Genomic DNA, 144179 nt, shown 5'->3' on the forward strand with positions numbered 1-144179 from the left:
TGTCTCGCGCTTTGTTTCGATGAGTGTGAGACATCACTTCCATTGTCAGAGTGCGTTCAGACCTCACACACTTTTAGAGATGGAGATAGTGGGAGAGTTGGAGATAGTGGTGTTTTCAATGTGTCGTCACGAGCCGCAGGGTTTAATTTGGATTTGTCTGTGCATGTTTTTTTTACTCTTATAGACGAAGTTCCCATTGACACGCATTATACGACAGACAGACCGCAATGGTTAGAGTTCATAATTTATGTTCTACTGAAGAAACAAAGTCACCTACATCTTGGATGCGCTGGGGGTAAGCAGATAAACATCAAATTTTCATTTTTGGGAGAACTATGCCTTTAATCTATGTTTACCTGCGTATGGTTGACCCTGGTGAGGTGTTGGATTAATTGGACCAGATGGATTCATAACCGGCTGAACGGGAGCTGGTTGATTCACTGGTTGGAGCTCTGCAGGAGCCACTGGTGCAGGAACATGAGGAATGATATTTGGAAGATTGTTTTGGACTGGAAAATAATGAAAATATCCACTTTTTATTGTTTATGGAAAGTAGAGCCGGTGTTTTAGTTGAACATTTGCACATCTCAATATTATGTAACACTCAGATATACATTTAAAGGGATAGTTCACCCAAAAATGAAAATTTGATGTTTATCTGCTTACCCCCAGGGCATCCAAGATGTAGGTGAGTTTGTTTCTTCAGTAGAACACAAATGATGATTTTTAACTCCAATTGTTGCCATCTGTCAGTCATATAATGCATGTCAATGGGAACTCCATCTATAAGAGTAAAAAAAAAAACACCCACAGACAAATCCAAATTAAACCCTGAGGCTCGTGACGACATATTGATGTCCTAAGACACAAAACGATTGGTTTGAGAGAGAAACCGAACAGTATTTATATAATTTTTTACCTCTAAAACACCACTATGTCCAACTGCCCTCCACATCCGGTTTGTGAGGTCTGAACGTGCTCTGACAAGTGATCTCTTGCACTCATTGAAGCAAAGCATGAGACATCACTTCCTTCATCAGAACGTGTTTTCTGACCTCACCAACCGGATGTGGAGGGCAGTTGGACATAGTGGTGTTTTAGAGCTAAAAAATGATATAAATTCTGTTTGGTTTCTCACACAAACCGATCGTTTCGTGTCTTAGGACATCAATGTGTCGTCACGAGCTGCAGGGTTTAATTTGGATTTGTCCGTGCATGTTTTTTTACTTTTATAGACGAAGTTCCCCTTGACACGCATTATACGACAGACAGATGGTTAGAGTTAAAAATCCTCATTTATGTTCTACTGAAGAAACAAAGTCACCTACATCTTGAATGCCCTGGGGCTAAACGGATAAACATCAAATTTTCATTTTTGGGTGAACTATCCCTTTAATCTATGTTTACCTGCATATAGCTGACCCTGGTGAGGTGTTGGATTAATTGGACCTGATGGATTCATGACCGGCTGAACTGGAGCTGGTTGATTCCCTGGCTGGAGCTCTGCAGGAGCCGCTGGTGCAGGAACATGAGGAATGAGATTTGAAAGATTGTTTTGGCCTGGAGAGCCTAGTTTGAGGCAATAATCAACCTTTTTTGTGCCACTATTTGTATAGATGTACTTATTTGTTCTGGATCATTAAATGAAAACAGCCAATAAAGAGACAACAAAGTAAAGTTGAAAGTATAAAATTTTATTGTATATGGAAAGTAGAGCCTTTGTTTTAGTTGAACATTTACACATCTCAATATTATGTAACACTCAGATATACATTTATTCTTTGTTTACCTGTATATAGCTGACCCTGGTGAGGTGTTGGATCAGTAGGACCAGATGGATTCATGACTGGCTGAACTGGAGCAGGTTGATTCACTGGCTGGAGCTCTGCAGGAGCCGCTTGTGCAGGAACATGAGGAATGATATTTGGAATTTGTGGCAATAATCAACCTTTTTTTTGTGTATGTCACTATTTGTATTGATGTGCTTATGTGTTCTGGATCAGAATGAACAGGCAATAAAGAGACAGCTAAGAAAATGTGAAATCTCACTATTATGAAACGCTCAGATATATATTTATTCTATGATTACCTGTATACGGCTGAACCTGGTTAGATGCTGGATTACTTGGAACAGATGGATTCATGACTGGCTGAACTGGAGCTGGTTGATTGCATGGATGGATCCCTGCATGTTGAGGAGCTGCTCCAGCTACTCCATAACCTCCAATGGGATAGGCGGCTATGTATTTTCCTGGCTGAGGAATTGGATTTGGAAGGTAGTTTTGGACTGGATAGCCTAGTATAAACAAAATTCGATAAAGCAAGTAAAAACATTGAACTTTTTCTTTTTAATAATCTAGAACTTTAATTTCCTTACTTTTTACATCTAAATATTACTATAAACTCCTCAAACATACATTTACTATATGCATATTTACCTGCATATGGCTGACCCTGTTGAGGTGCTGGATTACTTGGACCAGATGGATTCACGACCGGCTGAACTGGAGCCGGTTGATTCACCGGCTGGAGCTCTGCAGGAGGAGCCGGTGCAGGAGCTTCAGGTTGAGACATGGGATTTGGAAGGTAGCATTGGACTGGATATCCTAATTTAAGAGAGTGAAAACCTTGAATGTTTTAATAATCTAGTTAATATAATAACATTTACTTTGTTTGTTCCCTTTGTTTTAGTTGACCGTTTGAAGATTTATGTATTATGTAATACTCAGATATACATTTATTCTATGTTTACCTCCATGCGGGTTAATCTGGTATTGCACTGCATTAATTGGACCGGACCGATTCATGACTGTCTGAACTGGAGGTGGTTGGTTCTTGAACTCTGTGGCTAAGGAAACCAGTTCAATTCCTTCTTGTTGAGGCATGGGATTTGCAAATTGGTTTTGGGGTGGACAACCTAGTGCAAAAAACAAGTGAAACATTTTTTCCCCTGTTTAACTACTGTTTTATTGATCTTTATTTAGATATAAAATGTATCCTAAGTTTACCTCCATGCAGCTGGTGAGGTGCTGGATTACTTGGATCAGATGAATTTAAAACTGGCTGAACTGGAGGTGGTTGATTGTCTGGATGAAGTTCTGTAGCTGGAGGAGCCGGTGCAGGACCTTCAGGCTGAGGCATGGGATTTGTAAGATCTTTTGGGGATGGACAACCAGACCAGACGGCAAAGTTGAAAACAATATCTTAATTTTTTTTTTGGAAAGTTCAGATTTTGTTTGGCTCAATCATGACTGATTTAATTTAATGTTACATTTAATTTTCTTCCAAATTTTAAATACATGAAAATCTAAATATTATAAAACTATATACAAATATACATTTACTCTAAGTTTACCTCCATGCGGCTGAACCTGGTGAGGAGTTGGATTACTTGGTTCAGATGGATTCAAGGCTGGCTGAACTGGAGGTGGTGGATTGTCTGGCTGGAGCTCTGCAGCAGGAGGAGCCGGTGCAGGACCTTCAAGCTGAGGCGTAGGATTTGGATGGTCGTTTTGGGGTGGACAACCTAGTTTAGGATGACAAGACATCTTCTGGGTTTCAGATCACAGACGTCCATCTTTACACACCAGGATTAAATCTGAGTGTGAAACGGATTTGATTTTCAGTGAATAACCACTTTGGCTTGTTCATCAAACAAAGCTGTTATATGGCCTGCTTTTAGACTCAAAATAATTTAATAATTTATTTTAATTTAATAATAATTAAGAATTTAATAATCCTTACATATTATTCATATTATTAATTAACAATTTTAAATGAGTAAAAAAAATACTAGAGCTTAATAAAACATTTTGTGTAAATCTTAATGGAAAAGGGGGAAAGAATAATTTAGTTTGTGTCATTTGTATTCCTAATTTTAAACAATTTTTTTTTTTTTTAATTTATGAATATGAATCACATAAACTAAATGTCCATTCTCGTGTTCCATTAAGAATTATACAAAAAAATGTTTTATTAAGCTTGTTAATTGATAATAAGAATAATATGTAAGGATTATTCAATTCAATTTGATGGAATTTTACTATTACTTGAAATTTCGTAAAACAGGCTCGATATTTTTTAGTGTATAGGATCAAGGCTTTTTCCAATTAATGTTGAACTTGTTGGTTAGAAGGTGATATTATAACTATTCTGTGACACATATATAGCAAAGAAAAATGATAGAGGAAGTCATTTACGGTTGACAGACTAAACACATACAAACATAGCATGTTGTATTCTGTAGAATGTGGTAAAACATGTCATTGTGCATTTCATTCCTGACAACCTTTTGAATGTTTCGACTGAAAAATGTTCAAATTCAAAAAAAACATATTCACTACAAGACAAATCACATAGCATTAGAGTCACCTGCAAGAGAAAGCATTAGAACAATAAAACTGTGAATGTTAAATAAAGACATTATTATTATTATTATTATTATTAAAACAAAAAACTTAAGTACCTTGTTCTGACATTCTGAAGAAAAGTCTGTTTTACTGCACAGTTCCCTTTTATTAGAGAAGCAGCACAAACTCTGGTGATGGAAAAAAAAAAAAAAACATTTATACACAAAATTGTGTCCAAATGAAGGCAGAAACGGGAGTAGTATGATTTCCAACAACTACGTAGACCAATGGTAAATTAAATCTCTGGACAAAGTCTTACCTCTTGGGATGCTCCACAAATAAGCCCTCTTGTAGAGGTGTTGGTGTTGGAATGATTTTCAGGATAAAAAAATAAAAAATATTTTGAGATTTCCCTTTGTTTAGTGAATGCATATACCTGTGTTTGTGGTATCAGCACTTGATACCACACATTATTCCATACATGCACTTACGGTTTCTGTTTTATACTGTAGTATCCCCACCCCTTTTCTTACATATTCAAATTAACAACCTGAGAATGGTGCAAGATTTTTTTTTAATCCTATTAATACCTCACACTACTTGTTTTAGTAGGTAAAATGCTACATTACATACTTACAAAACACCACAAAATAAATAACTGCCATCTAAAGTGTTATAAATTACTGCAAATCAGACTTCTATCTGTCCATCTATTCATTCAAGGAATTTATTATATAATGTAAGGAAAAGTGTTTATCTAATCAGAATTTGGCATCTGATTTTTGTCAAATTGGATACCCAGATCTACAAACAACAACAACAACAACAAAAAAAACCTATGTATCCATTTATTCCTGTTTTTGTGCTAATCCTTTGAAATGTGAACCTGGAAACGCAGTAGTAATGTAGGTTAGTGGTTCTTAATGATCCAGGGGGCCTTAACAACCTTTCAAGGTGGCCTCAAGATGACTTCAAACTAAGCCAAAACAAGCATTTAGCTAGTTATACCAAGCTCTAAAATATTTTGTGGAGCAGAAATTGTGAGTGTGGTGGGACTTCAAGTATATTTGAGAACAATGGGAGGTTGAGATCCACTGATGTAGGTAAACCGGTTGTACAAAAACAAGAGCATCTTGTTGACATCAAAAAATGTACTGGGCTGTCACACTGTCTATCCTCTAAATACTAGTCTTTGTGTGTGTAGAGGTAAACCATAAGGCGAGCATATTTTAAAAGTAATGCTTCTTTCCTCATTTTGTTAAAAAATATATTGACACAAATTATTGTTTTTGATTGTAAATAAGTTATTTCAGCTTTGGCTCACATCTCTCAGCCTGCCTGACAGACATTTCTACCTGGATGAAGGACCACCACCTTCAACTCAACCTTGCAAAGACAGAACTGCTTGTGCATGGTCTCAACCAACCCAACAACTCATCACAATTTCAACTTGGTTCATCAACCACAACTCCATCCAGGACAGAGAGGAACCCTGAAGTTGTGATTGATGATCATTTAAGCTTCGCAGACCACAGAACTACCCAATCCTGCAGATTTGCCTTATACAACATTAGGAAGACTAGACCTTCCTATCGGAGCATTCTACACAACTTCTCGTCCAAGATCTTGTTCAATCCAGACTGAACTACTGCACCCCTATACCTAAACTTACTACTTTAGGTTTATGTGCCCTCCAGGAGCCTGTGTTCTGCAAGTGAACGGCACCTTGTGGTCCATCCCAAAGGCACAAAATCACTCTCACAGACTTTTACATTGTCTGTTCCCTGCTGGTGGAATGAGCTGACTAACTAAAAAAAAAAACCTTGCCATGTGTACTGTGTTAGACTAACTAGACTAGTCACAGCACTTTCACATCATTGCTGTATTGTTGGTTTGATTGCTTCTATTGTTCTCATTTGTAAGTCGCTTTGGATAAGCATATGCTAAATGATTAACTGTAAGTCATTTATTTTGCTATATTAGGAGTTCTGCACCAGTATGTGTGTTTTTTCATAGATGCAGTCATAATATAAATCACACAAATCAACAAATATTATGTTTATTATGCATAATGTTACACATATTGCATATTATAGAAAAATACAAACATTGACGAAGACGTGTGTGTGTGTGTAATATATACATTACCATTCAAAAGTTTGGAAACATTACTATTTTTAATGTTTTTTTTTTTTTTTTTTTTGTAATGCTTTCTGATGCTCATTAAGGCTGCATTTATTTCATAATAAATACAGAAAAAAACAATAATATTGTGAAATATTATTACATTTTAAAATTATGGTTTTCTATTTTAATATACTTTAAAATATAATTTATTTCTGTGATGCAAAGCTGTATTTTCAGCATCATTACTCTAATCTTCAGTGTCACATGATCCTTCAGAAATCATTCTAATATATTCTTATTTGATACTCAGTTATTATCAATGTTGGAAACAGTTGTGTTGCTTAATATTTATTTTGGAACCTGTGATACTTTTTTCAGGATTCATTGATGAATAAAAGGTTAAAAAGAACAGCATTTATTCAAAATATAAATCTTTTCTAACAATATAAATCTTTACTTTAACTTTTTATTAATTTAGCATATCCATGCTGAACAAAAGTATTAATTTCTTTAAAAAAAAAAAAAAAAAAATTCTGACCCCAAACTTTTGAACAGTAGTGTATATTGTTACAAAAGAAGAATTCTATTATAAATAAATGCTGATATTTTTTACTTTTTATTCATCAAAGAATCCTGAAAAAGTATCACAGGTTATAAAATAATATTAAGCAACACAACTGTTTCCAGCATTGATAACAAATCAGGATATTATAATGATTTCTGAGGGATCATGTGACACTGAAGACTGGAGTAATTCATCTTTGCATCACAGAAATACATTATATTTTAATGTATATTAAAATAGAAAACCAACATTTTAAAATTTAATAATATTTCACAGTATTGTTTTTTCTGTATTTATTATGAAATAAGAGACTTTGTTAAAAAATATTAAAAGTAGTAATGTTTCCAAACTTTTGATTGGTAGTGTGTGTGTTAGATAATATATATATACAGTGCCCTCCACAATTATTGGCACCCTTAATAACTATGAGCAAAAGCAGCTGTGAAAATAAATCTGCATTGTTTATCCTTTTGATCTTTCATTAAAAAAATTCACAAAATTATAACCTTTCATTTAAGGAAAATAATCGAAAGTGTATTGTATTGGAGAAAACATTTATTTCATAATGTGAGTTTCCCCCCACTTTCAACTGTTTTCCTTCAATGAAAGGTTAGAATTTTGTGCATTTTTTGAGTGAAAGATCAAAAAGATAAACAATGCAGATTTATTATCACAGCCACCTTTGCTCATATTTACTAAGGGTGCCAATAATTGTGGAGGGCACTGTATATATTTATTATCTAACACACACACTACCAGTCAAAAGTTTGGAAACATTACTACTACACATATATATATATATATATATATGTGTGTGTGTGTGTGTGTGCGTGTCTGTGCAGTCATCATATAAATCACACAAATCACCCATAACACAATATTGTACGTTTATTATGTATAACGTTATATATATAACGTAATATAAACACACAGACAAGAAGACATATGTGTGTATATGTATATATAATGTGTGTTAGGCATGGGTAGACCGGGAAGTTTCGTAACGCTCTCGCACTGTCAGTTAAACCAATCATTCAATAGCTACCATGACAATTTGTGTTCAAAATATAAACTGATGTCTTACTATTTTTGTTACAATTCACCCTGCTAGTGGCACTTACTTTAGGGAACAACTTTAATTTCCAGTGTTTCTATGGCAACACCATCAACACCTAAATGAACCTGTAGTGGTCAGGTGGTACAGCGGTCATTTGTACAAGTCGGAGCTCTCAGAAAATTCCCATCTTACAAGCTGTAATTACGAGCTCTGCGAGGAAGTGAATTCTTTTCACAAGCTGAAACATGGTGTGAACAAACCTCCAAGATACCCAGTGACCAAAACACTCCCCAGTCTGCCTATTTTTATATTGTTATATAAATTTAATATATACCTATATTGATATAAGGCCAGTCTCTATACAGCCAACTACAACAAAAACATCTCCATGTAGTATGTAATGACTTTACTAGCTTTTTGAATACATTTTCCATTGTATTTCAATGGGTAGCTGGCTTTTCCAAGCTACAGAGCGCCACCTGTAGGACACCATTTCTTAATGCACTGAGAAGAAAAAAAAAAAAACCTACTAGTCAATAACAATTCAGTCCACACAGAAAACCATGCAACTACTTGCTTGTTTTTTTTTTTCTCAAGTCAATAACTTGCTGGTTGTGCCGCCCCCTTCATCATGCATTATTTTGCTGTATGAATATTCGTGTACAATTTGATGAAAATGCTTTGCAATTCAGTACATTAAATTTCCTTTTTAAAAAGACAGAAAAATATACTTTATGTATGAAATTAATCTAAAATAACATGCATAAGATTTATTTATAATAAAGTTAGATAAAGTTAACAAACACATACAAATGTTAGCTGCTTGTACTGTAACAGAAGTTTGTATTTCTAGGTTATGACCGTTTAAAAGGCACCAGTGAACAGTAACTCATGATTCCTCGGCTGTCATTGTACATATTGCTGGTCATGTGAACACTTTGAAATGACCCTGAAAATGTCCCTTGGGTTCACTGCAGTGGCAGCTGTCTAGAAGCTTTGGTTACCTAACATAACATAGGAAATAAAGGAAGTCCAGACTCAGAGTCCATCCACTGAGTGTGGAAATTTCATCAGTACAAAAAAGGCTTGAAAATTTGATAACTGACAGCTGAAAATGTTACTTTATAAGAAAATGATCAGGAACTCTAAGAGAACACAGTATTGCGCTGGTTCATGTCTCCAACTTTTTCAAAGAACATGAAATCCTATGAAAAGAAAAAGAGAACAAAAATCAAAGAGTCAGATAGAGTCAGATATCTGGTTGAAAAGACTGTGTTCAAGTTAAGTAATTTCTGGTGTATTTTTGGGTAACACTTTATTTTAAGGTGACTTATTACACATTACTACATGTACTTACTATGTAATAACAGTAAATTATTCATAATTACAAGTAACTAACCCTAAACGTAACTATAGCAAGTACATGTTGTTAATTAATAGTACTCAGTACTTATTTGAGTAAGTACAATGTAACTATGTCACCTTAAAATAAAGTAACTCAATTTCATATTGATTGTAGTTGCATAATGGTAAAAGATCTGAGGATCATTATAAATGTGTTCTTAGTTTAATACTCACAATAAGGAAACAAGCGCCCATAAGTACAGCCTTCATCTTAACATCCATGTCCAGAGGAAACTGAATGCCAAAGTTGTCAGTGTCAGTGAAGACTTCCTTTAACAGGCCGCTCCACTGCTTACTGATTCGACCAATAGGCTTCCCGCTACCGTCTTTGCCTTTGAGCTAAATAAAGAAATAAAACATTATGGTGAGAACCCGCCAATTACAAAAGGATTTTGCTTGATGTCACAATATCTGCCTTTGAATTTCACTTTCATTCCAATCCTAAAAAAGCTACCTCGAAGTTCACGTCACCACAGCAGTTACATGCCAAGCAGGGTCCCTCCAGCTTCATCATAGTCTCCTTGTTGGGCCCCTGGATGGAGAATTTTGGATAACAGGGGTGCCAGTCTTGCTTCACATACCCTACGGTTGTTCCTGGGGGGGCCTGTACCTCCATCTGAAGGTGAAATATTCAAAAGAGAACATTATTTTCAGTATATGCATAATTTATAAATGTGTATCAATGTCCAAATATAATGCCAATAGCTGTGTGTGCATAAATGCACTACAGTTCAAAAGTTTGGGGTTAGTTAACCCTTAAATGTATCGCCAATCATTCTTACATATTCAGGTCTTTATCGACCCAGATCTATATCTAACATGGAAGGATCTCTACCGGTTGTGATAATATAAAACTCCTCTGATATTAGAGTAACAATTACAGAAGAATAAAATAAAGCATATTTTGTTACGTTTTGGAGCTTGAAAGGGTTCAGTTTGAGCAGATGTTTATTGCCATCATCACTGTCCTCGTCAGAGCTCATTTCCCAGTACATTCAGCAAATAATAGGCTACTTTTATGTTTGAGGTCACGGATATGTAGCAATCTCAAATGTGTTCTCAAAACTATATAATTTTCAACATCTTCAAAATCAATATTTCGATCTGTAACAGCTTCACCAGAACCATCCAGTGACAGTTACAGTCATATTTGATTGCGTTCAGTACTTGCTCTGCTCTGTTTTTCTTATAATTTTGTTTTCACTTTGTCGTCACTTCAGCATTGTGTATCAGACATTGCCACCTTGTGGAATAAAGGTGAATTGTACTTATACCGTCATCTAAGATTCAGTTATTGTTGTGCAGAAAAAAAATATACGTACACTCATACACACCTCGGGTCGATAGTGACCCTATACAATTTTTACAAAAAATGAATACAAAAATAGGCATTCTTTTATAATTTTATGATTTTTTTCTTGAGGTCTAACTTTAAAAAATGAACGAGGGGGGTAGTGAATAACGTCGCGGGTCACTAAAGACCCGAGGTATGCATTTAAGGGTAAAAAAAAAGAAAAAAAAAAGTGAAAACTGTGTGAAATATTATTACAATGTAAATTAACCATTTTCTATTATAATATATTTTAAAGTATTATTTATTCCTGTGATGGCAAAGCTGAATTTTCAGCATCATTACTCCAGTCTTCAGTGTCACATGATCCTTCAGATATCATTGTAATGTGCTGACTTGGTGCTCAAGAAATATCTTTTATTTTATCAATGTTAAAACAGTTGTGCTGCTTTATATTTTTGTGGAAAACCTGATACATTTTTTCAAGATTCTTTAACGAATAGAAAGACCAGCATTTATTTGAAATAGAAATATTTAGCAGCATTACAAATGTCTTTACTGTCTCTTTTGATCAATGTAATGCATCCTTGCTGAATAAAAGAATAAAAGTATTAATTTCTTTTTAAAAGCTTACAGACCTCAAACTTTTGCACAGTAGTGTATATGTAAACTAAATGAACAGTGTGACTGTTGAATGAAGACTCTCAGATTCCTTCTGTAGGTCCATATACTGACTACGCCATTTATAACTCATAAGTCACACACATGTTCATGTCAGCAGTAGATCACACAGCAGGTCCTTTAGATGGGTCACTAGCTGAAACCCAACACAAAGATCAGGGGCCTCATGTATAAAACCTTTAAATTTCATCCTAAAAGTGTGCGTACGCACAAAAGTTTTCACATTTATAAAACCCCTTGCCAGAACTTTGCGGAATTCCCTTTATAAAACCCAGTCAGAGGAAAATTGTGCGTGAGGTACATGCATCGCCACTCCATATGGTGCTTACAATGCCTAATTTTACGTTGCAAATAATTTTCATATGTATATTCCCATCCACATGATACCATGTTTAACCATAAAAACATTAGGAAACTATTCGACACTGACTATAAATACCATTAAGTAGAGTCACATTACATTTCTAAAAATTATTTAGTATCCCTGTCTTGTTTTAGAATAAAATTTAGGCTATCAAAATATCCGTAAAAGCAAAATTGTATAAAATACTTTTCAGAGAAGAGTTATTCTCATTATCACAGGAGTTATCATTAGGCTACTGTCTGCCTGCACATGACATCAACAGCACCTCATACGCAGCAATGGATGTACAGTATTGCCATAGGAACTTTTCAATTCAGCCAATGGACTGTTCTACCACCGAACAAAAGTGTGCATCATTGATCATTGTTCTCACAAGAAATATTTTCTGCAGTATTAGTTATTTAGTTAGAAATATTTTCTGCAGTATTAGTTATTTAGTTAGAAATTATCATGCACCTAGCACTTTTCGTTATCATTAAAACATTAAAATGTTGCATGCTAAATTCTTCTGATGCGTTTAATTTCTGGATAATGAGTGATGAATTTGAGTGTTTAATCTAAATGCGTATGGGTCAATGATGTGACAGGTCATTTTTTTGTCCAAAGGCCTTAATAAAAAAAAACAAAGATATGACATCCAAAGTATGTAAGGTAGTACAACTAGATCTCTTATTGAATCTAAAAAGTTTTAATTATATTTTGCTACATGTAAAGGTATTTTAAAGATTTTGAAGTGGCGAAAGGTCATTCGGTTTAACCGTCCAAAGGCCAATACAGCCATTTCATTTGTGATTAAAATATCTGAAAATGTAATAAAAATATGTAATTTTTTTCTGGCATGATCTTAAAACATCATATATTAATGTAGTGCAAAATGGGTTTAAAATTCTGTGTAGAAGTCATTGCTTTGTAATGAGAAAGAATGTCCGGAAAAAATTCCATTGATTTCATAAAAGGGACCATTTTGGATCAAGTCATGAGGTCAGTATCATGTGACAGGATGTGCTATCATTCAGACACCTGCAAAAGACCACATGGTCGTGAAGCAAAGTAACTAACTCTCTTTTAACGATTTGAAAAATTCATGTTTTCACTTGCGCATACACATCCCGAAACATCAGGTCATTCGGTACAACCGCTATAAAACATGGAAAATGTTGTAATATTTGGAAAACTCGTACTAAATATAGAATTTTTCATTGTCCTTTTGCTAGCTAGCTAGATATCAATCTGTTAGCATTGTTTGAAAATATCGTCATTCGGTATAACCAAAAGCGTCATTCAGTAAAACCAAAATTTTGGTTAAAATATATGACTTCATTGGTGACAAATTTTGTCCATCTTGTAAAAAATGAAAAAAAGCAGTGTTAATTGATTATAGAACCACATAATCTCATTGTTAACACTTCAAAATTTATTATATCTCCATTATGTCAAACCTTATTCGTCAATGAAAAAATGAAAATGAAAATGAAAACAGTTTTCCAGGAAGAGAAAGAGTATGCACGCTGCGCACATATTTATGCTGAGTTTACTTTTTATAAATCCGACATGTGCATGGAAAATTGCGTACACATCAGGCACCTGTGTGGATGCAGTTTTCATGTTCTGTTCCAGTAAAGTCCTGACAAATAACTAAACTTGAAGGGAAAAGATATTGCCTTTGGTGTGGTCATGCCTCTTAAAATAACAAATAACTCCTGCAAGCACAATTAGATCAAACATAGTGCCCAGGAGAATTTAACAGCGTCTCAGATTAGAAGAGTCCTTCTGGAATTTATGACTCACCTGTGACCTTTACAAAGTTTCCTACATATATAGAACAAAGTGCATCCAAGATAATGTCTTTAAAATGACGTAATTTGTGTAAAAAGAACAGACCATGCTTGGATGCTACTAGTTCTGTAAATCTATCCGAACCTGTAAAAATGACATCAACGGATTATCCATAGGACTATAAGTACTAGTGTTTCTGTACGTTAAGTTAGTTTGAGGCTGGATCCTCTTACTCATTTTCTATGGCATCTAGAAGTGTGGAGAACTTTGTCTTCAGTAATCTCTGTCAACTAACTGAACTTCAACTTTGACTCCTGGTCTTTATTAACCCTTATAGGGTCTTTGGGGTCTGCACAGACCCCAAACGACGTTTGCTCAAATAAAAAAAATATTCTCTTTGTCCAAATGACATGAAACTTTGTACCGTTGTTAACACTTTCTAGATCTACAAAGAAAAAAAAAAATCGGAGTGATATCTTGTTTTTATGTTAGTGTAAAGAAAAGGGTCACACTCAGGGTCTTCGGGGTCTCCACAGACCCCAGGCAATAAAATGTAATTTTGTTATAAAATAACTGCTTTTTAAAAAAGAAATGTAATTTTACTCTGTTTATTAATGTTTTTACTTCATATTTGTGCAGTTTTTGGAGGATTTCTCGTATCTTTTAAATTTATATAAATAAATAAATTAATTAATATTTTTACAAAAACAGCTTTTTATGTAAAATTCACTTTATAAAAGACCCACATTTCTAACTTTCATTCATGGGGATAACATGGATAATTTGACATGGTTTAGTGTGAGATTTTTGCCCATCTTTTGGAAAATGCCGTTTTAAAAGTAAAAAAAAAATCACTTTTACCAGTAGACGGCTGCAGAGCTCCACTATTTGCTATGTGCTATCTGACTGACTGAAAGACATCTTTTCATAAGTTTTTTTTGTTGGATTCATATCTAAATGTTATGAAATCACAATTATAACAATAAAAAATACTTTTTGTCAAAGTTTAGCATTTTTTGTACTGAAAAAAATTAATTTTTCCAAAATGTTGATTTTGAGGATGAATTTTGTCCATTTTCACAGTGGAGTCTCATCATAATGTAACAATATTGAAAAACTATTTTTTTTCATTACAAAAAATACTAAACTTTGACAAAAAGTACCCTTTATTGTTATAATTGTGATTTCATAATATTTAGATATGAATCCAACTGAAAAAAAACTTATGAAAAGATGTCTTTCAGTCATTCAAATAGCACATAGCATATAGTGGAGCTCTGCAGCCATCTACTGGTAAAAATGATAGTTTTTTTACTTTTAAAACTGCATTTTCCAAAAGATGGGCAAAAATCTTACACTAAACCATGTCAAATTATCCATGTTATCCCCATGAATGAAATTTAGAAATGTGGGTCTTTTATAAAGTGAATTTTACATAAAAAGCTGTTTTTGTATAAAAACCTATTTTAAAAAAATATTTTTTAATTTATTTATATAAATTTAAAAAATATGATAAATCCTCCAAAAACTGTACAAACATGGAGTAAAAACATTAATAAACAGAGTAAAATTAAATGTTTTTTTAAAAAACAAGTATTTTGTTACAAAATTGCATTTTGTTGCCTGGGGTCTGTGGAGACCCCGAAGACCCTGAGTGTACTTCCCAAACGAAGACCGCACAAGGGTTAAGCACACTGGTCTTTGTATGTGGCTTAAATGTAATTCCTCTACATTATTACTGGCAAAAATGTGTGCAAAAATACTGTGGAGTCAAAAATTCACAGGAAATTCACAGGAAATGAATTCTAGGGTAGAGAAAAATTGTTTTTTTCCCCATTCTAAGGCCAATAAATATGAAAATGACATTGGAGAGGGATAGAAACAAGTTTTTTTTTTAAGAATTCATGGAACACCAATGTTTTGAATGATAAAAAAAATTTGACCTACTTTATGCATTCTAGGGTTAACCTTACATTAGCTCTGATATGACTTGTCTGTTATACCTCTTGCAGGCAGCAGGGGCACCAACAGGAGACACAACGGAAAGGTCGGATCAGTCGTATGACCTCTCGGTCAGCGTTGTCTTTGATCTTCATGTCAAAGCTGCGCAGGGCACCACAGCAGTTGCGTGTGCAGCAGTCATTTTTTTCTTTGGCAGAGTAGATCTTTTGACCGAGGCTGTTCTTGATCTCATACTGGTTGTTGGTCTCAAATCCAATGATTGCTGTAGAGGACCAAAAAGCATGCAGAGAAGTTAAAACATGTTTCCAATTTAACTATAGCCCTATTCGGACTGGACTAGTTTACCAGGGGACATTAGAGAAATTTGTTTCACAGACGTACTTTCCGATTTTAATCCCATCCAAATCTACCAAGTCTGCGTTTCCTCACAAAAACCTTTGTATAAAAAAAAAAAAAAAAAAAAAAAAAATAATCCAAAACAAATTACATAACATTTTATTTTAAATTAATTACATATTTTGGCAAACTCAGTGGTCCTCTGAGAAATCGAATCCCATCCAAATGTGAATGTCTGTAATTGCTGATATTAACACTTCTCCTCATGAGTTTATAACCTACCTGAGCTACGGTCTGCGCACCAATCTTCGGCTGTAATGATGGGTCAGTAGACAGTGGATCCATTTGCAGCTTTATTAAAACGCAATGGTAACAGACAGGGGCAAGACAGTACCGTAACCAGGGACAGGCAATGGTCGGGGCTGGCAGCAATGGGACAGAGTCGGGTCACAGGCAAGGGTCGAGACAGGCGGCAAACAATCACAGAATCAGAGAACAGGCAGTAATCAAGGTAGGCGGCGGTGGTTCAGCAGAGATAAACAGTCCAGGTAATAACAGAGAATCAATGCACAAAGAAACGCTCAGAAATGATCACTTACAGCAAATCAAGACTTCGCGATGGTGTGTGTGTGTGTGTGAGTCTTAAATAGTGTGAGTGTGATCGGGTGCAGGTGCGGAAGTGATCAGTCCCAGGAATGCGGGCCTATGGGTAATGGAGTCCAGATAGCAGAGAGTCAATATTCGGGTGACTGCTCCCTCCGGTGGCCCGGAGGATGTACCGGGGGAGCTATATTCGTAACAGAGCCCCCACCCTGCGAGCGGCTCCTGACGCGAGGAGGCGGACGCCGAGGTCTTCCACAAGGTCGCGGGGCCGGTCTCTCCGGATGCGTCCTATGAAATTCTTCCATGAGGTTGGGGTCCAGAATGTCGTTGGCATTGACCCAGGATCGCTCCTCTGGACCGTACCCCTCCCAGTCCACCAGGTACTGGAGCCTCGGACCCCGGCGTCGGGAATCGAGCAACTCTCGAACGTGATAGGCCTCCTCGCCCTTGATTATCAGCGGTGGGGGACGTGGACCCTCAGCTCCCTCCGGCTCCCCTCTCGGACCCCCGGAGGGTTTCAGCAACGAAACATGAAAAGTGGGAGAAATGCGATAATTAGTAGGCAGATCTAAACGGAAAGATACTGGAGTGATTTGTTTTAGAATTTGGAAAGGCCCGACATACCTGGGACTGAGCTTTCTGCAGGGTAGCCTCAGGCGGAGGTCTCGTGTGGACAGCCACACCCACTGGCCTACGGTGTATTGAGGATGGGGTCGTCGACGCCGGTTGGCCTGAGTTTCCTGTCTCCTGACTGCGCGCTGGAGATGATGATGAGCCAGGTCCCAGGTTTCCTCACTCCTCTGCATCCAAGCATTGACCGCAGGTAATTCCGAGGGTTCGCCGGACCAGGGGAACAACGGTGGTTGGTAACCCAAGACACACTGGAACGGGGTAATGGCGGTTGAGGGTTTCCTTAGCGAATTTTGAGCATACTCTGCCCACATGAGATAGCGGCTCCATTCTGCCTGTTGATGCTGGCAGTAAGTTCGTAGGAAGCGAGTGAGTTCTTGGTTTAGGCGTTCCGTTTGTCTATTCGACTCAGGATGATAGCCTGACGTAAGGCTGATGTTGACATTCAGGTTCTTGAAGGCGGCGGCCCAGACTCTGGAAGTGAACTGAGGACCCCTGTCTGACACAATGTCATCCGGTAAACCATAAAGTCAGAACACATAGTTGCATAAGAGTTCTGCAGTCTCGAGGGCGGTGGGCAGTTTGGGGAGTGGAATTAAGCGACAGGCTTTGGAGAAACGATCTACTACTGTGAGGATAGTGGTATTGCCCTGAGAGGTCGGTAGATCAGTGACAAAGTCTATGGAGATATGGGACCAAGGGCGCTGAGGAACGGGAAGTGGCTGCAGTAACCTGGCAGGTGACTGGTGAGATGGTTTGGAGGTTTGACAGGCTGTACAGCGGTGGATGAACTGTGTGACATCTCGTGGCAAGGACTCCCACCAGAAGCGATTCTGTAGTAGGGTGGCGGTGATACCAGGGTGACCAGAACTGGGTGAGTCATGGACGTGATGGAGAACCCTTTCTCTCATGTGTGCAGGAACGTATGTGCGGTTGAGGGGACAGGTGGAAGGTGAAGGAGTCTGGTTGTTGGCCTGTGTCAATTCGGTCATGATATCCCATTGAACGGGTGCAAGAAGGAGTGACTCGGGAATGATGAGTTCTGCAGTTTTGGGCTGCTCGGTGTGCTCAGATTGGCGTGATAATGCATCGGCTTTGGTGTTCTTTGAACCGGCCCTGTATGTGACATTAAACTGGAATCGGGTGAAAAACATAACCCAGCGGGCCTGTCGTGGATTCAGTCTTTTGGCTGTGCGGAGATATTCGAGATTCTTATGATCGGTGAATACAATGAATGAGTGTTGTGCCCCCCTGCCCTCCTCGCCATTCCTCGAGGGCAGCCTTCATGGCTAGAAACCCCCTGTCCCCTACATCGTAATTCCTTTCAGCCGCTGACAACTTACGGGAGTAGAAGGCGCAGGGATACATCTTTTCAGGATTGCCTAGGCATTGGGACAAGACGGCGCCTATGCCAGTGTTGGAGGCGTCTACCTCAACAATGAACGGCCGTTCAGGATCCGGATGGCGGAGAATGGGAGCTGTCGTGAAACGATTCTTGAGTTCTTGGAATGCTATGTCCGCTTCCTTGGACCACTGGAGACGAGAAGATGAGCACTTAGTCATGGAGGTCAAGGGAGCGGCTACACAGCTGAAGTTTCGAATAAACCGCCTATAGAAGTTGGCAAAGCCCAGGAATCGCTGTAATTCCTTCAGCGTGTGTGGCTTGGGCCATTCCAGTACTGCCTTTATTTTACCGTCATCCATGGCGACCCCGTCTCTGCTGATGATAGATCCGAGGAAGGCGGTGGAGGTTTGGTGGAATTCACTTTCAGCTTTGGCGTATAATTGGTGTTCGATGAGTCTCTGTAGAACGGTTCTCACATGTTGGATGTGTTCGTCAAGGGAGTTTGAGTAGATTAGAGTGTCTTCAATGTAGACTATGACCCAGCGATTTAACATGTCTCTGAATACGTCGTTTATGTAGGATTGAAACACAGCTGGACTGTTGGATAGGCCGAACGGCATGACGAGGGTTTCATAGTGACCGGAAGTTGTGGAGAAGGCTGTCTTCCATTCATCCCCCTCTCGAATACGAATGAGATTGTAGGCGCACCGGAGATCTAACTTTGTGAAGTACTTGGCCTGTCTTAGCTGTTCCAGGGCTGCTGGCACCAGAGGCAGGGGATAACGGAATTTCACAGTTATGTCATTTAGGCCACGATAATCAATACAGGGTCTTAAACCTCCGTCCTTCTTCTTGACAAAGAAAAATCCGTCCGAGGCCGGTGAGGTGGATGGCCAGATGAACCCCTTGGCTAACTCTTCCTCAATGTAAGTTTTCATGGCCATGGTTTCGGGTTGAGAGAGAGGGAAGATTCGACCCTTGGGAGGAGCTGTTCCGGGTAATAGTTCAATTGCACAGTCACTGGAGCGGTGCGGGGGAAGTTCGGTGGCTTTCTGTTTGCTGAAGGCTACTGCAAGATCGCCGTACACAGCGGGGATGTTCATTTTCTCAGGGGCTTCGGCCTGCAATTTTATCGATTGGAGTGGTAGTGGTTTTACTGGTCGCAGACAGTGGTTGAGACAGCAGCTGTCCCACTGGAGTATTTCCCCCTCTCTCCATGAAACGTGCGGGTTATGTGAGCGTAGCCAAGGCAGACCCAGGATGATGGGGTTATGTGGTGAGTGAATGACGTAGAAACTGATTTGTTCTTGATGAAGGATGCCGACTTGGAGTTGAAGCTCAGATGTGATGTGGGCTACTTTTCCTCTTCCGATGGGCTTCCCATCTAACGCTTCCACTGTTAATACAGAATGGCAGTTGATTAATGGGATGTTGTGTTCTGAGATGAAAGTATCAGACAAAGTTTCCAGCTGCCCCAGAGTCCAGAAGCGCGTGTGTGGAGATGATACGGTCATTAAGTGTGAGCTGAACAGGGATTTTGAAGCTGTTAGATGAGTAGTTATGTGCTTGGATGGAACTCACCGCTTTGGAATTCGTAGGCTCTGGCCGAATCGGGCAGTTAGTTTTGATGTGACCCGATTGCCCACAGTAGAAGCAGAGGTGTAGTTGGCGTCTTCTTTCCCTCTCCTCAGGTTTGAGAGGCGTAAAACCGAGTTGCATGGGCTCAGAATTCGAGCTGTTGGAGGTGATTGCCCGGGTGGGCCGACGAGTGCGAAGTAAGTTGTCGACATGGATGGCCAATTCGATGAATGAGTTCAATGAGCTGCCCTCGTCTCGGCATGCCAGCTCCGCTTGTAACTCCATAGACAATCCGCGACGGAACAGCAGTTTCAGCGTGTCCTCTACCCAGTTTGTTTGCGCTGCCAGGGTCCGAAATTGCAAGGCGTATTCTGCCGCCGTGGTTTTACCTTGGGTCAAGGAGAGTAGCTGGTCGCCCGGGCTCAAACCACCTGCTGAGTGTTCGAATACCTCTCTGAATCGCTGTAGGAAGTCGGTTAACGAAAGGAACGCCGAACCATCGTCCCGCCAGACAGCGGTGGCCCAATCCAGAGCTTTACCAGTCAGTAGGGAGCAGACGAAAGAGATACGACTGGTGTCCGTGGCATACAAAGAGGGTTGTTGGTTCACATATAGCGAACATTGCAGCAGGAAGCCCTTGCATTTGCTTGGTGTACCATCAAACTTCTCTGGGAGAGCCAGACGTGGATTCACAGGCGATGGATTGGCGGGCATGGGGGCGACGGGAGCCGCAGGTGGCGGCGTGGAGGCCTCGGTGTGATTGAAGCGTAGGCCCTGCAGTGTTTTCACCAGCTCCTCCGTGAGTGAAGTGAGGCGTGTGAGCTGGTGGTGGTGCATGGCTAGCTGGCTGGCTTGAGCTGATAACTCTGTGGAGAGCTGGGCCAGTGCTGCTGGATCGCTGAGTGGCGAAGTCTTCTGTAATGATGGGTCAGTAGACAGTGGATCCATTTGCAGCTTTATTAAAAGGCAATGGTAACAGACAGGGGCAAAACAGTACCGTAACCAGGGACAGGCAATGGTCGAGGCTGGCAGCAATGGGACAGAGTCGGGTCACAGGCAAGGGTCGAGACAGGCGGCAAACAATCACAGAATCAGAGAACAGGCAGTAATCAAGGCAGGCGGCGGTGGTTCAGCAGAGATAAACAGTCCAGGTAATAACAGAGAATCAATCCACAAAGAAACGCTCAGAAATGATCACTTACAGCAAATCAAGACTTCGCGATAGTGTGAGTGTGATCGGGTGCAGGTGCGGAAGTGATCAGTCCCAGGAATGCGGGCCTATGGGTAATGGAGTCCAGATAGCAGAGAGTCAATATTCGGGAGACGGCTCCCTCCGGTGGCCCGGAGGATGTACCGGGGGAGCTATATTCGTAACATCGGCATGTTTCATTTAATTTCAATATGGATTGCATTAGATAAAAAAAATTAATTATAAAAATTAATAAATTGAGCCAAATCTCGGAAACTGCGAAGATGGCCCATTTTATTTATCAATATCAGGTAAGACTAAGATACTTGACTAGATTTTGCTGCTCACTTATGTGGGTTTATTATAAACCATATCTGTAAAATTTACTTAAATAAGGTTTTTTATAATAAATTAAAATTATATCAATAAATAATAAGTTAAAAGACATATGTCATACATGATGCACGAAAGCACAGCACACAAGACACCCGTGGCTAGAAAACACACACTCCCACCTCCGTAATAAGCACGGTTAGTCCCGTCCGAATCGGTACATGAAATCACAGATGTTGAATGATATGAATTGTAACTCAAACGTCTTTTAGAAAACTAGTCCTGTCCAAATAGGGCTTATGAGTCGCTTATAGGGCTTCTGAGTTTAAAGGGCTTATTAAGTGTAGCAAAAAAGCAACAGTGAATAAAATTTTCTCAGGGTTAAGAAAGAAACAGGCAGCATGTGCTTTAATGCACTGAAATAATAAACTAATACGCATAATAAAGAAAAATACATACCCTCTAACAACTCCACTTTCTGATGAATAAGGATCTGGTCAATCTGAAATGCAAAGAATATGTTAGTAAAAAGACATTATACATAAAAGAAACACTAATGGGAAGAAAAAAAAAAAAGTCAGAGTGATGGCGATGTAGTGTTTTTTTAATACTATAAAATGAAGAATAATGAATGCTCATCAGGTTTGTTTCATGTAGTTTTTAAATTTTTTGGTGTTGTTATTTCTATCATATTTGTAAGATAATAGTATTAGTAATATATTTTGTACATGCAACTTAGCAAATATTATTGTAAATAAAAAAATAATTTTATTAGGGCTGTCAAAATAACGCGTTAATTTCGATGAATTAATCTGAGAAAAAAAATAACACGTTAAAAAAATAATGCAGATTAATCCATTCCGTATTGACCTTTGAACCTGGAGCTCTCTCTGTCTTCAAAGTAAGCACCATCTTCGCACTCTCTCTACCTCACACATAATAATCTAAATCAACTGACACAATGCTAAAAGTTCATAAGACCGAATCCATGTTTCACGAGGCGTATTCGGAGAATGTTTTTCCTGAATAACCGCTGGGTGTGAATAGAGCTCAAAAGAACGTCACCTCATCTTCTCTGACAGGCGCCCTGCACGTGCAGCTGACATAAACCACACTTTCAGTAAACAAAAAGATAATCCTATCCAGTGGTGAAGGGTTTTCTGTGTTGACAAATCTTTTGCGATGTCCTAATAACAGTCGCAATTCGCACGCAACGCGTCAACGTCCGCTAATGTCCAATTCGTGACCTAATGACTCATTTGAACAGATTCATTTTAATGAATCATGACAACTGATCTGTCCACACGGTCTATAACGAATAAATTACTCGAACAACTCTGAAATGAGAACATAAGTGTGCTTACCCCATTTAGCAAGAGTGGTTAGTAAAATTAGCCTTAATAATCCACAGTATTTTCAGGTTATTTAAATAACAATGTGTAGTAAATTAGGCTTACCTATAAAATCAGTTAGTTTAGACTGGAGTGAGGTGAAACCAGAACAAAGCAAGCTGTTTTTAGCTAGGTGCATTATATGTATATGGTAGAAAATTATATTATTAGTCAATATAACTTGTAAATGCTACTTTTTAATACTTTTCAGGTTTAGCAAAAAAGCATCCACCGAAGACCATTGTTGACCCAGGAAAAACCCTGCTTTGATTCATTTGAATTGCATATTTAATTTTTGCTGTGAAAGTATTAAATATTAAAATTAATTTAGATTAAATAATCACAGAGTATGTAATTAATTAGATTAAAATTTTTAATCAATTGACAGCCCTAAATTTCATACATTTCAACAATTTACCACCAACTACAGATGCTGCATCTACTGCATTCCCAATGTTTTCACACTGACACGCCTCCCAACTTAGAAACTCTTGGCTCCCAAGTTTCCCAATCATAATTATGACATTGTGGTGGAGTTCATGTGAGTTCAACTCGTAAATATGATCTTTCCGACATGGCTTGAATATACCAAAAGACATGGCCTACCTGAGTGAGGTACTCCAGACCAGGTGGTACTCCAGCAGGCACTGACCCTGGTACTCCAGCAGGCACTGACCCTGGTACAGCTACAGGTGCTACAGAAGGTTGATGGAGGCACATCACCATTAGCATCAGTCAGCTTGCATAATTCAACAATTTCTTTGTATTGTCTTTAGTTGATTAGAATGTGAAAATACAAAAACAGCACATTTTGATGGAATCTATACAATTAAAATTCAGCAATGCAGATTTGTAAATATTAGCTTTTTTTAATATTTCACAAGGTAATAGTATGTACTTATATATAATGTATAATTGCAAAGTGACCACACAGACCAAAGTTTAAATAAAATTGAAAAACATATGTCACTTATCTACTCATTTACCTTTTACCCATTACTGTTTTCTGAAGTATTTATAAATTAAGTACAGACTAGACATGTTTACCTCCATACGGCTGGCCCTGGTGAGATGCTGGACTAACTGGACCAACTGGACCAGGCTGATACATGACTGGCTGATCTGGAACTGGCTGGTATCCTACTTGAAACCCTGCAGGTGGAGCCGAATATCCAGGATCTCCATAACCACCCACTGGATAGGGGGCCATGGAGTGTCCGCCAGGCTGGGGCATGGGATATGGAGGCTGGTGTGGAGATGGGTAGCCTGGTGTAACAATTTCAAATGCAAAGAGAGAAAAATAGAATGTTAGTGTTTTGCTTATTTAGCATTAATGGAGATGTTTTTGCGCAGATTTTGGAATTATTTGGTTTGTGTATATTTTTTTGATGTCTTGCTTGAATGGCTCGTTCAGATTGTTGCTTCAGAAACATGCTGTAAATAGTCCTGATGACTCCATTCAAGCTATCAATGAAAATCCTACCACCATGCCTCACCACTGACTGATTTATTCTTTTTCAATCAATAAATACAGACACACAGACTTCTTGTATGATCAGATTTGACATGGTTTGTTCTGGCCTCCCATGTTCTGTTCTGGAAGGGATCTATTTTAGACTGCATTGTACATGTGAGGCATTCCGATGGGAAAAAACAAAACAAAAATAGCCACCAATAACAGAAAGGGTCATATATAATTCATTGTGACAATATTGACTATTTACTGACTATCTATAAGAACATCACGAACAAAGCGTGTAATAGAGAAGATGGTAAAATTTTAATTACAACAACCACAATCTATGTTTTTTCAGACATATAAAGTAGATGAAAATTAGTCATTAACTGAGTTTCAGCAATTAGGACAAATATGTAATTTCTAGAAAACAGTTATTTAATGTTTCAGCAGTATTTAATCAAGTAAACGTAGCCTTGATTAGCATAAGAGACAAAACCAACCCTAAACTTTTAAACCGTAGATTACCTCAGGAGTCAGGGTTGCCAAGTTTGCGCAAAACCAGACCAATTGCTATTCAAAACCCGCCCAATCACAGCCAAAACTATCCCAATTGTATTGTACTGCAGAGTTTAGCTCAGCACACCTGCCTGGAAGTTTCTAGTATGCCTAATTAGACTTGATTATCCGGTTTAGGTGTGTTTGATTGGGGTTGGAGCTAAACTCTGCAGAACAGTGGCCCTCCAGGACCGAGTTTGGACACCCCTGCTTTAAAGCTTCAGCATTAAGGAAGTGGTCTATTAACTATATGATTCTGGACGCATACTAGGCAAGATAAAAAAAGTCTATTGAAGACTGATGGCCATGAGGCAAAAAAAACAACAACAACAACAGTGCCTTTCTTTGCCATGCATCAACAAGCCTGAGGTGCTCAAAACAGGCTTTCTGACATTTTGCTTAAAGGTATAGTTCACCTAAAAAATGAAAATCACCCAATAATTTACTCACCCTCAAGCCATCCCAGGTGTATATGACTCTTCTTTCAGACAAATACGATCGGAGTTGTATTAAATAAGGTCCTGGCTCTCCTAAGCTTTATAATGGCAATAAATAGAGAATGAGATTTTGAAGCCCAAAAAAGTGCAACCATCCATCAAAAGATAATCACACGGCTCCGGGGGGTTAATAAAGGCCTTCTGAAGCGAAGCGATGCATTTGTGTAAGAAAAATATCTATATTTAAAACTTTAAAAACTAAAATAATTCGCTTCCTACAGACGGCCGTGCGCATCGATTTATGCCTGTGACACTCTGACAAACGCAGAAGCACAGAGAATAGAGCAAAACAAAACACCGGTCACGAATTAGAATTCTAAAATGAGAATTTTTTTATGTCGGAGGATTTCGATAAGAGGCACTTGAGTTTGTTGCACAGCCCTATTTGTCTGTAAGTCAACGTGCGTACGGCCGTCTGCCGGAAGCTAGTTATTTTAAGTTTTAAAGTTTGAAATATGGATATTTTTCTTACACAAAACGCACCGCTTGACTTCAGAAGGCCTTAATTGTGGTTATTTTTTATGATGGATGGATGCACCTTTTGGGCTTCAAAATTTCATCCTCTATTCACTGCCATTATAAAGCTTAGGAGAGCCAGGACATTCCTCCGGTTTCATAGACAAGGCATAAGCTAGTCCTAGACTAAAATGCATGTTTGAGCTGTTTTAACTGAAAGTATCTTGTACTGATAGATCTTAAAATATGTCAGAGCCATTGTTTTGTCTCAAGATGCACACCAGTAATGTTTTTTTTCTAGTGAACATTTATAAAAGCTACTTAATTGCCCTAATTGAACTAAGGCCTAATCCTGGCTTAGTCTGTGAAACCAGGCCATTATTTAATATAACTCCAATTGTACTGGTCTGAAAGAAGAGTCATATACACCTAGGACGGCTTGAGGGGGAGTAAATCATGGGATCATTTTTATTTTTGGGTGAACAAACACTTTAAAAGGGGAGAAAGTGAAGTTTCTTTAAAGTAAATCTAAATTTACTTGAATTGTAATATGCAGTTTACCCCAACAATTCCTGATCACCATCACAGGAGAATCAATGAATTAAGAAATGGTTTAACCAGTAGTGGTTAGTAATTGCACTAATGCAGCACAGCATTCATGACATTGCTTGTTGGTAAAGGTGCTTTCTGGATCATCTGGCAGACCAACTGGGCTCACATTGAATCTAGGCCCTCAATCGTTGCTAATTTGATTCTCAAGACCTGCCACATGGAATTGCAACCTGCTTCCATCATGTTATCTTACTGTTCATGATCACGTGTCCATGGCTCGACGCATTATGTTAAGTGCTGCTCTCAAGTCATTTATCATTCAGACTAACTCAATGAAAATTTAGCCACCAGACATCCACTATTCCAATTAGACTGAAAGGGAATCGTAAGAAAATGCTTTCACACATTCACTATTCCAATTAGATTAAAAGGGAATCGTAAGAAAGTCTTAAAAATAAAGGTTCTCTATTGGTATCAATGGTTCCATGAAGAACCTTGCATAGAACCCTTCTATTCTATAAAAGGTTCTTTTTATCTTTTAAGAACAGTTCTTTGAGGAACCAAAAATGGTTCTTTTATGGCATTGCTGCAAAACCCCCCTTTTGGAACCATTATTGTAAAGAGCATATCATGTGAGTTCTCATAGAAATATGACATAAGATCCTGTAAGGACTTTGAAATAAAGCAACAAGACAACTTAACGGCAAAACAACCAATCTATCTGGCAGAAATTATGTATTTGGAACCACCTCATCTTAAAGAAGACTTCCAGCATGGTATTACCACATAATACTTGACCTTCTCTTATTAAAACCATTGGCATTTATGCTTTTGTGATCGTTTCATTTAAACACTCCCTTCTTGCCATTCCTGTTGTCAGTGCTACTTGAATAAACATTGCTTAACTTGAGTATTTCACCAGGTCAAATTTTTTTTGTTGAGTCATGTGTAAGTCATTCATTTCCTGGAAAAAATAAATCAGTTTTGGTAGAAAAATAATAATTGCTGATGTTCATCCACTCTCCTAATATGGACTAAATAGTGAGTCTCCATGGTGAAGCTAGCTTGAATTCCCCAGCTTGTTAAGAACACAGTTGTCCAAAGAATGACTCTTAATGGGGTTAAGGAATCACTTGACTGCCGATTTAGCAGCAAAATGCAATCTGGTGTAGATGGGACTTTAAATATTTTATAGTAAGAAAGACAGAACAAAATCATCTGCTCTGAATTAAGCACATGATACATTTACTCTTATGATAGAATTTTGACTTGAGACCTGAACACAGATTTTGTATGATCAGACAAATGTGTTGTACAAACAACAACAACAACAACAAAAAAGGTAAAACTACAGCCAGAGACATTTCATGGTGTAAGATCACAGACATCCCCAACTCTGCAGAGCCTGTGGAAACTCATAAATGTGGAACACAGCCACTTTTGTAGGGCTACACTTCCTGCATTCCTTTCCCACTGACCTCTGGAGAAAATGTTTTCACCTTCATTTCAATGCCTTCACTGAAACTGCACAAATCTTGCTTGAGAGTAAAAATGTAAACAGATTGTATGGATAGCTTTCAGCACAATGGTCCTAAACTTCATGAATGAGTTACTGCAGGTGGGTGCTGTATTTCAAAACTCACTGGTTGTTTAAATCATTACATGCATTTCCTAAACTACAAATCCACAAACATGCAATTGCATTTCAAGGAAAATACAAACAGATTATCATTACCTGGTCCAGACATGTTGAAGACAGATGTGTGATTTTCAGAGCCAACGTCTGTATAGAAGCACCAAGATCACACTATGTGGGCGAAGAAAATGTAGGGAAGTTGTGGTGTGTTCAATACAAACGCTGGAAACAAGCAGAACAGGTCCAAAAGAACAAAAGCTCAGCTTGAAACTAAAATGTTTAAATGTTCAGGCAGAATTTTAAAGGAAATAGGTGAAACCAGCCGGATCTTAAAGGAAATCCTTAGACAAGATTCGTGCCAACCATTTCATTCTCTTTAGGTTACAATGTTTCAGATGGCGAAAAACATACTGAAGCAATAACAATATGACATCATGGCAAGTGGGTGTGGTTATATTAGATTGTGCTTATCGTGTACACCGTTTTTCCACAAAGACAACAGCAACTGTTTAATGGCCAAGCATTCGCGAACAAAAGAAATAAATAGGAAAAGAAAAATAGGAACCCTTATCCAAAAGTCACTCGAAAAAAGAGGCTATTTAATCAAAATTAATCAAGATAATTTCTTATAAATGTAGCCTATTATATAACAATTTAGCACACAAAAATGCGATAAAATGGCAGCTTGTTAAAACATAGGCTACTCTGTACAGCCGAGGATTCGAAAAGGGTAAAAATATAATCCACCATAAAAACTCTCACTTACATCTCAGCTCTTGGCTTGATACTCCTCAAACAAGCCTTCGGGAACAAAATCTCCACAAAGTGGTTCTGGTTGCCACAGGGATTATTCGGATATGTGGAAAGAAAAGAGTTTTAAATGATTTCCTTCACCTTCGCTTTACACTTTTGCGGAAAAAGACTTGTAGCGTTTAAACACGCCCAAACATGAAGCATTTCGTTTTCTCCATGAATCATTCTCCTCCCCTTTTATGACGCATTAGATTAGAAACCTGAGAAAGCCACAAGACTTCTATTAAGAAACAAGATTCACTTTTAAAGGAAAAAGGGGATATTTCTGCGCTGATTGCAGTGTTCAGTACACGGCAAAGAAATGGGAAGCACATTTATTCTATACTCCACATATAGCTAGTATTTGCGCAGTTTGAACTTATTTCCTGTCAAACCCCCTCGCGAAAACCATTAACACCCAAAGTGCATAAATAACCCTGAGCAACACCTACAATCTGCACCTTAAATGACATACAGACTCATGATGTTAAAAGGGGGGGTTTCATAACTTGATGGAAAATATCATTGTTCACTAAACAAACAGTACACTGCTGTAAGCAAGACATAGTTTATTGGTCAAAACATGGTAAATCCTTTGATTGTTGCCAAGTCGTAGTCACAAACGTTTACTTTACCACGTCGTTTATCTCCCCCCAACAGGAGGCTGGCCCCATGTCATCCGAGATGTTAATGTCTTTCTTTCTTCAGTCGAAAATAAATTAATGTTTTTGATGAAAACATTTGTCTCCATGTAGTGGACTTCAGTGGAGCCCAAACTGTTGTTTCAGTTTCATTGCAGCTTCAAAACATTCTACACGATCCCAGAGAAATAAGGGTCTTATCTAGAGAAACCATCGCTCGTTTTTTAATAGGCCCTTTTCACAGTAACGTAAAAGCAGTGGATGTTCCGTCTTACCTTCGCGCTGGCGACTTCTCTGGAAAATGCTTTAATAACTTTTAAAGGTGCCCTAGAATTAAAAATTTAATTTACCTTGGCATAGTTAAATAACAAGAGTTCAGTACATGGAAATGACATACAGTGCGTCTCAAACTCCATGCCCATGTTCAAGGCATTACACAAGGGCAGCCAGTATTAACATCTGGATCTGTGCACAGCTGAATCATCAGACTAGGTAAGCAAGCAAGAAAAATAGCAAAAAAAATGGCAGATGGAGCAATAATCACTGACATGATCCATGATAACATGATATTTTTAGTGATATTTGTAAACTGACTTTCTAAATGTTTCGTTAGCATGTTGCTAATGTACTGTTAAATGTGGTTAAAGTTACCATTGTTTCTAATGGTGCGTTCACACCGGACGCGAATGAAGCGGTAAGCGCGAGTGATTTACATGTTAAGTCAATGCAAAGACGCGAATTGACATCCTGCGGCGCGAATCGCACAAGTTGAAAAATCTGAACTTTGGCGAATTTCCGCGCCGCGTTAACCAATCAGGGGCTTGCTCTAGTAGTGACGTGACGTAGCGAGCTGAGGCAGAAATTCGAAACAACAATGGAGGACAAAATCATCGTCGCTGTACATCTTCATACATTTATAGAAACAGAAATAAAAAGGATCGTGTTTGAAATAAAGTGAGTGAGGAGGTCGGACAAACTAATAAGTTGTAAAAAATGGTCTTTACTCAATTTGAGCTATATATATATATATATATATATATATATATATATATATATATTTTAAGACTACAAGCCAACTAAAGACGACCAAGTTGTGTTTATTCAGAGGAAGTGTGCAGAAAGCAGTGGGAGAGTCTGGGACACATAAAGGAGCGGGAGAGCCCCTCTCATGACGCGAATTTGCGTCTGTTGCGAAGGGATTTTCACGCGCGAATGAAGCGAGTAAACTCAAAATGTTCAAGCGTCCATAGCGCGATTTATTCGCGCAAGTCGCGTCTGGTGTGAACACAGCATTACTGTATTCACAGAGACAAGAGCCGTCGCTATTTTGATTTTTAAACACTTGCAGTCTGTATAATTCATAAACACAACTTCTTTCTTTATAAACCTCTGCAACAGTGTAGCATTAGCTGTTAGCCACGGATCACAGCCTCAAATTCATTTAGAATCAAATGTAAACATCCAAATAAATACAATACTCACATAATCCGATGTATGCATGCAGCATGAATGATGAACACTTTGTAAAGATCCATTTTGAGGGTTCTATTTGCTGTGTGAACTTTGTTTATGCAATGATAGTGTCAAGAGCTCGGGAGGGGGTGGAGAGCACGAGCAATTAAAGGGGCCGCAGCCTGAATCGGCGCATTTCTAATGATGCCCCAAAATAGGCAGGTAAAAAAATTAATAAAAAAAAATCTATGGGGTATTTTGAGCTGAAACTTCACAGACACATTCAGGGGACACCTTAGACTTATATTACATCTTGTAAAAAAACGTTCGATGGCACCTTTAAATGTGAACTGTTTATGTCAAGGATTTACACAGTCGGGTTCTTTTGGTAACGTTATTTCCTTTCTGTAACTGCCTTGCTTAGGGTTTCCACGATCAGAAACTTTAGCAATGTTGTGTCCTTGAATTGAGTTTTATCACAATGATTGTGTGTCCACACAAATCTGTTAGCCTATTTAAAAAAACAAGAATATTGTTTGTAAATAACCATAAGTATATTTTTGCTATAGAAAAGGTAATTGCCTTTTATTTTGAAATTTATATAGTGAAATGGTTGAGTTACGGTTTTAAGCTACGCGCATTTCCTCTTCCTTTGGAAGCGCACGCGCCCTGGCTATTGCAGTTTTGCAGTGTATATAGCTTGTTAGCCCAAATACGGCAGTAACTTCGACGCAGAGCAGTGATGAACGTTAAATTCATATTTGCAGCCCCTCCAAAGAGGCAAAAGGTATTTAAATAAGTTGAGATATGATCATTTCGTTTGATAATGTGTTCGTTTTTGCATCAATGTAAGAAAGCAGTATGTGAACAATGTTAGCTAATCGGTCACATGTATTGTATGCATTTCAGCTCTTACGTTGGTGATATGGTGTATAGTTTAAGGTTCAATGAAAGGAGAGCTTTATTACATCAAGGAGATGCTGAGAGCATGTCAAGACAGGAGTTGAAGGAAGATATTGAAAGCAAAGAAAAACAATTACCCGAACTTCATAAAATGGAGGCTGCGACCGAGTTATCGTTACCCAGGCGTTCAGAGCGGCCTAGTGTGCTAACGGAGAAAATACTAGCCTACCAAAAAGACAAAATGATGAAAAAGGACAGAAAACTATGAACAATGGAAAGGGCTAATCAGAATATCCAGAGGAAGCTTAATAACTGACTTATCAGAGCATGAGTTATGTGTAATGGCTGATGATATTGAAAAGGGTTTGAACGACATGATGGTGTACAGTGAAATAAGTGAGCATACTATGCCATTCTCTGAAACAAGACGCAAAATGGACTCTTGTGAAGCAGTAACTAAGGACATTATGAAAATATTTAATGAACATATAACAGCAATAGATGGTGAATTTGATGCAAGCAGAGAAAGTATGCCCACTCCATCTACGGCACCGCTTCTCAGTCTAGTGTCAGTAAGCAGTCCGACACTTCAAGCATCGCAGTCAAAAGGATTGATGCAGCGGCGGAGTTAGCTGTAAAGGAAGCAGAATATAAGATTGTGCAGGAGGAAATTAAACAAAGGGAAAAAATGAAAGATATAGAATCCGAACTTGAGCGTTTAAAGGCAGAAAAGGAAATGCAAGCTGCTCGCGCAAAACTTGAGATCTACGACAGAGAAATGAACATGGATGTGGACAGTCATGTACAGTCAAATACAACCAAACATTAAAGCTGCAAGCAGCTATGAAAGGTCCCTTGCACCCGGGCTCACGCCACCCGTTGGCCTTAGGAAAACAGTGATCAGTGGGCGACATGCATGTAAGCGAGTGAATACAGGAGAATTATGCCAAAGTCATTTCGAAATGCCACTGTAACACGGTTAGTAGATGTGGGAAGAAGGAGGCGGGAACTGGCGAAAATTCAACATAACTTTAATTCAAAAATAACGAAAGTAATGCCGGCAGACCCTCGCGGACGTCTGCCGGCCACACAAACATAATAAAACATAAAATAAAGTCCAGGCCTGGTCCTCTCTCGTCCTCCACGGTCGTCGCTCCTCCTTTTATGCTCCCGGAGCTCCTCCGTGAGAGATTCAAGGCCGGTGCGCCTCCCAGGTGATGCTTGTTATCACTTGCGTCACCGGCCTCGCACCGTTCCCTCACGGCTCTCGCCCGCCCTGGTCGCCACATACCCCCATCGCCCCTCACAGGCCGGGGGGTACTCCCGAGACTGCGCTCTACTCCCCCCCGGGGCCTGTCTCGGCGGCCGCAGCACCTGGGGGTAAGGACAGACGAGACGAGAGAGGGGAGACGGAAGCAAGGGGAGCGACAGGACAAGAGAGGGGAAAGAGGAAAAAGAGAAAAAAAAAAGTCTTGGTCCGGTTCCCCGACACACTGCCGCTCGGTCCTCAGCCTGCCAAGAGGCTCTTTCTCGCGGTGCCATGCGGTGGCACTGGACGCTCGGTGGTCGGCCCGATCCTCGACCGCCTCCTGGCGGCCGGCGATGGCTCCTCCGACTGAGGGCAGCCGGCAGCGAGTCCCCCGTCCCCTGCTCCTCCGCTTTATGGCGGACGGCAGCAGGCTCCGGCCCACGGCAGACGGCGGCGACTCCTCCGCTCCCTCCAGGTCCAGGACAGCAGCCACCCCACCTCGTCCCAGGAGCACGGCATCCGGGTCTCCGTCCCACCTTTCACAAGGCTCCAGCACCACCGCCTCGGGCAGCCTCTCGCGGTCTTCACTTCCGCGCTGCCCGAACTCCGCAGCACCGCGATCCCCCTCAGCAGCGAGGGCTCTCCGACAGCATGTCCCTCCTTCCTCCCGGGTTTCGGCACCAATGTAACACGGTTAGTACATGTGGGAAGAAGGAGGCGGGAACCGGCGAACATTCAACATAACTTTAATTCAAAAATAACGAAAGTAATGCCGGCAGACCCTCGCGGACGTCTGCCGGCCACACAAACATAATAAAACATAAAATAAAGTCCAGGCCTGGTCCTCTCTCGTCCTCCACGGTCATCGCTCCTCCTTTTATGCTCCCGGAGCTCCTCCGTGAGAGATTCAAGGCCGGTGCGCCTCCCAGGTGATGCTTGTTATCACTTGCGTCACCGGCCTCGCGCCGTTCCCTCACGGCTCTCGCCCGCCCTGGTCGCCACAGCCACACTTCCTGCTGTCAACAGATGGCGCTTTGACCGTAACTGAATATTGCTATGTTGATGTCTTCAGGCCAGGACTTTTATCGAACGTGAAGTTTTGAGCAGATTGAACATTGTATGCCTGAGTTACAACAACTTCCTGTTTCTTTAGTGCCGTTAATCGCATAAATTAGCACTCAGCCAAGTGTTGCATGATTTAACGTGTTTCTAGCATGTTTGGTACTTCGTGGCGTAATGAAATGTGAACCTGGTAGTGAATTACAGTGTAAAGCATGCCATTTCCTGTTGCCAGCAGGTGGCACTATGGCTAACTGAATATTGTCATATAGATGTCTTTAGGCCAGGACACTTACACATGTGAAGTTTGGAGCAGATCAGACATAGTATGCCTCAGCTACAACAGCTTCATCGTTCACGGCGAAACATCAAACTTTGTCAGTCCGCCACGGACACGCCCTTCAACGAAAACTCAAGATCTTTGATATTTATCATTGCTAAGGTCTTAAGATTAGATAACATTTGATGTGTATCTGGTTAAATCTCTATGAGGTGTTAATCACAGTGTAAACCATGTAATTTCCTGTTGACTGCAGGTGGCGCTATGACTGTAACTGAATATTGTCATGAATATGTCTTCAGGTCAGGACTCTAATAAAACATGTGAAGTTTGGGGCAGATCAGACATTGTATGCCCGAGTTACAACAACTTTCTGTTTCATGGCGAAACATCGAATTTTGCCAGGCCGCAACGAACACGCCCTTCAGCGAAAACTCTAGATCTTCACAATTTAACGTCTCAAAGGCCTTTAGATTAGACTGACCAAATATGATGTTGATCTGATTAAAGCTCTAGGAGGAGTTTGTTAAAGTACAACATGTGGAAATGGCAAAAACTGCCAAAATTTTGTAGAGAAAATTCAAAATATCTCACTTCCTGTTGGGTTTACAAACTTTGAACCCAGGGGCTTTTTTGTCTGTATTTGGCTGTTACATCTGTCTACCAAATGTCATAACTGTACGTGAAACGTAGCACGAAGGGCGCTTAATTGAAATTTTGTAGGTGGCGCTATCGAGCCATTTTGCCACACCTAATTCTGAAACCCATATAAGATGTAAATTTTCACCACTTCTGACGTGTGTGCAAAGTTTCATGAGTTTTTGAGAATGTTTAGGCCCTCAAAAATGCGATTAATTTTGAAGAAGAAGAAGAATTGGCTGAGCAATTCCAATAGGGTCCTCACACCATCGGTGCTCGTGCCCTAAATATTACTTTCTCTGTTGATCACCAATCTGTTCATGAAGCGCCAGCTCCCTCTAGTGGCTTACCTCCATTAATGCCACAAAACAATGTGTCTATTCATATGTCAAGTCATACAGTGAACAATCCAAACCCTCAAATTGTAACTCATACGCCTCTCACAGACATTTCCGAGTTGGCCCAAGCAATTCAAAACAGTATAGCTGTAAACAGAATCCCAGCGCCAATGCTCACAGTTTTCAGTGGAGATCCAATTAACTACACTGAATGGAAGGCTTCATTCTCTTCACTTGTAGATTGCAAAGACATCTCACCTGCTGATAAGCGCACTTGCTCAAAAGGTACGTCACAGGCCCAGCAAAAAATTGTCTTGAGGGCACATTCTTTCGCAGCGATGAAGAGGCATACAAGGACACATGGCAAAAACTTGACCAACGTTATGGACCTCCCTTTATCGTCCACAGAGCTTTCAGAGACAAACTGCCTAAAATAAGCTCAAAAGACGCTGAAGGATTAAGAACATTTCCAGACTTTTTAAATGCATATCTCCAAGCCACACCATACGTAAAAGGCCTAGAAACACTAAGTGACTGTGAGGAATCAAAAGTTACTACAGAAAGTTCCTGACTGGCTGGCAGCCCATTGGAATCGACATGTCACAGTTACACTTATGAACGGCAAGGATTTTACCTCTTTTAAAGACTTTGCACAATTTGTGGCAGTTGAAGCGGAGATCGCATGCAACCCGATCACTTCTTCCTATGCTCTTCACTCATGCAACGCATCTCATGAGAAAAGGTCCACAAAAGACTTTAAATTAAACAGATCCATACAAGTCTTCACAACGCAAGCCACGGTACAAAACAACAAGGCAAGAACAAGTTACACAAAAGTAAAGGTACCCTGGATGTTTTGCAAAGATGAAACCCATCAGTTGTCAAAGTGCTCTAACTTTTCAGATCAGCCCTTAGAGGAGAAACGCACATATGTTAAGGACAATAAACTGTGCAATGGATGCTTAAAGGTGGGCCATAATGTCAAAGATTGTCACCATCGTCACACTTGTGACATTTGCATAGGAAGGCATCCCACTTGTCTGCACAATGACAATTACAAGGCATATGAAAGGTCTCAAAGCTATGGAAACACCACTCCAAGCACTCCAAATGAAACTGCGGCAGTCACAGCTCTCAACATATCTAAGGTGGGTCAGTCAAGTAGCACATCCATGATTGTCCCTGTGTGGGTGTCTACGGTTTTGAGCCTGTCTAAAGAGCAATTAGTTTACACACTACTAGACACACAGAGTGACAGCACATTTGTCTTTGAAGAATTAAGCAAACAGCTATGAGCGGACACTCACAGCGGACACCCACTAGTGACACAGCAAAGCAATGGCCCCACCTGACAGAAATTGCTGATAAGATACCACCTCTTCTGAGTTGTGATGTTGGACTCCTTATAGGATTTAACTGTCAAAGAACTTTAGCTCCAAGACAAGCAGACCAGAGCTCAATGAAACTCAGTCCAATTTGTGTCATCGAATCACAATAAAAGAATTACCCATTGTAACTCCCATGGACGTGATTAATGTGCTAGAGTCAGATTTTAAGGACACAAAGGCAAGTGACAACACAGTCTCACAAGAGGATCTCATCTTTTTGGACAAACTCAAGGAAGAAATAAGGAAAAATGAACAAGGACACTATGAGATGCCTCTTTCTTTCAGACAAAGGCCACACTTGCCCAACAACCGAAAGCTTGCTGAAATCTGACTCGAACACTTAAAGCAAAAGTTCAACAAAGATAAAAATTATAAAAGAGACTATATAGCTTACATGAAAGACATGATCGAAAGGAATGATGTCGAAGAAGTACACACTGAAGAAAAACAAGGTGAATGATGGTACATTCCCCATCACGGGATTTATCATCCCAAAAAGCCCACTAAACTACGTGTTGGTTTCGATTGTTCAGCCAAACACAAAGGTACAAGTCTAAATGATCATCTTCTCCAAGGGCCAGACCTGATTAACAATCTAACAGGCATCCTCCTTCGGTATAGAGAAGATGTTTCACCAGTTTCACTTTCAGCGTTTTTCAGAGTTTTCTGTGGTGGAAAAACGGCAACACAGAGACACAGCCACAGGTATTCAGGATGAAGGTACATCTTTTCGGTGCGACATCATCTTCAGGATGTGCAAATTACGGTCTAAGGTATTTGGTTAAAGAACACTGTCACACACACCCTGCAGGATCTGAGTTCATGGAAAGGGACTTTTATGTGGACGATGGAGTCACAAGCACAGGCACAGTTGAAAAGGCCATACAGCTCGCACAAGAGGCCACAGAGATATGCAAGCAAGGAGGGCTCCGTCTACATAAATTTATCTCAAACAGGCCTGCTGTTCTACAAAGCATCCCGCCATCTGAATGTGCAATAGAGACAAAAACAAAGGACTTGACATTCAAAGACATGCCACAAGAAAGGGCCTTAGGTTTTAGATTTGATAACACTTTAAAGGACCAATCAGCAACACGTCGAGGTATCTTATCTACTGTTGCATCCATCTACGACCCCCTTGGCTTCCTGGCGCCATTCGTGCTTCATGGAAAAAGGATCTTGCAGGAAATGTGTCACCAAGGTATCAACTGGGACGACTCCCTGCCAGAATCACTGAGGCCAAGGTGGGAGATCTGGCAATGTGACTTTGCCAACTTAGACAAGGTAAACATAACTCATGCGAGCATGAGTGGTTATGAACAATGCACCTATTTAAGAGCCAAAAACGTCAAAGAGGAGATCCACTGTTCACTAGTAATAGCCAAAGCCTGTGTTTTTCCTACCAAGCTAACTACAATCCTCAGACTCGAGCTAACTGCAGCTGTAGTTTCAGTCTCAGTTAGTAACATGTTTAGAGATTAACTCTGCTATGCTCAAATCAAAGAGTATTTCTGGACTGATTCAAGAGTAGTTTTGGGATACGTAAACAATGAGGTACGGCGTTTCCACACTTTTGTAGCGAATAGGGTCCAAAAGATTCGCCAAAGTACAAACCCTAAGCAATGGTTTTATGTGCCATCTTAAGAGAACCCAGCCGATAGTGCATCTAGGGGTAAATCTGGCTATGTTCACACTGCAGGCTGAAATGACCCAATTCCCAATTCTGAATGACACAGATCCGATCTTTTCAAATGTGAAAAGATATCATATATTGCGGTATGGACTGTTTCGGTCCTTTTGTAGTTACAGAAGGCCGAAAACAACATAAACGGTATGGACTTTTATTCACTTGTTTTTTATTCACATTAAGCTATTAGAGGACCTATCCACTGACACATTCATTAACGCACTAAGGTGTTTCATTTCTATCAGAGGTGAAATTCGACAAATCCATTGTGATCAGGGAACAAACTTTGTTGGTGCAAAGAATGAGTTTAAAACTGCCCTAAGTGAACTTGACACTCAAAGACTGAGTACTTATCTGTCCCAAAAGCAGTGCGACTTTGTGATGAACGCACCACACTCCAGTCACGCAGGTGGAGTGTGGGAACACCAGATAAGGACTGTCAGAAGTGTATTGAATACTACTCTGTCACTTGCACATGGTAGATTAAATGATGCTTCACTAAGGACTTTATTCTATGAAGCTATGGCCATAGTAAACAGTCGCCCACTGACTGTAGACAACCTTAACAACCCTGACAGCTTGGAACCGCTTACCCCTAACCTTCTGCTCCACATGAAATCCAGCACAACACTGCCCCCACCTGGTGTCTTCTCAAAAGAGGACCTCTATGGAGCAAAGAGATGGCGTTGTGTGCAGTTTTTGACTGAGCAGTACTGGTGCAGATGGAGGCGTGAGTATCTGCAAAACATTATTGCTAGACAGCGCTGGCATTCACCAAAAAGAAATCTAAGAAAAGGTGACATTGTGTTGGACATTGATGAACTATCACCCAGAGGTGAATGGAGACTCGCCAGAGTCCTGGAGACCATTAGCAGCAAGGACAGTCTCATCCCATTTTTACAGGATCGCCCTCTATTACTTGTACTGAAATTAATACAGATTCTTGCTGACCTTTTGTTTTGTATCTGCCATTAAGTGGAATGTTAACATTTTTAATGGTATCGTTTGCAGGGAATAGAAGCTATTTTATCACATCGCATGATCATTTTATTTATTTTTTTTCACTAAAGTTTTGTAGAATTTCGTTTACAATGTTGATCTGTTCACCGTGTCACACGCTGGGCGCTCACCGCTGCTTCAGTCATTGTATGAATATCCAAATAAATCTATGTGATCAACACACTGAGAAAGCGGATTCATTTATTTGTTGGAAATGTTTAAATGATGCTTAAACGAGCATATTGAGTAGGCCTACAACTTGTCATTGTAATTCCCCTTTTCCATGATCACAGATAAGGAGAATCAGAGATTATGGGTCAAATTCAGCGGACAGACGGACACAAACACAATGTATTTTTATATTTATTTTAACAAATGACAACCACACTAAGCAATTTCCTACCTTTATGAAACCGTTATGGTAAATGTATAAAATGCTTGCATTTTAAGTGATACTGAAAGTTTATATTTTGGTCTCATCTGTTTTTCTTGGTCTCTTTAATATCAGTCTAAGTGCATTAAGCGTTTTCTTGAGAGGACATGAGAGGAAACCGTTTAAGATATAAACGTGTTGCGTTCATATTTTGGGCTCATTTGCGTATCTCCACACAGTATGCTTTAATAAATATGTACAGAATTGTTTGTTTGTCACATGAAGTGTTTTTCCTGTTAAGCATTTGAATGTCCCCGTCAAGTTCTGCTAATTCACGAGCGCAGTGAGAGTCAGACTTGCAAAGGTATGTTAATTATTAAACCAAACGTAATCAAAAAGTTCAAAAACACTTAGCAATGTCATTCTTTTATTGAGTGATAAGCAGTGGGTTTAATCAGTGCCATTAATAATAGATTTGCCATCCGGCGTCTTCTCGTCATCTCCTCGACCTGCTTTCCCTTGGTGTTTTTACATGTAGAAAAGGCGAAAAAATGTTTTTCACTGTCTTGTTTTCTCTTAGAACGATGATCTAAGTTACTATCACAATTATCGATGCAGCATTATAATGACATACAATGGTGACATTTTTCACAATCATGACAGAAAACTAATTACTGCATTAAACTCAATAACGGAAAGGCTGCGCGATCCTGTCAAGATGGCGGATAAACAAAGAAGTTACCCAGAACTCAATGCGGCGTGACGTCAGATTCGTATTCTCTATTCGGACGGGATTAGTTTTACATAGGGTGCTTCTCAATATCCCTCCTCGTCTCCTCGCTCCTCCGGTGCATCCTTTGCGGAAGTCTTTCTCATCGAGTAACCTGACGCACGCATAAATTCTCCTCCCCCTTCTTGTCTGTCACAATAATTTAAATGTATGCTTTACTTTTACAGATTAAATAAACTTTATATCTCATATATTTCAACTAGGCATCTTGCTTTATTAATATTTATTATATTTTTTTAAATAACCAAACTTTAACAACATGTGGGTAGATCCCTCGAGCGCAGCTGATGACGCTTTGAAGTGACGCTAAAGGGAGCGAGGATTTATGGGCTGCGTCTGAAAACTGGAAAATGCTGCCTTCTGAGGACACATTTCAAGGTGGTAAGGCATCAAGGCACGTCCGAATCCAATGTTAGCTTCACTTCCTGTCTCATGAGATACCTTCCTCAGATCGATTTTTGAAGGAAGCATAGATGTATCCTTAGCTGCCTTTAATATCCCACAATCCTGTGCTTTCCATTCTGTGACGGTTGAGCTAGAAAAATAAAGATGGCGTCCGAAAGTTGCGTTTGCTGCTCACTTTGTGTATAAATGTACGATTTTGGCCAACATATTTCAATTTTGATATAATTTCTATCGAGAAATTACTAATAATTAAATATTTGTTTAGTTCTCACCAAAGCTCGCGCTATTTTGCTGTAGATCATTAAACTGTTATGCTGCCTCAGAAGTCTGTCCGAAATCAGTTTCGTGAGGTACCTTCATGTACAAACGCTGCCATATAAGTCATTCTCTTATAAGACAGCGAGGCAGCAAGACAGCTATACTAGGTTTTCGGACGCAGCCATCATTTCACTTGATTCAATTCCTCCGTCCTCTCGTCTTTTCCTTGCGTCCTTCCCTTGCATCCTGGAGGGGTGGAGCTAAGACGCGAGGAAAGGAAGCAAGGAAAGTAAACGAGGATGCACAAATAAGAATTGAGAAGCACCCATGGGGAGGTGGAGTAAAGTAATTTTACCTCAGGCCAATTCGCACGGGATAAGACATCTCAGTAAAACTAGCAGAAGGAGTCGTCGTGTGGTAGGCTTCCTGATACCATGTGCGCAAACACATATAATATGAATAAAATATAACAGTTAGGTCCGGTCAAACGATTTATTAATTAAATTCTGATTGGATTGATGGTAGGCACTTAGCTAAAGATAAAATTAGTTTTGTGCCTCTGACAAGTGCTTTCGATCTTCTTTTTGCTTTGAATGCTATGTAGAAAGTACTTGAGGATTGCCACAGACTTCCCACCAGCGCTTACAACATTTCTTCAAGTGCTTACATGCTTGAAAAATGCGCTGAAAACTACTTTTAAACAGGAAATGACAGAATTTTACCGTACATGCAGTGGGTCTATTCTAACGGGAGTAGGCTATCACCTGAGGTTTTCCTGGACCTTTTTACAGAAGGTAAAAAATAATCTTTACTGACATTGTCCGTTATGATGAGATGGCACATTCGGACGGGACTAAAATCACCGAGAAGTAATAATTACCCACCTCCTCATGTAAAACTAATCCCGTCCAAAAAGGGTTTAAGATTATTTTCTCAGTGCTGACTGATTTGCAAAAGAATCGTTCTTTTGGGCAATTCAGTGATTCACTTAGCTAAATAATTATTTCACATGTGATTCATTATTTTTAACCGGTTGATTGAAATGGACTGTCCGAACCTGGTCCGAACGAGCTGATTTGTTTAAAACAACAGGACATGTAACGTTAGTCGCCGAGCTATTAAGCGTTTTTTTCTTCTTGGAGTTAATGCACTTAATCAAGAATGGTTTGTTTTGGAAATCTCTCGATACGTGATTTGTTGAGATATGCATTTTTTATCTTTACCTATGGCAGCCCAACAAATGGACGTCACATCATCCTCATGTCGTTGTTAAGTAAATACAAGGTTAAATTGGTAACTTTATTAGGTCTACAACACATTAAACATGCCAGGTCTAAAACGTCTTTCAGTATTTTGGACGCTTGAAGTTAGACGCCTCAAATGCAAATACATGCAAATTGCTGCAATTTAATTGTCTGCAGCCGCTAAAGATTCGTTCAGGTCGAAGTGTCCATATGCTGTGGATTTAACCGCTGAACCTATATCTGTTTTCATTTGATGACTTTGTTTCGACGATTAAGCAGCTAAAGCAAACATTGAATGGTAAGTGAAGCTGACAGGTAGAAATTTGATTTGACTTAAAAAGTTTTAAATGGAGGTATTGGATTGAATTGTGAAGACAGTTTAGTAATGGTTTTACGAACGAGTTGCACAATGACATCTTGAATGTGGACCTTTTTGTATTTTCATTATGGTGAATAGAAAGTATCTGTGTCACAATATGTTATAAGGCTTTGGATCCTGATTTGAGAATGCTACAATCCTGAAAATCAGGTTTGACTATAGGGTTTGGCTATTGGTCCTAAGGCAAAACTGATACTCCTACTCATACTCACCACATCACTATTTTATGATGATTTCAAATCCACCTTAAACACTATTAATTACAAATGATTAGTTTACAATCTAATACATTTACTCGTGAGATCATGCAAGTATCCATGCACTGTGAGACTGTTTTGTTAAATTTATGCAAAAATAAAAAACTGCCAAATGTTGTTTTGCCATAAAAAAGGACAATAGACTATATTATATATACATTTTACAATTTATACACACTGTGTGCAGAATTATTAGGCAAGTTGATTTAATCTGGCAGTAAGTTTTGGAAGATCATTTTAGTCCATTGCAAGATGGACTTTTCAGGATAAGAGATGGACTAAAAGTGAACTCCCACACCTTACTGCCAGATTCTGGAAGATAAATTCTTCAAACAGTGGTACAAGAGGATGTGGTGCTGGTCCTTCAGGATTCACTCTCAATCTGTCTGTCTATAAGGCCTATAAAAACCCAGTCTTCATGTATTTTATAACACTTCAGCTTGTGATTCTTATTAAGTGCGGGTCATTTTTTAGGATTCTTCAGCTAACCTAAGTCTCTGAGATCCTGACACCTTGCACTTCTGGAGACTCCAGGTAGGTTTCAGTTCTGGAAAATGGTGGCGCTGGAGACTAAAGGGTTCCTGATGGTTTAACACTTAATTCTTCACCTTAATTCTTAATTATTTTGCAGTTAACATGTGTCTTTTCTTTTCCACCTGTTTTTGTATGACCCCGCTGATCCAATGAGCATTTTGCTGTCCCATGGTCATGCTTTAACTTTGCAATTTCTAGTATTGCATTAGTATTGCGTCCTTCTCATGAGTATTTAATATTTTTTGACTTTGCAGTCTGAGTTAAATCTCTTTTTTGGCTCATTTTGCCTGTAAAAGCAAACCTGCCTAATAATTCTGCACATCTGAATATAAGGCATTTTTCATTTCCAGCCTTCATGAACAATTATATATCACTTATAAATGATTAAAAATAATATTAATAGTAGTTATTAAGATTGATGTGGATTGGAATTGGTAGAATGTGCTTGGAAAAAAAATATGATCAGAAAATCAACTTGCCTAATAATTCTGCACACAGTGTATATGTAATTAAATCATACAATGTTAATATACTAACCTGTTTGAGATATATATATTTATTTAAATTATTTTCTATTATTTAATATATGGTAAGGACATTTTTCCAATGAACAGGTTTTACTTTAGCATTTTTCTGTTCCTATAGTATTTTGAATTTGAAGTTCTTAAGCTCATAAAACATTTGTAACTTGTGAAGTGTTCAAGCAAATCTTTGTTGAGTCTGTTTTTAAAGTTTCTATTTGTCTGCTAAAATCACTTACTGTGTATATCTGTGTTTGTGTACAATTTTAGCTGTAAAGTCATGGCTTCCATCAGCGGTTTTTCTGAAAAAAGCTTTACATGTTCCATATGTCTGGACGTGTTCACTGACCCTGTAACTACTTCCTGTGGACACAACTTCTGTATGACCTGCATCAGACGCCACAGAGACAGCAGTCTATGCTCAAAGTGCCCATTGTGTGGGATAGCATTGGACTCAAAACAAGATTTTAACATAAACAGAACGATAAGAGACATCGCAGAGGGCATCAAAAGAAAAAGGATCCTAGAGAATCCTGAAGTGTCCTGTGATAGTTGCCCAAAGAAGAAAATTGCTGTTAAGTCATGCTTACACTGTGGAACTTCTTTCTGCAAGACTCACTTGGAGCCCCATGAAACTGCAGAAAAGCTCAAGAAACACAAACTAATTAACCCTGTGAAGAATCTTGATGAATACATTTGCAAGAATCATGAAAGACCTCTGGAACTTTACTGTAGAGATGATCAGACAGCCATCTGTCAATTCTGCACCGAGAGTGACCACAAGAATCATAATACAGCCCCTCTGGAGGAGGAGAGTTTGGTAATACTAACTTGGTAGTCATTAATAGCAACTATGAACATATACAGAATACTTTACAACATTATAAACATTAATTGTGTGCTTTACATTAGAAATTGCTGATGAATCAAAAGATAGCAGTGCAGCAGAAAATTCAGGACAAGATGCGGAAAATTAAAGAAATTAGACATTCTACAAGGTTTAACAAAGTAAGTTTATTTCTGAACACTTGTGGTTTCCTTCTATATTGTTTGGTTTAAGTATCAACTTAAAGGTCCACAAGATGGTTTAGTTTATTTTGTGCTTTAACAATATTTTGATTTTTCAATATATATTTTGATGATATTTTTTATCTTAAAATTCACAACAGCAAGCTAAAGAGAAGGAGATCAATGACAACATCAAGTTTTTCAAGGACATCTTCGAGAGAAGCAATGCGGAGCTACTAGATCTCACAGAGAAAAAGCATAAAGATACAGAAAGACGAAGCGAGGAGCTCATCAGAGGGCTAGATGAAGAGATCAAGGAGCTAAAGAGAAGACAAACTGAACTGGAGCAGCTCTCAAATCCTATTGATTTCACACAAGTCAGTGTTTCTCACCAAACAATGGTAAGAAATGAAGCCACATGTACACTTGACTTAAGGGCTTTTTTTTCTCTATTCTAGATTATTAACCTCCTGTGCAGCCCCATATGTACTAAGCGCTCAAAAAACATCCGCATCAGTGCACATGAACATGGGGGTATTCTGAGGAAGACAATATCATGGCTTCAGAGTGTCTTGGATGAGAAAATGAGAGAAACTGGTAAATATTCACCATGAAACCAATCATATTTATAGCATTGTGCACTCTTTAATAAGACAGAAACACATACTTAGTTCTTTCCCACTGTTCTTCCCACTGTAGTTGGCAGAGAACTGCGGAGTATACAACGTTATGCAGGTATGGAAAATCTGACTAAAAGTTTCATTTAAATAAAGTCTTAAGGACCAGATTTACTAACCGCTTGCGCCAATATGAACCCTCTTTTGTCATTAAAAAACTACTGTCATGGTTTACTAAAGCGATGAAAAGGCATGGACACAGTTATTTTTGCGGCTAACCTTATTACAAATGCATTTGTAGGAGTTTCTCATTCAGACAAAACTTTCGGGAGAGTATTTAAATAAATCACACAATGTAGTTGCTTCTACACTCTCAGAAAAAAAAGGTAAAAATGTAGTCCTATAGTCATCTTCATTTATATAGCACTTTTTACAATACAGATTGTTTCAAAGCAGCTTCAAAGTGATAATAGGAAAATTAATGGACATAGATTGTTTTGTTTGTTTGAAGTTATTATCAAGCCAAAGAAGTTTTTGATTGAATCACTTCTGTTGTAAAAATTATTAAAGGTGGACTCAGTAGAATTTCAACAACACTGTTTGTAAGTTAGTCGGGCCGACACCAACAACAAACGTCTAACCAATCAGCATGAGGGGGTGTATGACAGTCGAGGAGAAAGAACAAGAGAGCAAGAGAGAGATTTGAAAATAAGAAAGAAAAAAATGGCCGTGTTTATATTAGAAAAGCTTTCCAGCATTGGAAAGAACTAAGTGGGAAGGCCTGAAAACAGATGTGGAGGCTGCTTTGATTCCTTCTCATGTGAGTAACACTGGGTTTTGATTGTCTGGAGCTGCTGTGCTATTGGCAACTAACAACAAACTCTTGTTTGTATTTACTCTTACATTACTGTACATTACTTTTTTGTGCTTCCTTGTCGTTCGTTCATCAACTGAACTTTATTTTTCGTGAAGCATTTTGTTGCACGTCAGCTGTGATAAACAGACATCCACTCACATTACGTGTGTAACAGCGGCCAGATTAGTGAGAATTGAGCAGGTAAACCACTGTGCATTGACAACCACTAGAGAATGCAGTGTTTAGCGTCATTGGTAGGGCATTCGCCTCGCATGCCAGCAGCGGTTGGGCTGGGGTTCGAGATTGACTTAGAGAAGGGTGGTTAGGATTGGAGTGTGAGTTTCAGAGCAATGAAGAGAGAGAGGTGGGTTTGTTTGGGTTGATTTCAAATATCAACAATGTCCAACAGCGTTTTTCAAAATCTACTTTCTGCACCTTTAATTATCAACTTAGGGGCTGCTTGACACCTTTTTAACTGAAAACAGAAGACTTTTAATGCGTCCTTGTCGTTCATTTACAGGGCGATATATCAAACAGCCTCTTTTTTAAAATAGCCATTCATAAAAATAGCTATTCATACTAAAAGCTAAAAAACTTAAATTTTAATTTCAGGGTGACTTTAATATTTTGTATTATTTATTTTTTTCATGGCCAATTCTAATTGTCCATTTTCTTTTCTTGAATTAATTAATTAATTTATTTGTTGTGTATTTGTTCTATAACAGGCCAAACTGGCCTTAAACAAAAAATATGTGTAGCCATTTGGTATACAGGCATTTTGAGCATAAGCAGTTATTTTTGATTTAAAGGGGACCTATTATGCCCCATTTTACAAGATGCTAAATAAGTCTCTGTTGTCTCCAGAGTGTGTATGTGAAGTTTTAGCTCAAAATACCCAACTATTTGTTTTTATCCACTATATTAGTACAAGCCTGTTGTACCGTCCAAATGGTGGCCAAAACTTTACAGATGAGTTTTGTGTTTATTATACTTAAAAAATAAGAAGCGTCCGTTTTCACTCTAGAAAATCACTGTAAAAGCTTAATAAAACACAGTGCAAGTGTGCATTAAAATATTATCCATAAACTCTCTCTTTCCCTTGTATTATCATCAACATAAATAGCCCAGCACACAGAAACTACTAACAGTAAACAAATATATACAGACCTTATGCCTAAACTGGTAAACTTCATTTCCGTAAATCAGCTCTAATGAACTGTAATAAAGTGCTCTCACCTTCATTACTGCCATATCCAGTATCACTCTGGAGACAGTTTGTACTTATATATCCTTGAACTCTTTACACATTTTTAGGACAACCTCTGTTTTGTATTGTCCCTTTGTATTGACATTGAACGAATTTCAGTAGAGTTGAGGGAGCATTTTCTTGGAAATCAAAATTAATCCCCCTCGTCTTCAGTGGCTCAGATTTAGGAAGTAAATGGAGAGAGCTATGTGGATTAATCAGAACACCTAAAACACTTTGGAAACATTCTTGTTAGTGCAGTAATGGCTGACTGTACAACTGGCTGTGAACTTGCTAAGGCCGGTTCTATGTTAAAAACGGCAGTGTCTGTCAACATTTGTGGGCGGGACCTGTGGCTAATGTGACGTCACACTGCCAAGGATCTGCAAACGGCTTGTTCTGAGACACTGCTTATGATTTATGGGGATTAAAAAAAAAGGAGTGGTTGGATTTTTATCATTATAGGGTGGTTGTGTACACACACTGCCAACACACATTTATGTCCAAACACCATGCAAAAGTGAATTTTGCATAATAGGTCCCCTTTAAATTAGATTGTATAATTTAAAGATTTACAGAAAAAAAACAGCATGGTCTGACTTTATAGCTATAGTGAAATTATGCTACATAATATGACACCTGCACAAAACAAAAATAGCAGACGGACTGAATGAAAATGCAAATTCACTCTCTAACAGTAGGTGGCGCTTATGGAACAGCAGTGATATAACGTTTCCTTGGTTACTGCTCTATACAAAGCAGCACTGCGCTTATAAAATAGGCTACATTTGCAGAGATATTTCCTATTTCCTGTTACATTTCATATAAAACCCAATTCAATATTTATATTTTTCTATATTTCAAAAACAGTGAGCTTGGCCTGGTACACAATAAATATTGGGCAAAATAAAACTAATAACCATTCTGATTTATGGCTGGTGGACCATGCATAACTGTTTAATTATTGTTCAAATCATCCCCCGGGCTGGATTGGACACATTTGTGTGCCATATTCAGCCCGTGGGCCTTGTGTTTGACACCTGTGTTCTAGTTATTATCAACTGGCCAGAATTTTAAGATTGCAATAGACGTGAAGGACTATAATGCGTTAAGAGCTCGCTCAAGTACGGGGGAACTAAACCATTTAGTGCTTTGTAAGTAATTATCAAGATTTTAATATTTATACGATGTTTAATAGGGAGCCAATGCAGTGTGACAGAACCGGGCTAATATGGTCACAGTTCCTGGTTCTAGTAAGAACTTTATCTGCTGCATTTTGGACCAGCTGGAGTTTGTTTATTAACTGTGCAGGTCAACCACCCAGCAAAGCATTACAATAATCTAGCCTTGAGGTCATGAATGCATGAACTAATTGTTCCGCATTTGTCATTGTGAGCATATGATGTAATTTAGATATATTTTTGAGATGGAAGAAAGCAGTTTTACAGATGCTAGAAAAATGGCTTTCAAATTAAATATTGGTATCAAAGAGCACACCCAGGTTCCTAGCTGACAACCCTATATAGAACCCTAGGGTTCTTGACTCAATTTTTAAGAATGCTTTATGCCAAAAAAAAAAGGTTAAGGAGAATGTCTTAAATGATTGCATTTATGTTTAACAGGGGATTTTTTTCTAGTTATAAAGTTTGTTTATGAGCTGATTAATTCATACAATTCAATTAAAATGAAAAAATAATTAAAAGAAAATTAATTAAAGCCATGAATTAAATTAATTAATTAAATCCATAAAATTATCCCATACTGGGAACCCCTAAAATGTTCTACATTAACCCTTTTCTTCTAAGAGTGTTGGAGGAGGCACTGCAGAGAATAGAGAGCACATGATAGAAGGAAGAACATTTTCTCCACTCATTATTTTTTTGAATACCAGAGGAAGACGTTATCTGAAAATATTGTTTGACAAGCCACGTTATTTTAATTCGCGCTGCTCTTGGTAGATTGTGTTAGTCATAATGGAAATGAGCTGCTGTGTCTGTGCTCTTTAATTTTCACGTCGTCAGGTCATCACCCGCAGAACTTTCCTCTCCCATTAGCCCTTTTATGGGATTGCGGTCTCACGCTAATTTATCATGTTTAATAAATCTGGCCCTATCAAAAAAGAAAAATAATCCTTTATACTGATGTGTTGTAATATAGCTCCATATAAAGTTTTGCATGAATGAACTTACACTAACCCTTATATCTTTTATCAGTGGATGTGACAATTGACCCTGACACAGCTCATCCTGAACTCATGTTGTCTGACAATGGAAAAGAGGTCAGAAATACAGGCAAATCACAGGAGATTCCTGACACCCCAAAAAGGTTTGACCATTGCTCGTGTGTCTTAGGAAAGGAAGGCTTCTCCTCACAGAAGTTTTATTATGAGGTTCAAGTCAGCGGGAAGACAGAGTGGGATTTAGGTGTGGCAAAAGAATCCATTGACAGAAAAGGGGAAATTGGGCTCAACCCTGAAAATGGATATTGGACTGTATGGCTGAGGAACAGGGATGAGTATGCAGCCAACGATCGCTCCCCTGTCCCTCTCACCTTGAAAGAGAAGCCAGTGAAAGTGGGAGTTTTTGTGGATTTTGATGAGGGTCTGGTCTCTTTTTATGATGTTGAAGCCAGGTATCATATTTATTCTTTCACTGGACAGTCTTTTCCTGAAAAGCTCTATCCATATTTCAGTCCTGGAGAATACGAGGAAGGGCAGAACTTGCATCCTCTGATCATTACACCTGTTGACTCAACCGAATAAATCAAATTTCAAAGGCTATAATAAAATGAATTGTTATCATTTTTTGTATATAAGCCTCTGTATGTAACTCCTTCAGTCTAAATGATGTTCAATGCAAATATGACCATTCTTTATTTCTATTCTAAATGCAACCATGAATGATCATTGATCAAAAGAATCAAGTCATGCTTCTTTTTTCAATATTTATTTTTAATCTCCATTTCAATTTGAATTCCATTATATCTAAACGTAACTTGTAAAACAATATGTTACAAATTCATTACATATGTAATACAATTTTCATTTAGCAGACACTTTTATCCAAAGTGACTCACAAATGAGGAATGGAAATAAATGTGATCAAAACATCACGTTTATTTTGCTTCATTTGCTATTTTCAAATGCAACTTTCAATTTTCAACAAGTGATTTATTGTTATGAACTGTGATGTATTAATTTTATATCAATTCAATGTATGAGAAAAACCACAGAATATTAAAAATTGATCAATATTTAAGTAACAAAAACACCAAAAATAGCAGCTAAAAACAACATTCAAAACATTTAATGATTCGCTGCATTTCAAGCATTAAATTTCTCAATTTTGTTCACACATTTTTTGTTGCTTTGATGTTTTTTGTCTTCTTCTTCTTCTTAAACACTTTAATTGCATTGGAGTAATTGCAGTAGCTTCCTTCGATGTCACCATCTCGCTGAGTTTTTCAAGCAATTCTGAAGTGTAATTGTGACCATCAGTGATGTCAATGACATGATACCTGTTCTGACAACAACAAACCACTTTACGGAGCTTTCTGTGATCTAAAATAAATCTGTCAATGGGTTGCACAATTTCTTTAAGCTGTCTGTCATTTGTGAAGATAATCATCATTCGTTTTGTGGTTCTTGAATCTAGTCGTTTTTTGAATGTATGGAAAAGACCTTGTTGTTGCTCACTGAATTTAGATATCGGTGTTACCCAGAGAATCACATTGGGGCCAGGGTCAGATAACTTCTGCATTTCCTTGACCCAACTCGAATTGTTGAGGGAAAAGAGATTTGGAGTGTCCACTACAGTGACCTTTCCCACTGTCTTCACCATGGACGCTTTCGTCACAGTCTTTGATCCACTTTTGCAAAGAAAGTAATTCCCACCAAGGATGATGTTGCCTACTGTACTTTTCCCAGCTCTGGAAGGCCCTATTAGAAGGATCCTCATAGGATGGGGAATGCTGCCAGGGTTCAACGCAGCTGTTTTGATGCTGCCAGAGCTCAACGCTGCCATTTTGAACGACAAATAAAATTTAGAATTTTTTTTTTTTTTCATTAAAAGCAGGAGTTAGTGAATTTCACCTCAACTTACATTTTCTGTACATCAGCATGTATGGTAGGCTTGAGCTGTCAAAAAAACAAAAATAAAACTTTTTTTCTATGAAATACTTTTTTCACATTCTTCATAAGAGAGAGAGAACAACACTCACTTTTCCAGTGATGATTCTGAATACTGTAAGATATTGACAACATTAAAGAATAATATGTGCAGTTTTGAGTCATACATTTTCTAATGATATAAAGCTATGTACCTGTATATATAAACAAATGTATATATAAACAAATGTACCTGTGTTACACTGTAGTCATCAAAACGGTACCATATCCCATTTTCATAAGATCTGATGATTGTATCATAGTGTCCTGCACTGTATCCACCCTTATGATTGATAACGGCATAAAGATCATATCTAGGCCTATTATCCTGCAGAGAAAGATCATTTTTTTAAAAATGTTTACACTATTTTACTGATTTTAATAGCATTTTGCTTTTGTTATGATGAATTGATGAAACCTCTTCGGGAAGACTTAGAGGTACATCCAGACGACATTCATTCTTCTCGTATCTCATCTGTATGTAATCAAAGTCAAACCTCTTCAGATGCAGAGCGAGAACAGTGGGATATTCATGTATTTCACTCCACTGTGAATGAAAAAATGAATGAGAAAGCCTATGTTAAGCACATGTTGGAAACTCATAAATACTTCACTATAATTGGTTCAGTAATCAGGTTGATCATCTGTATGAGTGATGGATGTTGAAAATATCACATTTTCATTTACTCACAGTTTCTGTTTCTGTTTTGCGCTCACATCCTTCACAATACATCCAGTCATCCTCTTCTAGTTTTGAATGTTCAAAGAAGGTCTTCAGGCTTTTTTCCTATAGGGTCAGATAAATAAACCATGCCATTTTAGGGGGAAGCTACTGTCTCCATGGGGGAAAAAAAAACTTGGCTAACATTAACTTTGCATATGGAAGTCTTCATACCATATCATACTTATCATTTCCGGTATCGATAGACAGCAGTATTGAGATGAAGGTGTTGGTTTCTATGGTTTCATTGCCACATGTGCCACATTTTGTTATATTGTTCATTTTCCCTTCAAAGACCTGGAAGAAATGCACTGTGCAGTCATAGGCTGATTCTTAATGCTATTGCATCACAGTCACAGTTATTGATCAATGATAACAGAGTCTTATTAACAATCAGTTGTTTCTCATTCGCATTGAAACAGACTTTTATATGTTTCATACCTTAGAGGCATGTGTGCCCACTGCTTTTAAAATCTTCCTGTAGTACTCCACTGCATCTTGTTGCTCAAAAACTTGACGGTTTAAGAAACAGAATTGTGAAAACAATGTTCTAAACATTACATCATATGTACATATGGATTATTTTTTTAACTTGGCTAATTGCCATATAAATATTTTGACCTGTAAATTAAATTAACCTACCACTTCTAATGCCAAGACTCTTGGTTATTCCTCCAGTTGTGGCTGCCTTTTCTGAAAGCTGCGTGAAGAGCTTTTGAAGTTGTAGCAAGAGATTTTCCTCACCACACTCTCCAGGGGCTTTATAACTAAATGGGGGGAAAAGTATTTTAAGATTAAAGATTAAATAGTTGTATCATTAGTGATTAGTAAATAACTTCTTTCATTCGTTTCATCATTTTACCTCTCCACTGCCTCTCTGAATTCTGGAGTCATGAATAGACACTGCAATACTGCATTTAAGTAGCAAGTGGCGCCTTGATTTTGCAGGCCATTGTATTGGACTTCGTTCCTGAATCCCTGAAAGATTTCATTAGGTTCGTTGTATAATTATAGCCTATTCCACAAAGTGCCTTCAAATAAGCCTCGAGAAAACGGGACGTAAAAATTTTGTTTCACATAGGCTATTAAATCAACTTTTTGCTGTAATCTAGGATATCCTGAATATAATTTAGGTCTATAACGAGTAGACTGTTTATCTTAAGAACTAAAAGTGAAAGTGAAGAGTACCTAAATATGAATTAAACTATAAAAAAATATACAACAATCGAATAGGCCTAATTGACATCAGAATTTACCTTAATGAAACTCATATTTTCTTCTGGAACACGGAGGAAATTCAGAGAGGACAAAACACAGTACTAGCTACTGCCGAGTCAACTTCAAACTAAGATAATAACATCCACGTCCAACTTCACTAGCTAATTTTCAAGTTATAGCCTAGTTTTACTTTCGATTTTGTAGAAATATTATGATGACGGAAACTATCAAGTGGACTTAACGTAAGAGAAAAATATTCAATACTCATAATTTGTTATAGCATTAAAATTTTATTATATCATTTATATGAAGAAGTTAGGCCTGGTCTAGCCTATTCATTTGTGCATTTCAATAATAAAGACATGTCAAGACAAGTCGCAAGTCATAAGTGTAATTCTTAAAGACTTTTCTTCATTTATAGGCTAAAATACCCAAGACTGGGTAAGAATGTTCTCCGATTATCCCCATGTGTGACGGACAAACCCCATTTACAATAGTCTGTACAGATTACACACTCATTACACCCATAGTGAACAACAAATGTCTCTGAGTCTGCTTGAAAGCTGTCCCAACGCCGAGACCCTTGAGGTGGACTTCTCAGCATGTTTGGAAACCTCCAGGTAGACGTAAGACCATGAAGAGAGTGGAGCGATCTTTAATTTGGTGGTCTAAAAACGTATCATTGTCCTCTAGTTGTTTATCTGTGTACAGCAGTCTCAGGGATGATGGATCATCCCCTGTGGTAAGATAAAGGAAGGTTAAAACATTTACACAATGTTATAGCTTACTTATGATTTATTTAATCCATTTCATTATGAGTTAGACTAGGTCTAAACATGTCATGTCGCAGTTCTGAATAAGTAGGCTAAATGATAGCCTGTATTATACATCTAGGCTATGTTTTTGGCGATGTGGAAATCACCACCGATTACATGTCACCAGGAAACGGCTTTCACTAACTTTTTAAGAAAGGTTCGTTGAAATTGACTATTGACCCAGAGTGCCTGTTATAGCATTTCAGCTTACCTGCTTGACCCGGCAATTTTTGTGCAACCTTCTTTTTGAATTCCAAAATAGTCATTTTGTTGAATTCTTCCTCTGATGTGGCAACATCAACAGTTTTTTTCTCTCCCTTTATTCCAACCACCATGATCTGGTAAATCTTTCCCATTTTAGGAGAACACCTAAAAGCAAGTTACTGCAAAACACCGTAATAAAATGTGGACGTTTCACTTTCTGTTCTTATGCTTGCGACTGCGAGGTGTTGACGCCCTATATAAAACAGATATAGGCCTAGGCTTATATATTACGCCTGCTGTCTTGAAATAATAATATGCAATAATACGAATAAAAGAAATATAATAAAAGAATTTGCCTATGTTATTATTCGCAGATGCTTAGGCTATAAGCAAACCGTATCCATGGCAATGCTGTAGTTATTAAATACTGATAGTATTAACAATCAGCTGCCTTTTTGGGAAAAAAAGGACAGATATGGTCCGCGGGAAGATGTTTTAGGTTGGGGGTGCTGTACGTGCTAGGGTGATTTTATTAAGAAAACATTAAGAAACATTACCGAGTAGCCTACATAAAACATGTCAAAACTCCGGGAAACTATATATAAAAAATTCTGAGAACACTGCATCTTAGAATAATAATGTCTACTTTGTTTTAATCGGATTTGCCAGCATGCAAAGCATTCAGCGCTGAACAGAAACTCCGGCGTTTTGAGCGGTGAGTGAATCGTAACATCTAATTGCGTTCCAGAAATCAACAGTATGTGATTGGCTACTGTGCTCAACGCTGCGAAAACATATTATTAGAAACTCTGCTTGATCCTGTTAAGCGTTTTTATTTGACCATAGTCGGGTTTTTTTTTTTAAATCAACATTTGTTTGTTTTTTTGCTCATTTAAAATGTTTATTAGGCTACCAACAAATTATTAAATGATAAAAAATGAATAAATGTACGTAAACCGAACAAAAAATTCCGTTGCATTAATGCAGTAAATTTACTGTCCTGTGAAAAAGGGGGTGCTGCACCCCTACTTTCTAGCCCCTGGACATAGACCTACTCATGTGGCTATAACTCGACAGGTAGGCTATCTTATTTCAACTCCTCAGTCGAGAAACCATGTGACAAACTGGAAAGAGAAAACATTGTCAATAGTTAGTCTAGGTTTCATTTTTCAACCGATTCTGCCGGAGCATGACTGAACAACAGCAAGAAGAAAAACGCTACGATCCTAATGACACAACACTGAAGTTTGTAACGCGACAGGATGACATAAGTATATATTTTTACTATTGTTTTTATATGTAGGGTTTTTGTGAGAGAAGAAGAAAACAAGTGCAGTTCATGCCATCGATTACTGAAAACTTTTTTTTGTGTGTGTGATTCTACATTTACACAGCGTCAGTAAAAGATGACAGCAGCTATATCGCCCAGCGTAATGAAATTTACTGCAGCTTAGCTAGATTCTAGTGATTTAGTATATAGTCTATTAAATAGCACAACATCCGCTTCACCTTCCGCAATGGTAGCAATGCTTCTACTTCTGCACAGTCTATATCTCTTAAAATACAAGCAATATTCCACGTTAAACGCCTATTAATCTTTGTCACATTACCTCATAGGTCCAGTCATCTTAAAAACATGTCATTTGTTCATAAATCAAAATAATAATAAAAAATAAGACAATGAGTCGAGAAATAGACTAATAAATAGAATAAGTCTGATGTTATTTACAGTTGATTCAAGCCAAGCACACTGCACAAAGCAATGGCCAATGGTTTTCGCACAGAAACTTCTGTGCATGCTGATTGTATGCTATTATAGTCTGCAGTACAGGTAGCCTACTTAACTTCCTTGTGATCTTAAGCAGTTACTATAGAGACAGAGCGCATTTAGGTCACGCCCACACCGGGGGAAAACAATCCAGACATCTCCATTGACTTTGTATTGAGGCTGCCTCCTTGTCATTTCTGACTCATAACAAAAAAACAGAACAATGCCTTAAAGCTGCTGTGTGACAAGGTGTACAAAAAACAAGCTAAAAAAAACCCTCTACGTTTTTATAAGCTACCGATCTGTAAAAGCCAGCCTTTAAGGAGACAAAAGTGGATACAGGCAATAAAACGTGAAGCATCAGCAGGAAGAATGGGTAAATTTTGGGATCCTGACACTCACTATGCCTCATTAAGCCTATGTGTGCAGTAAACATTTACTCACTGTTAAAGGGATAGTTCACCCAAAAATGAAAATTAGGTGTTTATCTGCTTGCCCCAAGCGCATCCAAGATGTAGGTGACTTTGTTTCTTTAGTCGAACACAAATGATGATTTTTAACTCCAAATGTTGCCGTCTGTCAGTCTCATAATAAGAGTGGACAGGAACTCGAACAATAAGAGTCTAAAACACTTTCACAGACAAATCCAAATTAAACCCTGCGGCTCGTGATGACACATTGATGTCCTAAGACACGAAACAATCGATTTGTGCGAGAAACCAAACAGTATTTATACAATTTTTTACCTCTAAAACACCACTATGTCCAACTGCGTTCAGCACTCGTTTAGTGAGGTCTGATCGCGCTCTGACAACGACAGTGATGTCTGACAGACTGCAACAGTTGGAGTTAAAAATCATCATTTGTGTTCGACTGAAGAAACAAAGTCACCTACATCTTGGATGCGCTGGGGGTAAGCAGATAAACATCAAATTTTCATTTTTGGGTGAACTATCCCTTTAAGTCAAATATCCAAATGTCAGTTTTATATATTATATTTCCTGTCTCTGATTACGTTCCCCTCCTGTGGACGTAGTTCTCTTAGTAATATGACATGTCGTGCTCTGTCTCAATCGCCTGTATCCACTTTTTAGTGCTAAAACGCTCGTTTTTTTGGGTCGACAGCTTATAAAAACTCCTGGGTTTTTGGTTCTGGGTTTTTTTTAGCTTGTTTGCTGTACACCCTGTCATATTGCAGCTTTTAGACATTGTTCTGTTTTTTGTCAGAAATGACAAAGAGGCAGCTTCATGCAATACAAAGTCAATGGAGACGGCTGGATTGTTTCCCAGTTAACCAACTAAGTTTGAAGTTAACCAAGGTGCGGGAACCCTGTTAGTAGAATTCAGTTTAAATAAGGATATATTTAAGTATTAAAAATATTCAAAAACCTTTACACAAACCATCTCACCCCCAATTAACCAATGCACTTTCAGCCGGGGATGATGACCCAGAGACTCGTCGAGCTGAGATGTCTTGTGGTCATGCTGTCACTCCACAGTCACTGACTGGGTGGTGTCGTAGTCTACTCGACCAGGTACTCAAGAATAAAGAATCAGTACTTGTTAACAGGCACATAATTACAGTAATCTATAACTATTTCTGCCTTTCATTCTCAGGGTCAGCACAAGTTTATGTGCCCTGCACTTAAAGATGACACACTCCAAAGATGCAATGCAGAATGGCCCTATGTGGAGGTGCGGAGGTTGGCTGTACTAACACAAGAGGAACAGAGCCATTTTGAAGAGACAATGGCTGTCCTGGCTGCAGCTGAGTACTGTGAACACAAAACAGTAAGTTACTGGTATAAATGACTGATACATGTATTCAAAAATAATAATAACAACTTGTATATTTATCTATGTAAGGATGCAATTATTTTTTTTATTAAAATGTACTTAAATGGACAGTTCACCCAATAATTCTGTCATTTACTCATCTTCAGGTTGTTTAAAACCTGTATAAATTTCTTTGTTCTGTTGAACACAAAGGAAGATATTTTGAAGAATGTGGGAAACTGAACAGCTAGTAGGAAAAAAAAAAAAAAAATACTATGGAAGTCAATTGTGGCCCAAAGTGGCTGGGTTACAAACTTTCTTCAAAATATCTTCCTTTCCAAAACAAATTTATACAGGTTTGGAACAACCTGAGGGTGAGTAAATGTACAGAATTTTCATTTTTGTGTGAACTATCCCCTTAATAGATAGCATATGCTTCTTTTTAATTCCTTTTAGTGTCCTGGCTGTCAAACATTTGTTGAGAGAGCCGACATTACCAACCTCTGTGCCATTTGCACAATCTGCACGGCTGAAAAGGGTCATACATTTCAGTTCTGCTGGCAGTGTATGAAAGAGTGGAAAGGTCCAGGGCCTCGATCTGACCGATGTGAAAACCATGGATGCACCAATCCTGACATCGAAAAGCTGACAAAATGTCGTTATATAACGCTACCTGAAGTAAAAAATGTGAGTTGTCCCTCCATGCGAGCTTGCCCCACTTGCGGCAACCTTGTGGAGCATGACACAACAGGGTGCAAGAATATCATATGTAATCGCTGCAGGGTTGAATTCTGCTTTGTGTGCCTGAAAGTCACTCAAGAATGTTTACAAACAAGCAGTTACTTCATTGGCTGCTCAGCTGGAGTCGCGCCAAGACAGACTTCCATTCCAACCTGGAATAGAAATTAAAAACATCGAAGAAGCCAAACAGAAGGACACGTTTTTTTGTTTTTACACATGACATGTTATAGGCTATATTGAAACGTTTCTGCATTCTTTATGCGTAAAAAATAAGCTGCGATTCTATATAAAAATCAGCTACATAAGGTGAAGGCTTTTTGTGTAATTCTGTCAATTGTTTGTATTCTCTAAATAAAATGGTATGGAATGGAATAAAATGTATTGTGTTCATAGTGTAGAATTGTCATGTGGCAACCTAAATTTGTTTTTGCATAACTGCACTACTATATGAAAATAAGTCAGTTTGCTGAGGAATATTGTGTAATGGGATATTTAATCAATACCAAAAAATTTGATTTTTCAAAGTTGTAAATAAAATAATCATTGGAGTACATTTGGCAAGAAAATACGGTTTCAGTATTGTAATTTCGATGTTACTTGCCATTTCTCTGTAATTGTTGGTGAAATTTAATAAATTTGTTGCTACACTAAAACTTTTCAGTGTATATAAGCTAAAGGGTTAGTTCACCCAAGAATGAAATCTGTTTCATTAATTACTCACCTTCATGTTGTTCTAAACCTGTAAGACTTTTGTTCATCTTTGGAAAAACAAATGAAGATCCTTTTGATGAAATCCGAGAGCTTTCGGCCCCTCCCTCCATACACAGCTACGCAACTACCACATTGATGCTTCAAAAAGTTCATAAAGAGATCGTAAAACTTATACATATGAATTGAGTGGTTTAGTAAAAATATTCTGGAGACTTGTCATATGAGGTTCATATGATGAACAGTTCGAATTTAGGCATTTTTGGTTGAACTAACCAGAGTTGTAAAGTATTTGAGTAAATGTAATTAGTTACTGTACTTAAGTATCTTTTTGGCTACTTTGTAGTTGTACTGAGTATCAAAGATATTGGCAACTTTTACTCTCTACTTGACTACATTTTTGAACAAGTAAATGTACTTTTTACTCCACTACATTTGAGTTAAGGAATGCAATTACAAATTACATTTTTCATGGCACCTAACTTTTTCTGCAGCAGTTTGTTTCTCCTAAAGAAGCGATATTGCCATCTAAGGGCATTGAAGGCACTATATCTTGTGCATTTTGCCTTTACTCACCCCAAACTTGTCAACAAGCATACTTTATATGAATCTGAGTGCATTAGCAGGAAGTTGCTGATCGCAGGTGTTTGATTTATTAGATGAGGAAATGACTGCAGCTGGTGATGAGGATCAAACCAGCACATACAGTAGACTTTGACCATTTAATTTTACTTAACATTGTTTTATTTATCCACTATATTGACAAGATCGTTTTGAAGGATATTGGTTTGCTTATGGCCACTTGAGCTTAACTGAGACTTGAGAGTTTGTAGACGTTTAAAACCTTGATTTATTGCAATATTGAAGTGTTCAGTTTTAGTTTGATTTTAGGAAATAAACTTGATTTCTCATCTTACAAATCAATTGTTTATTTTCACCGGCAGTCTCTCAGGACTAGTGCATCTCTGAGCTTACATTCAGCATGAGTAAAATACTCAAGTACTGTTAAAATCAGATACCTTAAGACTTTTACTCAAGTCATATTGGAATTGGTTACTTGTAACTTGTAGTGGAGTCATTTTCGATGTAAGGTATCAGTACTTTTACTCAAGTATGGTTTTCAGGTACTCTTTACACCTCTGGAACTAACCCTTTAAGAGATTTCTTAACTGTATAATAGACATTTACAACTGTTACATTTGAAATGGAATTTCCCTTAACTGCCCAATCCTTTCAGCAATGAAACTACAGTGTACTTGTTTTGGTTTCTGTTATACTGAAATCAAAGATCTTTCCTGACAAAGGTTCTCTGCGAAATGCACCATGAGACTAAAGAGGAAAACATTCCTTTATTCTTCTCTGGAATTTTCTCAAACCACTGGCTCAAATGTTAGACAGGTAAGCAATTTAATTATATGGCATATGTTAAATGGAGTTTCCCTTAAAGCCCACAGCATTTATGAAAATATGAACCGGCTTTTCAGCACAGATCTACATGTTGTGCCAAAAAAACTTGATGCAATGCAACTAAATAATACAATTAAGCGTGCAAAAAAGAAAAAGATAAAAACAGTACATTCTAGGTTGCATGGTAATGTTGTCGATTATGGTACATCTCTCACTGATGGGGTGGGACCTTCTTAACCTTGGCACCCATCTCATTTTTAATATTGCTGAAACAGGTCTTTAAGACATTTAAGACATCATCAGGCATTCCTGTGACCATTTCAAAAATCTTAGTGCAGACATCACAATATTAGACATTTTAAACTTTAAATGATGCACATATAGAGACATTTTCAACTGAGTATGTGTTCTTACCATCTTTATTTAGCATGAGGCAATGCATTTCTTTCAAAACAAGAAAAATTAATAAAACTTTACAACAAATTAATTGGACCCCTCTGTTAACATTAATACAAAAAAAAAAAAAACTCTTAATAGAAGGCTATTCAGATGCAGAACTTTGACTGGACATTGTCTGTGTTGAGCAGCCACCCTGCTGCTGAGACTTGAGCTTCTTGTAGTATTTCTGGAGGAGAAAGGATAAAACGTAACTATAAACAGATGTAAGTGTTGTAAGTGCACTAAACACAGTACCTTAAATAAGTACCTGTATTATACACCAGTAAGAAAATAAGGTGCAATTAACATTCAGAATTAAGTCGTAACTTGTACCTCCATGTTCTGGTAATGCCTTAGGCTACTACAGTGATTTTTCTTAGCGGTTTCCTCATTGCCATAAAACAGAGAGCAGAGTCTGCAGAAGAAACCAGTCTTGGGCACCACAAAGTCAACCCCTTTGAAACACAGAGAAGAAAAAAAAAAATTACTTTTCTAACAAGTGATGCATATGATTCAGCCATTGTTCACATCATTATCAAACAAAGCCTTTTTGGTTCTAGGAAGCCAATAATTTAGTGCTGATGTTAGTGTCATTTGTAGTGGATCTTTTACCAATGGGGTTGTCTGGGCTAAATGGGGGCAAAGTGAAGTCTTCAATCACAGGGGATTGAGAGCGGGCCTTTTTAGTCTCGGGTTCCTGTATGGGCTCCATCTCCCGACGTTGCTTGGACTCTTCTGCAAATGAAAATGAAGGAAAGTAAAAAGTAAGACCATGCACTGGTACAAAAAAAAAAAAAAACTACTAAAATATGTTAATATCAGATTTAAAACTGCTGTCTATGAGATTGCATACCTTTGATAGTGGATTTTTTATCAGGGACTGGTGTGCCAACAATATCGTTTTCTGACTTAGAGTTGTCATCATCTTTAGCTATAGGCCTGTCCTCTTCTGAACCTGAGGAGACCTCTGCACACAATGAATCTGGAACTTTTACGGTTTCAGCCTTTTGCGGTTCTGGCTTAACATCAAGGTCCATGGATTCTACAGTTGCAGGAGGACTCTCGCTTACGGAAGTTGCTGCCGCTGGTTCACACTCCGCACTCATCTCAGGCTCTTCTGCTTCTTCAGCACTCTTTGTCGCCCCTCTTTTACCCCTTGTGGATCGCCTCACTACAAAGAGCAAAAAGGGGACCACAGTGATTACAGACCTACCTGCCAATTTAGACTTTAAAATGCATCTAATCTGAGGGTACAAGAAAAACAATCTTGTTTCTATCTTTTACTCACCTGGGGTCTGACGAGCCCTCTTTTTGGCCCTTGTAGCTCTCTTTTTAACTTGCTTCTCCTCTTTGATCTCTTCACTAGGTTCCTCTTCCTCCTCCTCCCCTACTTCGTCCACAGTTACAAAGTTCATCTTGCGGAGCTCATCCAGGTCACAGGCATCCTCTTCTTGGCTTGGTGATTTCACAGGCTCCTCTGGTATGATTTGTGTTGTGGTGCTGGGACTGGTTGGCTTGGCTTCACTCTGCTCCAATTCCTCAATCTCCTCATCATCTCCTTTGGCCTCATCCAAAGTTACAAGAGTCTGAAAGGACAAACAAGAGGCCATGTAAACATACAGTAAAGAACTAAACCAAACCAAGGTAGCCTTAATGATGTTTTTAAACAATTTCAGTGGTCCAGTTGTCAACCAAAAAAGAACAGACCTCAGGGTTGAATGAGTCAAACTCCTCCTCTTCATCAACAATCTCATCCAGTGTGACCAGGCCCTGAAGTTCTTTGTCCAACTGGTATTCTTCACCCCCAGTTTCATCATCTCCAACCTCATCAACTGTTAAAAGTGCCTCAGGTACTTCATCAGCCTTTGAATGCTGATCCTCATTTGATTCATCAAGATAATCTTCTTCACCCTCACTGACCTCATCAAGAGTAACCAAAGCATCATGGGAAGGAAGTTCAGAGATTGCCTCATCTTTACTGTCAATCTCTGGGGCAGATGTTTCAGGCTGCTCAGGATGGTCATCTTCTGACTTTACTAATGTTTCTGTAGAAGTTGGTGGGCAGCCTTCCTTCTCTGAAGGAGAGGAGGAAACTGACTGGCTTGGATCAAATTTATCCAAGACCCCAATGTCAGTGCTTTCTTTCACCATTGAATGGGTCTCAACATTGGCATCCATCTCAGCTGAAACACTTTCTGCTACAATACAAAGCTCTGCGGTCTCATTCTTAACAGCAGCAGTTTCCATCCCATCTGTTCCCAATGGTTTATCAACACTCTCTTCCTGAAGCTCATGCTCTTCTGGTTTTTGAGATGTGACCGCTTCCACTACTGGTGTGGAATCTTCAGTCTTAATGTCCATTTTGTCTGTACATTCAATAACTCCAGGATCCCTGGTCTCAGAAGGTATAATCTTGTCAGTATGTTCTGATGTATTAGCTTGATCTGACTGTGCAATGGGAGAGATGATAGTATGGAGATCAGGTTCATCGTGAACCTTCTCGTCTCTGGCTGAAGACTCAGCGTTTGATGCCACAGTGTCCTCTGCATCATCCCCTACTTCGTCAACAGTGACAAACTCATCAATGTTAAATGGAAACGGTTCTTCATCGTTTTCCTGAAGAGCACAAATTCCTAATCAGTAATGCCTGTTTTCAGTTATTAGTCAGCAAACGTGTTAAATGTTGACACTTACCTTTTCCGTTGTCCTTGTTTTTGAGTGACCCCTTGAGGGCTGTGAGTTTTTGCTATGACTCTAAAATATAGCAAACGATACAAATCAGGCCAAAACATCAACATTTCAGAGCTATTTCACAACTGAAGAAACAGAACGATCAAGGAAAACAGTCTTAAAACAATAGCTTTATATATTTGAGCCTTCTCACCCTGCGATCAACATCATGCCCCCTTGATCGCTTTGATGGAGGGCTGGATTCCCGCCTACTTCTTCGGGAGGATGACCCAGAGGATCCTCCACGCCTGGTGGTACTACTATCTTCTTCAGAATTACCCCTGCTCCTGTGCCTAGAAGCTGGCTCCTTTTCAGGGGACGAGGTGTCCACAGGCCTGCTTCTGGAACCAGTGTTCTGAGACTTTTTCTCTTTCTCTGCCTGCTTTTTGTTCTCAGCCTGCTTTTTGTTCTCAGCTTGAGTTGTTTTCTTGGTCGCTTGAGCAGGCTTCTTTGAGCTTGATGAACCTTTTGTGGTTGTCTTCTCTGCAGCTTTTTTCTCCAACTCGGCCTTCTGTTTGGCTTCCTCTTCAGCACGTTTTAATGAAGACTGTAAGCGACACTGATGGACAGCCAACTCGAGGGCCTTCAAAATTTCCTGTGTAACTGGAGGAAAGTCCAGAGAATTGTCATCAATCTGGAAGGGCTCAGGTACTGTTTGGGGAAAGTTTGAGGCACAAGTAACTGTGACAGATGAATTACTGACAGTTTGATCAGAAGTGGAGGGCAAATCAGAAGCAGAATCTAAGGTCGGAATGGAGTCAGATGCAATGGCTGCAGGTTCGGTTTGATTACTAGACTCATGGCTAATGTCCGCCTTCAGAGGTTCAGTTGGTGTCAAGTCATTCGATTGGCCCTCACACTGGATCTTGAGATCCTGTGGTCCACTTTCTTTCTCTTTGACATCAGTACCTTTGTTAGGTTCTTCTGGACTCTCTGTCTCCATGGCCTCTACTGTAGTTTCCTCACTGCTAACAGCTGAAGTAGCAATATCAATTTCTGACTTGGTCTCAATATTCTTGTTTTCTGCTTGCTTTTCACTGTCAATTTTGCTTTCTTCCACAGATATGGGAACATCTTCAGCCTGTGGGATATGCTTATTGTTGTTTATCTGATCAGTTGTGTCAAATAAAACAGATTCTGAGGAAGCCAATTCATGCTCTGCTTTAGCAGACTCCACTGAAACAGCAGATTCTCCTGAGGGAACTGAGGATGCCAATTCCAGATTTGTTATCCCAGACTCAAATGACACTGCAGATTCTGAAGCGGGAACAGAGGATGTAACTTCAAGCTCCGTTTTCCCAGATTCAGAATCAGGAACAGAGGATTCAACTTCATGCTCTGTGTTCATAGATTCAACTGGAACTGCAGATTCTGAAGCGGGAACAGAGGATGTAACTTCAAGCTCTGCTTTCCCAGACTCAACTGAAATGGCAGATTCTGTTGCAGGAACAGATGATTCAACTTCAAGCTCTGCTTTACCAGACTCAACTGAAATGGCAGATTCTGTTGCAGGAACAGATGATTCAACTTCAAGCTCTGCTTTCCCAGACTCAACTGAAACAGCAGATACAATTTCAAGCTCCTTGTTCATAGACTCAGGTTCTGCATTGGGAACTAAGGATCCAGCTTCATGCTCTTTTTTCACAGATTCAGTCTCCGGGGTTACCATGACAGTTTCATTAACAGCTTGGGTATCCATCTCTGCTTTATTCTCAGGAGTAGTCGTTTCTGCATTAGCAGACGTATCAACTGCAATGTCTTTGGGAGCTGCAGTAACTGCAGTAACAGCTGCGTTAGCATTCAAATTTTCTTTACTATGCAAAGCAGATTCAGTAGATGCACCAGCAGATGCTGTCGCAGCTACTGGTTTTTTGGCTTTGACCGTATTAGGTTTTTTTTCTGTTGCTGCTGATTGACCAGGAGGCTTTGCTCTAAGAGGAAACATTAACATGAGAGAGTAAATTATTTTGAAGTTTCCAAAATCCGTAATAAATAAAAAAAGCAAAATATGTAGCTCTTCCCCTCTTACCCTTTTGCTTCTGGCTTCTTTTTCAGCTGTTAAATAAATAACAACATGGTCACTTATTAATTAATTGCCACTGTAAAGGAATGTCATGCCACACATGCAAATGGATAACAAAACCCGCTAAACTACCTTGATTGGTTTAGCCAGTTGAAAGTTGAGGGTATTGTTCTGGACTACACAACGGAACTTGAGGAAGCGGATGAAGATAGTCCTAGCAATAGTAGCAGTCTCCATTTCAAAAATGATCTGAGAATGAGAGAAAATTAAAAACAATAAAACAGCTAAGATCTCACATTTTCCTTAAATAAAATAAAAAAATAGATCTGCAGAGATATTATGTAAAAATAGTATTTAATACATATAAAAGTTTAATTTAAGTTTCTTACCCTGCCATTTAGTGGCAAAACCTTCTTGAAGTTACCATAGCGTTTGATTACGGTCTCTACTTCTTTGATTGCCTCAAGTGTATTTGGCACATTACCAACAATGAGAAGGCGTTCTGGCAATGTGATGATTTCCTGTGGTCAGAAGGGAAAAAAAGATTTACTATACAATACTATACAAGTCTGAGGCATGATACAAGTTATTATCTCTTCAGCATTTACTCACAGGTGATTTCTCCATGCCCATGAGCACTCTAAAAACTGACTCCTTTGGGAAGAAAAAGATAAGACAGTCAGTACTAACCAATATTATTCAAGAGAGTATAAATGTACTTGAGACGTAATGCACTCTCTTTTATTAGATAAAGAGTGTCCATTATGCCCGTGATGTGTTTTTAAATGAGAACACAGACCGTTTAAAGCAACTATATGTAATACATCAGTAGGTACGAAATTCAATGAAAACAGTAGATTCCTTTACAGCAGTATGCCACACCAACATAGTTTTAAGTATTATCAATGCAGACTTCATGAAAGAGGCCAAAAAAAACGTTGACAGAAGAATCTTAAAAAGAGTAAGTGACCATGAACGTGAGGTTGCAAACTGTTGATATATATAACCTTATCTATGTTTTCCCTATCTCAGAGTTTTATAATTTGTCGGTGAGGTCAAAAGTCATCAGTCTCAACTAAGAATAGCATGCAAATAAATACATCTCATGGCAGGTAAGCTTTGAAAGTTTGCAACCTTCCAAACCAATTTTGGCTAGTTAGTAATAGTCCACGGGTTCTCAACTCGTCTCTGAGCTCTACTTTCCTGCAAACTCCAAACGTAATCAAACACATCTTAACAAGCTATTTAAAGGACTTTAGGCTTACTAAAAAAAATTACAGGTAGGCATGTTTGATCAAGGTTGGAGCTAAACTACGAAAAAGTAGACCTCGAAGGCCAGAGTTAAGAACCCCTGTAATAATCTACACTGTCAAATGTATATTATGTGCAATGTGGCCTAAATTGGGGGCTCTGAAGTCATAAAAATAACAAAAGAACCAAAACTTGTACAACTAGTATGTATCTAGGACATTCATAAAATATTTTTTTCCCTCTGCATAACTTCAGACAGAGATGAAGTGCACACTCACAGTGTAGTTCAGGTCTATAGGTTGCATCATCATCTTTACGGTTATCTCAGTCTCTTGCACTTTAGCTGGGTTCTCAGAGCAGGCCTTCACCATTGCTTCAACTGCCTCTGTGCTGGGCATCTGCAGGTAGGCCTAAAAATAATTATTAAAATACTGTTAAAATATATAATACAGTATAATATTACACATTAATAACAATATATAATATATAAAATTAAGATATTTTTGATGAAATCCATGAGCTACCTGGCCTCCGACAGACCAGTGCTGCATTCACACGGGCGTTAGTGTTAATTCTTCTCATTTACTTTGAATGGGTGACTGAACAGAATTGTGGGTTCCGTTGCGTCACTCGTGTTGCTTGTGGCAGAAGTTGAAGATTTTGCAACTTTTCAAGCACCAACGCAGGCGTCAGCCAATCAGATCACAGATGCTAGCCAATCGCGTTCATGCAACACCAAAAAGTAATGTGATTGGCTGTTGTACTATGACGATCGTGTCAGCTCAAGCTTCAGACATGCCCTTCGTCAAGCTTTGATGCTGATGCCCTGTGTGAATGCAGCGTGAAGCCTCCTAAAGTATTCTCGTCACTTCATAACATTAAGGTTGAACCACTGTAGTTACATGGACTATTTTAGCAATGTTTTTACTACCTTTCTTGAAAGTGGTTGTGACACAGTCTATCGGAGGCCAGTAGCTTATGGATTTCATAAAAAAAAAAAAAAACAATTTATTTGTTTTCCGAAGATGAACGATCTCTGACCCAGTTTGTTTCCATAGCTACAATATACTGCATTTTCTGGCAACTGACAGAACTGTTGGGTAAACTGGAAGTGGGTGGGATCACACAGATATTCCGACCCAGAATGCATATTTCAAAGCGAAATAACTGGCTGTAGCATTGTTTTTTTTTTTTTATAGAAACAAGTATCTGAACTTAATATGTTTGCAGATATTTAGGAAACATGCTATAGTATTTTTTGTGCTTTAGTACAGACAAAAACAAACAAACAAAAGCAAACAGTAAAGCACATACAGCACCCTTTAAAGTTATTACCTTTTGTTGAGTGATTGCTATGACAGGAGTTGCAGTGAAACCGTATGGTTTAGCAAGGTTGATGAGCTCATCCTCAGTAACCCCTTTCTCTGGAAGATTTGTAATCTCAACTATATTTTTTCTCCAGGGTATTTCCTGTAGTCAAAGAAGGAAGGTAGAAGTAGTTTTTTATTTGTAAATAAATAAATTAATAAACAGTTTAGAGGGAGAACACAAAATAACATACCTTCTTCACAAATTTCTTGGCAACTGGGGTCTCTGCCAAATTAAACAAATGTTATACGGATTGTCCAACATGGCCACAGGAACAACTACAAAGGAAGATGTAGTAACTTACCTGAATCCTTAGCAGGGGGCTTAGCTTTAGCTGTCTGTACCATCTTTTTGGGCTCATTCAGTTTTCCCTTGGTTACTTGAGATGTCTTGGAACCTGGCAACTCTTTTGCTTTAGCTGGCTGAGATGCCTTCACTGGGTTTGGACCCTTTACCGGGTTTGGACCCTTTACTGGGTTTGGACCCTTTACTGGGTTTGCACCCTTTACTGGGTTTGCACCCTTTACTGGGTTTGCACCCTTTACTGGGTTTGCACCCTTTACTTTTGCTGACTGAGTTGGTTTTGTTGTAGTCACCTCTTTTCTATAATAAGACACAAATGCATTCACAGAACCATTTTTAAAATGTTTGAAACAGGCATAAATAAATAAATAAATAAATAATAATAATAATAATATCAACAGTTATTTCTAGATTCACTGCAAAACCACTGCATGCATGAGCACTTACTTCTTAACAGACTTTTCAGTCTTAACAGATTTTCTTTCATCATCATCTCTTGCATCCTACAAAAGTGCACAGATTGGATTTAATGCCAGGGCTTGGTATAGGTCACATCTCTAAGTGGACTTGAAAGAGTCAAACATACCTTCTCCATGCAGATTTTGATGACCTGACCACGAATTGTCAGGTTCTTACAGTTTAGCAAAGCTTTGGCATCCTCCTCTCTCTCCATACACACAGAGGCCTGAAGAGAGAATCACAAACGTTTACAACAGCTATACCAGCTACGCACGTTGTATTACACTGTCATTCAAACATTTGGGGTAAGTACGTTTTTTTTTTTTTTTTTTTTTTTTTTAAATGACTTTTATTCAGCAAGGACGCATTAAATTGATGGTTTTACAGACAATGCTTAGATTTAGGCAGGATGAAATTTAGAATTTTCTATTCAACGTATCCTGAAAAAAACATCATGGTTTCCACAACATTAGGCACAACTGTTTTTAACATTGCTAATAATAATAATAATAAAAAAAAATAAAATAAAAAAAAGTGTATCTTGAGCAGCAAATCATTATATTAGAATGACATCTGAATGATCATGTGACACTGAAGACTTGAGTAATAATGCTGAAAATTCAGCTTTGCATCAGAAATAAATTAAAATACAGAAGTTATGTTAAATTGTTATATTATTTCACACTATTACAGTTTTTAAAGGACTTGCCTCACGAATTGCCTTCAGGAGGATGGCAGTATATATCTTGCCAAAAGGTTCAATGGCATCAGTCAATTCTTTGCTGGTAGTACCATGAGGAACTCCAATGAGCCTCAGCAAACAGGATGTGCCTGGGGCATCCCTGGCTTTAGGCTTCACATCATGCTAAAACAACAAAAGATATTAATTAGATTTCATTTTATTAGAACAGATACTCTTATATTATTTCAAAAGTGTTTTCTAAAGACCCTGCAGCAAATACGACAATATAATGAGCTTAAAGCCAAAGAAACGAAGGAAGAACCTTTGGAGTGCTGGAGGTCTTTGTGGTGGAGGTTCTGCTTGTCTTGGGATACTCAGGTCTCTTAGGTGGTGAAGACCGTTTCCAACTACTGCTGCTGCTTCCCTTTGATGAGGAAGTAGAGGAAGCACTTTTCTTCTTTGCTAGCTCAGCCAGCAGGGCTGGTGCCAAGGACTTCACCACAGCCTTCAAAGTATTACTGTCTGTAATTGATGAAAACTCAGCTGTGGGAAAGAAAAGAACTTCATTTAGTAGTACACCAAGTGATTTGAAAGCAAAAAAAAAAAAAAAAAAAAACACAATAAATTGTAAGAGCATTGTAATAATTGTTCTTACCTGATGACATGAGTTTCATGGCCAGTCGTTCGCCACTGCTGGATCTCTGTTGCCGGGAGGGGCTGCTCCGGCGGGGACTCGAGCGGCGTGGAGGAGAGCGCCTACTGTAACCTGGAGACCTTGACCGTTGAGATGGAGGACTACGGGACCTACGGGACCTATAAGGACTGACTCGAGACTTCCTATGGGGGGACCGGCTGTGACTTCTGCTACGCCGGTACCTTCTAGGGCTTCGGGATCGGGAGCGTGAACGGGATCGTTTACGACGGCTTGAAGAGTCATGGTGCCGCTTCGGACTGGGGGATCTGGAGTACGAGTGTGATCGGGTGTGCCGCTTTGAGCTGCTGTGTTCTGATTTGGGCTCAGGTCTGTGGATGATTGACATTTTCAAGTGAATTTAAATGCCAACTGTCTTAAAGTATAAAATAAAAAAACAACTGTATTTCTAGATCTAAATGTCCAAGATTGGATATAGTAGGGATTTACCTGGAAACAGAGACAGCCTCAACATTCCAGTCAGGGTATCTATAACAAAATAAAAATATGGCTTTTTTTAGTTAAATGAGAAATTATCCTATGGAATTGTTAGCTAAAGGTGAACATGAGCAATAGCAGCCATTCATAAAGCACTCACTGTTTCCTAAGACGCCTACAACTCTCAATATGAAGATTTGTGTTCTGATGTTCAAGCCAGTCCTGTAAGCAAAAACAAAACAAAACATACTTTTAACAATGTCTTTGCTTTAAATAATGCTTAAATTACTACGTGTTTTAAACAGTGCAATTGATTATAAAAACTTGGTGTAACAGATCACCAAGATATGCATATAGAAGTAAAACAAAAAACAAAAAAGACATGAAATGCCAGAAGTCCAAATTTAAAGAGATGAAAGCTTGTTTAACCCACTCTAATCTCATTAATGCATAAAAAAATTTAAGTCCATGATTTTCATGATAAAACTTCTTCCAACATGAAAAAAAGTCCAAAGTGTGGCTTCAGGTATTACGGAGATGGAGATCGCCATCTGCCTTTTGTCTTCAGCATTGTGGAAAGTCATCAGGTCTGCCTTCACAATAGGTACAGTATTTTTTCAGCCAGTCCAAGGTCTTAAACTATGTTTCAGCAAAATGGTTTTTCATCAGGCTTCCCCAGGTTTCCAGAAAATGGACTGATTAATTTTCTTCTGAAACTGGAAATGGCTTGGAGTAGTCAAGATACAGTTCTTTTTTCCAGCCATGGTTTACCAGCTGCTTTATCTACTCTATTTACACCAGCTTAGTGTCTTTTTTTTAAACCCAAAATGAACTGCACAATTATTGAGCAATTGAAGTTAACAAACATTAAAATTTCATTATAGTTTTGTGACAGTTTATTTCATAATTAAATTTAGTACAGTTTTAGCTCAAAGTTCACCAAAACATTGAAATGAATTAAACAGCAATCGAGACCCTTTACATACAGCGAAAAATAATGCAAACATCTTTCAAATGAGGCACTACTGGGTAAGAAGATACTCACCTTAATCTGGACACATTCAATGTTACATAGAGAGCATGTATGAGGAAAGATTCTTGGAGTAGCTGCTGAGTAATCGTTCATCATGGTAGGAGTCGGAAGCCTCTTGGTGGTAGGCACGCTGACTGGAGGGGAAAGGAACGGGATCCAGTTGGCATTCGGACCTCCGGAGATGTCGTCCATGGCCATCATTGGAAGAAGACCCAGTTGAGGTGGCATCTGCGCTGGAGGTCGACTAGTGGGTGGCAGAACAGTCTGGGGTGCAGGTGGTCTTGCTGGAATCGTCTTCATAAGTCTTGGATCCACTGGTGGAGGTTTCTGAAGCTTTGGAACAGGGGCTGGAGCTGGTTGGCACGGCTGAGGATGCTTTGTGATGTCCATTCCACTGAAGGGTGGTCTAGAGACCTCACTCCCATACTTTGATGACTCTTTAGGTAGGTGTTCACTTGCATAGCCATCTGAGCTCTCCTCAGGATAGCCAAATTTACTCGAATGTCCATAGTCAATGACTTTGCTGTATTCAGATCTCGCATCAACGTCCCTTTTCACTTTACGCATACGGATGTCCCGCAAAATAAACGGTAGGTTGTCAGGAGTCAGCTGATCATCTGGATAGTGGCTTAGAAGCTCTAGATCCTCATTGGAGAGTCCAAAGCTTGCTAGGATGCTGCTGGCACTTTCAGAAGTGTAACGTGAAGGCCGCTGTTCTGGTGGAGGTTGGCTGTCTAAACCGCTTGATGCTCCACCAAAACCGGAAGACTGGAACAGCTGTGAGGAACTGGAAGGACGATCCAAGCTTGAAGATCCAAAGAGCTTGCCCGGGCCTTGGTATATGGACCAGTCTCCCTCATCAGATCGCGAAGACCCTGGAAAGACACTCCCTCCGGAGGAAAGCACTTCATCCCTCGTATCCTTTCTCATGCGGGGATCTGCTTTTTTGGGTTGCTGGAGCATTTGAGTGAGAAGGCGCACTTCCTCGCGGGCTCCCCGAAGGTTCTGGTCTATGGCGGCTTCAAGATCTGGGGAAATCTGCGACTGACGTTGTCCCAGTGAGAAAGGCTGGTTGACCAATCCCCCTCGAGAACCGGACATGGAACCTGGGCCAAGACGGGCTGGTCCCAGCTCCATTCGAGGCTGTGACCCAAGACCATACTGGCCAGGCACGACGGGTCTCTGACCGCTGGGAAACAGCCCTCCACGGGGATTATATAATGGATGCGACATGGTGACCTTAAGCAAGTTGAGCAAGGTCAAAGCAGGTGTAGCAACTGCAGACGGAGCGACGCTTGTGCCAGCAATTGCATTCAGCTGGTGCAGTGCCAACTGAGTCTTTATCTGTGCCAACTGGAGGGAGACGGGGCCAAAGAGCGGCAGACTCCCAAAATGCCTCAGGGAATTTGCAACAGGGGGCACAAAACTTTCCAAGAACAATGAAAAGCTGGAAAAATTAGGGGAAAAACACACAGAAAGCGTTATTGGCTTGTCGTCCTCACGTCCTCACACAGAAACTGCAAAACGGCTGCGACCATTTTCCCCTTCTGTCACACACTCTCAAATCTCCAGCTTCGAGGGATTTAAACAGGTTTCCATGTCTTCACTGAAGAAGAAAACAGCAAGCAAAAAGGACAAGACAGACAATGGAAAATAATATGACAGTTTAAGAGTATCTTTACATCATGCATGAGTTTTAGTGGTTTTCGTTCTTTTTTTTTGGCCGGAATATGAACAGGGAGGGACAAACATGCCATAAGACAGGACAACATGATAGGCCAGACTGTTAATTCATGGATATTAGACAACTGTTATTTATTAATACTGTGAGCAGTACCTTGACCATTTTTTAACATCAATGCTGGCTTTTCCAAATAAAACTTGGAGTCTGAACTATCAATATTGTCCATCCCTGTCAACAAAGATCACACTAAGGTGACTCATCTTCGTGAAAAGTTTAATGAAAAAAGGAAGAGTCTAAAAGAATCTACTACTGTAAAAGAAACTACAGAGCTGCTGCACCAAACATTTCTCAAAACAAACAAAACAACAAATTCTAACTGAACAACAAGAGCTGTGTTTTCCAAAAGCAATAGCCTCTACAATCTACTTAAGCTTACGATGCCTTTGGGAAACACAGTACAGATAAAGTAAAGATGTGAATGGTGAAGCCCTACAATTCAGCTCACTCTATAAACCTCTTTATAATATTTTTTTCTAACAGTAAAATTGTCAAGACAATAAAATGCAAAAATAAAAGTAAAAAGGAAACAGCATTCACCACCCATGTATCGTCCATATCACATTTTTCTAAGTAAATATAAAAATTGTAGAGCAGGACATAATTATATTCTAATGGAAAAATTACTTTTCAAATCTGTCCTTATTGGCCATCATTCCCATAACCTTGGTTAACTGGCATTAAATCTATTTTCCAAATGTGTTATTGATCTTATGCAGGGTTCTTTTTACCTCAATCTTTATTCAAAACAACAACTTATGTCAAACTTCTCCAGTCATTTAGTCTGCTTAAGCATTAATTTGCGTGTGTGCAATGCCCACATCTCAAAATCCAATCAACAACTTTTGTATAGTACCAAGTCCCCACCCCATTTTTCAATAAAGTCACTCTTCTATATACGTTACAAGACATAAGAAAAGACCCATTTCCATTTCATGATGGCTTTTCATTGCAGTGTAGTAGCCTACAACTATGTAAAAACAGTGCAGATGTCAGCCGAAAAGAAAATTGAAAATATTTTTCTCATAAATAACATGCACTAATAAAGTGTGCACAACAAGACCATTAAGTAAATGAGGACAATTTTGACTTCAGTTTTCCTTTGATTTAACTGATTAACTCCAAACTCACACTCTTATACAAAACTTTAAATGTAATGGTCTAAATATCAGAATTTTGAACATATCAAATATCAACCATGCATCTGAAACCCCAAAAGAATGGGTTTTGTATAGCATGTACTGTCATGACTCAGCAGGAAGTGTTTTAAAGGGAAAATTTACTGCAAAACAAATGTGACTCCAAAGTGAGGCCGCCATCCAGCGACTGAACACAAAATGTCCACTGAACAGTAATAGACCGCCTCTCACAGCAGCCATTTCTGATACCAGGCCTACACCTGTATTAAATGTCTACCACTGGACACTAGACAGAGCCAATCTTCCGGGCATTATGAAGAAAAACACATAAACACAATATGATGTTATAACACAGAATCTGCTACAGTTCCCCACGCAACAACATTAGAGCACGTGGAATAAAACTAAAGATCACAAATCATGTCAAACTACAAACAACTGCTAAAAAACGTATTTGTGATGAGACTGAATAACTGACCAATTGATACCCCAACAAAACTATAACGCTCCATTACGAAATAGCTTACGCCGCTTAATCGATCGCTTGATCAATGGCGTTACAGTCTGGATGGGGTGTTTAAGTTATGTTTTCGTTGCCGGTGTATCTCATACAAAATGAAAACAATGTTTAAATGCACGAAACACGCAATATATGCAGTAACATGCAGGACGGTAAGTAAAATCAAGCAGATAACTATATGTATGCAGGCCTCTGACTCTATTGCTTCGCCATTAGTATCGTTCACCCCGATTTCAGTCGACGTCGTCATTTTTACAGAGCAACAATCACATTATTCGACACAGAAATCGCCACATTTACACTAGAAGCGCTAGAGAACACTGTTGGGATGCAGCATAATAACATACCTCGTAGTTTAATATGTAAAATCTTACGATGGAAATGCATCCGAAGAAGAAAACGCTCCGGTTTCAGGGGACGGTCTGCTTGCGTCTCAGACGTGACCAGTTGATTGACGATGTGATGCACAAGACATATAGTCAGGAAAACCAATCAAACCCGAAACCTTGTGATACGGAAAACCTCCAACCTTTCAGTTATTATGTAAAAACTAATTATTTCGCGGGAAGTGAAATTTTTATTTTTATTTTTTTTGCAAAATGGGCAAAGAGAGACAGGTGTTACGCCGTTTCTTGTAAACAACAGAGAGGGTGTCGTTCACTTCAAGGATCTCCAGGAGATGGCAGTGTTTTCATTTTGGTGACTACTCTGCTGGCTTTATTTCAGGCAAATGCTACTGTTTAAAACATCACGTCATAACAATGTAGGCCTACAAACATTTAATTTACCATTTATTTCAGTGAAGGCTTATATATTTATTTATTTTAGCGTATTTTATGTCTACGTAAGTTTGCATGGTTCACATTGAGTGTGACAAAGCAGCTGTAAGTTGAATAATTGTTCTTCATTGCTATTTTTAGGCTTAGTTTTGGGCCAGTCATAATAATCGGATATGCTGAAGTTCATAGTTGCTGCTTGTTGATGTTCTTGACATCTAATCCTTGTCACAAGGTCAGAGATTTTGGCTGCCAACCTCTCTCTCACATTTCTGCAGCTGAACCTCTTTCTATCACGCATCAACTGTCTCACTGCAGTTTTTGAAAGAAAATTTAAATTTAGATTTTTATTCTTTAATTCTTCGGTACTTTTATTTTCTTGTTAATTAGTATGATATTACTGATGTATTACCATGATGCTGAAAATTCATCTTTGCATCACAGGAATAAATTATATTTTAAAATTCATTATACAGAAAACAATTTTAAATTGCAATAGTATTTCACAAATATTATCGTTTTGTTGTGTTATTGATTAAATAAATGCACCATCGTTGAGCATAAGAAAATCTTACCAACCCCAAACTTTTGAACAGCGGCTACCTAGTTTGACCATTAAGCCTTTTTTTGTCATATTGCCATAAAATTAACATGATTAAATTCTCATTCTGTTTCATGAGCTTGGTAAACCCAAACTTACACCCTGAGTGTTTACTGTGCTTGACCACATGGGCAGAACTCAGAAGATCAAGAAGATTAAGTCTGAGCTGTGTTTCTCAAAAGCATTATAAGCCGTAAGTAAATCATTGACAAAACTGGTTTCTATGGTCTATTAACCCTTATGATGCTTTTGGAAAATTGCAGTGAAAGACAGAATAGAATAATACTTTCACCCAAATCCTATTTTCTTTTCTCCCTCTTTTCTTCTCCATATCTTTCTCACTGGCTCTGGTTTATGTCCAGGTCCAGCATAGTGACAGACCAAAATAATTCAAGCACCAGAGGCCAATTTCAATCAATAACAGTTTGGGCACAAAGAGAGAGAGAGCTGGCCGCATTACAAACACTCAGACAGGAATGACAGAAAGAAAAAGAGACATGATGATAGGTGTCATTTGCACTTCAAGCAAAAGCATGGGACTTAAACTGTTCACCCTTTTCATCCCTTCCCCTTCAAGCATTATTGTAGTACTTGCACATACTGTAACTACATTATCGGCAGCTGGCATGGCACCATTTGTCCTTGTCTGGCAGGACAGATTATGTGGACAGCGAGGGGTCCCGTTAACAGATAACTAATTAAATATAACAAGAATAAATGCCCCCCAGGGGTTGGGTGAATACTTAACACTCAGCGCTACAGGACAGACTCTCCCAGGAGCCCTTCATTTCTTAAAAGGTCACAATAACATGATGTCCTCATGGCAGATGGAGCTCAGGCTACAAGTATTTTCAGTTTGCAAGTACCTCACTGGGTCTTATTTTAGACATCTAGGTTTACTGTGTCAGATCAGATCAAAGAATAATTTACATTATATATTGTGCATTCTGTTTATTATATTAAAGAGGACCTATTATACCATTTTACAAAGTTTTAATTTTGTTTTGGGGGTCTACTAGAATAGGGTTTTCATGCTTGAATTTTCAAAAAACACATTATTTTTCACAGACCCTTCCCGGTCTGTCAGTAATGTTCATTCATGGCACTGTCCATTTCACTGTTTGTGTGTTCATGACCACCTTGTGCACTGTCTATACACGGATGTTAGTCATGTTTTGTGGACAGACAAGATGCAATGAATTCTGATTCATTGTGTGGCTTTCTATTGTACCACCTGTAATATTATGGTGGCTATCAGTAAGATTTAGGATTTTGGTAATTAACATTATATCAACTAATGAAATATATGGTTTTAATTTATAAAACATAGGCATCAATATGCCATCCCGTTAGACCTGAAACACGATCACCTTGTCATTTTCACTGTGAATTTCTGGCAGATTTGTTAACATGCTGTTTTTTAACATGAATTTAAAATATTTTTTTATGTTGTGTATCTCTATATTAAGATCAAATTAATGTTAATGCTTTGTATTGGTGGTCAATATGAAAGAACATCCTGTCACAGCATGATTCCTATAGTGACTACTGGTTAGCTCACATATGCTGGTCAATGTTTCTGTAATGAAAGCTTTATTCTAGTGGGCAATGGTTTCGTCACCCCATCTGATATGAGTTCTTTCAGCACCTCAGCACCATCTATTTCGGAGTACAGACACACGGGGATAAACACTTGCACACCCTCATGCAAACATAACCTCTTTAACCTTCTCCCACACCCGTGATCTTAGAATTGCTGGCGAAGCATTTTGTGGTAACAGTGTCTTCAGATATGTTCACCATCTTTTCTGCTGTAATGAAAACTGCTTGTTCCTCATTTCAGCTGTCCTCATCTCACTCCTTTTCTTCTAAAGACTGTTTAAGTTCATGTGTTTGGTAGGGGTGTAATGTTTCATGTATGGACGTCACGGTTCGGTGCATGCAGTTAGACAACGAATACAGTCAGTCACAGGCCATTCACACTCCAATTCAGAAGGGGGCGTGCCCGTTAATGCAACGCTGTTTGCTAACCGCCACAACAGAAGAAGCACAAAAGAAGAACAGAAGATCTATGCATAGGCTGCATCTGAAATCGCATACTCTCTTGAGGTACTTATTTTTTTGAATTACTTCATGACTACTAAAAAAGTATGTTCTATATAGTATGAGTGTGTGTAGTATGAATGTAATCCGGATGTACTACATACACCTTGTTGTCATTATCACGTGACCTACCAGAGTCAGTTGCGTCACTTCCATTCACAACTCCTCTCCCGTGGCCTCATGGGATAGTAAAGTGTGTACACTTCAGAATCTCGCCGGAAGAAGTAGTTCATCCGGGTACTTTTTGCCTATACTCTTTTATTAGTACTGTGAATTCGGACATTTCTTTTATCACATATTGTTTTTTACCTACTATATAGTAGGAAAGTATGTGATTTTGTATGGAGCCATAGATGTTTACGTGTAATCTCTCAACCAGTGTTTCAAACATGGAAAGACATCAATAAAGCAGCTTGAGAATAATATCTCACGTAGCATTACATTTACCACAGGCAAGTCATTTAGTGTCCACAGCATGTTAGTTCACTACAGAAATAAACTCTAGAGGGCAGAGTTTCACTAAATATATGCACTATTTTAGCTTACGTTCATTATATTTACTTTACCTGTTAGTAATTTCTTAAAATCTCTTTTTTTTTGGTATTGAATAATATCAGCTGTATCAAATACCATTTTATAGGTTGATTGATTTAACAATAGTTCCTGTAAGTGAACCATAGTCCAATAGGTAAGCTGTGAACACCCTGTATTTGCACTTGAGGTTTGGGTCTGGCTGTGTTGACATGACACCCTTTAAATCAGCACTGCTTCTCTGTGGTTCAAGTACCTTACACTGGCCAGTTGATGGAACTGTCACTTCCAGTGCTGCATTGTTAATGAAAATGTTCATTAGATATCTTATACAACATGCCTGGCAAATGTTTTTATGTGCCCCAAATTCTGCTGTTTTGTCACCAAGATAATGTTATCTGTCTAACAAATATATGAACAAAAGTGAATTGATAGTCTTGAAAGCATTAATAAGAATGTATTGAAAACTACATATCAAATAGTAATGCTTTGCATCATATGCCATATTACACTTTAAAATATATTCAAATAGAAAACAGTTATTTTAAATTGTAATAATACTTCACAATATTACTGTTTTTACTATATTTCTGATCAAATAATGCAGCCTTTGTGAGCATAAGAGACTTCTTTCAAAAACATGTTAAAAATCGTATACTGACTGAAATGTATCAGAACACACTGCATAAAAATCAAGCTTGTGTAATGAGAAGCGTCTGTGTTCACATACTTGCATATGGACTATGTTTAGGGCTGTGGTTTCTTAGGTCTTAAATATTGGGAGGCTGGTTACTGTACTATAAGACAACATGTGTACTACACTTTTATGTGTGCAACTGTTAGGACCGCAAGCTCTTAACACACACATGCACACACACACAGCCACACACACAAACAAACATCCAATCACTGTAAACCATTCATGCCCATAAAACATTTGGTAACCTTTCTGAAGGAAGAACCCATAAATCTTGTTAAGGGACCCAGATATATATATCCTCCACTCCCCATCTAAGGTCCTTATGGCATTAAAACTGAACCAAGGCCAAGAGCCAAGGTCATGCCAGCATGTGCTAAGAACATAGCAGATCAGGGTATAGAATATAAATGTTTTTAATATCATAAAATGTTTCTTTTCCAAGATTGTTGTTGTGACGAGGTAATGTCACTCTGTCAAAGGTGAAAAGAAACCACATGAAACTTTCTAGTATTCAATTTCTGACAACAACCAGTACCAGGAGACCCAGGAGACTATGATTAACACATCTAATTCTGCCAGTAAATCTTGCCAAGGTGTTAGGAATAGTCTGTTCAGACTTTCCATCCTGTTTCTTTCTTCTGTACATATACAGATACACACACACACACATATATATATAAATACTGTATTAGATTAGGACTTCCACACTACAGCATTTACTTAACACTTATGCTTGTTTTATATAATTCCTTTGACTCATTGCTTTAGCTGCTATGCCCCTGGTCCAGCTTGATACGTCTTAGACTTTAGATGCTTTGTATTTGGCAGCTCCATCAGCAAAAAATGTGATAGATTTAGCTGACCTGACCAATTTTCCTAGTCAATAGTTACCACAAACATTGCTTTTTATTGCTATTTTATTGGTTTGAAAATAGATATCACTTGTAAATGGTAGTCACTTTCAATATTCACTTTTTTTAGCAGCCTGATGGAAGTCAGTGTTGATTCAAGACCTAATAATAACACAAAGATAAGATTATTGGTGTTACTCCCTCATAAATAAATGCTTTTAAAAGCATGCACTATATTTGGACACCACAAAAGGTCTAGAGGTGTATAGATTTGGCCATTTAGTTCAGACAGGGTTGTTTGGACATTTTTATGCCATTGAAGTACACACAGAGGAAAGCAATTGCAAGAGGGGGAATGAAACCATAATCTCCTGGTATTTATTTTGTCAACGTTCAATCAATGGCATAAGCCTGTGGCTGTGACTACTTCCAGAACAAACAAACCAGCGTCATAAATCTGTTTGAGACTGCGTTCAGACTTTCATCAAGCCATGGGATCATCACCACAGGCCATATCACAGGACTTGATTAGATGTCAGGGAGGCTTCAGCAGATTGTCGCCTTCTATAATACAACAGTCCACCTAATTGTTTTTAAGAGAAATTTCATCAGAACTTTGAAATGATAATCTGTTAGCAGGTGACTGTTTTCTGCAGTGAAGGTCATAGTTCAGCATGGTTTAGCTCACCATGTTTTAAGTCATGACCCTTTGCTGTGTGCTGAATTTACAAATGCAATGTGTTGTGTGTAGCCGTTTTATTGAGTTTGCATTCAGCTGCTTGACATGACTGTCCCTTCGGCTCAAGGGTCTATTTGGAGAGAGGAGCATGTTATGTTAGTGAAATCCAGACAGACAGCAGGAAGACATTGTGTCCTTTGCCTCATGTGCTTTGTGATTATGTCATGATTATCTTTAAATACAGAAATTAGTTTGCTCACAAGGCATGTATGATAAAAATGCAGTTTTTGATGTGGAGGTTTATGATGATATTTAAGTAATAATTGTGATTACGAAAATGAGGACAGTAACAAGTTAAAACAAATGATTTTACAAATTATGATTTTAAAAATAATACACGATTTTACAGATGAGCATGCATAATGGGTTGGGAGGGAAATGGCATATCAGCTGAGAGTAATGGAGGCGCTGGAATTTACAAGAATACCACAGCGGACACACTGTGGGCTTCTCCAGACAGTCTCTCTGCAGTCCCACATGACCATTGTGTGCAAATGTCAAAGTCAAAAGCCCACTCACAAATTAGCATCAACAAGCTTTCAAAGAGGGCTGCATTCTCTAATTGTAAGTTACAGTTACTTGTTACAGTAATACACTTACAATGAAAGTACACAGGGCAAGGTAGGTTGGATGGATGGATGGAGGGAGTGAGGGAGGGATGTATGGGTTGATGGATGGAGGAAAGGATGGATAAATTGGTGGATGGATGAATGGATGAATCGATGGAAGGAGGAAAGGAGGGGTGGGTGGATGAATGGATGGATGGAGGAAGGGAGGGGTGGGTGGATAGATGTAGCGTTGTCAAAAGTACTTTGGTACCAATCAGTACTAAAATTTAAAAAATGTGATGCTTTGAGCGCTGTTGAGCGGATTCGCAAACACCTCTGATTGGCCATTGTGTTCACACGCTCATTGGATAGATTGGCTACAATGATCAACGCATGGGAGCATTTGAAAGCACATGGAAGTGTTTGAATTTGAAAGCAGGCCTCTATTAGCGGACCGGTCCGTGATAGATGCCTGCTGTCAAACACTCTTGTTTGTATCTGTGTAAGCGCTCAGTGAAGAGTTTCATTAATGACTATTTACAAAGTTTTTGAGGTGTTGATCATTGAAGCCAATCAGAGACATATCTGATGAGCATGTCAACACAATGGCCAATCAGAGGTGTTTATGAATCTGCTCAAGAGCACTCAAAGCATCATATTTTTTAAATTTCAGTACTGACTTGGTACTGAAGTTGGTACTTTTGACAACTAGATGCATGGATGGATGGATGGATGGATGGAGGAGTGGAAAAAAGGAGGGGTGGGTGGGTGTATGGATGAGATCAGGCTAGGATTACAAAGGGATTTCAAGGATGGTGGGAGGGAGGGAGAGATGGAAATTTGCTAAATCTTTAGTTTTGAGGAGTTTTTCTAGTTTGTGAACGTTTGGTTATACATTAATATATTATTGTGGGTCAAGTCTAATTTCATTTAAAGGGTTAGTTCACCCCAAAATGAAAATTCTGTCATTTATTACTCACCCTCATGTCGTTCCACACCCGTAAGACTTTCATTCTTCCTCGGAAGACAAATTACGCAGCATGTTTGAGTTTCCGGACGAGGTTTGTTCTCACGCGTGTAGCAAGTTAGGTTAAGCTTCTGATTATGTTACATGTGAGTATTAAATCTGTTCATCATAACAAGTGATCGATTCTCTTCAGAAAATTTGGAATTAAACCACTCGATTTATATTGATTAGTTTTCCAATCTCTTTATGAAGTTTTTGAAGTGTCAAAGTGGAATTAATGACAGAATTTTCATTTAGGGGTGTGTCATTTAAACAGTCCAGTTCCTTTCATATAGTTCATGTAGTTATTAGGTATTTTCCCTGTGAGGTCTCATGCTCAAACACATGATGTATGTGTTTTGTGGCTGTCTGTTTGAATGTTTATTGTCTTGTCCCCTGTAAACAGCAAAAATTAATGTCCTGCTTTGTATTTTTGTCTAGTTTTCCAGTACAAATATCTTAACATTCTTAAATCAAGATACATTTTCTTGAGAATGCTTTTGCATTCGCTGACAAAAGCTCTGTGTCCCTCAGAGTAAGTTTGTGTTCCCTCCCTACTTTGCGTTTGCTGGCAAAAAACTCAAAAGTTTCAACATTTCTCTGGGAATCATATATTTTTTTCCTTCACTATGACCCTTTAGATGCTCCATACTAATCTGTTCATCTTTTATAAATAATTTTTTTTTTTAAATTTGCTCATCTGTAGAGTATTAGAGTCCGTTTGTGTTAGAGCAGCGCACTCATAGCCACTGTCCCAGACAGCAGAGGAAGATCCATTGTTAGAGTGAATAACAAGGGAGGAGAAGAGAGGATGTGAATTGGAGAGAGAACAACAAAATCCTTTCATCCACAGATCAGGGGGAGAGGTTACATCAACCAGATCAGTCGGGACAAAGGAGAACATACCAAAGCAACAATCAGTCCATAATTATTGTACTTTTATAAGGATTCAAGGCAAATACTGCTTTAAATCAAACCTATAATACCTACATTTATTATCAGAATAATGCTGATTCTTCTTCTGTTTGGATTGCATCTTTTCAGTCAGTTTAATATGGGAGATCCTGTATATGTAATTATATCTGAACCAGTGTTAATCTGGGCTGAGTGACGAGAGGAATGTGACATGAAGTAAGCAACAGTATCCTAAGCTAAAGCTATGAAGCTCACAAAAACACAGAGAAACCTTACTTGTCCTCAGACAAGAGACTTTGTAAGACTTTGTGGGACTTTGTAAATATGTCTACCATTACGTACATGGCAAAATAATAATTTATTTTAAAAAAAGTCTTATCACAAGTAACAATTTTTAGTTTACTTTAGATATATTAAAACAATTACCATGCTGACTTTGACATTACAGTACAGGATTGTCTAAAAGCTCATGTTGGTTCAAGAGTACATTTTATACATGATAATGACATTTCTTTGCACCAAACAGCAGACACAACAGGCAATGGAAAACCAACCCCTTGAGCTTCTTTTTTCATGCTAGTTGGGCTAAGGACCATTATAAATGAATATACCATGGATTATATAATTAGACTATTGCCACCAGAGGATACTGACTCACACAAAAGGAATGAAACCAGGCGTGACTAGTCTACGATTATAGATGCCTTTACCAGCACAAAAATTTTCTGATTTGATGTGGCATTGCCAAAAAATCTTTTACTTAAATCATATTCAAACTAAACTAAAAAAACTAAACAGCAGAAAATAATATGCTTAATGAGTATTTTGTCTTGTTTTCCATTTAAAAATGGTATATATATATATATATATATATATATATATATATATATATATATATATATATATATATATATATATATATATTGAACATGTAACTGAACACAGACTTGTTTTCAGTGATTGACAAAATACACAGACAAAATACACTCGTATTAAAGATACATTCTCCAGAACCAAGCCTGAATATCTTATGCATTGTTACTCTTTAAATAAATGTATATCATTTAAAGTAATTTTAGTAGTTTAGTAAGGGTTTTTTTTTTTTTTTTTTTTTTTTTGCAGTGTAGGTAAATAATTACTGAAAGTTCTTGTAAAGTTCTTATAAAGTTCTTCAAATTGTACTTCTGGAAAGTCAATTAATTCATGTAAACATATAAAGTTTAGGACAAGACATAACAAAAAACAGACACATGAGCATGGCACAAACAGCAACAAATCTCACATCCAGACATGTTAGTGAATTAAACAGCATTAGACAGGAGACGACACAAAAATTACTTTACTAATTCTTTTTCTCTCTCTGTTTCAGGTCCAACATTTCAAGCCACACATTTTTAGACACAAATAACGCTTAATCTGTATTTGCTCCTACTATGAAATAAACCACAATTGATCTAAAATCAGAGTAAAAGGTTGGTTCTACAACACATCTCCACTTACCTATTTGGGGCATTCGGTTGGCAGAAGAGAGCCAGGTTATTGACCTGTTTGTTGACATTGTTACTCGTGATAGCATTTGTTGCGCCATCTTGGGAATTTAGTTTCTTATTGTTCTTTATCATGTCTTCTGCCCCAGAAAATCTGAATGGAGGGCAAATGTGCTGCTCTGGGTCCCAAAGAGACCTTAAAATCCACAAATAAACCAACCCACAGGGATACAGAGTCTGAGATTCACAAAGGCTTTCAGATGGATGGAAAAGGACATTGATGAGGAATCAACACATGATAGGATACTGGTTGTTGTGATTGGTCTTAGGATGATGGATTTGTTGCTGATCCTTACCTGCAGTTGCAAACAGGAAATTGTTTATGAGCTGCTCTATGAATTATCTGGTGAAGAGGTAATAAATAAGTACAGAGAGTAATGAGTCACAAAAAGGCAAAAAAGTCGTCCCAAAAAAATCTAACAATCCGAAAGATAATACCAGAGCTCTGTAGGTAGAAAATTTTCATTTGCATATTATATTGTGGGAAAAAAAATGTCTTCACCAAAAATTCTTAGAAATTTTTAGAAAATCAAACTCATTAACAAAAACACACTTTCATATGCAGCAAATACTTCTATGAAAAAAAGGAAAGCGTCAAAACAAAAGTAGTATCCGCTTCTCCATCCTAGGTGTCTTCACTGACAGCTATTAAAGATCAGGCTAGGATTGCAAAATGATTTCAAGCCACACGGTTTCTGCCACCCGGATCAGTCAGCTGGTGTAGCTGTGTCAGCTGGGTAACATGCCAGACATCTGTAGGGAGGGGAGAAAAGAGCGATCTAGTGGGGGAGAGAGAGAGGGGTATGGTATTTCCCTCTCTCCTTGCTTGGTAGCAAAGGGTAATTTAAAAAGACATTCCTTCCTTCTATATCCTGTGCCTACATTTACACCTCCTGGCCCCATTCCTCTCTCTTTTTATCTCTCTTGCTCTTATAGCTAACTGCTGACCCCATGTGTTGGCTCATTCCCTTGCAGACTTTCATTTAAAGGGTTAGTTTACCCAAAAATGAAAATAATGTCATTTATTACTCACCCTCATGCTGTTCCACACCCGTAAGACCTTTGTTGATCTTCTGAACACAAATTAAAGGGTTACTTCAGGATTTAGCATTAAGCTTTGTATTAGTAGAATACCACTAGTATTTCCCCCTTCATATCAGCCCGAGATGATAGATTTATGCATTTTTATTCTGTAAAAAAGCCTCAGATGACGCAAAAATCATCATTTTGCGTCATCTGAGGCTTTTTTGGCCAGAGGCTTAAAACTACAGCCAGTAATAGCAGGTAGTTCCGCATTTTTTCACCACGCCCATATATGCGCGTTTGAGGTTACTCAAGGACACAGATCAAAGATTATATCAAAAGTGGGTGTCAATTATATTTTTAAGCTTACAGTAATTAACTTTATTTTGTCTGCACTACATCAGTGGTTCATCTCGCAAATTTATTGGTCTCTGCAGTCATCTCAACCAATACAGCAACAGGCTTTTGTGGTAATGTTAGCATAAATAGATAAATAAACTCAGTTTTACAGGACAGAGGCTTTACTTTGATAACAGTCAACTTATATGCAACTTATATGTAATTGTCTATCTAACGTTACTTTGCTAAGTTTGCAGTTTTACTGCTACCTACAACACTACATATAGGCTACTGTGTTATCAGTCTAGTATCAGCGAGTCTTACCTCTGGGCGAATACGCTTAGTACCAGATGCCCAGGCTATTCGTCCTCTGGGAAAGTGAATATAGATGGTATCGCGGTGTCCTTCAGAATGGTTCTCTTCATTGCAAAGATATTTGGTTCGTAGTCCTCGTGCTTGAAATGGAGACTACATATTCTGCGTTTTTTTTTAGGTTTTCTATAACGGTGTCATCTCCAAACTTCGGGTGTTTGATGGCCCGCAGGCCCCCGCCACTGTCACTCCAAATCGTTAACTTAATCGGAAAATGATGGAAACTTACTTGTCCTTTCCTGGTTTTGGGTGTACATCCAGGTACAAAGCAATTTACACGGATTCACTGTGCTCCGATGCCTCATGACGCAGTGTTTTGAAATCGGCCATCACTAAATAAGTCATTATTTAGTTTTTTTTTTGGCGCACCAAAAATATTCTCGTCGCTTTATAATATTAATATTGAACCACTGTGCTCACATGAACTGATTTAGATATGTTTTTAGTACCTTTATGGATCTTGAGAGAGGAAATCTCATTACTTCCTCTGGAGGCCTCACAGAGACATCGGATTTCAACTAAAATATCTTAATTTGTGTTCCGAAGATTAATTAATTTTCATTTTTGGGTGAACTAACCCTTTAAATAGATATGTTCATAAGACCCATGTGAGTAATTTTTAAGTATTTAATTGAAATCCCACCAGATTAGCAGTACTCCATTTCCTTTCAAGGCCTCGAGACCATGTCACTTGTCCTTTGTAGCGTCCAACATCAGATTCGAGATCTGAATCTGAAATCATGGTCAAGGATTGTGCACCATTCAGAAATTAATTTAGAATGCATTGTAATTTGTGAATTTGAATTGAGATGAGCAAACAGGATGTATAATTGTAAATTTTAATGAAAGGATGTGGAATGAAAATGAATTGAAATCCATATAACTAGTTTTTTAAGTTTGATAGATAGATAGATAGATAGATAGATAGATAGATAGATAGATAGATAGATAGATAGATAGATAGATAGATAGATAGATAGATAGATAGATAGATAGATAGATAGATAGCAATTCAGTAAATTCATTTTCCTGTCTTTTCAGTTCAAATTCCAATTCAATTTGGGCATGGCAAGTTAAATTCAAATTTCAACTCATGAACTGAAAGGTAACCATTTCTTCAATTCTGAATTTTGCCCAAACATACTCTTTGTCAAATATGACAAATTTGTAACTGTACAATCCAGTTCATTAATTTGGATTATTGCCCAGTCAGCTGTGTTGAAGTTTCCACGAAGTCTCTTAATCAGATCCGGAATGCACACTCATCCTCTGCTCAAACTCAGCTGACACTGGGAGCTCAAGAGATGGAATATACTCATCAATGTGTCCTGTGTGAGTGAACAGGTTTGACTGTACCTGTGCCCCCTTCAAACACTGGTGGTAATTCCTTCCCTGTTGACCTAGATACCGATTACCACACATCTTACTGTGAGAAGAGGAAACTGCATTTCTGTAAATGTAGTTGAAGTTGAGGTGGGACATTTTAAAGGGCTTGTTCTTTTTTAAAATTATAATTTTAATTAGATTAAAGATGCAGTAAGTTTTGAAAAAAAAAAAGCTGTTGAAAGTGAATCAGAAACACGCTTGTAGCCAATCAGCAGTAGGGGGCGTGTCCACACATGATGGGGAGGAGAGAGAGGAAAAAAGAGAAAAGGTCAGAGCAATATCATAAAAAGAAGGGTTACAATCAGATAAGAGCTTTAGGACCCGTGTTAGTTTTTTTAAGTTGCTTTGGTGCAATTTTCAAAACTCTTAGTACTAATATTACAACATATCATCAAAAGTGCACCTTTTTCAAACATTTCAGCATATTTCCAATTAGCCTTTCTGATTTTGTGTATTGTACTAACACAATTGAAAATATGCTGAAATGTTTGAAAAAAGTGCACTTTTGATGATCTGTTGTGACATTAGTACTAAGAGTTTTGAAAATTTACCAGTTACTTGTGAAAATTGCACCAAAGCAATAAAAAAAAAACTGTAATGATGAATCATTTGGTGATTTCTATAGATACAGGTTGTATAGATATAGTTTCTACTTTGTATACAATTTCCGATACGGATAATCATAAGTACTTAATTTTGTATTTTACATTATAAGTGATTTATCTTAGATTCTAACCACTATGTTCAAAGTGTGTGCAGGAAGGAGTACAAAGGAAAACATGGAAACAGTCGATGACTTATGTCAATTTAGGTAATGTAAGTGTATTTTCTTAGGTGGCATCTGTAGCCTGTGTAATTATATCAGCATCAAGGGTGATTTGAAACATTGTTTGCTATTGAATGAACTGACTGTTAAAAGTACTAAACTGAAAAAAGATCATACTGTTGTGTTTCGGTGATTAAACCAAATGTTCTCATTGCATATCACAATGATCTTGTGTTTGAAACAGTGATTATGTAAAATGAAAATTTGTACAACTAGAATGAAAGCATGAGATCAAGTTTTGAAAGAATGACTAGCTGTGTTACAAGTGTGATCAGTTTGGATTTTTGTACTAAGAGTTTTGAAAACATACACCATAGATGTGAAAACAGTACCAAAGCAAATAAAAAAAACTGTAATATTAGAAAAGCTTTCCGGGGCTGGAGAGACCTAAACGAGAAGACCCCAAGAGACCTAACATGAAAACGGATGCCGAGATTGCGTTGTTTCAGTAACATTGGTTCCCTTTCTGTCGGTCACGTTTGACGTACGTCAGTAGTGACCGACGAATTGGGATATCGCTAGAGAGCCCTATCAGCCAATGGAGATTGGCGTGCGATATTTGCATAATGCGCACCAGAGGAGTGGCCTCTTCCTGGGCACTGGCTCATGGCGCCTCGCTGACAGATATCTGTAGAGCTGCGGGCTGGGCGACACCTAACACGTTCGCTAGATTCTATAGCCTACTTGTAGAGCCCGTATCTTCCCGTGTACTCACTTCCACTAGCCGGTAGACGCGTTGAGCCCGCTCTAAGTGTCGGCTTGCAATGCATTCCCGCCCCCTGGGCCGGATACGTGCATCTTTGACTCCAGTCGCATTCCCCGCTTGGCGAACCCTGTCGAGTTCCTCCACCTCCCCCTTCGGCTCGGACATTGCGGAGTGTCTGATGCCAGGCCAACATCCGTCACTAACATTGTCTGTTGGTTGGGTTCCATATGTTGCGATCCCTCTACGTGAGTGGTCCCATATGTGTAATTGTCCACGGTCTAAAACTCCCTACGGTGAGTCTGTGTCTTTCCCTTAGCAGAGCCAGCTCTGCTGTCACCTGTCAGATGAGTCTCCCCCTACCCAGGTGGAGCCATCCCAGGGACTCCATATGCGTACTGCCCCACGGGCCAGTCCATATGTGTATTGGGTAGGTAGTGGCCTCCGCAGCGTCCCCTACGGGTTCGCTTCCCCAGTGTAGTCTAGCTTACTTAGTGGGTATGTCGGAACAGCAGTAGACTCTCTCGGTGTAAGCTCGCCTCCTTCACAGTCCCAATTGATGCAACGGGTGGCTAGAGCTTGCGCTGGGCACTGGAAGGGGTTTCGTAACTGTGGCGCTTTATTTGGGATCCCATTTCGTCGGTCACTACTGACGTACGTCGAACGTGACCGACTGAAAGGGAATGTCTCGGTTACGTATGTAACCCTCGTTCCCTGAGGGAGGGAACGGAGACGTACATCCCGTCGCCACAGTTTCTGTACCCTCACTGCAGTGCGGACACCAGTTGCCTCCTAAGCGAAAAACAGAGTGCGATTGCATCTGCTTCCTATTTATATCCACCTGTTGGGGGCGGTGCGCATTATGCAAATATCGCACGCCAATCTCCATTGGCTTGTTTTAGTTCTCTCGAAGCTGATAGGGCTCTTTAGCGATATCCCAATTCGTCAGTCACTACTGACGTACGTCTCCGTTCCCTCCTTCAGGGAACGAGGGTTACATACGTAACCGAGACGTTTTGAGTGTATGCTGCTGGCGACTAACAATAAGGTTGGCAGTCCCAACCTTATCACCAACATTAAGAGAGATATAAAAAGGGACCAAACAGGGACAGAGGAAAGAGTAAGAAAGTGTAGAAAAGCAAATTAGACAGATAAGATTACTGATTGTAAAATAGATATATAAATATCCAAAGTGAGGTTTTTTAAAACAATGTGTTTGAGTGACACACTGGTGCATGACATCACGGTCTTTCACACCTAAAGTGTTCATACTAAATATAACACATAATAATAAACTGTGCGGAAAGATAGGCTTTGAGAGGAGGCACTATAATTGTCACCTGTTAGTGTCCTTGCCAAGTAGTGCCACCAGAGACAGGCTTAGCACCTTGTTCTAGGAAGGTTAGATTCTGGCTATGATAACCTTTCTGATGGGATTAATTTAAGTACTGATACACTACTATTGTGAGACACATGGAGAACAAAAAAGACATTTGAAGAGGATATTTTGCTAACAATGAGGTTTAGCGATACTTAAAATGAGATGAAAACCATTGCATTTCCCGAGTTACTAATGTGGGTCTATAGTCAAATTCATTAGATATTGGTGATTTATCTCCTCTATTCAAATTGAAATTGTAACAATATGAGATCTTTTTTATTGAGCAGGTCAGCACATGCTTTGTATAAATCATTTTGATTCATTTATCAGTATCTGGTGGAAGTGACCATGTTTTAAAAAAATGGTTTTATTAAAGCAGATTGTCTCCTGCAGATTGTGTTCAGTGATGGTTTAATCTTAATTTAACCTTATATGTTTGAGAAGTGTATATGTGCATCACTGTAAATATAATGTTTCTTTCTTTTTTTATTATTATTTGTAGGTCCTACATTGTTTTGCAATTAGCAATATACACAATAATTGGCCTGTCTGCCTGCACACTAAGAACAAACACACAGAGTACTCTGTATATACACTGTACAAAAAAATTAAAGGAACACTTTTTTTTATCAGAGAATAGCATCAAGTCAATTAAACTCCTGAGATATTGATCAGCTCAGTTAAGTAGCAGAGGGGGTTGTTAATCAGTTTCAGCTGCTTTGGTCTTAATGAAATTAACAACAGGTGCACTAGATGGGCAACAATGAGACGACCCCCGAAACAGGAATGCTTTTACAAGTGGAAGCCACTGACATTTTTTCCCTACTCATCTTTTCTGACTGTTTTTCACAAGTTTTGCATTTGGCTAGGGTCAGTGTCACTACTGGTAGCATGAGGTGATACCTGGACCCTACAGAGGTTGTACAGGCAGTCCAACTCCTCCAGGATGGCACATCAATATGTGCCATTGCCAGAAGGTTTGCTGTGTCTCCCAGCACAGTCTCAAGAGCATGGAGGAGATTCCAAGAGACAGGCAGTTACTCTAGGAGAGCTGGACAGGGCCGTAGAAGGTCCTTAACTCATCAGCAGGACCGGTATCTGCTCCTTTGTGCAAAGAGGAACAGGATGAGCACTGCCAGAGCCCTACAAAATGACCTCCAGAAGGCCACTGGTGTGAATGTCTCTGACCAAACAATCAGAAACAGGCTGACATCCTCTAGTGGGCCCTGTGCTCACTGACCAACACCGTGGAGCTTGATTGGCATTTGCCATTGAACACTAGAATTGGCAGGTCCGCTATCTGCACCCTGTACTTTTCAGATAAGAGCAGTTTCATCCTGAACACATGTGACAGACGTGAAAGGGTCTGGAGAAGCTGTGGAGAATGTTATGCTGCCTGTTACATCATTCAGCATGACTGGTTTGGTGGTGGGTCAGTGATGGTCTGGGAAGGCCACTGGAGTGGAAAAACAATGCATGTTTTCCATGTCTCCTTAATCAAACACACCTGATTCAGATCATTAGCCCATTAGTAGAGACTCCAAGACCTGAAATGAGATGCTGCGTTCCAATTCGCCTACTTATACTACGCCCTAAAAGTATGTACTCTTTCTGTGAACAAAAAGTACTTACTTTTGAGAGTGTAGTAAAAGAGTAGACAAGCTTTGGGACATACTAACACATCATACAATCGCGTCTTTTCTCTCTGTCGCATCCTGTCACCGTAAACTGGCCTGTCAATCATATTACATCCTCCACATTTCATTTAGTTAATTTCCTACCGTATCGGAGAGAAATGCAGCACGTTGATCTGCAGTCGCGAGTCTTTCATGTGGAGAACTGTCCTCATATTAATGCATAATGATGCATTTAAAAGTTAATGGCCATTCGGATCTTTATAAATGTCCACATTGGTATTTGCAGATGAAAAATAACACGGGTAACATTAAATATATATTTTCGATCAGGTTAAACTGATTATTAGTCACTCAAATCTCTCAGCGTCGATCGCGTATATTCGCCATGTTTTGTAGTTTTTTAACACTTTTTACTCGTGTTTGTAGTTCTGAACTGAATCCTCATCCAATGCGCAATGGATTGTGGGCAATATTAGCCTTTATAGTGTGCACGGATCCACACTTCGAAAATCTACCGGAAATAGTAGACCATCCGGGGACTTTTGGCATACTCTTTTCAACATACTATGCTTTGGGACACACTTATTTTAATCTCACATACTATTTAGGATGGATAGTATGGACATTGGAACGCAGGGAGTGTGTCAGACAAAGGAGAGATACAAAATATGCAGTGTTGGGGGGCCTCCAGGAACGTGGTTGGGAACCACTGGGCTAGACAATGGCACCCTGAATGCCATTATGTATCGGAAAGAAATCCTTGGACCCATTGTCAGACCCTACGCTGATGCAGTGGGTCCTCGGTTCCTCCTGGTACACGACAATGACCGGGCTCATGTGGCGAGAGTTTGCAGGCTGTTCCTGGAGGATGAAGGAATTGATACCATTGAATGGCCCCCATGTTCGCCTGAAGTAAATCCAATAGAACACCTCTGGGACATTATGTTTCGGTCCATCCAACACTGCCAGGTTGCACCTCAGACTGTCCAGGAGCTCAGTGATGCTCTGGTCCAGATCTGGGAGTAAATACCCCAGGACACCATCCGTCGTCTCATTAGGAGCATGCCCCGAAGTTGTCAGGCATGCATACAAGCACGTGGGGGCCATAAAACTACTGAGTACCATTTTGAGTTGCTGCAATGAAATTTAAGCAAAATGGACTCGCCTGCTGCATAATTTTTTCACTTTGATTTTCGGGGTGTCCTAGAATTCAGTCCTCTGTAGGTTGATAATTTTCATTTCCATCAAATGATGTGGCATCCTTTTGTTCCTAACACATTACCCAGTCCATATCAGTATAGATATCCAGTGTGATATTTTTGAGATCTGATGAGTTGTCAAAGTGTTCCTTTAATTTCTTTGAGCAGTGTATATCTAGTATTAAGTATGCATCAAGATAGCTCTATCCATTAGGGAGAATTCAGGGTGATTGGGACACTTTTTGCCACTGAGATGACTTGGAAAAAGTGTCCCAATCAACCTGAATTCACCCCGTATATAAAATACTTAGAAAGACCATGGCCTGGTTTCACAGACAGTGCTTAGATTAAGCCAGGATTAGGCCTTAGTTCAATTAAAGGTACAATTTGTGATATTTTTTTCCCGCTAAAGGTCGCTAGAAGCCTATTCAAAACAAAGGCGTAGTTTGATGACGCCAAGTTTTAGAGCGGAAACTTGGGACATGTGGTCTCCATCTCAACGGACGGTGCAAAAGAATAGGGATTGGAAGAATCTGGAAGAACTCATGTTCGTGGATGCGATTATTAACGTTACTGTAGTATGAAGCAGAGCAGGACCGAGTGTTGCGGGAGCTGAACGAGGAGCTGGAAACACTGATCAACACACGCCTCACGAGCAGCGGGACTTTTATTATGACACAGTCGCCGGCGCCGCTTCCGCTTTTCCGGTCATGAGTTTATGGGAGCTGTCCTTGTCGACAGAACCAGCGGCAGATGGTAAACAGTAATTATGTTCCACAAATAAGTAACACAATCCATCATAAAACGTGCAAGAAGTAAATAAGGAACTGCTTGAAGCAAGCTAGTGGTTTGCTGGACGCTAGACACTACTTCCGCATTTGTCCACGGCACTGTTGTCATAGTAAAGGCGGTAACAAAGGTAACTGACGTCATTGACAGGCGACTGCACTGCCCCGTGTCACTGTTTAGAATGGGAATTTTCTCATGATTTACAAGTAGTTGAAAACATTAGAGATATTGTTAGTAATCAGCTGGACAAAATATATAACACTAGCCTAGTGGTTTTTGGATATTTTACTGCAAAAATTTTACATATTGTACCTTTAAGTCCTTTAAGTAGCTTTTATAAATTCCTTAGAAAAAAAAATACTGGTGTGCATCTTGAGACAAAACAATGGTACCGACATATTTTAATATATGTCAGTTCAAATTGCTTTCAATTAAAACAGCTCAAACATACATTTTAGTCTGGGTTAGACTTGAGCCTTTTCTGTGAAACCGAGGGAATATATTCACTGTTTGCATAGTACATTATGCAACAAAATTTATAGAGTTGTAAGAGGTTCCAACTCACTGAGCCATGTGTATAATACATATTTGTACAAAGCCATATTTTTTGTATTCAACCATATAGTAAAATCACCACCTACAGTGCAAAAAAAAATGATGTCAAATGAACAAACTGGAGGTAGTTTGGCTGACAGAGTTTTTATTGACTATAATTTTCATAAACGTAATTTACATTTGTCATACACAAATGCACTGCAAAAAATGGCTGTTGTATAATTACAAAAATAAAACATTTAGAACAAATAAAACAAAAGAAAAAAATAAGATAATACCAAACACTTTAAACAAGAGATTTAACTCTAATGTAAATTTATCTTGTTTTAAGGATGCTTACGTTTTTTTTGTAGGAAATCAAGGCAAATAAAGTTCAAGGAATTAAAGGTATGATTACACGACAACGATGTACTAAAAACATTTTTTCCTTCGTGGTTTACGCCTATAGATCAAAACAATCCTCATTCACATGGATCAGCAAAAATGACTGCCAGACCGGTAGCTGGCAATGTCATCTTGTATAGAAAAACTTGATTTACACTCTTTACACTCTTGATACACCAAGGGTGGAAATACTCTTCTTTAGAATATCCAAAGTTATGGGTTTTCTGATGTCCGTATGTGTAGGTTGAGATCTCTGAATACCTTTGATAAGGAGGGAGGTCTGTGTGTTGTTTATCTAGGGGGAAACTGAGCCTTCTCAGCCGTGAATTAGTTTGTGAAAGAACTGGATCCCACTTAAGTAGCCTCTGATATAACAGCTTGGAGGTTCTTGATGTTGTTTATATAAGAAATAAATGGAAATCAGGGAAAAATCGTGAAATTGTTCTAGATATGGAATAACTTCTCCATGCTGTCAGGTATGATTAGAGGGTACTAGGAGAAACGGCTTGGAGGATGGAGTCAAGTGATTCATCGAGAAGAGTTTTAGTAGGTGATTCATAAGAAGATCAGCTCTGAATAGTGAGGAACTGGGGTTTGGGCTTGGGTCCGCCTCTGGAGCCACTATCCTGAATTTCTGAGAGGATTTGGGCCTTGATGTTACTGGTCACTGGAGGCAGTTCCAAGGCGACAGCATTCTGAGGTACAGGCATCAGCATTGCTCTATACAGAGAAAAAGATGATTTTGCCTGTAAAAGGATGTTAGGGGGAGAGAAGTTGATTGCAGAGGCAGCCTTGCGCTTGAGTTGGCCACTGGGCCAAAGGAAGTAGCCGGGAGGGTAGTGAAGGAAGGAAATTATGGAGGGAAATAAGGTGTCTGTGGTTGTGACTCTAGCAGAGGCATCCTCGCGTTAGCATCCGCTGCTGAAGCTGACGGCCATGAATTAGACAGAGGGTTAGGAGGAAATGGCAGAGATAGCTGAGGCATCCTCATGCTAGGGTCTGCTGTTGGAGCTGGAGGCCACGAAAAGAGGAGAGGGTTGAAGACGGCAGAGGGGAAAGGCAAAGATGGCTGGGCCTGCACAGCTAGCAGAGGCATCCTCACGCTAGGGCCTGTTGTTTGAGTTGGAGGAAAAATGAAAGATTGGGAAACTGATGAAAGGCAAACATCATAGGAGGTGGGCATTGCACTCTGAGGCACCATGGTGGGTGAGGCACAGTATAGAGCTGAGCAGACGTGGAAGGAGAGCGATGATTTTCGGCTGCGGAATCTGGGGCACAGCCCAAGCTTGCTGATGGCCTAACGCCGCGGCCCGATGAATGAAGATTGTCCGGGATTGGACCTGCATGAGCCGGTGTCACTGTGCAGCATGAGGTCGGCGCCCTAGGGACTTTGCTTGTGTGTTTTGTTACCTTGTGGGCTGGAGTGGATCTAGGAGAGGGAACGACTGATTGTAAGGGACGTACAGATCTTACAGTTGTGCTTTGTTCATATATCTGGAAAACTGCATGTCTGTGTTAAGTAGTGCTTGCTTTAATCCAAGAACTGTCTATTTTTCAATTTCTTGCTGGCAGAGGCAAGGGTAAGCCTCGGTGTCTTGGTGGAACATAGGTGAGTCAGCTACATATTCATAGGCCTCCACTTATGCTGATTGGGTAGATCATTTGAACATGCTCCTCCCGAACTTTGCTAATAAAACATAATTTCTTTAACTCCCTAAGGTCCGAAAACGCGCCGGCGCGTTTTGCAGGATTTTTTTCACATTGCAGCAAAAAAGACTTAAAATACTCCGTCATTTCTTGTCATAGAGACATAAGTAATATATCAATTGAAACTATAGAATGTCTTCTTTTATTTGTGTACACTCAGAGTAAAAACACAATGTTGTGCTTTTTGTAAAATAAAGAAAACTAACATGATGCGTCATCTCTCCTCTCCCTCTGAACGAAGTCCAATCTGATAGTTCTCAGAAAATGAACTGTAACTTATGAATACTAATGACAAAAAAAAGACACTTATGTCTAAAGAAACCAATCGAAAACAAAAATTGTGTGTTTATGTGATCTGCATGAAAAGAGAGCCAAATCAGAAGTCCGAGATTCAGCTCATTACCCGCTAATGCGGCCACGCCCACGGAGCCAGCACAATTCAGATGCAAATTCAGAGGCAATACTTGTATGCATTGTCTCAATCGTGTATTTATTGTCTTGAAAAGTGTTTATTTGGATGTTAAAGCCATGGTTAGCCATCTCTAGAAGATATGCCATTAGTTCCTAGTTCCTTTTCTTCTTTATATGAATTTGTGGCCTAAAGGTGTACAGAGCAAGAATTATTATTAATTATTAATTATTATTATATTAAAGAATATAATGGAATACCATTATTTTAAATTGTAATAATATTTCACAGTATTGCTGTTTATGATGAGCTGAGACATTATTACAGAGGGGTTTTTTTCACAGCCTACCTGACTGAAAGGCCTCATTAATATGCAAGTCATTTCAGGTCATTATTATGTGATTCTTTTGTCTTCTCAGGTGCAAATGGCCCATTATTCATGATCATTCACGCCTCCACGCATACTGTGTTTCTTGACAAAAAGTTTTTTACAAAAACTAAATCAATATATTGTTTTATATGAAGGAGTAAGCAGCATAATTTTTACATAATTCTGAAGCAAAAACTCTAGTCTACAACCTCCAATACCCAGAAGTCTTGTGAACACAGATTTAATATACTTTTTTTGGCCTTATTTCAGTGACTTAAGTTTTTTGTTTTTTTTCCAATAACCATGCATAAACATTATTCCTTCAAAAACACAAACATGTACATACATGTTCCTCACATATTATTGTAGCCTAGTTTGTGCTGAATACAGTGTAATGACACTTTTGTCATTTATATGTTTATGAACAACTGAAAAAAGCACAAATGTCAGGGCATGTCAAAACTTCTCCAAGCCCCAAATCAGCCTCAGACTCCAGAGGGTTAATTTCCACATTGTCAGTAGAACATGTGCAAAACTTTCCACTCCCATTGGCACTTTTATGGGATTGCGGTCTCACGCTAATTTGCCCTGTTTAATGAATATGGCCCCAAGTGATCCAGGAACATCACTGGTACCTCTTCAAAATGCATGATGCCTTTGTGTACAGCTATAAAAAAGAAGGTATGGGAATGTTCAGTTAGTATAAGTAAATATGAATTGTTTAGATATTGCACATATATATTGTACAATGATGACATATTGCACTGTGAGGACATCTGTAATAGGTTCATGAGAGACAAAACTCAGGATGCTTTGGCTCCTCTTTTACTTTTCATGTAACATTGTCTTGACAATGTATATCAATTTAATCATCCATGTGTAGGTGAAAAGTAATTAATCCTCATTATTGGGATCCCTGTTTTTCAGTCATATTGTTTTTATCTTAAAAAAAACCCAAAAACATTTGTTTAATTTGAATTTGGAAGTTGCTTTTTTTAGTATCACTCCTCTCTGTGTTTCTTTTTAGACACCAGCAAAAGCAGTTTGGGGGGAAAAATGAACACCACTATTTCTGTCAACCAAACTTTCTACATGTACGAATGTTTTGACTCCTACCTCGGGATTGTCATAGCTATGAGCTCTTTAGTTCCAAACTTAATGTTCTTTGTGCCTTTACATATCTGGATCCTTTCTATGTGCTTAACAGATTTGACAAAAGGGAAGGGCAATCCAGTTTCTGACGTCTTTAAGGTTGTCTTGTCTCTAATGGAAATTATTTCATTCTTTGGGTTTTCCATGTGTATTATTTCACTTGTTTTTGAAATTTCTTGGACTATGTACGGAGCTGTGTTCATGCTTGGGAAATACCTGATTGGACGGCCCCTAATGAACAGCTTGATTTGTCTGGAGCGCCTCGTTGCTGTCGTCTATCCTGTGGCGTTCCACAAGTTCAGCACTCTGAGGCTCCGATGCATATGTGTTGCTGTGGCCTGGCTGGTGACCTGGTCTTTTGGGGCACATGCCATTCTCACTTTTCCACGAATCCCATTGCAAGTCTACAGTATCTTTCTCACGGCCTGTCTCTTGTGCATCACAGCCTGTAATCTGGGAGTGCTGAAGGCTCTGTTGAAACCCAGTCCTGGTAATAAAGAGACAGAAAGAATGCACAATAAGAAAAAGAGGGCCTTCTGGATCATGACAAGCATTCTAGCCCAGTTGTTTGGGTCCTATTTCTCATTTTTGATAGTTGCAGTGATAAAGACAAACATTCCATATGACACTTTTTGTTTGTTGGGAGGCATTAGCATGTGGTTTCTGAGACCAAGTAGCTTAATACAACCTATGTTGTATTTGTCTAAGTACGACAAACTGCCATGTATTAAAAAAAATGAACAATATTCGTTTAAAGGGATATTCACATAGACAAAAAATTAATGAGGCCTAACTTTTTAAGTAAAAAGGAAAATACTTTTTTAAAAAATATTTTATAAATCTGTGTTTTATAAAGATGAGACCTGTTAACTTATGTTAGAGTGTTTTTCCCCTTATGAACTGGGGTCATGAGTTTAAAAAACACTGTTATCAGTTATCAGATATCAGATATAGATATCATATCAGATTTTGTTTCCTGTGTATCTCCTACTATGTATAATAGTATGTATGATAATGGTTATGGTTATTCATTAATTAGATCACACCTGTTTGTAATCTGTTCGTTATCTTGTGTATATAAGCTCTTCAGTTCCTTCTGGTGTTGCTTGTGTGTATAGGCCTGCACACTGTTTCGTTGTGTTTTACCTGTTTGGATTACCTGAGTTAACATTGTTTAAATAAACTGAACAATTCATTCGACCATCTTCATCAGCCTTCTTCATCTTCGGACCCATGGTGTAACAACATATTGTTTCAAAGCAGCTTTACAGAAAATTTGACAGTTTTGTACGTCAATCCAAATGTGGTGCTTAAACATTTATTTTAAAACTTTTGAATCTAAAGGTTTGTAGTTATGATGATGGAGATGATACTTAATAAAAGGTCTAGATATTTATTTGGATTGATATAGTGAACATTGACCTTGTTTTGTAGAGCACAGATGGCAGAGAGAAACTATCAGATCATTTGAATACGCCTTTAATGTGATCTCGTATGAAAATATCCCTGGGCTACTTCATACATCAACATCTGTTATGAAAAAATAGAGCTACTGGAGGATTTGCAAGCAACAGCTTGCATTTAATTCAGTGTTGTGCATCTGATGTATAGTTAGCCAGCTTTGAGAGTTGAAAGTGGGTTGATTACTTTACATTATGAGCCCTACAAATAATAAACTTTTTAAAAGTTAAAAAAAGCCTTAAATTCTTTATCATATTCTTATCTCTGATACTGTAACATGTATACTCAGTTTTGTTTTCGTTTTCACTGTGTTCTGTTCCTGTTTCTCTGTGTTCCCATTTACCTGTGTTCCCTAGTTAGTTTCCTTGGTTGTTAATTAATTCCACGCACTTGTTCTGTTACCTGCTGATCACTCTCAGTCTGTATTTAAGCTCTCAGTTCATTCTGCTCATTTGTCTGGTATTGTCAATGATAATGTGTTTGTGTTTTGTTATCTTCTGTGATATCCTGAGTGTTCCTTTGGTGGATTTAATAAAGAATGTTTTTTGTTGATTCCTCGTCTTCGTGTGCATTACTACAATCTCACCTGACAGATATGTTGTGCTTAAATTTGATTGAGCAAAGCAGAATTTAGGCTATATTTTTATATAACTACTGCTAAACTACATGTTTTGTTATTGTTTTGATATTTTTGTGTTTCTACTGATAGGTAAACTGTGCAGGCTAATTGATTTCTAAACTAAAATCACACAAGTTCTTCTTCAATTTCCTCACAGGTCTCTGGATGAGAGGAGTGGCTATCACAACAACATATATTTACACAGACTATATCCTCACACAACACACTAAAGGCTGAACAGCATGTGTGAGTATGTGAAGGCTTTTTTTGGAGTATGTTGTTGTGGTGTATGCTTTATCATCAAAAAGATTTCAAATATACTGTGTCTTAATCTTTTGTAAATTTACCCAATTGTCTACAGGGGATTAATAATGTAATTGTATTTCTTTACTTCTTTGATAAAATCTTATGAACTAATTTAATTTAACATTATTCCAGGCAGATAACAAAGGAACATCTAGAAAAATGGCAGTGAGCCAACACTATGGATTATTTATCCAACTGCACTTTCCAATCTAAAATGAACTTTTCTGGTGATCCATTTTATGAGTGCATGGACTCTTATCCAGGAAATATTCTCACTGCCATTGGTTTACTGATGAACACTGTCCTTTTGTTGCCTTTGAACTGCTGGATTCTGTGGCTGGTGAGGAGAACTGCCGATGTTGTATCCTCAGACTTTGTCATTTTAAATCAGTCTGTTGCTGAGATCATTAATGAGGTTTCTCTCGTTATTTTTGTGTTAGGTGCTTTCCTTAATAAGAAAGCTCTTATTCTTACTGCTATTTTCCTGTGCAGCGCATTCCTGGTGGGTCGACCACTTTTTCAAACTGTTTTCTGTGTGGAGCGCTACCTGGCTGTGGTCCATCCGCTGGTCTACCTGAAAAACACAAAAAAACATCAAATAAAACTGCTGTTAGTTGTGCTTGTCTGGCTAATTATCTTGATGGTTGGACTGTTTATTGTGGATTCCTACCCTAAAATGCCTATATGGCTTTGCATGGGACTATATCTGGCAATATTAGTTGGGTGTTCATCTTGCTCTGTCATGATTTTATGGGTTTTGAAGAGGCCCAAGCCTGGGGACGGAGGGAAAGAAGCAGCATATCAACTGAAGAGAAAGGCTTTTGTAGCCGTCACAGTCATTTTGATCACACTTGTATTTGGCTATGGGACGGTCTCATGTGTTATTGTACTGAGGGATCAACTTCCATATCACACTTATTGTTCAGTTCTAGGCTTAAGTTGGTGGACCAAAAGTGCATAAAGTATTTTTTGTCTTGAACTTCTTGAAGAAACTACATAAAAGTCTTGCATTGTTTGGTAACAAATCATTTTAAACTATTATCAGTTCACTAAAGTATCAGCTGTGATCAGTTCATGCAAAATACAAACAATTAAAGCATTTTTACAATAACTTTGCAATGACCATCAGGTTTCTCAGTGATTGTTCCATTAAAATTTGAAAACAATAATGTGTCACAAAATGTTTTACTTTCATTTTGACCAGTAAATCTGTTGGTTCATCATTTCAGGCCTGGCAAACTTCTTTTGTGTTAATTTATTGCTTAAAAAGTGTACTATTCTATCTTTTTGGCAAATGATACTTGTTTTGGATCAAATGTCATGACAATCATATATTTTTAAGTGTGGCTTACATGCCTAAATAATTTGTATATACTAGTAGTAGTGTACTATTATCTGATCCTGTCTAATTGACCCATTTTATGGTTCCAGGGTTCTCAGAAGCAAAGAACGTCATTGTTGGGTACACTTCTGGTGAACAGGAGATAGCAAATATCATTTTTGTATTTGCGTTTGCTCTGAAAGCATATGAAGAAAACTGTGATAGCGTTTCCATGACTTTCCAAGAAAGGGAAAAAATATTATATAGGGAGGTTGATTACAGCAGTCAGGAGAGAGAATGTCAAATTTGTCATCACTCCCTCAGCCGTTGTAGAAACACCCTCACAGCAGCATTTACTATCAAAATAATATAACACAAAGTATAGAGTTATAAATGTGTATTACATTTTTTTAAAATGAAAATATTAAAAACTTTATTACAGCCCTCAGTATGTTTGGATAGATGTCTATAAACTTGCCACATGTTGACTTGGGAATATTTTCAAAATCTTTGTAGTAAGATAAAAGTTTGTCTGGAAGGAAGAGGACGGAGTCGGCGATTGACTGCTGACTGAGCTTTATTCAACAACTCAAAACTGTTCAACAGAAAGACAATTACTGGAATGAGAAACAGGTGTTCGTGATTTACATTTAACCCGCTCACTTACCAAGCCTCTCCTGATGCTTTCTCCTGCTGCAGACCTCGCTGAACCATGCGCCCCTCACCACAATCTTCTTTGCAAAAACATTCCAGATCTGTTAAATTATGAGGGAATCTCCTGGTCATGGCCCTTTTCAGGTCCTCCCGTGTTGGAGGTAACTCACTACAAGTAAAACAAGTTACATAATCAGATTACTTAGTAACACTACTTCCTTTTTAACTAAAAAGTTAAAGGATTAGTTTACTTTGAAATGAAAATTAGCCCAAGCTTTACTCACTCTCAAGCCATCCTAGATGTATATGACTTTCTTCTTTCTGATGAACATAATTGCTGAAATATTAATAAATATCCTGAGACATCCAAGCTTTATAATGGCAGTGATAGGGATCAATGAGTATGAGCTGAAGAAAGTGCTTCCATCCACATCCATCCATCATAAATATGTGCTCCACACGGCTCCGGAGTGTTAATAAAGGCCTTCTGAAGGAATCTCGATGGAGGTGGGTAATTTTCGAAATTGTCTTATAAAGTCATAATGTATACATTGTTTTTGAATTACCGTAAAGCATTTTGTCACTCTCGCGTGAACATGAGGCGAGATTCTGTCGGGTCGGCGCAGCTCAACTCGCAAGTGCTGTTTTCTGGCGTAGACGTGCCTCAAACACACCACTACAAGTCAATTAACCATCGTAAGGACTTAGAAAACTATTTATGAAGGTAAAAAAGTTACTTAGTTCTGCTTTAAAGAAAAGGAGTCGGGACTCGGAAGGAGTGCCCTCTGGTGGAGATCATGGGCACTCCAGCTGGTGGATGTAACAGCAAAATGCTTAAAAGAAAGTCTCAAATACTACAAAATTTTACTCTGCATTTGTTCAGTGGAGTTTTGTGAAATTCCAGGTGTTAGTCACTTTTGTCAGCATGTGGTCTAGGCTTGGTGGAAGCATGGAAATTACTAGACTTATAGGAAGCAAAACCCCACAGTTTCAGTTCATTTGAATGAATTGCATTCTTTACATTATGACATCAGTTTTATCTTCTGGGAAAATAGCAAATACCTTGAACTGAAGTGGACATGTGTTGGGAGTAGAAAAATTAAAAGATAAAGAGTAAACAAAATGTAAAGGAAAATAATTACAATTACATTTGCACTGGTCTGTGTCCAATGACTAGTGTTGGGGTTAAGTTACTTTTAAAAGTAATGTGTTACAGAATTGCCCTAATCCCTAAAAGGTAACTAATTACCCAGTTACTTTTTGTGGAAAGTAATGCATTAGATTACTTTTATGGTACTTTTTTAGCTGGGCTTGCATGTCTGTTTTTTTGGCAAATGTAAAGGCCCTTGAAATTAATAATCTTTAGGCTGAAGGAAATGCAAATGCACACCTGTGCAGTAGAGGGCATAGCTCAAACAAACCTTTCAGCCGTGCTGTCATTCTGAACCACAGAAGGATAGGACGCAGGAAAAGAAAGTTCAACACTATAACCCTGCGTGCCAATGTGCATACTCTCCATCCTAAATGGTATGTGAGATTAGAATAAGTGTGTCCCAAAGCAAAGAAGTATGTTGAAAAGAGTATGCCAAAAGTCCTCAGATGGTCCACTTTTTCCGGTAGATTTTCGAAGTGTGGATCCGTGCACGCTCTAATGGCTAATATTGCCCATTGCGCTTTGGAGGAGGATTTGTTTCAGAACTACAAACATGGCGGATGTGTGCGATGGTTAAGTAGAAAGGTTTAGATAAAGGGGTTTGAGTGACTAATAATCAACATTTATCCTGAAGAAATAAATGTATTTAATGTTATCCATGATACATTTCATCCTTGACAAATATGTGAACTTTTATAAAGATCTGTTTGGCCATTACCTTTTAAATGTGTCATTATGCAAAAATATAAAGAGAGTTCTCCACATGAAAGACTCACACTTGTCAGATGTTACAACATGTTACTTCTTTTCTCTCCAATATGGTAGGAAATTAAATTAAATGTGGAGGATGTTACAAGATGATTGACAGGCCAGTTTACTGTGACAGATGTGCATAAGTATGCGACAGATCATCTACTAAAGACACAATTTTATCACATAATAGTATGTCCCAAAGCTTGCCCTATACACTCATAAGTATGTACTTTTTCTTCAAAAAAAAGAGTACATACTTTTAGGGCGTAGTACATGTATAGGAGAATCAGGATGCAGCATGTCTTCAGCTATAAAACTAAATAAAAAAATGAAACATAAATGTGATGTTTAACTAAAGTCGTTTTTGTTTATTTGTATGGTTGAATTGGATCATCAAAGGTCAGCCGCAAAGACACTGGTTAATTAACATTCTGTTTGTATAACTATAACTGCCCAAGAACATGTTTGGTTCATAAATGTTCTACTTGACTGTGTGTAAAAAAATTAATTATGGTGTAGATATAGGCCTATATATAACTCCACATGAGCTTCAGTGTGGGAGGGAGTGGATGTCACAATAATATACTGTACAGACATTAAATCTTCACAATTTTCTACAGGCTGTTCTTTGTTTGAGTGAGTGGGCTTGTCTAGTTTGATAAAATGTTTGAAATTTGATTAAAAAGATAAATGATTTAAATATTAAATTAGTAAAATTTAATTTCAGTAAAATCAAATTTAGTAAAATAATGGTGATATCAAAATGTGATATCAACTTATGTGATATGATCTTAAGCATTGTTCACTGTATCATCTAATAATAATAATATGTGTGTTTATTATATGCTGTGGTAATATGGTGCATCTAAAAAGCGGCTTGTGGCTTTATTTGGACTAATCTGACCATTTCTAAAATAACCCACAACTTGAAAGTACAAAATATTACTAATTTTACCCTTATTTCATTTTCAAGGAAAATCTGCCTGAATATGGCAGTGAACATCACTGTTGACTTCAATTGTACCTTTCGATCTGGAATCAACTGTTCTGGTGATCCAATTTATCAGTGCATGGACTCCTATCCAGGAAATATTATCATTTCCTTTGTCATAATGATGAACGTCATCATTTTTCTTCCTCTGAACTGCTTGATTCTGTGGCTGGTGTGGAGAAATACAGGTGTTGCATGGTCAGACTTTGTCATTTTGAACCAGTCTGTTGCTGAGGTCATTGGTGGGATTTCCCTCTGTACTTTTATTTTAGGTGCTTTGCTTAGTAAGAAAGTATTTCTCTGTGTAGTACATTCATGGTGGATTTCTCACCCATTTCTGTGTGGAGCGCTACCTGGCTGTGGTCCATCCACTGGTCTATCTGAAATACACAAAAAACCCTAAAATGAAAGTGTCATTAGTTCTGATGTTTGGATGGTATTTTTTGGATACCTACCCTAAAATGGCTACATGGTTAGGACTGGTTCTAGCAATGTTAGTTGTGTGTACATTTTGCTCTGTCATGATTTTATGGTTTTGAAGAGGCCCAAGCCTGGTGACGGAAAGGAGAAAGCAAAAGCATATCAACTGAAGAGAAAGGCTTTTGTAGCCGTCACAGTCATCTTGATCACTCTGTTGTTTGGCTATGAGACGGTCTCATGTGTTATTGTACTGAGGGATCAACTTCCATATCACACTTATTTCTAGGTTTAAGTTGGTGCAGTTCAACCTTACCTTTATCTGTCAAAAGTGGACAAGTTGCCATGCATCAAAAATGTTCAATATAATGTTGTTTGATGTGGACTGTTTGATAGCCTATACATTCATACATAACATACATTTTTCTGCACAATCAAATTTAGTAACAAAATTGTATTATAAAATATTGAAGGGAAGTATCAGTTGGGATAATATAGAATTGAACAATTGATTTTGTGTGTGCTTGTGTGTGTAGATAGATAGATAGATAGATAGATAGATAGATAGATAGATAGATAGATAGATAGATAGATTATAGTTTTTATTACCACAATTATTTTAATTACAAGTATGTTTCAAATACAACTACTCTTTTATACTCTATTCAGTGGATTCATATGAAATCTCAGTTGTTACCAAATACTTTTCTATGAAGTCATTTACTACTGTCACCTTTGTCAACATGTGGTCTACAGGCTTGGTGGAAACAGGGAGCTTTACTACAAGAGGCACAGACCCACAGTGCCATCAAATTCAGTTCATTTGAATGTAGGACAATCTACAGTGACAACAACTGCCATTAGAATATGATGAATGATTGCAGAAAAGATTAAATAACACACACTTGTGAAAATAAAGCTGATTTTGAGACTCACAAAACAAATTATGTTGTTCAGCTTCTGTTCATGCATTTTGGCTATATTCAAAGGACATAACAAGAAAGTCTTATCTGCGTCTGTTATCTAAGGTCTTATACTTGTTTTACAAAACTCACAGCACAGTATTTTGCCTACATTACTTATGTGATACAAAACTCACTTGATTGATTTTTAAGAAAAAAAATATTAATTAAAATAAATAATAATAATTTATAAATGACTGTTTATTCTGATTGGTCAATAGCTGTTTTTTTTATTCAAGATAAAACACGGCTATAATCGCTTCACCTACACAACACCCTTAGCAACGTCAATTGATATTGTTCATTGAAGCTTGCTGTATTATGTACAAGAGTGTTGTGAGAAAAAGATAGAGTGAGCGAGTTTATTACCTGCAATCAGATTTAGCATTTTCCTTCAGGTCAGTCCTGTGTTCATAATAAAAAATCTGTTTAAATGTCCAATGTATTACATTGTCCTTTTAACAGTTTTCCGTGAGTGACAGCGCTAGTCAAAAGCATTTGTCAGTTGCATCTTGTTCCGTTTTCAAAACAATTCAGTCTTTTCAATGTAAAAGCAAAGACTATAGAATAACACAAGACGTGTCACTCGTATTGTTTTGAATGGGAGAAAGTGTAACGCGCAATATGGCGGAATGAGTCCCGCCTTCTAAAACCCAGAGCCAATCGCCGACTGGTAAAGTCATCACGTCACTTCAGCGGCCGTTAGAATCACCGGTTTCTATAGAAACAGTCAGACGCGCGCCTCCGAAGAGACGCGCATTTAGGTATGCGCATGCGCATTAGCTTGATCCAGCCTGAAAGAAATATAGTTTTTTTTTGTCATGATTCGAGCGTTTAGAAACTAAATTTATGAGTCGGTTGTTGTTAGATTTCATTGGTGATTTCAAATATCAAATTTAATCGTAAGGTTGACGAACAGTTTTAGAGAATCTGATGTTTCCCCCATTCAAAGAGATAGGAGCTGCATGATGCCCAGGATGCCCGAGAGGCGTTTCAAAGATGGCCGCCGAGTGAAATGACTTCTCTTAAAGGGACTTTGGTAAAAGTCTTCGCTACTGACTGACACACTCATAAAGACAGTCTTTGGCGTTATAATGTAACTTCTGTTGCTGTTCACAGTCAGGGATTATTTTTTCCGGTGGAAGGAAGGCTTTAGTGAAAATTTACTTCATGAAGTTCATTGATACCTACTTTTGGCTTTAATATTTGTATTGTGTGGTAACAGTTTTATAAAACCAATAAGGACGGTACTAGAGGCTAGTGCTGTATCGTGAATAAGTCATGGCTGAAGGGGTTGCACGCAGACTTATTCACGATACAGAACAGCCTCTTGTACATTATTGCTTACATAAATAGTATAAAGCTAGTGTGTCTAGATATTATATGGTTAACATAGTACTTCTTACCTTTATACTACCATGCATTATGATGCCTGATATTTAGAGTTTAGTTTTCGTTTATAACTTTTTCTTTTCGTTTATAAGGAAGTTTACTGAAGCATAATGTGCTGCTTTATTCTTGGTGCATTCAATTTCAAAGCTGTTTAGACATTATGAAAAACTTTTATTGGCAACAGAATTTGTTTCTATAATAAAAAAATAAAAAAAAAAAATATATATATATATATATATATATATATATATATTAATTTATTGGTTAAATGTCTCTGACCTGCCTTAAGTTACAAAATAAATGTTGCTGGAATTTGTGATAACAGCATCTGCTTGTGTATATATTTATAAATATGCTCAATCCTATCTGCATACTGTAGTCATCTCAATTGAATCTCTCTGTTGACAAAGGGAGGTGCTATCTTGTTAAAATACGTGGTATACATGCAAAATCCTCACAAAACAGGCTTCATGGATATGTGTGCAACTCTTCATGTGTGAGTATATGATAGTCAATTTCTTTTCCCTTTGAAAAATCAAACGTGTTCAATAATGTTGGGAAGTTTTGGAGAAGTATACTTTATAATAAATAAAATATATTTGATGTAGTTATTTGGTATAAACCCACCATTTTCTACAGTGTTACCATATACCAGTGCACAATGTACCTAAAACTCATGTTCACCTTTCTTGTCTTGTGCTTTCTGTTGCAACAAACTACAGTATTTTACCGTTGTTCCATACAGAAAAGAAAGGAAAATATGGCAGTCAACAACGCTAATGACTTTCTATCCAATGGCACCTCTCAGTTTGCAAACCACTCTTCTGGTGATCCATTTTTTGAATGCGCAGACTTCTTTCCAGGAATATTTCTCACTGGTTTCTCCTCATTTCTGAATGTCGTTTTCAATCTGCCTGTGAACTGCTGGATTCTGTGGCTGTCAAGGAGAAATGTTGGTGTTTTGTCCTCAGATTTCATCATTTTAAATCAGTCTGTTGCTGAGGTCATTGGCAACACCTCTATCATTATTTTTCTGTTCAGTATAATCATTAATAAGAAAGTTATTATACTTATCTCTATTTACCTGTGTTGTACGTTAATTGTGGGTCGACCACTCTTTCAAACCGTTTTCTGTGTGGAGCGCTACCTGGCTGTGGTCCATCCGCTGGTCTACCTAAAATACATGAAAGCCTCTAGGATTAAAACGTCATTTGTTGGGCTGGTTTGGCTGATAATCCTAATACATGGATGGTTTGTTATGGACTCGTACCCTAGAATACCAACATTTTATGTAGGAGTGTTTATAGTTATGTTAGTTGTGTGTACATCTTGCTCTGTCATGATTTTATGGGTTTTAAAAAGGCCCAAGCCTGGGGAAGGAAATGAGAAAGAAGCAGCATATCAACTGAAGAGAAAGGCTTTTGTAGCCGTCACAGTCATCTTGATCACGCTGGTGTTTGGCTATGGGACGGTCTCATGTGTTATTGTACTGAGGGATCAACTTCCATATCACACTTATTGTTCAATTCTAGGCTTAAGTTGGTGCACCCTTCTGCCGAACACTGCAGTTCAACCTTACCTTTATCTGTCAAAAATAGGCAAGTTGCCATGCATCAAAAGCCATTAACCTTTAATATATTTATTTAGAGATGAATGTTGTTTATACTGAATGCATCATGTGCTTAATGTATAAATATGTTTACATTAGATATCAGAATGTCTCAAAATGTCTCACTTTCCATGAGCAGTTAAATGAATTCTGATGGTTTTTTACTACTAAAACATATAAAACATTTATACTAAAACTACTTTTTTTTCTACATTGTACTATTTCTTTCATTCCTCAGTCTCTATTCTAGCTTGTTTCCCTCTAAACAACTTTGCATTTGTTGTATTGCTCATTGATTTGGATAAAAGTGTCTGCTACTGTAAATCAGTAAATGTAAAATGTAATCCAAATGTACTTGTTTTGTGTGTTACCCATATATATATATATATATATATGGCCAGTTTTGCTGATTGGGAAATTACATTTTATATGATTAAAGTTGACTTTGGCATGCTAAAATTACTTGATTTTGAGTCATTTTACTTGATTTAGCTCGATTTAAAACGCTTTCAATCTTTCAGATGCAGATTGACCACCCTTATCAAAACTGCACATGGTATGAACAGAAATTTTATCATTTTATTTTTTATAAAGTTATTTTTGTTAGGCTATACAAAATGGAAAAATTAAAAAAAAAAAAAAAAAAAGCAAATTACCAGTACAATAGTAAACTAAATAAACGATTTTTTTCAGGTACAGAAGGTTTATTTAACATATATACATTTATTTAACTGTTTGATTAACATTAATGACAGACATGTATTTAATTGGGCTGCTGAATGCATGGACATAATATACTGACACATATCCAGTTTTTACCCACCTGTTTACGTCACTTGAGCCATAACCGACTGTATCCACGTGAGATACTCCACACAATTAACATTTTGACATCTGTGTGCGTGTATATTTGACTATTTAGGCGCAAAGAGAACTGATCCCGCCCATCCCACCTTCACTAACTGCACGTTCATTGATAACGAATTGTGATTGAATTGTAATTTTGTGCTACAACATACCTTTGATTAAGCTGTAGGCTGAAATTTTATTCAACCAGCCAAGTGGCTAGTGGTGGCTGTCTACACACAAAACAAGTAGCCTACATTTGGATTACATTTCACACACACACACACACACGCTAATATATATGTATATATATATATATATATATATATACTGCTCAAAAAAATTAAAGGAACACTTTTTAATCTGAGAATAGCATCAAGTCTGGGATATTAATCTGGTCAATTAAGTAGCAGAGGGGGTTGTTAATCAGTTTCAGCAGCTTTGGTGTTGATAAAATTAACAACAGGTGCACTAGATGAGCAACAATGAGACAACCCCCAAAACAGGAATGGTTTTACTAATTAATGGTTTTATGCCACTGACATTTTTTTCCCTACTCATCTTTTCTGACTGTTTTTCACTAGTTTTGCATTTGGCTAGAGTCAGTGTCACTACTGGTAGCATAAGGCGATATCTGGACCCTACAGAGGTTGCACAGGCAGTCCAACTCCTCCAGGACGTCCTCTAGTGAGCCCTGTGCTCACAGCCCGGCACCATGGAGCTCGATTGGCATTTGCCACTGAACACCAGAATTGGCAGGTCCGCCACTGGTGCCCTGTACTTTTCACAGATGAGAGCAGGTTCACCCTGAGCACATGTGACCGATGTGAAAGTGTCTGGAGAAGCCGTGGAGAACGTTATGCTGCCTGTAACATCATTCAGCATGACCGGTTTGGTGGTGGGTCAGAGATGGTCTCGGGAGGCATATCCATGTAGGGGTGCACAGACCTCTACAGGCTAGACAATGGCACCCTGAATGCCATTAGGTATCGGGATGAAATCCTTGGACCCATTGTCAGACCCTACGCTGATGCAGTGGGTCCTGAGTTCCTCCTGGTACACGACAATGCCCGGCCTCATGTGGTGAGAGTCTGCAGGCAGTTCCTGGAGGATGAAAGAATTGACACCATTGATTGGCCCCCACGCTCGCCTGACCTAAATCCAATAGAACACCTCTGGGACATTACGTATATATATATATATATATATATATATATATATATATATATATATATATATATATATATATATGTTACAATCACGCCTTCCTGGACTCCAGTTCTCCACACCTGTCTGCACTTCTGCACTGCCATCTCCCCGGATTCCCAGCACCTGTTTGTCCTCGTCAGCACTCCCTTTAAGTTGGACTCACTCCCTGCACTCCTTGTCTGTTATACTATTTGCTACATGTATGTTAAGCTGTCTCTCTGTTCCTGGATTATTATTAAAGCCCATATATTGTGGATTTCCGTATTTCGCCTCGTTTCGCCTATACAGCAGCAGCATACGTACAGCAGCATACATAAATATATATAATATATATAGGCTACATATAAAACAAGCATTTGTCCATCTGTAAAATGTAATCCAAATGTACTTGTACATTTATATATATATATGTATATATATGCAAATTTATACATCTTAAACATCTGCATAAATCTTAAATATCTTAGATCTATACTTATCATAACCATTATAGTCTGATTATAGCTACAGTAAAATATTATTTTTCCTTTACTTATGTGATAAACAATGCTGTGTACAATTGCTAAGCATTGTATATGTAGCGTCTGGACCAATCAGCCACACAATTATTCATTGTATTTAATGAATTACCCATAAACTCACTCTCACTATCAAAGTTCTCTGAACTCATCCCCCTAAAACTGCAACCAGCATCCCAAGTGTAGCTAGCACACAGGCACAACTAGGTGTCCTGTTACAGTTTTATGGTACTTTTATGATCCAGAAGAATGCTGTAGAGACTAGTGACTCATTCTTCCAATTTTCCCATCTCATGACTTTCCTTTTATAGGCTTTATTCTATGTATTAATTCTCTCTTTTGAACTATTTTGGTATTAATGTTCCATAGTTGCAAATGTATAGTTAACTGAGATCACATTGGCAACATGTTTGGTATCTACGGACTCCAACTTTAATTTCCTATTTGGTAATTCATGTTACATGTTACTAACTCTGTGACATGTTAGGAATCTAGAAGGTTATTCTCTCATTCATCCAATCCAGTGTCTTATGCTAATATCATGCTACAGAACAAAGACTCGTAAAACTTCCCTCTGAAAGGGAAACTCCTTATTGGCTCAGACACCTCAAGAGGGTGTGACATCTTCACCCCTTATATTCACTGATCACAAGTTCAAACCTCTCTTCCTGCTCTTCCTCCTCTTCTTCTCTTTTACTGATGAATGCTGACGTCAAGATGATGCTTTAAGAAGCTAGAAGCTTCTAAGGAACCCCAAGCTTGTGCCAGGCCTCGGCCTAGACCTTCCATTCACCAAAGATCCTCTGAATCCTCTGTTCTCTTTCGTCAAGACAATATCAGCAAAGATTCAACGGAAGCCTCCACAAATTGCATCAGGGCAGTTTTAATTCAACTTGGAGAGACACGCGAGTATCAAACTTAGTCTCATTATCGGATACATTGAGTATCCTTACCCCTTTTAAAGAAGGGCCTGTTAAAACTAAACTGATGGTTTGCTCAAGGCTGTTGATCTGCTGAATGTCCAACAATGCTGTAACTTCTTGCTTCCTGTACTCTGCTTTCTCTCTCTCTCTTGGTGTGTGAATGTTAGAGTAGTTTAAGTGTTTAGTCTAGTTAATAAAGTCTTGTTCATGTCACACGTAAGGTTGTCCGTGTTTTGCGCTCATGTACTGGAGTCCCTTTTCATGTCGGTCCTGACTACAGGCTTTTAGTAGAATAAGATTGTTATTTCCCATAACCTGGAAATGAACATTTCTTAGTTAATAAACAATTAACACTGTGTGTTCATTGAACAACAGGTTAATTGATTGTAATATTAATTTTATTACATTATTACATTAAAATATTAATAATTAATTATAACTAGTTATGATTAATTATTCATATTTATTTTGAGCTAATTTGCTACATATACAAAAGCTATTTCATTAAATTTTTGTAAAAATGGACAGTTAAAATAAGTTCTCAAAAGGTAGACAAATATTAATTCTAACAAAACAATTAATGAAATAATACAAAAAAAGGGAGGCAGGCACCAGGCAGAATACTCATTACAGAACCTGTCACAAAATATATTTGAAATCGCCCATCACTAGATATTTTGGAATAAGTCGCTATTCTTTTATTTTTGCCGCAAAAAAGTATTCTCGTCGCTTTATAATATTGAGGTTAAAACATGAACATGTCACATGAACTGTTTTAAATATGTTTTTAGTAGCTTTCTGGGCATTGAAAAAGCCAGTACCAGGTCAGTATACAGTCTAATATCTCTGTGTCACTATTGCTAACAGTTTATGTTTTCGCTAAAGTCTGTACTTTCTTCTGTTTATACATTTTTTTTAAATGAATATTCATTGCAACATTTGACAGATCTTCTTTGTGTTCTTTATATTCTTGCACTTGTTTCGACTGAAGAGCAAGATGAACACCACGGTCCCCATGAACCAAACATATCCTCTTGTATTTTACATGCACAGACTCTTAACCAGGGAATTTCATTGAATTTACTGTCACAGCATTCCAGATTTTTATCATCCTGCCTGTTCACACCCAGGTCCTCTGGCTGGGCACAAGTGACATTAGAAAAGGGGGAAGTCTGGCAACCTCAGATATCTTTACAGTCAGCCTGTCTGTATTAGAACTTTTGACTGTCATACTTTTTGTGTTTACACTTGTTGCTTTTGCTCTTAAATATCAACACGCGATGCTTATTTTTATGTTCTTTTCTGGAAGCTACATGGTTGGACGTCCCTTTTCGAATAGCTTGATTTGTGTTGAGCGCTACATAGCCGTGGGCCATCCAGTGATGTACCGCAACCCAGGCTTTGTGAAGCACAGATATATTGTTGCTGGACTGGTCTGGATGCTGACTTTGTCTTATGGAGGATTTGCTGTGTTCACCTTTCCAGAACCCCCGATTGCAGCCTACCTTGTCTCCCTCACAATTAGCCTGTTAGTGATCACTGCTTATAGTCTAGCTGTGCTCAAGATCCTGTTGAGACCAAGTCCTGTTGAAGCACAAAAGGAAAGGATGCAACACCAGAAAAAGAGGGCATTTGTAATTATCACTGGCATTCTAGTTTGCATATCTGTTCCATATGGTCTGGATTTGTTTGCTTTCAGTATGAAGAAGTATATATCTTATGATACTTTCTGTGTGCTGGTGGGCATCAATATGTGGTTAATTCAAGAATGTAGTTTAATACAGCTTTTTCTTTATCTGTCCAAACTTGGCAAGTTTTCATGCAGCAGAAAGATATCACATGGCTCTCAGATGTAAGACGTAAGCTCAACTCTGGGTTGTGTTTTGTAACCATCAGCTCTCCTTACCATTTTTTGTCTGCTTCTTTTGTTAAAAAAATCTTGAAATGCATTAAAAGCTGATAAAATGGTAACAAAATGGGATGCTTTTCTTGTGGTCTCCAGTGGCCTTTGCTAATGCTCTGTGTGATGTGAAATTAGTCCTGAAATAGGATTCTTCGAATATTGTTTCTAAACATTTGAATTTAATGCAAGTAGATAATCTGAACAAAGTATATGTATCCAATAAAGCACTATAAGTTCTACTGTGTGATGTTATGAAAAATGTTGAGAATGCTAATGTGAATGTACATCAAATCTTTGATTATATTGCTAATGCATAATAATCTTAAATAATAATCTAAAAAAAATTAAGGAAATGAAAAAGTATATTGGGTTATGTTCACATACAGGCAGAACAAAATCTAATTATTAGATCTAACTTAAATCTGTTTTGTTTTTGTAGTATGCACAAGAAAAACAAACAGACTTTTATTAATCTTTGTCAGTCTGAACAGATATGGTTGCAGAAGCAAGGAGCAAAATTTATCACAAAAAGCCCTTTGTGATGAAAAAAGATCTCTAACTTTATTTTAGGCCCCATCCCTTCACAGTGTAATGAGTGAGAGCAAGAGAAGGGAGGCAGAGCAGGATACTGCCACGGTGAAGCTAATGGATCAGGAGACCAGCAGAGCTGACGGAGCAGAAAACCACCACCACCAATGTTTTACGAATCATTTGTTTCGAATCAGTGGTTTGGAGCACATAAACTGCCAAAGTCACGTGATTTCAGTAAACGAGGCTTTGTTATGTCATAAGTATTTCGAAATTTCAATGGTTCACCACTAGGGGGCGTGACATTGGCAGTTTGATACATGCTCTGAAACACTGATTCGAAACAAAAGATTCGCAAAGCTTCGAAGCTTCATGAAGCAGTGTTTTGAAATCTCCCATCACTAGATATTGTTGAATAAAGTCATTATTTTGTTTTTTTTTTGGTGCACAAAAAGTATTCTCGTCACTTCATAACATTAAGGTTGAACCACTGTAGTCACATGAACTGATTTAAATATGTCTTTAGTACCTTTGGGTATCTGAAAGTGTTAATTATCTTGCTGGCAATGCAGGCTTCACTGAGCCATCAGATTTTATGAAAAATATCTTAATTTGTGTTCTGAAGATGAACGAAAGTCTTACGGGTGTGAAACGTCATGAAGGTGAGTACTAATAAATGACAGAATTTCATTTTTGGATGAGCTAACCCTTTAAATATGACATTCAAAAGGTTGCAATACCATTTCTCTTCACTTTTTATTTTGAGGTTTTAAAACTGTGAACACAAAATCAAATGAACACATGCTGTTTTTCATTCCATATTTGCATATTTTGCTTTCATAATTCATATAAATGCAAACATATGTACCGTGGGATGAAACTAAAGTGAGAGGAGAATGAAAAGCACTCAGATGGCTATCTGTCCGATTAACATCAGGTCAGTGTAATTCATTGTTTATATTTCTGTATTGTTCATTGTCACCACAGTGTTTTCTTGTTTTTAGTTTTCAAATGTGTTTTTATTGTACCATTGTATTATTTGTTGTTCTTCACATTCTTTAGACACACACATCTCGAAGAGAAAAATGAACAACACTGTCTCTAAGAACCAAACCTCTTCTTTTGCGGTCACATGCACAGACTCTTTCCCAGCTTATTTAGTTGGAATTTCTGTAATAGCACTGGATTTCATTGTCTTCCTGCCCATTCAAATCTGGGTCCTCTGGCTGGGCACATGGAATCTGGACATCTGGCAGCCTCAGAAATCTTTACAATGAGCCTATGTGCACTAGAGGTTTTTGTGTCCATACTTAATTTTTTAGGTCTGGTTGCTTTTACTTTTAACTATCAAGAAACCATTCTGTTTGTTACGTTCTTTTCTGGAAGCTACATGGTTAGACGTCCCCTCATGAACAGCTTCAAAAAGTTTCTTATTAAAACAGCACAAACTTTTGGAGCCACATCCTCATAAATAGCGTATCCATGCAGAGAAGTGGCTCTCAGAGATTCAAGGTCAATTCTGCATTCTCCTTATCATTTTCCTTTCAAGATTGCTTTACAAGTATTGTTAAAAATGGTTAAAAAAAACCCAAATCAATTGAGAGGAATTTCTTTAATTAATTGTATAAGAATTAAATGCATTTAATGCAAGTACATCAAGTGAACAACAAAGCACATTTAACAAATGAAGCACAATAAAATTCTACTGAAAACATGAAAATATTGAGAATTTAATGTTGTGTGAATGTAAATTGACTGCTTATTACTGTAATGATTCTGTTAATAATAAAGTGATGCTGTACTACATTTACATTTATTGAATTCTTGTATTATAATTATTATGCATGGGTTTTTATGATCTGAAAAAAGTAAGAGACTACATGTATTTGCACAAAGAAGGACCAAAATCAGTTTAGAATGAAAGGAAGTGAGTGCAAAAAAAAGTGTTAAAAATGGTGAAAAATTTCGTGGGAGCCATAGCCTTTTGAGCAGTCGCAGTCCTGTTGCAGTCACAGTCATGACCAGTTTGAGTCCTTTCCTGATGCCCTTCCCTTCTTCCCTTCCCTCTCCTTTAAGTTCCTGTTGCTCTACTTAGACTGGCAGCCAAAAGTTTGGAATCATTTTTAATGTTTTTGAATGAGGTCTCTTATGCTCACCAATTTATTTAATTAAAAACAAAACAAAAACATATAAACAGTAATATTGTGAAATATTATTACAAATTAAAATTAAGTTTCTTTTTGAATATATTTTAAAATTTTCAGCATTATTACTATAGTCTTCAGTGTCACATGATCCTTCATAAATTATTCTACTGATTTAGTGCACCATTATTATCAATTATTATTGGTGCTGGTTCTTGATTATTACCCATGTTGAAAATGTTTTTTTTTTCTTAATATTTTTGTGGAAACTGTGGCATATTTTTTCAGGATTCTTTGATGAATAGAAAGTTCAAAAGAACGGCATTTATTTGAAATATAATGAATCAGTTTAATGCGTCCTTGTTGAATTAAAGTATTAATTTCCATTTTTTTAAAATGATCTAACTCACCTCAAACCTTTAAATGGCAATATATACAAAAATATGAAGCAGCACAACTATTTTCGACATTGATAATAATCAGAAATGTTTCTTGAGCAGCAAATCAGCATATTTTCTGAAGGATCATGTGACACTGAAGACTGGAGTAATGATGCTGAAAATTCAGCTTTGTCATCACAGGAATAAATTACATTTTAAAATGTATTAAAATAGAAAACAGTTATTTCCCAATATTACTTTTTCATCAAATGCACCCTTGGTAAGCATAAGAAACTTCTTTAATAAACAATAAAATATCTTAATTATTTACCGTCAATGTAAATGCAAAAAAAAAAAGTGACCATAAGCACTTTACCTAATACATTCACAGTGTTAACTCAAAATTAATTTACAAAAAAGTCCATGGACACAATATGCGCCGTCAACCTTATTGTCATTACCTAATTAGTGCAGCATTTATTTAAAGCCTAAATGGATCATATGCTGTAAACCCGAATAAGTTGCAGACTCAAGTTAAGAAAGTTAAGAAATTCAAAGCATATTTTGCAGCACTCATCCATTTTATTTCTTAACTTGAATATATGAATATGCTCATATATTTAATTTAAAATGATCATGTACCCTCAATGTAAACATTTTTATTAGTGTAAAATTATCTAGCTAACAAGCAAATCCAAAAAATGCTTAATGTTAACAATAGCATAGTAAAAAAACACATTAACAGAAACTCTTCTAAATTAGCATAACAAAACATTAACCATTACTAAATCTCCCACTTAACATTAATCTTGCACAAAAAAAAAAAACATTATATAACACTTAATTTTGAATCAACCCTAATGCTCAAAATACTTAATTCGTTTGAGTAGGACAAACTTAAATTAAACAAATTAGTTCAGTTAAATTAACAGTTATGAGTATTTAAAACTTTCTTTTACTTTTGAGTTCACAGCACTGACATATTTCAAGTAAACTAAACTGTTTTAGTTGCAGCAGATTTCTAATTCCCAGCATGCTTTGCATCAGACTGTCTAAATGTTGAAATAAAGTGTTATTTTGTGTGTTTTTGCATAAGATTAACATAGGGAGACATAAGTTAGTGTTTAATGTTGTGTTATGTTGGGATTGACAGGGGGTTCTGTTATGTTAGTTTTGTAGGGTTACCATTCTGGTGAAGAGTAGACCGTGTGGTTAGGTTGAGGATGGGCTGCAAAACCATATAAGACCACATATACTGTATGTTGTTTGATTATATACATGCAAGTATTGACAGTCTCTTTGATAATTATAATAGCATGTGTTTTTTGCTAACTAACATTTAACCAAGATTTGAATGTGATGTTTATGTAAATTAACTATATGTACTTGAGTAGGGCGAGGCTGAGAACTGTGGGAGCGAAGGAATGCCAGTGATGTGATTGTTAATGAGAGACACCTGTGCACCACACTAGCATTGCTCCACTTCCATGGCTCTCGGCCCCGCCCCACTTGTCACAAAAAAGTTAAGTTCTACTAACTTAAAAAAAATAAGTTAGTTAACTTAAATGTTTTGAGGTAATAAGTTTCCTCAAATGTTTTGAGTATTCTGAACTTATTGAGTTTTACAGTGCACCAATAAGTCTCTACAATCAACTTAGCTCACAATGCTTTTGGGAAACTCAGCCCTGAGCAGTAAATATGTAATTTAAAGTCAAATGCATGCAATATCAGTTCTCTGCACTTATTTTGAGGTTTTAAAACTGTGAACACAAACTCAAATGAACACATGCTGTTAAAATGCTGCTTTTCATTCCATATTTGCATATTTTCCTTTCATAATGCACACTTAGAGATACAGATGCAAAAATATGTGACATATGTGATGAAACCAGCGCAAGATAACACATGCTGGAACAACACTGGAAACACTCTGATCCGTCCAACATCAGGTAAGTGTAATTTACTGAATACATTTCTTGGTCACCACAGAGAATGACATGTGTTATCTTGTTTTGCTTTGTTTTTTACAATGGAATTTATTTTCTTTGCTACTATTCCATTATTTTGTTGTTCTTGATATCCTTTAGGTACTCGAAACATGAACAGCACTGTCTCCAAGAACCAAACTTCTTCTTATGGGTTGGCTTGCACAGACTCCAACCCAGAATATTCACTTCATATTTCTGTAATAGCACTGGACTTCATTGTCTTCCTGCCCATCCAAATCTGGGTCCTCTGGCTGGGCATAAGTAACCTTAGAATAAGGGGCCGTCTGGCAGCCTCAGAAATCTTTACAATGAACCTATCTGCACTAGAGTTTTTGGTGATAATACTTTATTCCGCTTCTGTGGTTGCTTTTGCCTTTAACTATCAATACGCAATATTCATTGCTATGTTCTTTTCTGGAAGCTACCTGGTTGGACGTCCCATTATGAATTGTTTGATTTGTGTCGAACGCTACATGGCCGTTGCTCATCCAGCGATGTACCGCAACCCAGCCTTTGTGAAGCACAGATATTTTGGTGCAGGACTGGTCTGGCTGCTGATTGTAGCTTACGGAGTACTAGCTGTTTCCATCTATTCACAACCATTACTTGAAGTCTACATATTGTCCCTCACAATCAGCATCTTGGTGATCACTGCTTGTAGTCTAGGAGTGCTCAAAATCCTGCTGAGACCAAGTCCTGGTGAAATACAGAAAGAAGGGATGCACCACCAGAAAAAGAGGGCATTTGCAATCATCACTGGCATTCTAGTTTGCATATCTGTTCCATATGGCCTAGATTTATCCCTGTTAATTATGAAGAAAAAATTGACAGATTATACTTTTTGCCTGCTACTGGGCATCACTTTATGGATAATGCGACCTAGCAGTGTAATACAGTCCATTCTCTATCTGTCCAAGAAAAAGAAATTGCCATTCACTAGAAATGGTTAATCATAAAAAATGTAGGGACCTGTATGTTTAATACAAATGTGGACCTTTGCAAAGTTTCCTCAAATAGGGCTTTGTATTGTGTTAGTTTTGTTGATTTGCTTGCAATAAGTAAACAGTTTGAATGTGTTATTATATGGCAATATATATATATATATATATATATATATATATATATATATATATATATATATGAATGATGAAGAACATCAGTGTTGTGTAACTGAAATGTGTGCTTTCTTATATTGCTCATGTAGTAAATTGTAAACATATTTAATAATAAAGAGTTAGGGAAAGGTGGATATGAGTACTTTACTGTATGAGTATTATTAATTTGATGATAGTTTTGTTTCTACAAACATACACTATTACAGAGCACAACAGAGAATATTTGACTTGTAGCATATTACTACATCCATACAAAAATAAAAAACAAGACTTAGGGAGATTATTAAAATTATTAAAACTAAAACTATTAAAACTTTTTTATTAAATTGTTACTAAACAAATTAAGATGTAAGTTCAAGACCTATATATTATTTTAATATTAACTAAAGAGAAAAGTGTTTCACCTAAGGCAATGGTGCAGTGGAAACAGGATTATCACTCCCTTGTTTTTCAGAATTTGTGGTCAGATATAAATAAATTTGTAATTCCTAATTAAGTCAAAGAACTCACTTTAAAATAATAAACAGATACTATCCATGTAACAATTTTATTAATACATTTAAAGAAGGGTTTTCCTTGAGTTTTTGTAAAGAAGTAACAGAAACAATTGTACACTTATTCTTCAGTTGTAATTATACCAAATTATTTTGGTCCCAAGTTTCTATGTTTCTTTTTGACTTGTTTTACAAGTGTGTCACTATAACTGATGTAATGGTCTTCTTTATGGATTGTGATACTGGTTTATTGGAAATGGATAATATAATTAAACTTCTTATTCTATTAGGGAAATATCATAATAATATAATTGTTTTCTATATTTTATATTGTTTTTTTTTTTTGCTTTTTTTGCACTTTGTCTATCTTGTAAATTTGTATATTATTATTTTATTCTCTTTATTATGTGTCTTGTCTTTCTCGCTGTTACTCTATTGCACTGTGGAGCTTCTGTCACTAAAACAAATTCCTAGTTTAAACAACATACCTGGCAATAAAGCTCTTTCTGATTCTGATATACATAAAGCAAAATGTATATCGACTGTAGCAAATGGTAGACTATTTTCCACTGATTTGAAGATTTTTTTTATGACTCTCTAACATCAATACAGAGCAATCGAAAAGCTGTTAAGACATCTAAACTGTTGAAAAGGATACATGATAATGTAATAGAAACATGATTGATTTGTGATATAAGATACAGAATTTTAATTTAATTGTTTTATATATTCAAATGACTTTGTATTCCCCTACTGTTGTTTCAATAAATAAATAAATAAATAAAAGAATTGGAGGCGAGCGCTCGTGATTTGGGGTGGGCTTTGTGACGTCACCGTCAACGTCACAGACGCATGTTTGCGGAAGTGATCAGAGGACGAAGGTTGTGCAGGCGTGATGGAGGTATGTAACGGTGTCTCCTGCACGAATATTTCAACAAACAGTTACATTTTAATTGCGCAGAGCACATATATTAAATTTTTGTCTCTGTCATGATTGTGAAACAGTGTGTAACGTAACTGTTGAGTAGTGACTGACTGACAGGAGACATGCGAAGGTTTGAAAGTATTATTTTTATACGATTGGTGCAGGTGCGAAGGAAATTATTGAACTCGGTTGATAAGTGTGTGGACGAGGCTCTGGAGGGTCTCGTGAGGAGTAACGGGGATCTGGTGCTGCTGCGGGGGCACAGAGTTGTGCTGCGGTCAGATCTGGAGAGCATTAAGGGAAAGGTAGCGCTCCTGTCCGGAGGAGGATCTGGCCATGAACCCGCACATGCAGGTAATGCATGATACACCGATATAAAGTTGGTTTGACATTGGACGTTTGACATTCGTCAGAGATTCAACTTCGAAAATACTTCAATAGATCAATAACGATTCAGTATAAGAACAAAAAACAAGTTGTGTTCGAATTGTTTGAAAAAGTAGAAGAGGACACACAATGTAGTTTATGTGTTTAATCTGCTTTGCTGTATGAGAAACCTATTCATTTTGTAATGTAAAATAGCAGATAGGGACCGTCTACAAAGTACAAAACGAAGAGGGAATACGCTCAATTTTTCCATCCATATACTTTACTCTTGGGAAAAAGTCGATCAAACTGTGTACACAAAACTTTGAAACATACACACACTCAGTCTCACCTGGTAAAAGACTGTAAATGTTACATATTGGAAATAATAAAAGTAGTGGTAATAGCAATGTTATTAAGAAAAAGAAGTTTTACATTTTGAGGAAAAACCATAATATTCAATCCCAAATTCAAATAGTGTGATCTATTACTATGTCCTAAAAGAACTGCTTTCAGTTGGTTTTACTATCATAAGTGATGCAAAAGCAATGCTATTGAGATTCAGATGTGATAATACATTTGTATAAAATACATATAGACTAATTTTTCAAATATAGATGTTGTGTGTTGTTGCTGGATCCTAGAAGAACATTTTAAGGTTGGTTTCATCCAGGAAACAATAGCATAACATGTGTTATTGAAAGCAACAATTGAGAAAAATCCCGCAAAGCCTCCTAAAGACTGAGCGTTATTACTGCCCCCTAGAGGAACATGAGGCAATTGTTCTAACTGAGTTTGACATTCAAAATGTAAATAAATTCATTTAAATTCATACAGTGTTCAATCTCAACTTCACAGGGTGTGTCCTGTTACTGGATCCAAGAAGAACATTTTGGTTTTGGTTTTATCCACGGAACTGCAGCAGAAAGCATGTTATTGAAAATAAAGATAATACATAAATGAATTAAAAATAAATACAATGCTCTGTTTCAACTTCAAAGGGCGTGTCTAGTCTCTGGTTCCTAGAAGAATAATTTGATGTTGGTTTTACTGTCAAAAGTGATGCTGAAGGCATGCTATTGAAACACAATAATTGCGAAAAATCTCACAAAGCCTCCTAAAGACTGAGCGGTATTACTGCCCCCTAGAGGAGCATGATGAAGTTGCTCTGACTGAGTTTGATATTCAAACGATTAATAAATTTATTTCAAGATCATACAGTGTTCAATCTCTGCTTCACAGGGTGTGTCCTGTTACCTGGACCTAAAAGAACATTTCCATGCAGGTTTTTCTCTCATTTGTAAATCAGGGTAAATGCTATTGAATTAAATTCAAATCTGATAATAAATTCATTTAAAATACATACAGTTTTCTATGTCAGCTTCAAATGTTGTGTGTTGTTGCTGGCTCCTAGAAGAACATTTTTATGTTGCTTTTAGTCACAGAACTGTAGCACAAGGCGAGCTATTGATATTCAAAGAAAGACATGAGCTCAGTGAAAATAAATAAAGTGTTCTAACTCGCATTCAAATGCTGTGTGTCGTTATTGGTTCCTAGAAGAACATTTTAAGGTTGGTTTCATCCAGGAAACAATAGCATAACATGTGTTATTGAAAGCAACAATTGAGAAAAATCTCGCAAAGCCTCCTAAAGACTGAGCGTTATTACTGCCCCCTAGAGGAACATGAGGCAATTGTTCTAACTGAGTTTGACATTCAAAATTTAAATAAATTCATTTAAATTCATACAGTGTTCAATCTCAACTTCACAGGGTGTGTCCTGTTACCTGGACCTAAAAGAACATTTCCATGCAGGTTTTTCTCTCATTTGTAAATCAGGGTAAATGCTATTGAATTAAATTCAAATCTTATAATAAATTCACTTAAAATACATACAGTTTTCTATGTCAACTTCAAATGTTGTGTGTTGTTGCTGGCTCCTAGAAGAACATTTTAAGGGTGGTTTCATTCACAGAACTGTAGCACAAGGCGAGCTATTGATATTCAAAGAAAGACATAAGCTCAATGAAAATAAATAAAGTGTTCTAACTCAACTTTTAATGCTGTGTGTCGTTATTGGTTTCTAGAAGAACATTTTAAGGTTGGTTTCATCCAGGAAACAATAGCATAACATGTGTTATTGAAAGCAACAATTGAGAAAAATCCCGCAAAGCCTCCTAAAGACTGAGCGTTATTACTGCCCCCTAGAGGAACATGAGGCAATTGTTCTAACTGAGTTTGACATTCAAAATTTAAATAAATTCATTTAAGTTCATACAGTGTTTAATCTCTGCTTCCCAGGGTGTGTCCTGTTACCTGGACCTAAAAGAACATTTTGGTTTTGGTTTTATCCACGGAACTGCAGCAGAAAGCATGTTATTGAAAATAAAGATAATACATAAATGAATTAAAAATAAATACAATGCTCTGTTTCAACTTCAAAGGGTGTGTCTAGTCTCTGGTTCCTAGAAGAATAATTTGATGTTGGTTTTACTGTCAAAAGTGATGCTGAAGGCATGCTATTGAAACACAATAATTGCGAAAAATCTCACAAAGCCTCCTAAAGACTGAGCGGTATTACTGCCCCCTAGAGGAGCATGATGAAGTTGCTCTGACTGAGTTTGATATTCAAACGATTAATAAATTTATTTCAAGATCATACAGTGTTCAATCTCTGCTTCACAGGTTGTGTCTTGTTACTTAGACCCATAACAACATTTCTAATCATATATTTATGTCATTTGTAATTCAGGTTAAATACTATTGAATTAAATTCAAGCCTGTTTAATTCATTTTAACTAAAATTAACAAAGCTTATTAGCGATTTAAAACACGTTTTAATCCAACAAAGCAAACATGCTTTACAAATAATTTAAATCAATATTTACATGGTATAACAGTAGTAAAAATATATCTCTTACAACTCACATCTATGCCCTGTGACAGAGCAATAACCAGGTGGTCACCCATACCGCAACCGGTGAAAGAGCTGTTTACCTCATCCCAAGCGTAGGTTTAGTTTTGTTGGTGTAACTTAATGCTTTCTAAATGTTAAATAACACTTTTACTTCAGTACAATAAATTAATTTTAGATGTAACCACATAAGATGTAAACACATTATTTTTTTGCTGTGTGAGTTATGTGTGTTTGTGTGTGAACATTGCATGTGGGGAAATATGCGATTATTTAATTGGATAATAACATTGTTTTTTTAAAAAACAAATAAACAAAAAAGTTTTCTGCTATAATTCTGTGACTAAAACCTTTTCTTTTTCTTTTTCTTCTTTTTTTTTTTTTTTTGAGCCAGCAACAACACACACCCTTTGGAATTTAGATGGAAAACTGTATTTTAAATTAATTTCTCAACAGGCTTGAATTTAATTCAATACCATTTATCCTGAATTACAAATGACATAAATATATGAATGAAAATGTTATTTTAGGTCCAAGTAACGAGACACAACATGTGAAGCAGAGATTGAACACTGTATGAATTTAAATGAATTTATTTAAATTTTGAATGTCAAACTCAGTTAGAACAATTGCCTCATGTTCCTCTAGGGGGCAGTAATAACGCTCAGTCTTTAGGAGGCTTTGCGGGATTTTTCTCAATTGTTGCTTTCAATAACACATGTTATGCTATTGTTTCCTGGATGAAACCAACCTTAAAATGTTCTTCTAGAAACCAATAACGACACACAGCATTAAAAGTTGAGTTAGAACACTTTATTTATTTTCATTGAGCTTATGTCTTTCTTTGAATATCAATAGCTCGCCTTGTGCTACAGTTCTGTGACTAAAAGCAACATAAAAATGTTCTTCTAGGAGCCAGCAACAACACACAACATTTGAAGTTGACATAGAAAACTGTATGTATTTTAAATGAATTTATTATCAGATTTGAATTTAATTCAATAGCATTTACCCTGATTTACAAATGAGAGAAAAACCTGCATGGAAATGTTCTTTTAGGTCCAGGTAAAAGGACACACCCTGTGAAGCAGAGATTGAACACTGTATGAATTTACATTAATTTATTTAAATTTTGAATGTCAAACTCATTCAGAACAACTTCATCATGCTCCTCTAGGGGGCAGTAATACCGCTCAGTCTTTAGGAGGCTTTGCGAGATTTTTCATCTTTCATCTTTGGATCAGTTGGGACTCGAACCACAGGAACCTTCTTGTTGTGAGGAGACAGTGTTTTCCACTGAGACACTTGTTCTGCCCTTAGACACATTCATAAAATTCATATACTTATAGAATAATTACTTAAAAATTATACTATATATATTTAAACTATATATATTTCAGACTTTTTTCATGTTTGTATATAAAATAAAATAAAAAACATTTACAGGTACAAAACTCTGTTTGGATAGATGCTCAAATGTACAACATACACAGTGAAATCCTCAGTGAACACTGATCTGTGTTTATATAAGTCCAATCTACACAATGTTAAAAGAAACACTGAAACAATGTTGAAGTTTATGAGATAATTAACTGATCAAATAACTGATGATTCAGCATTTGATAAAATCAACTGCAAGTAAAAGACGCTGAACCTCTCAAAATCTGATTAAACTCCACAAACAGCATTACCAGCTTCACTTATTAGTAACCAGACTGACTTTATTACTGTCACACGTATACAGAAATTATTGAGAATTAACAGATTTATTTGTTGGTGTTTGTTTCATTTGAAGTCACCATCGTGGTGGAGAGTGTTTGCTTTAGTTGGGATCTTGGTCCTTGTACTTCATCTGTTAACTTTTCATTGGCTGCTGTAGCTGTGGGACACATTTGTCACAATGTCTTGTGACAATACACATTTGTTTTGGCGAAGAAAGTCCAGATAAAGCCAAATCAACTTCTTGTTGATAACAAAATCATCACAGAGTAAAAATCTACTTTTCGGTTTTTAATTTTCTGTTTATATTTGGCATTTACGTCCACCAACCTTGTGAAACTGCATTATTGCACCAATAGCATTAAATTATCAGTTATCCTGAAGCTAGATAAAAAGCATGTGCACAAGACATTTGAGCGGGAGTAATCATGTCGTCACACACAGACATCAAGATTTTGCATGTGATTCACAACAATGGTGACAATCATTTTTTAGTTTTGATTGTCACCATTATTGTGAATCATATCCAAAATAATGATGTCTATGTGTGTGACTTCATAATATACTCAATCAAATCTTGTGCATGCTTTTTACCCACCTTCAGATCAGTTTAATTAAAAACATACCATTAGATGCTCATTTTACCATTTTTCTATAACAAGGAGTTGATAACAATTTATCCTGCTTCATCTAGGCTTTTTTTTTTTTTGCCACAACAAATGTGTTTTACAAACACAGTTATAACAGCCAAATAAAAGCTAACAGAAGAAGAATGAGGACCAAGATCCCAACTAGCAACACTCTCCACCTTGATGGTGACTTCAAATGAAACAAACATCAACATCTAAACTTCTGTTAATTCTCAATAATAACCTCTGTAGATGTGTGACAGAAATAAAGTCAGTCTGGTTAGTAATAAGTAAAGATGGTAATGCTGTTTGTTTAATCCTCCTCTGCTTGATTTTAGCAAATGTTCAATCATCTATTATTTGATCACTTAAAGGGATAGTTCACCCAAAAATGAAAATTCTATCATCATTTACTCACCCTCAAGTTGTTCAAAATCTGTATAATTTTCTTTGTTCTGTTGAACACCAAGGAAGATATTTTGAAGAAAGTTTGTTACCAGGCCACTTTGGGGCACCATTGACTTCCATAGTAGGAAAAAAACTACTATGGAAGTCAATGGTGCCCCAAAACTGTTCAGTTTAACACATTCTTCAAAATATCTTCTTTTGTGTTCAGCAGAACAAAGAAAATTATACAGATTTTGAACAACTTGAGGGTGAGTAAATTATAGAATTTTCATTTTTGGGTAAACTATCCCTTTAATTATCTCATTAACTTCTTCAAAAACATTGTCTCAGTGTTTCATTTAACATTGTTTGGATAGATGCTGAAATGTACAACATTCACAGTAAAATCCTCAGTGAACACTGATCTGTGTTTATATCTACACAGAGTTTTGTTCCTGTAAATGTTTTTAATTTTATTTTATTTTACATATAAACATGAAAAATAGTATGATATATGTATGTTTGTATGTATGTCTATGCATAAGGGAAGCACAAGCGGCTCAGTGGAAAACACTGTCTCCTCACAACAAGAAGGTTCCTCTATCGAATCCCAGCTGAGCTAGAAAGTCTTTCTTCAGATCTGGTTTCTCTCGAATTTATATTTTCAAATCCGTTAAAGGATTATTAGGCTGCATAAATTAGGTCAGCCCGAACCGGGAACACTTCACCAGATGTACTCGTTACATCAGAAGAAGAATGGCATCTACGCTAATATTAGTCTTTCTGTTTATCCCGAGGCTTATCGTAGTCAGCCGGATTCAGGCCATATCCAGGTGAGATTGAGGACCTGCACATTGACACGACCACAACGCACCCCTGAAGTATCAGCAGAGATCGAGTCAACTAGATCATCCATTGTGAAGGCCTCATCGACACGACAGCCAGTAGCACAGTTCCTCCACAACCGTCCATACCGGCGTGATGAATACGATCCTCAACTGGATGGAACTGAAATAAATACTTTGAATGTTGCGATCATATCCGACTTATGATAGCAACCCGAGTCGTAACAAAGGACTGTTCGCCAGAGGAGAACTGGCCCCCCGACTAAGCCTGGTTTCTCCCAAGGTTTTTTTTCTCCATTTTAACACCTGATGTCACCTGTTGGAGTTTGGGTTCCTTGCCTCTGTCGCCTTTGGCTTGCTTAGTTGGGGACACTTGACATTTGATATTCAACAGTGCTTTGATCTGCCTGCTTTAACACCATTATTTAAGAGCTGCTGTATATTCAAAATTATATACCAGTTATCAATGTAAAGCTGCTTTGACACAATCTGCATTGTAAAAAGGGATATATAAATAAAGGTGACTTGACTTGATAATCCAAAGATGTGTGAATTACAGATGCCAAGTTGTCTAAAGGTGTGAACATGTGTTTTACTGTCTATGCTCATTTTTTAACCTTGTACAGAGTTTCAACGAACGTCTATATTGGACGTTCAGAAGACGTCATAAAAACTTTTATTCTGGCTCCTCAGTGGATATCTATTCAATGTACGACTTTTGTGAAGAGACGTCTTCTGGACATAACTTTGCTTAGTGGGAATTATGAAAAGATTGTATTGGTAGCACTAATAACATAACCAATTACATATTTTGTGTACAGTATACAAGCGCACCGCCATCTTTATAAAATTGTCTTTGAAATTACATTTTGCGGTAGATCTACATTTCAATGGCATCACTGTCAAAGAATATTTACTTTACAAGAATATTTAATATAACGAGCGAGCGCAGCGCTGAAAAGGGGCGGAGCTACATAAGGTCTTTGAAATTGTTTATTCTGTGAGTGAGCGTTGTGTGTGTTCACTAAATTGCTTTTAAGTGAAAAAAAAAAAAAAAAATAAGATCGTTTTTTCTTCCACATGTACTTTGTAGACGGTCCCTATCTGGCCTAAGCGCTAGCGCATCACTGCTAGAGATAAAATATGTTGCTACACATTAAAGAGGATTAAAACTCACAAACTGCGATGTGTGCTTAGTTCTATGTTATAATACCTTTCAAATAAGGCACTTTTTCTACATTTATAATTATTCACAAAGAATCTATTGAAAATTTTCGTGACCGAATATCTATCGAATATCTAATATCCAACGTCAAACCAACTTTATATCGGTGCATGATACACGGATGATACATCTGCCCCTCCACTAGTCTGGCTTGCTCTTTTGTCTCTCTTTTTTTTTAAATTTTATTTATTTATTTTTATTGAATATTAACAAGAACAGAGTTAGCATTTATAGACCTTATGCGCCAGAGAAACAAGAGCGTCGCCATATTTATAATGTTTTTGAACTTCTGCTTTTGCTGTAGCTCCTATATATTTCTATGACATCGCTGTCAAAGAATAATTAGCTGGTGAAGTGAAGATTTACTTGTTGTAGAGTTAATGAAAGTTTCATGAGCATTGTAATGTTTAAAGCATACATCTTAAAGGGTTAGTTCACCCAAAAATTAAAAAAAAACTCTAATTTATTGCTCACCCTCATGCCGTTCCACACCCGTAAGACCTTCGTTCATTTTCTGAACACAAATTAAGATATTTTTGATGAACTCCGATAGCTCAGTGAGGCCTGCATCCCCAGCAAAAACACTCCCCTTTTCAATGCCCAAGAAAGCTACTAAAAACATATTTAAAACAGTTCGTGTGACTACAGTGGTTCAACCTTAATGTTATGAAACTAGAATACTTTATGTGCTCCAAAAATAAAAAAAAGAACGACTTTATCCCACAATATCTAGTGATGGGTGATTTCAAAACACTGCTTCATGAAGCTTTACGAATCTTTTGTTTCAAATCAGTGGTTCGGAGCACCAGAATCACATAATTTCAGTAAACGAGGCTTCATTACGTCAGTTTCAAGTTTTGAAACTTCTATAGTTCACGTGATTCTGGCGGTTTGATACGCGCTCTGAACCACCGATTCAAAACAAATGATTCGTAAAGCTTCGAAGCTTCATGAAGCAGTGTTATGAAATTGCTATCACTAGATATTGTTGAATAAAGTCGCTTTTGATGCACAGAAAATATTCTCGTCGCTTTATAATATTAAGGTTGAACCACTGTAGTCACATGAACTGTTTTAAATATGTTTTTAGTAGCTTTCTGGGCATTGAACAAGGGAGTTTTATCGCTGGCGATGCAGGCCTCACTGAGCCATCGGATTTTATCAAAAATATCTTAATTTGTGTTCCAAAGATGAACGAAGGTGTTATGGGTGTGGAGCGACATGAGGGTGCGTAATTACTTTAACAAATGTCAGTAGAACGGGAAGATTTTCAAATGATCAGTTCATTCATAAATACGTAAGATCACTGTAGAAATACAAACCGGAAGACAAAAACAACGAGCGCAACGCTAAAAAGGGGCGGAGCTACGTAAGATCTATCCACCTTATTCCTGAGTAGCCTACTGCGTTTCGAATTATGGGTTGCACTTCCGGTTTGGGGAACTTCCATTTAAAAAGACTGAAACAAATAATTTCATATAATAAGGTTACCCTAAAAAAAAAAAAAAAAAAATTTTCAGACATCGTGAGAATAACGTAACACTTGGTATTTTAACGTAACAAGAATATCTATGGCAAGAGCTCTTTTCATTCGCTGCTTTCTATCCTCATGATTATTTTCTTTTGTCTCTTTGCATTCTGCTGTAATAGTATGAAAAAGGACAATATATACTGCACATCTGTGGTCTGTACTCCTGATATAATTTACGATATATCCCATTAATAATTCACTGGAATGCACAAAGAATCTCTTGTTTTTCTCCTCGAAGCCTCTTGTCTCTTTCCAGGTTTGTTTTCACAGGTAAATACAATTTATTATCTGTAAAAATGATGGAAATCACTTTGCAATAGTATCACGCAATGCTGAAAATTTTTTATTAAAGAACATAAATTACATAATACAGATATATATCACTATAGTTATATTTAACCCGTTCATTATTGCTGTGAAAATAATCACACTTTTTCATGGCCTGTTGAAAGTACCTTGTTGATGCTTTTACACTTTTAAATGTCCTTTTAATGTTCGTTGGTTGAAGAGTAGAATAATGTCATCTCATTGTACCCAGTTTAAAAAAAAAAAAAAAAAACGTATTATTGTGTTCATAGAGTGAGCTTTTCACTGACTGTTTACAGCTAAATGGAAGTTACACCCATAATTCGCGCAAAGCATCATGGGGCGTAGGAATAAGGTGGATACTCCTCCACAAAATACCATAAATACTGTAGTTACTACAGTGCTATTGTCATAACTGTATTTAAAAGGAAAAAACTTGATTTAGCTCTGTAAATTACATCCCAAACGTTTGAACGATAATGTACTATTATGCATGTGGCAGATGCTTTTAGCAAACGTGACTCGCATATGAACAGTGTAACAGTTCTTGGATTCCCTGGGAATCGAACCTAGGACCTTGGTGTTGCTAGTACCATGCTGTACTTGAGCTTCAGAACTGTTTCATATTTGACAAGTCTCACTCTCATTCAGGTTACATTGGCATGGGGATGCTGTCTGGAGCTGTGGCGGGAGCCGTATTTGCGTCCCCTCCTCCAGGCAGTGTGCTGGCTGCCATTCTGACTCTGTGGAAGGGAGGCGCTTCAGGAGTCCTGCTCATCGTGAAGAACTACACGGGTGACCGTCTAAACTTTGGCATAGCTGTTGAACAGGCCAGATCACAGGGCGTCCAGGTGGACATGGTGATTGTCGCCGATGACTGCGCCTTCGCTCAGCCCAGCAAGGCCGGCAGGAGAGGCATTTGTGGAACTGTGTTCATTCATAAGGTACTATAATAAGCTTGACATGGCTATATTAATCAGTTGCATTATCAATCAAATCATAATAATAAAAAAATAAAAAATAAATTTGTTTTTTAGCTAGCTGGAGCTCTGGCAGAGAAAGGCTGTCCTTTGGATGAAATTGTTGCATGGGTGAACAAAGCAACAAAAAATATTGGTGAGAAAGACCAGCATAGTACCATTTGGATTGATATAGCGCCTTAAAGCTACAATATGCAGTAAAATATCCAGAAACCTTTAAAATCTCATTCATGAACATGATTTCCACCGATTCTTTTCCACTGACTGTGAGGTGAAGACAACATCTCCCAAGATTACACACTCTAACTCTGCCTTTGTTTTGAATAGGCGACCTCTAACAGCGAAAAATGTACATATTGTAGCTTTAAATGATGCAGTTCTACATAAAACTTTCCAATGTGAAAGTCCAGCCATTTTCCTATGTAAAAATGGTAACACTTTACAAAAATGTTTCATTAGTTAACATGAACTTAGAATGAACAATACTTCTACAGCATTTATTGCTCTTAGTTAATGTTAATTTCAGCATTTACTAATACATTATTAAAATCAAATGTATTTGTTAACATGCACTTAACGCTTTAACTCACAGTTAATGCATTGTGAACTCACGTGAACAAACAATAAACAGCTGGATTAATTAATTAACTAATGTTTAAAATGAGACCTAACTGTAAAGTGTTACAAAAAAAATATATATTTTTATGGTGTTTTGACAGGCACAATGGGTGTTAGTCTGTCTCCATGCAGTGTGCCCGGATGCCTTCCAACTTTCCAGCTTCCACCAGGAGAGATGGAGCTGGGACTGGGTAGGAGAGATTTATAACAAAAAGAGTAAAGATAAAAATTTTTTAATGAATTAGCAGTAAGTGTGTGTGTGTGTGTGTGTAATAAATAAATATATATATATAAAATAAAAAAAAAAATACAATTAAATAAATAAAATTTTATATAATATATATATATATATAATATATATATATATTTTTTTAATTTATTTATATAATTTTATAATAAATAAATTTAGGCTATATTTTATTTATTTAACAGAATTACAGTAAAACAGTAATATTATTAGAATTTAAAAGAACTATTCTCTATATGAATATATTGTAAAATATAATTTATTTCTGTGATGGAAAAGGTGAATTTTCAGCATCATATTGGTGCTCAAGAAATGTTTCTGATTATTATCAATGTTAAAAACATTGTTGTGCTGCTTAATTTTGTTGCTTAATGTGAATAGAAAGTTCAAAAGCATTTATTTATTCATTTATTTAAACAGCATTTATTTTAAATTAGAAGTCTTTTATACAATTATAAATGTCTTTACTGTCACCTTTGATTAATTTCATGTGTCAGATTCTTGCAAAAAATCTTACTGATTCCAAATGTTTGAACAATAGTGTGTTAATATATATTATATTTATATATTTAAATTATATACTGTACATTTATTTGTCTAGGGATCCATGGAGAACCCGGTATTAAGAGATCAAAAGTGAGTCTTTTCAACAATAAAGAGCCGATCATCCAATCCAACAATAAAAAGCAATGTATGGTCCTTTGAGATTGATGGTTTTGAGTGTTTTTAGGTGGCCTCAGCTGATGAAGTTGTGAAAACTTTAATAAGTCACATGACTGATTCCTCGAGCAAATCACATCTGTCACTGAAGTCAGGTATGATGTGTAACAGGGTTGAATCTGAAGGTGTCTGTTTACATGAATGTGTATTCAACAATGTATTTCTCTAACAGGAGAGAAGGTGGTGCTGTGCGTGAATAATCTTGGTGGTCTCTCATGTTTGGAAATGGCTGTAATTTCCAAAGCAGCTGTACATTGCCTAGGTGAGACTCAAGTAGCACAACACTATTTAACATTCAGCTTACATCTTTTTTTCTGTTAACTTTTTTAACTGTTTCAACTTTCTAATCTTATTATATGCAAATATTTGTAGTTCATTATACTGTTAAGAAATTAATGTCTTCAACTGGTGTTGACTGTTTCTGATTCGATTCGCTGCTTTTCAGAGGAGCGTGGTGTGCTGGTTGTCAGGGTGATGTCGGGATCATTCATGACATCACTGGAGATGGCGGGAATGTCTCTTTCTTTAATGAAGGTTGATGAAGAGATGCTCAGACTGTTTGGTGAGTTCACTTTAAATCCAATTTTACAAGCATACTTACCTATATATAAAGTGCAGTGTATGTGAAGCGTCACTGATCGGTCTTCCTCAGATGCTAAAACCACAGCCCCAGCCTGGCCAAACCTCAGCACGACCTCTGTGAGTGGGAGGAACCTGTTCATGGAACCTGCAGAAAAACTCGCCGCAGCTTCAGATAAATATAATGACGGTAAATTTAAAATTTAAATTAGCTGTTTTCTATTTTAATATATTTTAAAATGTAATTTATTCCTGTGATGACAAAGATGAAGCAGGATTCTTTGATGACTAGAAAATTCAAAAGAACAGCATTGAAAAATATTTTGTAACATTATAAATGTCTATGTCTATTACTGTCACTTTTGATCAATTTAATGTATATATGTTGAAAGTATTAAATCTTACTTGAATGGTATTGTATATTTACTGAAATACTGCTTCATAGGCTCGCTTTCCTCCGTCATTCGCCTGGTTTTGGAGTCAGTGTGCAAAATCCTCCTGCAGCGCCAAGAGGAACTCAATGCTTTGGACCGCGCAGCAGGGGATGGAGATTGTGGGAGCACACATGCTCTTGCAGCTAATGGTAAAACATTTTCAACATTCAAACAATGCACATATTATTTAAACCAACATATTACTTAATTTTATGTTCATAAATAATGCTGTTGAAATGCAATTTTCTTTCACAATGTCGTCTACTTCAGCCATTCAGGAGTGGCTCCAGACCAGTAGAATCCCTGGCAACCTTGGCCAGCTTCTTGCAGATCTGGCTCTGTTGGTCCAGGATAGGATGGGAGGATCCTCAGGGGCGGTATGTGCATTTACATCAGGTTCAGACACTTGAAGCTCTAAACCAATGCTTGAGCTGATAAATTAGTGTAAAGACCCATTCACACCAAGAACGATAACTATATTAGTGTCCACACCTGCAGACAATATCACACCATTTATTCTAAGCACTCGCTGCGGTTAAGTCATCTGTCGCTTTAAATGCTCAAGCTCTTAAAGTGGGGTGGATTCTGATTGGCTGATTGTTTAGTCTGCACCAAAGAAGAAAATGAAACATTTAGTCCTGGTTCACTTACTATTCACACTTCACGTCAACAACAACAAAAAATAACAGCCTTTATGATGTGTATTTTGTGTGGAAACTTACTAAGAATCCAATGCTGTGAGATGGGCTTAATGCACTCGTTGTATGCATGGACATATGGTATTTTTACCAGTGAGAATTTGTGAAGAGCTTATAAAATGTTAAAGGTGCCATCTAACGTTTTTTTACAAAATGTAATATAAGTCTAAGGTGTCCCCTGAATGTGTCTGAAGTTTCAGCTCAAAATACCCCATAGATTTTTTTTAATTAATTTTTTTAACTGCCTATTTTGGGGCATCATTAAATATGCTCCAATTCAGGCTGCGGCCCCTTTAAATCTCGTGCTCCCCGCCCACGGAGCTCACGCTTGCCTTAAACAGTGCCTAAACAAAGTTCACACAGCTAATATAACACTCAAATAGATCTTTAGGCCATCCTTAAAAATATTCTTGTTTGCCGTAACCCGACCGACCCTGTCAATTTAGGACCGACTCAAATTTTTATTTTTTTTTGCTTTAAGTCCGACCGACTTGCCGGTTGTAAATTTGCGTTAAGAGCGACCAATTTTTTATTTTTTTTTTACTCTTCAAACAACTAATACAAAAGCAATAAAATAATATTAATTATATTTTAGTAAGTATTGTAAATATATAATTAGCCTAGGCCTACATACAAACGAAGGCTACGTTCGTTCTTTGAAATAAAAACCGTCATCTATGTTTACATTATTAGTTAACGGATGTCACACTATGGCCGGTGCGTTCGCTTCGTCTCAACCCGTTGAGAGACGAGACGTGCTGACAGATAAAATAATTACATGATTGTGATAGCCTACGTATATTTCTCTGATTTCTTTAAGCCGTCATATTTACCATGTTTACTATGGTAATAGCCCGCATAGTCTTGGTGATCAGAATCCACATCTGATCACAAACATAAGTTATTTAAAACACTTGCTGCTGTCTGAAAGTGAGTTTTGAGCTAAAATGATTTTAAAAGTCTTTAATGCTGGTGTTAGCTGGTAACCTACATGTAATCATCGGCGCCTCCGTCTCCCTCCTCAAGACCGAGCTGGCCCGCTTTGGACCAAGTTATTCGGCGGGCCGAAAAACCCGGGCCGTTGGCCCCAAGGAAGCCCCGATGAGGCACGATCAAGCCCCGGAAGTGACAGTGGAAACACGGCTGCGCCCGAAGGCACGGGTTGAAAGACCCAGTCAGTGACGTCACGATATGCTAATTTGTTTAAATTCATACCTACGTATTCCCCATCACCAAAATTGTATTTTTTTTTTACATTGAAACTTGAAAAAAAAAATATAGACCGACCTACCGACCCTTTTTTTTTTTTTTTTTTTTACTGTTACTGCAAACCAAAATATTTTTAAGGATGGCCTTACAAAGTGTTCGTCATGCATGCGTCCGATTATGTGAATATTGTATACTGTTATATTGTTTACATTGATTCTAAATGAATTTGAGGCTGTGCTCCTTGGCTAACGGCTAATGCTACACTGTTGGAGAGATTTATAAAGAATGAAGTTGTGTTTATGAATTATACAGACTGCAAGTGTTTAAAAATGAAAATAGCGACAGCTCTTGTCTCCGTGAATACAGTAAGAAACAATGGTAACTTTAACCACATTTAACAGTACATTAGCAACATGCTAACGAAATATTTAGAAAGACAATTTACAAATATCACTAAAAATATCATGATATCATGGATCATGTCAGTTATTATCGCTCCATCTAATGCCTTTCATAATGTTGGGAACATGGGTTGGCATATGCAAATATCGGGGGCGTACACCCCGACTGTTACGTAACAGTCGGTGTTATGTTGAGATTCGCCTGTTCCTCTGAGGTCATTTAAACCAATGAGATTTATATAAGAAGGAGGAAACAATGGAGTTTGAGACTCACTGTATGTCATTTCCATGTACTGAACTCTTGTTATTTAACTATGCCAAGATTAATTCAATTTTTCATTCGAGGGCAGCTTTAAAAGAAGTAAAAGCAGCGGAAAGAATTCTTCCGTTGCACATAAACGGAGATCTGCTGCAAGGAGATGTTTCTGATACCTGTACCAAACTGTAACAGGCAGTGTAGCTCCTATGATAAGGAGAACCAAGTGTGCTTGAGCATTCTGTTCTTTTAGGGTCACATCTTGTGACATTACGTCCTGTTTTTGGTTTGTTTAGATGTGTTTGTCTTTGTTGGATTCATATTCCAGTCAACCACATCAGAGTTCGCTTGGAAGTGGACCGAGACCCACCTTTTATCGATCCACTTGTTTGGTGTTCACCAGGGTTTCGAATAGCAGCATTTAAACTTTTTCAGATGAACCGCACTAGCAGAGCAATTGCACCAGAGTTTGTTTTAATCAAACCAGACATGCCAAGTGTGAACACACCCTAACAAAATGAAAACAAAATGATTATGAATTTCTCATGAAATAATCAATTGATCTGTTATCTTTTTCTCCCCAGTTATATTGCTTGTTTTTGTCCGCGGCTGCCCCTCATCTCAAACAAAACTGTGATGGTGCTGCTTGGGCCAAGGCATTGCATGCTGGGACAGAGGCCATGAAGAGGTCAGTGTGAAACCATTATTAGATGAACACATTCTGAATTGTTTTTCTTTATACTTTAATATATTCAGTATAGTTGCCAAGTTTACAGTTTGGCACAGTGTATAAAGTATAAAGATGTGTGTCATTTTATCGCAAATTTATTCCTTTTCTGACAGATATGGAGGTGCTGAACCAGGAGATCGGACCATGGTATGATTGAGAGAGAAATTAAGAGTCAAATTCTAGTTGTAGTCATTGTTGTACAAAGAAATGGTAATCTCTGTTCTTTAATTAGTAAATAGTAAACGCAGATTAGCTAATATATGCATGAATTACACTAGCGTTCAAAAGTTTGGGGGGAAAAAGTCTTATGCTCATCAAGGCTGCATTTATTTGACCAAAATTAAAAACAGTAAAATTATGAAATATTATTGCAATTTAAAATAACTGTTTTCTGTTTTAATACATTTTAAAATGTAATTTATTCCTGTGATACAAAGCTGAATTTTCAGCACCATTACTCTAGTCTTCAGTCACATGATCGTTCAGAAATCATTCTAATATGCTGATTTGCTACTCAAGAAACATTTCATATTATTATCAATGTTGAAATCAGTTGTGCTACTCAATATTTTTGTGGAAGCTGTGATATTTATTTGAAATATGAATTATTTTGTAAAATTATAAATGTCTTTACTGTCACTTTTGACCAATTTAATGCATCCTCGCTGAATAAAAGTATTAATTTCTTTAATAAAAAAAATAAATAAATAAAATAAACTTACCTTTGAACATTAGTGTAGTTCCCTGTTTACCTGAATAGTTAATTGTATGTACATGAACAGTATTTTGGATAAATATGTATATTGACAAACCATGGTGTTTATATCCATGTATATCAAAGATTGATCTGCTTGAGCAGTGTTTTTGAAATAATTAACCTGTAAATCTTACCCTTGGACCTTCATTAAATCATTGATAAAACTGACCTTATGTGTTATCTTTTAGCTTGATGCCCTATGCCCTGCTGTGGAGGAGTTGATGAAACTTTCCACAGCACCTCCTGATGGTCACATGGCTATACTACAAGCAGCAGTGAAGGTATGGACTGTCACTTTAGCAATTTTTTTCTTTTGCAGTTTTCTCAAAATTTCTTGCATCTATAATATTAGCCTCATGCCTTTCTGTTACAGAAAGCAGATTTAGGAGCGGAATCTACCCGCAGTCTCACTGCAAGGGCTGGACGTGCCAGTTACGTTGCATCTGAACATCAGACCCAGCCTGACCCCGGTGCCGTGGCAGTAGCCGCCATTCTGAAGGCCATATTCCATTCTTTGAAGGAAGAGAGTTAAAGAAGCTTACTAAATTACCCTATTATGCTATTTTAAAGGTTCCTAATTTTGTTTTGGAGGTCTCCTACAATAGATTTACATGCATCCAAGGTAAAAAACAAAACAACAACAACTTTAATTGTCTTATAATATACATTGCACATGACCTAATTTCTCAAAGAGGATTCTCTCTCTCTAAACCCCTCCTTTCTGAGAGCCTACTCTTCTGATTGGTCAGATGGTCCAGTCTGTTGTGATTGGTCTACGGCTTACAGAGTGGGTGTCAGAAACTAAACGCCAATTACCATATCTAAATTTCAGCTGCGGAGGCTTCCTCAGCACTTGATAAACAGTGATACGAATGATGGCGTCGTTTTTTCCATATAAATTCCAGCGTGAGTCCTCATCCTTTTGAAGTGCAGCAAAGTAGATTCACAGAACCGAAAACAATGGCTGCGTCCAAAAACTGAAAAATGCTGCCTTCCGAGGACACATACTCAAGGTAAGAAGGCATCAAGGCACGTCCGAATCCAATGTTAGCTTCACTTCCTCTCTCATGAGATACCTT

The 144179-nt window shown here is 37.7% G+C and overlaps 6 protein-coding genes across 10 annotated transcripts in view; 3 read left to right on the forward strand and 3 right to left on the reverse strand.

Annotated features, from left to right (window-relative positions):
- Positions 1–42062: 42062 nt before the first annotated feature.
- Positions 42063–50831, forward strand: LOC137031076 (zinc-binding protein A33-like). 2 transcript variants are annotated; one of them, XM_067401696.1, is made up of 7 exons: positions 42063–42183; positions 44595–45144; positions 45237–45332; positions 45494–45709; positions 45791–45929; positions 46032–46067; positions 50265–50831. In XM_067401696.1, the coding sequence occupies exons 2-7, from the start codon at positions 44605–44607 to the stop codon at positions 50810–50812; spliced, it is 1575 nt and encodes a 524-aa protein (XP_067257797.1). In that variant the 5' UTR covers positions 42063–42183; positions 44595–44604; the 3' UTR covers positions 50813–50831. The 2 variants fall into 2 exon arrangements, with proteins under 2 accessions (XP_067257797.1, XP_067257798.1); XM_067401697.1 differs by lacking the exon at positions 42063–42183 and adding an exon at positions 42873–42931.
- A 534-nt stretch (positions 50832–51365) lies between these two features.
- Positions 51366–54312, reverse strand: si:ch211-212k18.13 (ubiquitin carboxyl-terminal hydrolase 47). Of its 2 annotated transcripts, XM_067401698.1 has the most exons (11): positions 54194–54312; positions 53800–53915; positions 53580–53704; positions 53379–53449; positions 53112–53234; positions 52908–53003; positions 52635–52763; positions 52410–52544; positions 52270–52292; positions 52152–52186; positions 51366–52066 (listed from the first exon to the last, which is right to left on the reverse strand). In XM_067401698.1, the coding sequence occupies exons 1-11, from the start codon at positions 54206–54208 to the stop codon at positions 51390–51392; spliced, it is 1545 nt and encodes a 514-aa protein (XP_067257799.1). In that variant the 5' UTR covers positions 54209–54312; the 3' UTR covers positions 51366–51389. The 2 variants fall into 2 exon arrangements, with proteins under 2 accessions (XP_067257799.1, XP_067257800.1); XM_067401699.1 differs by lacking the exon at positions 51366–52066 and having other exon boundaries at positions 52073–52186.
- A 417-nt stretch (positions 54313–54729) lies between these two features.
- Positions 54730–55463, reverse strand: zgc:194655 (uncharacterized protein LOC794380 homolog). The gene is made up of 2 exons (XM_067401701.1): positions 55182–55463; positions 54730–54892 (listed from the first exon to the last, which is right to left on the reverse strand). The coding sequence occupies exons 1-2, from the start codon at positions 55324–55326 to the stop codon at positions 54753–54755; spliced, it is 285 nt and encodes a 94-aa protein (XP_067257802.1). The 5' UTR covers positions 55327–55463; the 3' UTR covers positions 54730–54752.
- Positions 55464–56307: 844 nt separating this feature from the next.
- On the forward strand, positions 56308–60073 carry si:ch211-212k18.15 (uncharacterized protein LOC563681 homolog). Its single transcript, XM_067401700.1, has 4 exons — positions 56308–56445; positions 58377–58477; positions 58560–58733; positions 59175–60073. Exons 1-4 carry the CDS (start codon positions 56364–56366, stop codon positions 59625–59627), a joined length of 810 nt encoding a protein of 269 aa, XP_067257801.1. The 5' UTR covers positions 56308–56363; the 3' UTR covers positions 59628–60073.
- Positions 60074–61504: 1431 nt separating this feature from the next.
- znf638 (zinc finger protein 638) lies at positions 61505–87281 on the reverse strand. 3 transcript variants are annotated; one of them, XM_067401703.1, is made up of 27 exons: positions 87261–87281; positions 87004–87050; positions 86661–86900; positions 73003–74437; positions 72118–72179; positions 71970–72008; positions 71484–71851; positions 71151–71371; positions 70856–71011; positions 70274–70372; positions 70135–70190; positions 69689–69987; positions 69578–69609; positions 69352–69486; positions 68295–68426; positions 67378–67419; positions 67155–67286; positions 66898–67014; positions 66772–66797; positions 64897–66673; positions 64707–64766; positions 63720–64628; positions 63301–63598; positions 62866–63183; positions 62625–62747; positions 62346–62467; positions 61505–62199 (listed from the first exon to the last, which is right to left on the reverse strand). In XM_067401703.1, the coding sequence occupies exons 1-27, from the start codon at positions 87264–87266 to the stop codon at positions 62116–62118; spliced, it is 7335 nt and encodes a 2444-aa protein (XP_067257804.1). In that variant the 5' UTR covers positions 87267–87281; the 3' UTR covers positions 61505–62115. The 3 variants fall into 3 exon arrangements, with proteins under 3 accessions (XP_067257804.1, XP_067257806.1, XP_067257805.1); XM_067401705.1 differs by lacking the exons at positions 86661–86900; positions 87004–87050; positions 87261–87281 and adding an exon at positions 76765–76848 and having other exon boundaries at positions 61506–62199; XM_067401704.1 differs by lacking the exons at positions 86661–86900; positions 87004–87050; positions 87261–87281 and adding an exon at positions 76738–76847 and having other exon boundaries at positions 61506–62199.
- A 38193-nt stretch (positions 87282–125474) lies between these two features.
- The window catches only part of tkfc (triokinase/FMN cyclase), a 20890-nt gene continuing 2185 nt past the window's right edge, over positions 125475–144179 (forward strand). Inside the window, exons 1-16 of the mRNA XM_067401706.1 lie at positions 125475–125526; positions 125715–125904; positions 136123–136415; positions 136509–136587; positions 137171–137260; positions 137918–137952; positions 138047–138131; positions 138209–138298; positions 138482–138598; positions 138689–138805; positions 139061–139198; positions 139320–139426; positions 142198–142301; positions 142457–142490; positions 143289–143381; positions 143474–144179. The exon at positions 143474–144179 is cut by the window's right edge and continues 1587 nt beyond it. Of these exons, the coding sequence (XP_067257807.1) occupies positions 125521–125526; positions 125715–125904; positions 136123–136415; positions 136509–136587; positions 137171–137260; positions 137918–137952; positions 138047–138131; positions 138209–138298; positions 138482–138598; positions 138689–138805; positions 139061–139198; positions 139320–139426; positions 142198–142301; positions 142457–142490; positions 143289–143381; positions 143474–143632 (1737 nt within the window). The 5' untranslated portion in view covers positions 125475–125520 and the 3' untranslated portion in view covers positions 143633–144179. The remainder of the gene's footprint in view (positions 125527–125714; positions 125905–136122; positions 136416–136508; positions 136588–137170; positions 137261–137917; positions 137953–138046; positions 138132–138208; positions 138299–138481; positions 138599–138688; positions 138806–139060; positions 139199–139319; positions 139427–142197; positions 142302–142456; positions 142491–143288; positions 143382–143473) is intronic.

The sequence above is a fragment of the Chanodichthys erythropterus genome, chromosome 11, assembly GCF_024489055.1.
Source record: "Chanodichthys erythropterus isolate Z2021 chromosome 11, ASM2448905v1, whole genome shotgun sequence".
Lineage (NCBI taxonomy): Eukaryota > Metazoa > Chordata > Actinopteri > Cypriniformes > Xenocyprididae > Chanodichthys > Chanodichthys erythropterus.

Coding starts and splice junctions, on each gene's coding strand:
- si:ch211-212k18.13 (XM_067401698.1), bottom strand. Junction 53,705..53,799: donor TTCAGAGAGGCAGTGGAGAG/GTAAAATGATGA, acceptor CCCCCCATTTAG/TTATAAAGCCCCTGGAGAGT. Junction 52,545..52,634: donor CTCTAAGTCTTCCCGAAGAG/GTTTCATCAATT, acceptor CTTTCTCTGCAG/GATAATAGGCCTAGATATGA.
- zgc:194655 (XM_067401701.1), bottom strand. CDS start 55,326: ATGGGAAAGATTTACCAGATCATGGTGGTTGGAATAAAGGGAGAGAAA. Junction 54,893..55,181: donor AAAATTGCCGGGTCAAGCAG/GTAAGCTGAAAT, acceptor ATCTTACCACAG/GGGATGATCCATCATCCCTG.
- si:ch211-212k18.15 (XM_067401700.1), top strand. CDS start 56,364: ATGACTGAACAACAGCAAGAAGAAAAACGCTACGATCCTAATGACACA. Junction 56,446..58,376: donor AACGCGACAGGATGACATAA/GTATATATTTTT, acceptor ATGCACTTTCAG/CCGGGGATGATGACCCAGAG. Junction 58,478..58,559: donor GTCGTAGTCTACTCGACCAG/GTACTCAAGAAT, acceptor TTTCATTCTCAG/GGTCAGCACAAGTTTATGTG.
- LOC137031076 (XM_067401696.1), top strand. CDS start 44,605: ATGGCTTCCATCAGCGGTTTTTCTGAAAAAAGCTTTACATGTTCCATA. Junction 45,333..45,493: donor ATTCTACAAGGTTTAACAAA/GTAAGTTTATTT, acceptor AATTCACAACAG/CAAGCTAAAGAGAAGGAGAT. Junction 46,068..50,264: donor GAGTATACAACGTTATGCAG/GTATGGAAAATC, acceptor ATCTTTTATCAG/TGGATGTGACAATTGACCCT.
- znf638 (XM_067401703.1), bottom strand. Junction 74,438..86,660: donor CAACCGAATGCCCCAAATAG/GTAAGTGGAGAT, acceptor TAATTTTTCCAG/CTTTTCATTGTTCTTGGAAA. Junction 71,012..71,150: donor AGACCTCCAGCACTCCAAAG/GTTCTTCCTTCG, acceptor TTGTTGTTTTAG/CATGATGTGAAGCCTAAAGC.